Raw genomic sequence first — 117,612 nt, 5'->3', positions numbered from 1 at the left:
AGCAGCAGCATTTTAACCATCAGTCACTTTCACTTCAATTAATTTACTCAACTATTTTTTAAATACAATTTTTGTTTATCTAAAGAATAAAAGTATATTATCTCTAAAAAACATTATTAGCTGGTTAAACTTTTTCAAAACTTAAAACTAAAAAATCTATTGCAGTATGTTGCCTAGAAATTTCGAGTTTTCTCATCTTTTTAATTTTTATAGTGAACCGACGAGGTCATAATGATGAAAGTTTTACAGTTTTTAAGGTCAGATAGTTTCAGGAGGCCTAATTTTCATGTTTCATGAGAAGAATTTGCAGATTTTTAACTCTCTTTTTTGATTGATTGATTTATTAATTTATTTATTTGAAAACTATCAATTTCCCCTATAAATCACACGATATTTTACTTGTTTGTAGCTTGTTTACCAGTTAATACATACCCCTACATTCTCATGTTCTTGTAGTACTGAGGTATGATGCCAAATAAATGTATATACAGAATAGTTTAAATAGCCTTATTTCTTTATTAATATAGCTTCTGAAATCACAATTCATCTCACAACCTGACAATATTCAGTCAGACAGTGGTGCAGTGTTGCATGGAGGTGATTAAGGCAGAGCTTTTCTTCTATTGAGGCCAGATTCCATTATCACAGAGCTTTTTCTTCAGCAAAGTTTAGAGATGGTGAGATCTATATTTTGTGTTATCTAGAGAGAAAAAAAGCTGAATTATGTTACTATCACTTCCAATCATCTCTTTCAGCAGTGGTGAGCAGCTGCTGCATAATGAGAACAGAAGAAAACACAGGCAAGGTGGTTTCTGGCTGTGAGAGCAGTTAAAGTGCAATCAGGTGAATCAGTATGATAGAGGAAGAATCGCAGCCTGAGGCAGACGCAGTCCAAATCCCAGACCTCTACCCTCCGTCCACACTCCGGTTACTCACTGTTAGATACAATCAGACAGCAGCTCTGCAGGAGAAAGTAAATCCACTTCCCCTCTGACTGACAGGCAGAGCAGAGTCATTATTACAGTATGAGAAGGACAGAGAGAGACACATCAGGACAAATGATGCTGTTTGCTGTTAACCCCATGAAGCCTCAAACATGAAATCATTATCAGAAAATTCTACATTTTTATATTGAGAAGTTTATTGAACTTTTTGAAAATGTTTTTAAAAATTATTATGCATGATTTTTTGTTTGTATCATTTTATGCATTCAGCTTTTTATGCCAAGTTAGAAGCAAAATATATATATATGTATATATTTGATCACATATACTGTATTTATATTTTTTAAATGCCTAACATTATTAATGTGTGTATACTGTATTAAAATGCACAATATTTAAGTTCCACTGCTAGGGTTCTCTCTCACATTATATGCAAGAATCACCTTCACAGACAAAGTAATGTATTAAGTTTTATTCACATTATGTTTAGTCATGTTAGTTACTCTCCTGTATTGATTGCGTCCACATGTAGCTGTCTAAGTATGATTTATAGTTCTTATCAGTTGTGTCGTTTCAGTTCTTCCTATATATTATAAAAAAGTGTAAAATCCCTTTTTTTCACCTTCACTTTTTCTTTTCACCTCTTACTTTGCCACTTTCTGACCTCTGGAGAGAATCTGGTATTCAACAGGACAGAACAGGGAAGACTACATAGAAATACAATTTCAAGTTTAAATGTTTCATAAAAATACACTTTTGACCTAGAACTGGATTGATTAAAAAAAAAAAAAAAAAGAGTCTATGATATTCAAAGCCATAAAAATATTATGAAATACAAAACATTAAAGATTTAGAGCAGTGTTTCCCAACATAGATCCTTAGAACCACAGACACGTCCACATGGACATGCATTAACTTTTGGATCCTACATCAACTTAGCCACCATACTGGACAGGTCAAGACAGTCCGACCCATGGAGGTCGGTTGAGGAGAAACGGTTATAGCTCTTTTTATTCTGGAAAAATTGAAGCTCCCCTGTTTACACGGATTTGACAGGACAGTCTTGACCTGTCCAGCCTGGCTGTGACGTGGATGTAACGCAGCAACGAACCGAAGCGGTCAATGCAGCGTCTACATAAGATACTTCTATGCTTGGGACACTCTGCTCTGCATGTATTAAATGTTTCCCTCCTCCAGCACACCTGATTAATTTTAACAGATCGTTATCAGGATTCTGCAGAGGCTTGATGATGAGCTGATCATTTGAATCAAGTGTGTTGAAAAGAGGGAAACATCTAAAACATACAGAGCAGTTTTCTCCCAGAACCAAGGTTGAGGAAACATTGATTTAGGAAATAAAAGCAACTAAAATACCTTATCATATACACATTGTTTGCTAATTACAATGTATGCTGCTTCCATCAAGCAAATAATTAAACTATGAATAAAATACAAATCTTAATCTTTCCATCATTTCTCAAAATCAGCAAAATGAGTAGCTCAGCCAGTCATCCAAGCTGCAAAAAAGGAAACGGCCATCTCGACTCTGGTCAATAAGAGAATTGTTAACATGATTGTACAGTAGGATTTTATGGTAATTCTGAAAAACTAGTTTATCGAATGTGATACAAATGGTGTTAGAGGGTTTTAACAAAGTAAGCAAGAGATCAACATCATTAAAAGGCAAAAGCTGTTTAGTGCAGAAACACAAACTAGTCAACAGCACCACAAATCGATACGGCATTTATTTATTTCAGAAACTTTAATACTGTGATCACTGCAAATGTCTTTTTCATACCTTTACATGTTACAAAGACAATGGATCCGGGATGTAAACAGCATCTTTAATTCTGTAAAACTTATGGTCCTCTTGAAATCGTGTGCTTCATCTCCAGTCAGAGCTGATCACTTCACTGTTTAGTCTGTTCTTCCGACACAGCTGTGTGAGCTTTGTGAACCCTTCCTCCCCCGCTGCAAATCACTAACCTCGCAAGTTGTGTTTGACTGAAAACCAGCGTCCCAACAGTACAAACAACATCCAGCCTGCTTCTTGTCTGATCAGTGATGCTTAAGGAAAAGAAGGGCTTGTATTCTTTGAAGTGAACTAAGTCGAGCACCTTCCTCTGTTAGTCAGGAACCGCACTGGCAGAAAAACTACGGAGCAACACCGAGACAAGATTGCACAGGAATGGATCTAGTCACCCTTCTTATCCAAAACCTGTAAACACAATCCTTTTTTATAAAACACTGTGCAAAGGTTCTTAAAAATAAAAGATATTACAAAATGGAACATTTGAACATCTGAACATCTGAACATTCACATTTCCCACATCCTTCTGAAAAGCACCAAAAACAAAGCTGAGGAAAGGAAGAAACTCTATGCACAGTAAAATAACTCAACATTCACACTGGAGTAACTGGACTGGTGTGTGTGTAATCATGTCTTTGTTTAAGGTTGATAACTGTATCCAACATCCAACTTGATGCACACTTTTAAAGATGCGAGCAAAACATCTGCACTGCACAGTTTGTCATTTGGCCATACTTCATTTGAAATACAAAAAACTAGAGCGCTTTCCATGTACAGTAAAACATCACCTATTAGGCATCATTTAAGCATCGACATACAATTTACAGTCTAAACTTCCTGGATTGGGAACATTTCGGCCAATGTGACTCATATTTTGTGTAAATTCTAAGGATTTCACATTACTGGATGACTACTAGACTGCTTTATACAACTGGCCATCTTGATAAAGGGATCGTTCTGATTTAAAGTGGGGTTGTATGAGGTATTATATCATAGTCAGCACATTACCCACCTACCTAGATAGCAGTTGGCATGCTCCCAGTATGGAAAAGCAACAGCAGAACTGTCGTATGAAGCTAAACAATGCACTGCTACGAACAGAGTCAGCAGCAAAACTTATTTTAGCCATCGGTCTAAATGTACACTATATGTTAGATATGTTTAGTGCCACAGTAATCTCCATTATCAGCCTACCTAAGTATGATTTATGAGTAAGATTTCATTTTAATGCCTTTCTTCATCATCTGTGAGTCCAAAATATCAGATTTCTGCACAGAGAAAGTAAGTGTGCATCTTCCTGCTGACAGTGCAGAACCTGCTACCATTAGGAGGCTACAGTTTCTATCACTCTTCTCCGCTTTTATCACATTAGTTTTGTGGTTTGTGGTGATTTACAGACTCGATTAGTGAATTTTACAGTCTGCCATGCTGTTGCTTTGCTCAGTGTACGACAAAGCTGATAAACAAGAGTCATAACTTGTTTACCAACCACTCGTTTCCCCTCCCTCATCAATTAACCAGCATGTTATCACAATGATTTTTTACAATAAGTACAGCAGTTTATATAAAACTATATTTATGATTCCCCTTATTAGTAACTCATCATTGAAATGTTCTCCCTGTCTATTTTGGTAAGCTTCTATCTCTTTTAGCCGGTTAATGTAATGCACACTGACTGACAAAGGAAAATAAAATGGTTGCTGTACAGAGAGCGATATTTGGCTTTCATAACTATTATTTCCCATCGGAAAAGGCTGTCTGACAGCAGGGTAAAGCAATGAAAGTATCCTAAATATAGTGTATACTTAAACTAATATAGATTTTTTTGAGGTGGACCCATTTTTGCTGCTGACCCTGGCCACTGGTCATTGCTGTCAGTCAGTACCTCATACAACTCCGCTTCAAAACCAGAACTACATCTTTAAACTGTTAAAACAACCAAATTATCTCACCAAGCAAAACATGTGAGCTATATTGACTGTTCCCGTCTATACAGACTGACAAGAGATTCTTAAAACAGAACCAAGAACTTTTACATCTTTTTGTTAAGAGTCCACTCATCTTCCTGCAAAGCTGCAGAGCTGAATGTCAGTTATAGTAAACATCACATTTATTTAGGCTTGTTTATATTCTCTTTACATTCAGACCGGGTGCCGTCTTGTGCTATATGCTGCAGGGTTTTTTAATTGCATCAATTTAAGATGCAAATTTACTTTAAGAAATTCAGAAACTGAGAGTGTTTCTCATCGAAATGGACAGGGAATTAAGGCTTGCACCACATTTGTGAGCCACAGTTTCAACGCTTGAGTTGACAACCTCAAATAACCCTAAACACTGTTGTTGATGTGTCTGAGCAAACGGCTGTGTGGCTCTTGTTTGTGTTGTAATTAGCTTTGTGATTTGGGGAGATATTTCTTCCAAAACGCTCTTATTACGGGGGCTGGCTGCACTGAAAGATATACTGCATGTAACTGAATGCAAAAAGGCACACACACTGACACATTTCCATACACTTCACACACACTCTCATCCCTGCGTCTGGAGCCTGATTGTACTCAGTAAAAATATTCATGTGAAACAAGAGAAAGGCTGATTCCTCTGTACAAACATCTATGAGGCAGACTTCACAACTGAGAGTATGAAGCTGATTAAAACTTGTGTAAGGTGAGTGTGTATGCGTGTGTGTTACCAGGTGTGTTTATTTTTCAGGATGAAGAAGAAGAGCCTTTCCCTTTCATCTGTTCCCCAGGTGCTGTTTCAAAGGCACATCCCTGCTCTGCCTGGGAGTAAAATGACCAAAATAAGTGACTGTAGGCACGACTGGATAGACTGATGTACATTCACACGATGACAACACACACTGCCACTTACACAGCAGCTCCCTCTTATTATGGGTATTTTAATCTAACCATATAAGTAATTTTTGTTAAACTACTTTCTCAAAAAATCCTCAACAAATACTGAACCTGAGGAAAACTATAGATGATCAGATTTAACACACATACACACATACATACAAGTACACCTAAAGTCTGCTCCCTTTTATCAAAAAAAAAAAAAAATTCAACCTTTGATTGTCTCTCAAAGCTGGCGTCCTGTGTTTGTGTGGCCTCCCGGTCGATGTCTGAGTGATTGCTGAAGAGGCGTTGGAAAAATACAGAGTGACTGGCAGCACATTTAATAATCATGACACTTCCACTGGTCACCACTAGAGGGCACTGTTAAGCAACACGACAGCAGGCTCGGGCACCACAAAATACAACATAATACAGAATAAAAAGCATATAGTCAAGGCTTGAGCCAGAATTAAGAAAGAAAGCCATTTAAATAATATAGCTAGTGACCTTTTTCTGTTGAGGAACTAAACACTGATGTCAGTTGTACTGTACGAATAGAACAACTTATTTATTGGAATTATAATACAAGGAAATAAATTAACCTGGGAAAAAAAAACGTCCCTCCTTTTTACTTTTCCCTCCTAAAATGTCTCTCGTTTACTGTCAGCTGGCTCTCTGTATTCCAGACAGTGGGATGACGAGTCGAGTCCTCTCTTTCCCTTTTCCCCCCAAAGCATGACGTTCGCTGCTTTAAATGGAAGCGGATAGAGGCTCTTGTGCAGCCTTGAAAACATCTCTTCCCACACTTCCCAAACTTCTTCCCAGAGACAGGAGTCCTGACTTCTTCCTATTGCTTTTAAGACACATACAATTGGGATGGACCAAAGCACTCTGGATATCAGTCATGTTTTATGGCACCACTTGCCGATGGCTTATAAATATACTCCTCTGTCTGTCAGGTGTTTGTTTGTGCTGTAGATGCTGTAAATCCAGATCTGAGTGACACAGAGGAGAAAAAAACAAACAAACAAAAAAGAAAAAATAAACAAACACACTGTACAAATCCAGGTTTCTCTCCTGTTCAGAGGCAGATCGACCTGCTTCCATGTCGGCGTTTGACCATTCAGTGGTCAGACGCTATACTTCTTTACTCTCCGTTTACATGTGAAGGAAATAAAAACCTCTCCTGTGTCCGGTGGTCTGCTGCCTTCAGATTCATTGTATGATCGTGGACCGGCAGATTTGTTCGCGTACCTGTCTCAGATTTTCGTGGCATTTCAGAGACTTCTTTCTTTACGTTGTGTGAATGTCTCTGCTACCATCTACTGGAGGGTTTGATTTGGCACAAAAGACTTTCAGAGAAGCTGGGCAACATTTGGAAAAATTAGTTGAAAAAAGAGGAAAAGTAAATGGCCAGGTATCTACTGTAGGTTGTCCCTAAAAAGAGAAACACATTCTGAGAAAGCACAGCACGGGGAGATCGGGAAGAGGCAAAACAGGCATGGGAAGAGCTTTCTCTTTGTTGGCAATTTTGTGAAAAATATTTTGGCACAACAAGATGAGAGAGAAGATCAATTTGGAAACGCTCTGATGGTTCCATTGGAGAGTAGAGGTCAGTCCTTCATAATCTGATAAACGACACCCATTTTTCTTGAGTCTCATTCTGAACAGTTCAGCAGAGGGTCTGTGGAGACTGGTCAACAATATTAGCCGCTGATGTTTGAAGTCAATGGAAGATGGTTGGAAGATTCTCCAAGTCTCCACCTTTCTGGTCAGTGTCGATCCCCCTCTGCCTCTCCGCCCAGACTGTGTGTGCTGATGTGTGCGTTTGTGTGCGTGTGTGTGCAAGTTAAAATGTGCAGATCGGGGTCAGTTCATGTCGATGGTGTTGAAGACCCACTCTGTGAACTTCTTGAGCTTGGCGGCGGAGGTCTGGGACTCTTCCTGCAGTCTCTGGTTGTCCTCCCAGAGCCTCTTGATCTGAGCCTGAAGTCTCACCTTCTCTTCACGCTCCTGTAACAGACAATAATAAATTAAACCGGTTATCAAGCAGTTAACTTTGGGAGAAAATAAAATAATGGAACTAGAAGCTTGTACTCAGCAGAGCTGAGCAGAGCTGTTCAAAAGACTGATGTTTTGGTGTAGAGCTGGATTAGATCGTCCCAAGTGATTGAATTTAATTCCAACAAGTAACCACAATCACACTCAAGGTTCAAAAAATGGTCTCATTATAATGGAATGGCTGCTATGAGGGCAAACATTATCATCTTGGAACAGATTTCCAGTCGTACCCAATTTATGTAATACTGTTGAGGGACCCCAGTGTGAAGGAATATTAGAATAAACCATCTTAGAATAGGTGAAAATATCACATTTATACTGCATGCAAAAAACTGCATGGAGGTTTGTCCAAAACTGTATGGGACTGGTTTTAAGTGGGCATGTCTGTACAGATATATTGAAATGGCGAAATTTAACTCTGGCGCGTAATTTAGGCCCCTCTCCAACATGCTGACATGACATTGTTAGTTAGCTATGCGTGCCCTAAGTCATATATTTTCATATGATACCAGTATTTTCACTCAAGCTTTAAAACTGAGCCCACCGCAGCCTCAGACAGTCAGACAGATGTTAACACACACAGGACCAAATACATGAGCAGATAATGAGTGTTAAAATGGAGTCTCAAAGTACAATGTAGATAAAAGAAAAAAAAAAAAATCCACTAAACAACATAAACACATTACTCTCTATATAATTTATCTGTGTGGTGTTTACATAAACATGTCAGGCCTGCAGACAGTGAGTCACAACTCGATAGAGCTGAAGGGCTTTGTGGGTAGATTTGAACAGTTGACATTTTGAATCCGCCAAAAGCACTAGTTGGGCGCAGGAATATAAATATCTAACCAGTAAAGAGAACACAGAGAGTTTGTGCTGTCAATCTGCTGTTTCTGGCTTGAGGGTGGTTGAAGGAGGTGAGAGTGAGGAATATTCCTGGTGTCAAACTGATCAACTGCTACTTCAAAAATAAGAACTGCAGACACCTTAATACTTTCCAGTATTTCACAGACAGCAGAGGATTTACTAGGAATTGCATAAGAAATAATTAACAAATAGACTGCATCCATTTTGTGGGCAAAAACTGTCAAAAGGTCAGACTTGTCTGCAACTAGCACCTCAAAATAACTAAACCTTTAAAAAGGGACAAAGGGCTACAGCATCAGATGACCTTTTAGCTTCCAGTCCTGTCAGGTAACAGTCACAGAGCTTCTGCACACAATCCCCAAAACTGGATGAATTAAAAACATTTACCAATGCTGATGTAAGAAGTAGAATTTGATGTAAATATGGATCCTTCCGGTCTGGGGTTAACAGTAGGGTCGGTCTGGAACTAGCGGTATGATGGTGTGAGGAATGTTTTCTTGGTACACATTATGCAGGGTAGTACCACCTGAGCATCACTAGCTAGCTAAAAAACTTTGTATGTCAAAACTACTTGAGTAAAAAGGAGGCTTTCGGGAGTAGGTGAACATGATATTTGTAGCATAAACATGGTATCAAGCATTGTTTGACACTCAAGAGTTAGCTTGGCTCAAGGGAGGTGTGTGCAAAACACTACATCACACACACACACACACACACACACACACACACACACACACACACACACACACACACACACACACACACACACACACCTAAATCAAGTAACACATCCCTGAAAGTTCAAGATTTTGAACTGGGAACAAAGTGGTAGCAACTGAAATGCAGAGGCAAACTAGATAAGAGTATCAAGGTTCCTACACATTTTTCATTTCAAAATTCCATACTTTTCCAATTTCCAAACTTCTTAGTAGATTTCTTACACCATTATTGGCCTGTAACTACAAATAGTTAGACATTTATTATGTAAATCAATTATTTTAAAATTCAGCTGTTGAATGTTACATTTCGACTATGTATGCAATTATATTTAGGACTGTCAAACCAAACTTTGCTTATGCAGAAAAAAATAGTCTGTTTACTTTTCTGATAACTATATCACATGCATTTGGCTTTTTTTAAATGTTATGTGTATGTACAAATCAAAGATATTGCCACATTTTCTTCTAAACTAATTTGGTTGCGGATATCTTTATTTGGATTGGTTCTAAAGCACTGGGGGTAGAGCTGTGTTGCAGGCTGGGATGTACAGATATAGAGGCAGCTCTGTGTAGGAGGGTGTGTTAAGTTGCACAGCATACTTTCAGCTTTACTTTTGACGACAACAAGCTCCCTCTGGCACACGTTCTCTGTTAAACATTTTAGCTGCACTGGCTGCCTTCTCCAAATGCTATGAAAAATATTTTAGATTTTTATATTCCTGAAACAGAGTAGGGGCAATAATCTAAAACACCATAGTGTCCGTAAGTTTTCTTTTTTCACATTTACAAACACCTGGAAATGACTAAAAATCAAATTACACACTTTTTCATACAACGTGGGAATTCTGTAGCGTATGAGTGGATAAGAAAATGTCTGAGTCAAATGATTCTGATAAATACAACAGCAAAATTAAACCGCCCCACTCCTTCCAGGTGATTTGAAGTAAAAAAAAACAGTTTGAGTGACTGCAGTGAAAACTGAGTCAGCAGTTAAGAACAATGAGCAGCAGAGAGGAACCAAAACAAGTGTGGCAGAGCACCACTGCTGACTGCATTTTCTATTGAAGACAAAATATATAATTACATCTGCTCCCTTTCCCACTGTATGCAAATCAACCAAAGCCTTTAATTTTGTATCTCTACTGCCACTTGAACGGAGATGGGGAGCCAAAAAATCTTTTAGTACAACAAAGAGTAGAGGCTGTAAACCATAAATAATAATAACCAACTGAAACTCTGTGCATACAAATAGTGCATGTACTGGTTATATGTATATATAAGTGGATATGTTTGCATTTTTTCTCTGACCTTCTTCAGGTCCTCCTGGAGCATCTTCACCATGGCCTCCAGCTTAGTCACCTTCCTCTCCAGCCCTATGTGACCCTCACTGTGGAAAAGAAAGATACACATTCACTTAGTCGGCCTTGGTAGTACACTCAGTAGTAGAGACAGACAACTAGATTCTTTTACGTTCAGTCTTGACCTCAAATCTCACTGAAGAACCATAAGAGAACAAAGTTTACACTAAGTGTATACTATGTGCCCTTGAACATGATAACCACTATTTTAGTCTTCATTCTGTACATTCATTCACTGTTCCTGTATAATAGTTTCTGTTCGTCTTGTACACATCAGTCACATTTCTTCTGCTGATGTAGTCTTCTTCCTGTAAATTCTAGACAAACTGCTCACTCTGTACAGTTGCTGTTTGCATTTTCTGTTTTAGAGGCCTCACTGCATTTCGTTGTACTGGTATTTACTGCGTGCAATGACAATACAGTTGAATCTAATATAATATAATATGACCCCAAAGGACATGAATAATTAAAAAACACTGAGCCAAACAGGAGCTACACAACAAGACAACTCATTGGAATAATTGATACAGTCTGTTTTTAGCAGTAGTTAACTATGATTAGCTTTACAAACAAGATAGTGAACTTTATTCTTTCCTCAACAATGGAAGGAAACAGATTTATTTTTACTCAAAGGAACAACTGATTAAGTTAAAGTTCCTTTGAGTCTTTACTCATTACTGTGTCTAGTTTAGTTTAGGTTCTGGATATGGCACTACTATACCTGTAATCACATTCCTTCAGTAACTGATTACATCATACGTCATGATACTGGAATTCCTTTTCTTGTTACAGTGTCTTGAAAAATATCAATATTCAAATTTCAATACCACTGGGAAAAATGGACTATGGACTATGTGAGAAAGTGCAGCTCTTACTGAAATAATAATACTTAGAAAAATTAGCATGAAAAGCATTACAAATGTTCAGTATTGATATTTCTTGATATATAGATATTTTTGATGACACTAACGTATTTAAAATTACATAATCAGACTACAAAAAAAAAACAAAGTAACCGATCAGCCCAGATTACCTTTGAAAAAAATGTAATTCGATTAGAATTACACTGTCAAATTGTCAGTTGGGTTGGGTTGTTTTTATTAATGTTTTTTCAATGATGATTTATGGACAATGACGTTTATATTCCATTTTTATTTACATTGAAAATGAAAGATTGAAGATGGTGGAAGATTTTGAGTAGGTGCTCATCTTACCATCTTTTTAAGGGTATTCTGATTTGCTGCCATGTAATTTGTATTCAGTATCTGACAATATTTCAAGCAATCTAAACCAAACCTGTTATTAGGATATGGTGTGAATATAAATAAACAAAATGTAGAAACAAACTAGTTACAAGTGTATGAGTATGGCGTTACCTGGATGAGGGCCGTGACAGTGGAGCAGGCTGCAGCTCTATGTGGGGCTGTTGGGGACTGGAGGCGCCACTGCTTCGGTGGTTTGCATCTCCAAAGACAAAACTTCTCTGGACTGGAAGAAGAGAGAAACGGATAAGCCGTGTAAGCATTTCAGGGTCATAACATGCAGAATTTCTTCAAGCCATGTGCTTATTTTAGTGAAAATAAACTACAAAAACACTGTACCATAGTGTGTGTTTCTTTCACTCTCGAAAGTGTTGGCCACATCTACCAGGTGTGTCCACTCGAGAGGGCTGTCCCTGTCTGAAGATGGGAGGGGCATCAGCTCCTGAGGGAGGGGTCCACGATGACGCTCCACCAGATCCACCAATGATGTGTCAGATGCTGAAAGGTCACCTATAAAGAGAAAAGAGGTTGTGGAAGGAAGTGAATGTACAATTAATTTTCCACATTGTTTCTGTGATCATTATGTATGTTTAATCAAAAGGGGGCAGGAGATACACATCTGGAACATCAGCTCGGTAACATATCCTCAGTTTAAATCAAAAACAAAGCCACATGACTCAGTGTGGATGAATAAACCTCCATCTCCTGCACTAATTTCACTCCACTGACAAACGGATCATGTAACAATGGTTACAAAACATGGTCTCTTGAATCCTCTTCATCTTCATTTTCATCTTTTGAACGTTTACCTCCATGGGCAAATATACCTCCACCTTTCTCCTTCTTTCTTACCGTGAAGTTTGACTCCCAGCTTATACGAGGGCCGTCGGAGGGGAACACCTCGGGTGGTGGGTGAGCGTGGGAGGGTGGAGCAGCTGAAGAGAACGTCAGCGCCAAGAGCCGGTTCAGGCACCGTGTCGCTCAGAGGAGGAAGGCGCTGGCCACGGTAGATACTCTCATCTGACAGGGTACGATGGAGTGAGCGATGGCGGTTGTGAGACTGGCCTGGTGGCGATTTCTGGCCGTGCTGCATAGGAGATGTGGGTGGAAGTGTTATTGTAAGCATTACTAAAACCCAAGATCTGAAACTATGCATTATGTGGGCGATCACCTGAATAGAGACGACACATCAGTGCTTCTGGGTGTTGGAAAATCTACATTTACAAGGCTAAATCTAGTTAAAGTTGTTACTAGTACTTTAAAAGCATTTTATACCGCTTGCTTAATGTTTTTTAGGCATTTAAGGGACAGTTCACCCCAAAATCAATAATACATATTATTCCTCTTGCCTGTAGTTGCAATATTGCCAAATCCTGACAACTTACACTGAAACAATTTGTATCAGACTGGGCAAAATGCGTCTCTGAGGCTGGATCTGGTCCACTAAAAGGTTCCATGTGGCCTGCAAAGCCCTCATGAGTATTTTGAAATATTGCAATTTAATGTAACAAAAGCAATCAATATCATTTTGCTTATTAAATCATTATCAGGCCTTTATTCTGAAAGGGGTCAGTGCTGTGTTCATTATTAATGATAATGAACTCTATATTTTATATTAAACTGCAGCTTTATTCACTCATTAAGCACATTCATGTTGTTAACATTGTTTCTCCTCTATTGCTGCAACCTGTATCCAGCAGACAGGATATAGACCATAGAGCTTCAGTCTTTGGACTCAACAAATAATGTAATTAGCCCACAATGTGAACAGGTGGCAATTCAGAAAGTATGACCGACAGGCATTACTGCGTTACACATCGTTAACTATTCCATAACTAGAAATTTGGCCATTATCAGAACATTATCACATTTGTGTCTGGCCCAAGGCAGCCTGATCCTCCCCCATGAAAAATAATTGCACATCCCTGATCTAGATGGATGAAAAACACTACAGACAGACAAAAATATATATTGTTTATGCTTAGGTGAATTGTCCCTGTAATTACAAATAGATGTTGTCATTTATTGCCTGAGTTTTGCTTTGATATTTGCTTCTACAATTTACATGAATAACAAAAACATGAATGGAATGCAAGATGGATTGGACAAATGTAGGTAACTTATTGAGGTTTCCAAGTGGTCCCATCCTATCACAAAGATTTCTTTGAGAGAGCCAGTCAGAAGGTTTTGTGTCAAGAGCAGATTCAGAATTACTTGATTTTGCCTAACCAGGTTTTATCTAGCCAGATTTAAATGATGATAACAGTACTGATATGTTGTTAATCAAATTAACACGAAAGAATAAAAAGAACTTGCTTGATACAGTTTGTTCATTCTAGGATTTTTTTCTTTTTAATGCGTCCATTAACAGGTTGTTCCTGCAACCAGATCCACAAACATGCTGCAGATGTACCTTTTCCTTATGTCTGCGTGGAGGTGGAGGGGTGTCTGGTGCACTGTGCCTCTTCACATCTTCCTCCATAGTAGATTTGGCGTGAGGCTGGGGAGAGTGCATATCCCGGAGAGAGGGCCTGGCTGCTGGGGTTGGAACAACCTCCACTCCACCTTCTCCTGGAGACTTCCTATAGACACACACACGCAGACACAGTTTGAGCAACCAGGATCATGAGATAAATTCTGCACACTGAATGGTTAGTGAATTATTACGATATTCTGATAATAACACTGATGAATAATAAAGATATGTGGTCATTCGGCTTCCACAGATCTTTTCATTAGCACACTGCATTCAGTTGCTGCATCACTGTTAAGCCTTTAGTGTAATATCCTCTTCAACCACAAGGGGGTAATCAAGTAATGCGCATATTATTATTACCAAAAGACATTAATAGAAAGGCAGAGTGGGCGGATAAGTAATGGGATCAAATGCAATCACATACAGCAGCTCCACAATAAATACTATTATTGTAAAGCTAGTAATGTTCAATTTTGTCACCCCAGTATATAAACAGGGATGGAGAAAAAAAGGACACTGCAGTCTGATATAACAACATTGTAAACTACAAAGGTCCATCATCACCTCTGGAACAGTCTCAACATCAATGCACTTCCTACTTGACTTGGGAGGTTTACAAAAGCAGACCTCAACCTGGTACAGTTGTTTTTGAAACTACAGCAATGATAAAAACATTAGGTAAGAATTTGTCATAGACATTTCACTAAGTTTACCAAGTTTCTCCTCATTAAGCAGCTCTTAAAATTGCATGTTTTCTTTAATGGGAGTTTGGGAATATTGCAGTTCATCATCTTCAACATCTTCTGTTTATTTTGGCAGGTAATAGAGCTCAAACGCATAACTTGCATTGCAGTGAGCCAAATGATGCACTTACAGTACATCAGTTGAGTAGGCAGTCCTTCAATAGGGCCCAAGGCACACGCAATAGAAATCTAAATGAATTTTTTTGGGGCGGCCAAGTCATATTCCCCATTGACAATTCGTAAAAAAAAAAAAAAGGCCACCCACATTAGCCTTCGACACAAACTAAACAAAGAGCATGATATCTAAAATTATAAGATTTTACCACCACCTCACACAATTTCAAAACTATTTTCAATCTGTTAAATAAAGTAATGTTTTGAATTGAGGATTGAATACTAGTATTTAATTTCAGAATGGGTGAAACTTCCTTATTAAATAAAACCTGTTAAGATAATGTGCTAGTTTGTCTCTAATTAGCTTAGCTAAGTATATTGTCCTTATTTCTTGTAAAGGGATGTATTGTTAAAATACACCACATTGACATTTACCACGCAACCTGTCCCTTCTCTTGCTTTTTTTCCCCCTATGAATCTATGTACACTCATCTCATACATGATGTCTCTGGCAAAATATGGCCCAGACCACCTCCGAATGTGGTCTGAGAAATCTAAATCCATCCTCAATGTGTCTTGGGTGCATTCACCTGTACTTGGAGCTGTCCACCGGTGATCTGATCAACCATGACGCATGTTAATACTAGATGTAAACATCTTCGTTTTTTCGGCCTGCCTATCACACCTTTGAACATTGCAAACTCTCTGGCACCATTAATACCATATACCTTAAAAGATGTGTCTAACTGAGCAGCTTAAATCCACAGCTGGGCTGTTTGCCCCGTCCTTACTTGCGTGTGTCTCCGAAGTCAACAGAATTGATGGTGGAACCAGGCTTCCTCCAGCCAATCAGGTACTTGGACTGTGCTCCCTGGCGGGGGTAGAAGCTCTTAGGCCCAGGGGACGCCGAGGACTGGGATGAAGGGGAGGTGGCTGAAGAGGAGGACTCGTCTCTTGGGGAGCTGTGGCCTGAGTGCCTGGCGCTGATGGAGGGAGGAGAAGGAGAAGGGTTGCTCATCCTGGCAAAGCACTACAAATAATAAAAACTTAAGACACTTATATAAGAAAGTGTGATGGTGACAGAAGTTGCACAGTCTTGGATTTGAAAACCATCTTAAGGCAATGACAGACTTTTTTTTATGGATTACCTAATTTATCTGGGTCTATATACTGTTTTGAAATGAGAATCTAAACTTAAAAAAATACATTTTGGCATTGGGTGAATAACTTATAAATAGTGTAACATTCTAATCATTTAGCGTTTTCCAGGGAGGACATAAATTATTGAGTTATAGATGGAAATTATATCAAAGTATCACCTGCAGTCAGGCCAATCTTGGCAAACTCATTTCAGAGCCCCTTCTTATTCCCCCTCTGCCACTATGACAGAATACAAATGCAGCCTAAATGCTGGACAGATGATACCAAGGTCATGAACTGTAACTCTATCTAAACGGGTGAATTAAGACTTCTTCAAACAGGAAGCGCGAGACACTAGAGTTCTCTCAGCTCCAGACACTGATTCAGCTGTGAAAAGTTGGACACGTGTTACACATTTCCTGAGGCACAATGTGGGAGATAAGAGGGAGTTAAAATTACTCCCGCCCTGTTCTTGTTTTCTAGGAAACCATATATTGAGAGGGTGCTGGTCAAGTGTGTGTGTTCTTCTTGGGCAAGGAAATGTTGGCTTGAGTAATGAAAATTGGAAACATGCAGCACAGGTCAGGTGAATGCTGTGACGACACGTGACAAAGTGGAAGGGGTCAAATGTGAAATTAGACCTGAAATGAGTTTAAGCTGTGAGATGCAACTTTTATTAAGAGAAATTGGATTTCCGCTTCATTCATTTGCAGTCTGCGGCGATGCTCTCACAGCTGCATTACCCTGTTTGCTACTTTGGAATATTTTTGGCTCATTCTAAGGTAACAAAAACACAACAATTCTTATCTTCAGGTAATTATACACTCAGGAAAACATGCTTAATAGTATATCTATTTCTGCCATATTCTGCCAAATTTCCCTCCCAGATCTTACACACTGGACCTTTAAAGCAGCACAGTGATTGTGTTTGTCATCTGCTTCCTATGCTGATTCCTTCAGCCTGAGGCAAGATCATGTTTCTTTCTGGCTAAACAGGTCTTTAAGATGAGTAGAAGGTCTTGTGTTTATGAATGTTCATTCCTCTAAAACAAACATTTAAACATCACCACAAGAACACAGACAGACCTCGAGTGTGATCCAGCTTCACTCAGACTGTAGGTGCTGCTGTCTCTCACAAGGAGATGAGTAGGCGGGGTTCGGCCTGTCCCGTCCAGACTCCTTTCTCCTGGAGGACCCGGTGACTCGGCGGCAGCGGGTGACCTCTCCAGCATCCTGCGGCCTCCCTCTGTGGGGCTGTGCCATGGAGACACTGATCGCTCCCTGCTCTCTCTGCCTCCACTGGGAGCCAGCAGGGAGGTGGTGCTGCCGTGATGAGAATGGGGGTGGGAGTGGTGAGGGGCTCCATAAGAGCTGGTGTCAATACCGCTGTCAGCTGACGCCCCCTGGAGGTAGCCTCCTCCTCCCAGGCCGTTGGGTTCGGTTTCACCCTGGTCACCGCTGGAGCCTCCGCCCGCTCCCATTTCGTACCATTTATCGCTGTCACTGTGGCCGCCGCTGGAAGCTGTACTGGAGAGAGTGTTACTGCTGGAGTGCCCAGAGTATGGCCCGTCGGACTGCAAGGACAAACAGGAAGAGGAGGAGCAAGGGGAAATGACATATGAGACAGGTTTCCATGTTAGTGAACATTTTATAGCAAATAAATTTTTATTTGGTGATGACCACATCATTAAAATTACTTTAAAAATCAGACTACAGTATTATAAACTATGCTAACAGAATGAAATTTATACTGTATGCTAACAGATATTAAAAAGTCTTTCACACAAAACTGAAAGGACATTCAAAAATCTCTTTCTTTCATTTTTTCTATATAAGGATAGTGATCACTGATTGGCAACAACAGCATAATTGTTTGCCTGTCTGGCAATAGAATTTGGGCTCCTTGGCAGAGACCTCTGAATTAGCTTTCTCTGCCAGTCAAATTAGAGGGCTTGCTTTCACCAAAATGGGACAGGGGTATGACGCAAGGGCAAAGTACCCAGATGTGCTGCTCTTATCTATAGTTTCAGACAGGTGTAAAGCCTGACCTGGCTGCCCTTCTTCGGGGAGAGGTGGATGACCTGCTCCTGCCTCTGGATCCGCGGAGCTCCAGAGTAGCCTTGACCAGACTTGGAGACTGGCGCCTCTGCAAGAAACAGACCAATGAACACAGCTAGGGTTAATGGCAAACACACACACAGGCCCTGTGGTACAAACAAATGACTTGCTGATGATTCAACAGAGAAGTTGTTCTCCTCTCTGCTCATTTATGTGTATTTTGTTACTACAGCACTCATGCTTCCAGGAGGCCCATAACGCTGACATTGTTTTCATTCTGCCTCTGCCGTGTCCATGCACAGAAACACAGATCACTTGTCATCAAAAGCAGCGCACATCAAACAGAAATTTTTCCCCAGACGGTCGCTGCTGGCTTTGTTTGTTCTGGGCAAGCTGTGCCGCGTGAGAGAATGTGTGTATGTGTCCTGAAGTGAAACTCAGGGTATAAATGGGACTGTTGTGTAATTGTCTCGATGTTATGCAACAAGACATACAAAGTAGGCAGCTAATGACCACAGCACCATGAGAGAGAGAGCAAAAGGAGGTATCATAACATCTGCTGGGGTGAGTCTAGTAATGTAGCGAACTCCTCCATATCTCACTTAGAATATTCATGACTCTGCACAGTTTTCTCTGCAGAATGGCCCAAAGGCCTCTCTGTACTAATTAGAGATGGTTGCACATGAGCATGCCCTGCGTGTGTGAATGACTGAGCATATATATATACAGTATTATATGTGCTTACATGTTTGTGTGTGATGTATTTTTTTGTTAATTAAGAGTTCTTATCCGGGTTCCTACATGTTTTCTTAAGATGAATTCAAGCACTTTTTAAGCATTTTTCAGGATCCATTTTCAAGCTTTTGCAGCACCTTATCTCCGTGGTAAATTATACCGAAAATGATTATTTTGCTTGTTCATCACATTAATTCAGATGTTACTGTGCTATCAACAACCATAACTATATAAACAGCATTCTGTAGAGGGATGACAAATTAAACGAAAACACAGCAAAGTTAAACAAATAAGTGAGTGGTGACCAGTTTTCAAATGGAAAACATGCCGTTCCACGCAAACTATCACACCACACATACCCATTTCAGGTAGTGTGCATGTGGATATGAACATGGCTCCAAGCTAAGGATCTACAATGAAGATTTGGGCTAAAAACATGGCGTAAATGACGTATTTCAAGTCAATGTGGCATGTCAGGGCTTTAGGAGACATGGATTATACCAGACCAGCAGTATGGAGGCATTTTATGCATTTTGGGGAGTTGTTTCTTAACATTTAAAACCTGGTCACCATTCATTTCAATTGTTTGAGAGATTCTGGAGCACGGTTTTCCTGTGAAACTCCAGCCATGTTTTGTGGACTGAAAAATTAAACCTGCCCTTCAGTCAACCTGTGGGTGAGTAGATAATGACTGAATTTTCACTGTAGGGTGAACTATACCTTTAATGATGGCCTACCACAATGTGGGTAGTAGACTAACCTAAAACACTAAAGGAAAATCTAGTAGGCCACACCCCTGAAACAAAAACACACATAGCCCCAGGCATGGTCAGTGAGTGATCCATAATTATTTCATATGATCCAAAGTAAGAGGTGATGACAGGACAACAAAGTGTGAAATTAAGTGGAGTCTAAGGTTTACATTTCCAAAATATCTCTAAGAGATAGCTGCTAGTTGGCTAGCTATGCACTGATCTAATGCTTGCTTATTAAGATTATTAGCTATATTGTTTGAAGGGTAATGTTACATTGCATTTTCCATAAATGAAGGCACTGTAATTGACATACAATGCCAGGATTACAAAATCGCATCACTCTCAGCCTGTAAACTGTAAATTTGCTAGGTAAACAAACTTATACCTTATTTCAGTGTAACGTCAGCCTATTGAAAAATTACCTTCTACAGCTTTTGTGGCTCAAAAGTGCGTACTTTCCCATGGTGAAAAGCTGCACATTATTTTTGCAGACTTTACAAGAGGCTGCTTGTTTTTTTGTATTTTCAAGCCAACACTCACTGCAACAAAACCCTCCCAGCAGGTTGTCGTCACTCGTTGTTCCATCAGAGGACACACATTTAAGAAAGCAAAAACCAAAAACTGACAGATTATTAGCCACATGCACAGGCTTGGCAAGGCTGTAGCAGAGTCACCTTAATTTCATTTTGTGCAAAAAGCAAAAGGAATTAGGCTCTCTGTAACTTATTTCATTTATTCATCTAAAAAGCTGACTATTCAGTCAGATGGTGATCTATTATGAAAGTAATGTATTTATAATTTCAAGCAGTTTCAAGCACTTTATCCTAAATTCAAGTACTTTTCAAACCTTGGAAACACCACATTAAAATTCAAGTGTTTTCAAGGATTTCCAGCACCTGTACAAAACCTGTTATAGATACGACTGGTCAACCAATACCACTGTTAAGATAAGTTCCTATGAACTGGTAGAAAAGTCATGACAAATAGCAATTTTCTGCACCTCACCATCCAATGTATGAATTTATCATAACCCTGGCATAGGTTATCAACAAAAAATGGAGCAAATGTGGTATTAAATGGTAGACGCAACAGAAAAACTTGATGCAGTAATTACCTGAATGTAAAATCCCATATAAGCTACATTAAGGGCTAATGTAATGTCCTGGTTGTGTGTGACTGGAGCTGAGAGACAAAAAGCAAGAGCGAGAGCGAGAGTGAGTATCCTGCCCTCTGCATGACTTGTATTATTTCTGGAAAGACTGCGGCCACATCATCATCGCTGAAGACTAGCGGGTCAAGGGGGTAAACATGGGAGGAAGAGGAAAAGGACAGAACCCTAAACCACAGGGACAGCAAAGTAGACCGTGAAGGGCCGGACACTTGGCTGACACAGGCCAAGCTGGCCCAGCTTGCATTGTTCCACCCTGACCAATAAAGACATAAGTGCTCTAAACCACCACAAAATGAGAGACCAGGGCCTTTCTCTGTGATTGTGGCAGTTAGGAACAGGTTGAGGGCACGGCTGAAAGTACAGGCTGGTCAACAATCAACCAAAGCAACATCCTGCTGGGAATCAGAGGAGCGGCAGAGGAGCATGTAAGTCTTTGTGGCTTTCAGAGACCAAGCTGGTAAACAAGACGAAAAGTCACAAAAACACAACACATGGGAGAATAGTCATAATTAAATGAAAGCCAATGTAAAAGAGAATAAAAAGATGAATGAGAGGCAAACATAAGCAGCCATGGAGAATGAGGAACTGACTGCAAGGAGAGAGGAAAGAAGGGAAGGAAAGGCACACAAAAGAGAAGGTTGGCTAGCTGTGTTTACAGGAAAGAAAGGAATTTCTCTCCTTTCTCTATCTCCTTTATTAAACCTTACTGAATAGAGTGAAAAGTGACAGAGAAAAAGCCATATACTTTAATTGAGATCACCGTTTGATCTCATCGCCACCATTCAAAAGCTACCTCTTTCCTTTTTCTGTTTGCCTCATTATCTTCCCACCTTTTTGTCTCTTCGCAGAGACATTAAGACATTCTCTGTGATGGCAATATAATACAATTCACAGCTTGCAAATAAGGTGGAGGAAGAGGAGGAGAAAGGGGGAAAGAAGGGGGAGAGAAGTGCTGTTTAGAGGCAGTGTGGATGCTGTCAAGAGTTGGTATCTCAGCTCTGGAAGGAGCTGCTCCAAAAAAACTGTCACTAGCAGATGAGGAGCGCACACACACGCACACACACGCACACACACGCACACACACACACACACACACACACACCTGTCATTTCAAAGCATTTAACTATATTAATAAATATGGATGATTTACTTCGCACACTTTCTCTCCCCCATATTCCTGTTATTTAAGAGTCAAGTGTCCTCACATTCCTCCCATATAAAAACACAAAAAATACATTTACCTTGCTGAAAACATGAGACTCTACAATGACTCTTAAAGGGTATTTTCCAACACTGACCCTATTTTCTCATGCTTTTATGTCTCAGTGACTAAAGGAGACAACAATTTTTGAAATTGGTCCAGTACTGAGTGAGACAGCAGCAGCTGTCAGACACAAAACAGGCTGGAATGTAATCTTTATGAGCAATTGCACCTGTCAAAGTACGTCCACAAAAAGTTCTTGTTTTGCCACTGACAGACTCAGATTGTTATTTTAAGTCAAGAGTCAAGATAGTTTTGTTAAGTTTTATTTTGTTTCTGTTGAATGAAGTGTATTTTCCAATGATAAACGACCTGTTTCTGTAAATGGAGTCTGGTAGCTTTGGTGAGTGCAATAAATCAGCTGTTTCTGGTTAAACAAACATTACTAGACCCATTAAAAAAAGAACTCTCTAGAAGGATCCTCTCCAAAATGTTGACGGACATTTATTTTATGGCTGACGACCGCTGCATTATCACTCAGTGCTGGGCTAATTTTAAAAATTGTTGTCCCCATTAGTCACTTAAAAATAGGGTACAGGTTAAAAAATACATAAGTTACTTTTTAACCCACTGCACCTTCTTCTCCTGTTAAATTTGCCATATGAATTTTGTTATTTTCCCCACAAGATATATTCACCTGTTGACCCACGTTCAGCTCCTCCCCCATCCTCCATCCTCGACCAATTAGGAGTGGACTTTCCACTGGACCCACCCTCTCCTACCAGATCCCGTCTCTCCGCAGACATAGGAGAGTGGCGGTTGCTTACAAACCTGGTGAATGAGCACACAAGAACAAAAGAACAAGAACAATTTGTTTTTTATTCAGCTTTTTTTCAAAATCAGCTAAATGTGTGTTTCCACTGATTAAAAATGCAGAGCTAGAACTGACAGAATGACAGACTTTGAAACACAATACAATTTCCCACAGGCTGCAGTGGGTGGAAGTTAAAAAAATATATAAAAAATTCTGTCAGGAGCATTATCATAGACAAAGACACTCAAATGCTATCACCTCACTCTCCTACACCAATGCCAGACACTGTTACAACTGTCAGATGAATCTAATCTCAAGCCAACTTCTGCTAGATTACAATAAAACCAAATATGAATTTGATAAATGAACTTAAGGTGGGTTGAAATGAATAAATCAGCATTTTTTAATGCAAAATAAGGACTCCAAAACAAATAGTCTTCCAAGAACAGTGAAGTTATTGCTTTTCAGTTGCTTTCTGAAGATGAAAACTGAGACAGCTCACAATCATGCAATCATGACAGTAAATAGTTTATTAGAAATTAAACTTGTGAAAACTAGACAGTATTTTCTTGTTTTTTGTTGTCTTCTTATTATTGGTGTAAAAGCTGGTACTGTACATAATATCCACATTCCACCAGGCCATACATTGTGTTGCCTTGCCATTTGTTGATTGTTGTCATGCTATTGTTGATTATGTGTGTCAAAAGAGCTGTTTTTCTTGTCTCTGTCTCCATGTGCAGGCTCTGTTTGTATCTGCATATTTTTATTGCAGTTATGGTTAACTTTATTTTCAATGTTTTATTCTTAACCCTTGTGTTTTCAAGTACTGCCTGCCCACAGACTACAGATGAAATTTAGCTTTGAATGCTATCTCTGGTGGCGTATTTTGAGTAATGTTATTAAAAATGCCTTTTTATTTATATAGTGAATCATATGCACTATTCCCATCAAATAAAGTAATAAATTGTACAATTAAAAGACAATTAACAAACATGTTTATCATATTAATAATTAGGGTTGGGTATCATTTGGGAAACACTGAAACACTGAGCTAAGCTAACATTAGCTAAATAACCATGACAACAGTGGTCTCCTCTGGTTTCTTGAATATTCTGGGGTTTGCTTGCTTACTGCTACTTTACTGTAACGACAAGTAAGTAAAATAAGCAGAATATAAGTTAAAATGTCATAATGATTACTTTGGAATTGTAATTTCCTCTTGGAATCAGTTCTCGATGCCCAGCCCTTTTAATATTTACAGAAAAAGTAAAAATGTTTTAAGGCAGCAAAACCCTTTTGGGGATACTGAGATTTGTGGCTTCTGATATATGAATAGAATTTGCATAAAAAATTCTTTAAAACAAATGCAGCCACAGACAAACACAGGCCCTCTCCCCCCTCTTCCTTACTGCTCAGGCATTGACTTCTGTCTCCAGTGAGCAGAGCTTCCGGAGGCGTCGCTGGAACACGACAGGTTGCTGGGAGAGCTGCGATTGTGAGGAGAACGACCCAACGCCAGGGAGGAGGCCAGGCTATAGCTCTCACTGCCCGGGGACATCCTGGTATACCAACAAACACATACACACACAGGAACTGTAAGAATTTACAGGCTCATGGAAATGCAGGAACCGAAGGAAGATGATATAAACACAGCAAAGCATTGTAGGAGCAAAATGTTCTAAGTTGTTCCTTCAGAGGAAATTCCATTGATTGCTTCTTTGAGGCCACATTTTCCATACTGGATGAGAAAATTACACGAATACTTAAAAGCCTCTGCTTAAAAATCAGCTTCATACTCAATAGCTGCCTTTGGTGTGCTTTGATACACTAGCTTAAAGAATCTGCAATAATTTTTTTTTTATTTCAACAATGTTAAAAGGTGAAAATATGTAATACTCCTTCTGCACCCCCTATTATATTCAAATAATCTATATTTAAAAAGCCATATGGCTCGAACCTCTTGGTGTCCAAAGGTCGGCCATCACTGCTGACACTGCGTGGGATGACTGCGCCCCTCTCCAGCCTCTCTGCTGACAGGGTCTTCCCCACTGAGCTGCCCAGGCTGATGGCCCGATTGGGTGTGTGGGGCTGTGGCGAGGCGGTCAGCGACTGCTGAGGGCTGCTGGACGTCCTCTGCCACTTATTGTTGTTGCTGCGGAAGGGGAACTTGTACTCGAAGGAGCCGCTATCACTGCTGCTTCCCTTGTATTCTGACACAGGCATCCGATAGAGCTCTGAACAGCCCCTGAAAAAGGAGGGGAGGGACATTTTAATTCAGAATCTGATGTTGTGTGTCTAGTGTCAGTGAGGGTTCACATACTTATTCTTGACAGAGTTTGAAAAGGTCAGCAAAACAAAATTTTGAGTTGGTGACTTTTTAAACATCCAGTGACACAAATAAAACCTGTTATATTAATTGACTAGGTGCACTAGTATTTTATTTGGTCACTTTTTTTATACCTTTAGTGTGGTTCATTTGGTACTTCTGATGTGTATATTTATGTTTCTAGAGCATCCGAAGAAATAATTCTAAACATGATTGACTGCAGATCATGAAATGAAAAATGACACAGAGACAGTATGAAAAGGAGGCTTCTAGTAGAGTAATGATTTGGGGTCACTGTCACACAGTTTTTAATGAACTTAACAAGCTGACAAAGTTCACGGAGTAGGATACAAGTACAGCAGCATTTAACAGCTTTTGACCTATTAATCAGGAAAAATACACACACTGATGTGCATTTGTGTTACCATGGTTACCAAAATATTTGCATAAATATATATACTGCTTACACAGATCAATTACTGGCTTGCTTCCTTAACAGATTTCACAATCAAGAGATAGATTCATTAATAGTTTAGCTTTTGACATCAAGCTAAAACCACATATCTGCAGGTGCTTTTATTACGTCCTGTGGTTAGTTAGTTGGTTTGCTTTCACGCCTTGGTGTGGTTGTTGCTCTGGTCCACACCAGGGTTCGATCATCAACTATCCACCAGCCCCAACAAACCAAACTAACAGGGCAAACACACCAGGGTTGATTTTAATTGAACCACACAGGTTAGGTGTGAAACCACCCTCAAAGTAATGTGACTCTCAGCACCACTGACCAACAATAGTTTGCTGCCTCTCCAGATTACCAAATTAATATGTTAGCAAACAAGTGGTCAGCATAGGAACTTAAAGCAACAAAATGACCTCCCATCCAAACCTACCTCCGCGGAGTGGCATCATCATGTGGCGGGATGATGACAACACGCACTGTCACTGAGGTCCGCAGGAGGTCAATCATCTGTTCGTGGGTCAGCGTTGCTACAGCAACTTTGCAGATTTCTACCAATCGGCTTCCCTGCCGCAGTCCTGCCTGCCAGGCATAACCATATGGCTCCACCTATTAATTTGAGAACAAAGTTTGATTGCATTACAGCTGCAGTGGTGAAATGTTTCATTCTCCAAACAGTGATATCCAAGATAGAGATCCACTTAAGCATTCATATATTATTATGTTCAATGTGGTCTTCTCCATTGAAAATATATTGCTTTCCTCTTGTGTGATTTTGTAAAAAAAAGAAAAAAGAAAAAAGAAAAAAAAGGGCCATTAAAGGACATTAAAGAATGTCTTTTCATATTTGAAAATTGAAGATGATTGATTGATTGAAGATACTACACACCTCTAAACAAAAATGTTTGCATCTCAGTATAAACTAACTCACCTAAAATAAGGGTATTTTCCAACCCTATGTAATTTAATATTAAATGTTTGGAAAATTCTGTTATACTGACAGCCAATTTTGAAAGACAAAAAGAAAACTAAGGTTAACAAAGCATATTCAGCTATGTAAAGATGTTGCTATGTAAACATGTGCTCTACCCCAATGAACTAGACTGTTTCAGAGAACATTTTTGAAAGAACATTTGAGTTATGTACAGACAGATACCTCAGCCACGATGCCTTCATAGTTCACGTGGAAGCCGAGCTGCCCGAGGCCATTTCGACGAAGCGTCATCTCCGATGTCTCACAGCCCTTAGTCAGGAACTGGACATAGGGAGGCCAGAGAGATGCACAAAGAACAGATGAAAGATGCAGTGACAGGAATGAGCAGAGGAGAGATGATGAAAAAGAACCAAACAGGTAAAGAGGTGAGGAGAAAAAAGAGGAAAACAACAGAAACAGACAGAACAGAAAGAAAGGAATGAAGGTGAACTTTAAATTTGTACAACCACCAAACACTATTTATTATATTTACAATTCATTAATGCGTAGAATCATTTTCTGTTTGTAAAAGGACTTTAAAAAGAATACTAGGACAACTAATGGGATTATCCAAGTCTGCAAATGTGTAGGTCTTCATATGTGTGTGAACATGTTCAGTGCATATGTACACATGCTTCCTCTTTTAAATTAAAGAAGTGATTTTTTAAAACAACTTAAGTGATCCCTAAGAGATTTCTAGCCATACATAAAGTGTAAGCATAAGTGGTACACCTCTGACTAGATGAACGCACTCATGCATTCACACACGCACACTCGACAGATGACAGACATGAAAGCAGGTGTCTCTTGCTGTGACACTTTAGGCTGTGTTCACACAGAGATGCATCGCTTAGGAGAAACTCTTTTGAACTTCATGTTTTTCCATGGAAGGATGCAACTCTTAGCATTCAGGCGGGGTGGGGAAGGTTGTAAAGAGGCTGTGCTTCATTTTCACAGGGAGTGATGTGGAAAAGTTGAAAATAGTTAAATGTTTAAGGAGAAACCGCCTGAATCACCTGTCAAACTGTAAAGGGCAACCAACGAGTTGACAAAGGATATGGTGAAAAAACAATCTTCATTGCTGTCTACTTTTTCTTTGTGGTCAGTCACAACCCATCCCTGTCTCTCTCTCTCCTTCTAGTGACGTGCCTGCCTGGCGGTTTCAGGGCACCTTGTATTTCTCCATCTGAACAGGACATTAGCAAAAGCTCTATAGAAGTCAAACTCACAGGAAAGCGTGAATAAATCATGCTGCAGACTGGCACCTGATAGGAATTGTTATGATGCTCTCTGATGTTTCTGAATGTGCGTGGGAGAGGAAGAGAGAAGAAGAAAAAAGGTAAAGATAAGGAGCAAACAAGAGAAAAAAGAGAGCAAAGAGAGGAGCCAGAGAGAGAGAGAGAGAGAGAGAGAGAGAGAGAGAGAGAGAGAGAGAGAGAGAGAGAAAAGAGGGAGAGTGAGGGGGAGAGAGAGAGAGAAAAGAGGGAGAGAGGGAGAGAGGGAGAGAGAGAGAGAGAAAGAGAGAAAGAGAGAAAAGAGGGAGAGAGAGGGAGAGAGAAAGCGAGAAAGAGAGAGAGAGAGAAAGAGGGGGAGAGACGAGTTCCAAAAAGCGGGTGGCCCAAGGCCACTTCCCTTCCTCTCGCTGGCACAGAGGTAGTCCAAATGATTGAAGATTAACGCCAGATGCATGAAATGCAACATGAAAGCAATATATTTCTGAGTCCTAAGCCAAATAACGATGTGTACTTGTGTGTATTCAGATATGTTAGTATGCATGCATGCAAATATAAGATGGTGGACTCGATCCAGGTTACATAAATACATTATAAAAACCATCAAAAACACACACACATGCACACGTGCAAGTGCACAGACACGCATGCACGCTCACACACGCATGCGCACACACACACGCACACAGAGTTTGAAGGTAGCGAGAGGCTGGGGAAATGAATGTATTCTAAAGCACTGATGATTACATAAGAAAACACCTTTTTTCTAAGCAGTTTCCATGGAAACAGCTAAGGAAGAGCTAGCACCACTCCACTGTATGTGTAGGTGTAGGAGCCATTAGGAGTATGTTGTCCAGAGGTGTTTCTGAAACTCCCCCAGTAAGCAGAGACCAGTAATGAGACAGCAGCTTTGGCATGTAGACACAAACATGTTGTCATTCTGTCCGACTGACAACCAACAATAAATAGTAGGAGACACTGTGAGTGGGCCAGGTAAATGATCAATGGCAGACAACAGCATTTAATCCACTGATTTGTTTCTCAGTGCTTCTCTGCTCACATGAATGAATGTTTGTCACCTCAGCCGTCCTTTGGTCTCAACCACATGAAGTCTGGTTTAATGTTGCAACATGAGTTGTGCCGCCCATTTGTTTACAGGGACCAAAACATTATTCTGTTGACACTGACAAACTACATTAGATGAAAATGGCTTATATGGGTACTCAAGAGTCTCCCATTTAGAGGTATGCCCACCTTTTCTTCTCCTTAGCCTATTCCATTTAAATATCTCTGCACACTGGAGTCCTTAAGCAGTTTTGGAATATCATAAATTCGGTATGACTGGAAGGCTGAGACTCTTGTGGATTCAATGAGCCAAACTGTATTTATGTGTGATGATGTTAGTCCCCATAGAGACCATTTTTTTAATGTGACTTCACTGTATAAAATGACCTATTGTGACAGCCATGATAATCAAAGTCTCATGAAAGTTCACAACCACAAAGTGACCTGAGGCATTCAGATGTGGCTTTACTATGTATATTGACAATAAGAGAGTCTTTGAGCAATTTCCAGAACAGAAGTGCTCGCTATCCAATTACTGCTGAATGCTTACAAAAATCTCTAAATGTCAAATATTATTTGAGGCCAAATAATATGTAATATAATAATATGTTTCTACGGTGTTCCTCAATAATAGAGCTTCTTAATGTGGTGTTTTAGAAGGATTTTTGACCATGTTTAGCAATTCTCAAGCTTTCAAAAATGTTTAAACTGTGTACTAAACCTGTGTAATAAATGGTACCAAGCAAAAAAATGATGCAAAGCATACAGTATGAGACATAATTGAGGATGTATTTGTGGTGTGTGTGTTCTAACCTCTAGACGTTTGACCACCTCCTTGAAATCCTCAGTGTTATTACTGATACTCCTCAGAGACACACTTTCTCCACGCTCGTAAAAAATCCGCAAAGACGCAGGGCTGCTCAGTGTCCAGCCAATCACATCCTTGGTGGCACAGTTGAACACCACAGCCTTGGCCTCTTGGTCCAACACAATGAGAAAGTCATTGGAGATGGACAGAAGAGCCTCCAGTTCCCCTCCAGTCCCATGGTCCTCAACATGGACTGGCCAGGTGATCGCCCCCAGGCTTCGCAGCTCTGCCCCTCCATATGGACGGCTCTTCTCTTTTTTCTTGTGGGCCAGTGAGATGAAAGGGAACTTTCCCGAGGGGTCGATGGGTGTGCTGGTGGTGTGGCGCTCAGCCAGGTCACGCAGGTACTCCTGGCGTGTTCGGGTGGCCATGGCACGGAACTTGTGCGACTTGTGGGCGGCATTTTCTGCATTGATGACTTTGGCCAGCAGGAAGTCCCGGAACACAGAAGACTTGGGAAAGGTCACACCATCTGGGATAAGGGGTCCAAAGGAGGGCACATCTTTGGAACGAGTGACTGCCACACTACAGGGAGAAAAGAGAGGATGAGGCAGGAGGAGAAAGGGGGAAAATCTGAGTAGAGGAGAAGAGATGAACTGGCGGTTAACAAATCAGTTAGTTATAGTTGGATTGGATAGTTCCAATATTGACCAACAATTTGATCAATTCCGGGTGGACATCTTGTTCAGATATCATAGATCCTGTGCAAGAATTTTGTTAACCAAATACTTTCTGTCATTGACTGAATTTTTTGTAATAATCACACATTCATTCATTTTAACAGATTAAAGCAGTAAGGGAGATTGAGGTTTATTGAAGATTACATGCTTTTTAATAGGCAATGGCTAAAAAAAAAGAAAGAAAGAATGACGGACGAAGAAGAAGTCTAACGCAACCTCTGATCCTGTGACTCAGATTCATTGTGTCACTTTCAAATTTTACATGACGTTCAAGCTTAAAGTATTTATGTTACTAAGATTTAAAAGTAAAGAACTGTCAGATTCTGAGTTTCTAAGAGTTTCTGTTTGATGTAAAGCCACATGAGGTTTGCTTACACAAGTACGTGGAAAAAACATTATTCTTGACTTCTAATTAGTTGTCTACTGCTTTATCTGTCTAAATGGTAGGCTATGCTTTTTGCCTTTTCACAATACTGTAGCATGTATTTTATTTACATTTCCTCTCCACCTCCCTTCTCCTCATCCCCTTTTTCCTTTCATTAAGTCCCTGGAATGGCCATCTGAGGCTGTTTGCCCTGTCTGGTATGTCAGGAACTCAGCAGAGCAGCCATGGAGAGGAAGGAGAGGAAGGAGAGTCGAGGAGGAGGATGAGGGGAGAGTGCTATTCCAAATCTCCTGCCCAAAGCCCCAGAAAACCCAGAGTGAGGGAAAAGGGAAAATGTGGCTGAGAAAGGAGGACTGTGTGGGAGACAGGGAAATGATTGCTTACTGGAAAAGGCTGCATTTTTTTCTATTATGTGAGACAAACAGACTTACAACCTGATCTGTGGAATGTCTCAGTCTGAAGCAGTTGACCAAAAAAGGCTAACAGTGCCCTGAAATTGCCTTTTATGAAAACAAAAAAGCAGTATTCATAGATCACCTGTCCTAATATCAACCTCTTCTTGACCAAATGAGCTCAATCACAGATCCTCTCTCAGGTGATAATTACCCGCTGACGGGAGTAGCACAGTAAGTCAGAGCCCTCATCCCACACGCCTCCCTGCTGACATGCATTGGCACACATGTTGACACCAGGATTAATCACCTCATTCTAATAAGCAACTAAAGTCAACATGTCACCCACATATTTCTAAACATACCTCAGAGATACCGCATCCACACCAGTGACGTGCAGTGTTCAATTATAATAACTGTCAAATTGTTGACACCTCATTTCTCACCTTTCCTTGTTTTTGTTGCAGAGGTAAGACAATTTTTTTTTGTGGTTGAAATGGCCTTGGAGAATGAAAACACAGGCCATTATAGTACAGTGCTGATAAATGAATGCTGGGAGTAACCTCAGTAGTTGCTAGTATGTCAAAATGTTGCTTGCATTTCCCTCATGGCATATGTACTGATCTCTCATGGACTCAGCAAGAAGCAGGGAAGAAGGTAGTGTGTGCACAGGTGTGTGTAGGTGGTGGGTCATACAAACATAATATCATGAACCTCCCCGCAGCTATTATGCTAGGAGTCTGTGTCAGTTTTCATTGAACTACTTGCGTATTTTCAATATGAACCTTATTTCCCCTCATTTCTATCTTCACAGAGAATGATTCTAACAGCTGAATAAAAATTGCATCACACTGTCAGTTCAAGTTGCTCACTTTTTTTTATGCTCACTTTGCGTGTTTATTTCAGACTGTCAAAATTCTTCAACCTGTATGTCAGTTTAGAAAAAGTCTGAGAGATTGAAAACACTCCTGTAGTTATATGTAACTCTAACTCTATGAATTTAAAATCAAGCACGAAGTCTACCACATATTCCATGGGTTGATTTGAAAAAATTCACTCTGTTTGGATTTTTAGATGCAGTATTTAGTCCTTATGCTGACATGCTTTTTAATTCTGGAAGTCTGGAGCCCTAAAAGCCCAATATAACTGACTTGTAATTAAATCAACAGGTTGATTTAAATGCTCTCCACTAGGTGTTTTAAAGGCAAGTCCCATTTGTTGTACAAACAGAGTGTATTTACTTTAAAATAACTTTTTAGTTCAACGCACAATATGCAAATACTGCCGCTAGATTTCTCGCTCACATTAGAACAATAACAGCAGACGCAGATTGATGACATCTCTGGAATCATGTTCACACATGAGGTAATGTATTAAACTTTTATTCTTAGTAAGTTTTTATTCTTAATACATTACATTATGTTTAGTCATATTTCCTGACTTCCTTCTTCACTTCCTGATGTGTCCGACATATCCTGTGTTTTTCCAGCAGTAATAGCAACCAACAGCCCGTTACCTTGAATAAATTATGGAATTCTATGTACACAACTCAACTAAATATATAACCATAAGTCAACCTTTTTTAGATATTTTAATGCAGGGATGTTACATACTATAGCTTTAAGTGTTCTATGTTCTAGTTAAAGCAGCCACAATCAATATTTTTATATTATCAATGGATAATATGGGGTTGCTCATAGTGTTGAACCCACAATCAATTATCACTGGACTTTGCAGTTGCACTTTTTACTTTCAGCTGTTTACTTTGGAAGAGGTAGCTTGACAGATTTCTTAAGTTTTCATACATAGCTTTATGGGCAAAAATACATTTCTTTGCTTTGCAGCAGTACAGTGGAATAATTCACCCAGAAATCTGAAACTGAGAGCATCAAAGAGCATATTTAAAATAGCCTTAAAGAAATTGTCATACAGGGAAATATAGCATACACAGTTGTAATTTCTAGCTTTTAAATGGAAAACCCGGCACTTTTCATGTTGATGTCCAATCAATGCTAATGGTAAATGTCTTCAATTCAAGCAATAAATTCCTAAGTGTGTTCTATATTGACCAAAAAAAAACGAGTTTCCTTGCTCACAGAGCTGTACAACTGTGCCTAAATGTACCAGGATGAATTGCAGCCCACGTTAATGTTGCCATGTTATCACTGCCAGAGTTAGGTGACAAAAATACTCATAGAGCATTGGAGACTAGAAATCCAAGCTGAACCAGCCAGTAGTTGTTCCTTACATCCAGTGACATTACGAGATGCCGGAAGAACAACAGATTTTGCAACAAGAACACTCAGTTTTCTCAGTAAATATAGCACACACTGAAGAATTTATTGCTTTAGTTGACGACATTTATCATCAACACTGACAGTGGCAAACTTTCCCTTTATTGGCGAAGAAATCAAGAGCTTGTTAAGACAGCTACCCTGCTGCCAGCTATATATTTATATTTTGATTGTACTGTCTTCACTTGCTGTCTTTTTTTGTTTTATCTTGTGATGTGTTATACCAGTGGACCACAACAGACTTTTTTCACATTTGCCATTTTGATATGAAATATTCCATTTTATTCAGGTCAAACGCAGTCGGGTTGCTGCTATGGTGCATGTCAGCTCATTAAAGGCTCTGCTTTACTTTCTGGCTTTGTTGTGTGTTCATTATTGGTGACTTTTGCAGTGCAGATGCAGTGCAGTGTTTCATCATGACATATATCCATTTGTATGGAGCTCATAGCATGTTTCAGCTAATTGATTTGGGGTTTTTTTGGCTTGAAACATTACTGATTTGGTTCACTCTCACCGTTCTCATCAATGTTGTTTCCAGCTGAAGCAGCCAAGTTTTTTGTTGTTGTTTTTTTAGCACACTACCTGCCCAGAACCACATAATAGACAAAATTAGAAACTCTCTATTGAACATAGTGGAGCATAAAGATGGATTTATGCAGGTGAAGAGCCAGCTCTTTTTCTCAGAAGTTGGTGGAAACCAAAAGAGCGCATAAAAGTAGAGTGAATGTTATGTTAATGTTGCTCTGCATCTGTGGGATATGTTAATAAGCAAATGTCTGCTAACAACTTTACTACATCAACTTAGGAAGTGGTCACATGTTTTCTTCATGGTTTGTTTTCACCAACTCAAAATGTAAAAACAAATAAGCAAGTAAACAAAAAAACAGTTAATGTTGGTTTTAAAATGTCACTTAATAGAATGCTGCAGGAATGAGGTCTAAAACCTGGTAATGAGTTAGCATATAAGCGCTGTCATTTCCTTCGTGTCAGAGTTAATGTTTTTTTTTTAATGGGTTTTTCGTTACATGCCTTTTACTTCTATAATAACATTTCATTTACATTTCAAAAATCATAAAACTGGTGTTTGTTTGTGAAGATGACCTTGCTTATCTTCTCCACTAATCCAAAATCCAATGGTTTTTTGTGGACAGAACCAGAGCAATGCTAACTTTCAGGCTGGCTTACAAAAAATAAGTCATCCCTGCAGCACTTTATATTCCAAAATATAACATAGCACACAACAAAGTCTCAGACTATTGATAATTTGAAAAATCAGGTATAAGCAGTTTTCATTCCAAATCACATTATGAGTATTAATGTGATGCAAAAGACATGTTTGATGTCTTTGGGGTTACTTTAACTACACTGGCCTGCTTGAATTGCATTGAAAGGCAGCTCTCCCTGCAAACTGTGAGTACAATACTTAAAAATAGTACATCAAAGTACAGTAAATGAAATGCTAAAAATAATCTCTTTCCATGATGTCAACAAAACAAAGCCCAGGAGGAAAAATAAGACCAGAGGTGTCTTAGCTAGCTCTCACCTTGAAGCATTCTTCATTTTGTACCTTCGCTACCAGCATATAAAATCTAAATTTTTAAACTGACAGCCAATACACAAAGTAAGTGACATAGTCTCGAGGCAATGTTCCCCTGCTTTTCTGTATATGACAAATGATTCATGAAGGGTATTTCAGAGTGGAGCAGCTAAAGTGGTTATAAGCAGGCTGAACAAATGATTAAAATAAAATGTGACCTTTTATTCTTATTCTTCTCCATCACTACAAACATCACTCAATACATTACACCAGAGCTCTAAAAGCACTTGTACTGATCTCAAACACCTGTGAGTCAGTCAACCAAAGACCTGTGACTCATGCAGGACAGAGAGAAATGATGGGAGAGGGAAAGGCAGAGAGGTAGAGGGAGCGGCATAAAAGCTAAAGAACAAGACAGAGAGAGCATTAAAAAAAATGAATGAGGAAAAAAGAGAGATCGGGTGAGAGAAGACGGTGACAAAGCCAGAGACAGAGAAGGAAAGGAGAGTGTAGTGCAATGGGGACTGCTGGGCAGTGTGACTGCTGTGTGATCTGCGTGGCAGGAGGTTTGGCAGTAAAAATGAAAGAGCACATTCCTGTGGTTTCAGTGATTTGTGGTCTTATAAATATCCAGTGTGTGGGCAGCTCCGCTCTTCCAGTATCCACGACCTGCTGCCCACTGAGCCAAGGCAAGAAAAAGAACATGTCAATACCTATTGGAGTGGGTGGCTCAGAGGTGTACTGTATACAGAGGTGTGTATGTATGCGTGTGGGTGTGGGGAAGGTACATATAACATGTTTTTGTCTAGTTGTGACAACTTGTCCTCACAGCAGAAAAACATTTGTTTTACAGTATTTAGGTTTACACAGTGACCAGTGGTGCTTTGATTAGTCAATAATTTTTTTAAATGATTGAAAGAAAATTAAGTGGGATAAATTTTGATGATCAATTAACAGTTTCTGTAATTTTTCAAGGAATAATGTCAAACATCTGCTGCTGTAAGTTTTTTTGGACATTTCAGAGACTAAACTATCTATCATGAAAATAATTAGCAAATGAATCAATAAGGAAAATACAGTAATTGTTAGTTGCAGCTCTAGTGATGGTTTGGGTACTTGATGATGTACTCTAGACAGGGTTGTCACAATATTGGAATTTCTAATTTTGACACAGTACCTTGAAAAATATTGATATTCGATACCATTTTTAATACCACTGGATAAAAAGAACTCAACATTGAGACAAGATAAATATATATTAAAGGATAAATATAACAAGCCTATAACATGACAACAGATTAGAGATGTTAATGGGTAATCAATCGATTTATCTCCATTAAGAATTTAACCAATTAAAATTGTACTAACTGACAAATACTCATCTAAAAAAAAAAACAGTAATTGAGCCTCATTTGACATTGTTTTGTCTGGTAGAGCCATTTGTTAAATAAGGAGACCTTAAACTGGGGTAACAAACCTGCGTTCCGTGTCTTGTAATTGATTGTTGATCATTTTCAATTATCATTTAAGGAAAAGTTCAAAATTTGCAACCCAACAATGAATAGAGCAAATGAGTTGAGTGACAAGAAGAAGACAGCACTGAGAAGACGCTACTAAGACAATGAGTAAAACGCAGCTGGTACCGGAGTATCAATACTGCTGAAAAAAAAAAAAAAAGAGTATGGAAAGCATTTCAAATATTCAGTATTGATATTTATCGATATATCAATAATTTTGATAACACAAATTCTAGACATCTGAGCAGAGATCAGGGAGTGAATATAGTAAAATATATACTGTATATTCTGACACAACAGAAAATGGTCATTTAAGCTTGGGATTGAAATTGAAGTTGGCATTAGAAATGCTGTGAAGCTAAAACCTACAGACCCTGAAACTGATGATTAAATCAGTGGTTTTTATTTTCTGTCACTGTCATAACATGTGTAATGCTCAGAGGAGATTAATGTGTACCTCAATGACGTCAATTGAAACTGTCATAATACAAAATGAACAATCAGACGAAAATCAACCTATGTAAGGAAGTGATTAATTTTTCACATCATACAAAACATGTTCGCTCATGTTCGGCTCAATCATACAGTCACTATTACCTCATATTACATGATGCTTGTTTTTCTGGTCTAGTCGTATCCTCATAACTGCAGTAATGTATCCATGTGTAAAAATAGAACTGAAGCAGCATCTATTTTCTAAGTATAAGCAAAGATTCAGCACTGAAGACCTGGCTCAACTTAATAGCTCTTATATTTTCAATTAAGCTGGTCATTTTATGATAAATTACAGAAAATAGATTCCAGATTTCTCATTTAAGTAAGTCTATCTATCTATAGAAACAACATATATTATTTAACTTGGTTCTAAAAAAGTTTAGGAATCACTGTTGTAGAAGGTACTAAAGAAAACAATGAAGTGTGCTCTATTTCCCTGCCCTGTGTATATGTTAAAGTCCTCTGGAATGGAGAGTAAACACACCAAAGCTTCAGAGCCTTAGTTAATGCATTATATGACTTATAGTTGAATTCCCTGTGGTCTGCATGAATCGTAATTTACTTCTGAAACCTGATGTTTCACCTCTGTAGCGCGTGTGTGAAATTAGTTTTCACTTCAGAAAACTTGATTCACATTTGTGAATCACAGAGGGCACGTGTTAATAGTATTTGCTCTATTTTCACTCTATTGCTGGGCTTTTTGTTCATGTGTGTCTGTGTGTATGTTGTTGCTCAGTAACGAAGTAGCCCCATGGGGCACAATTAAGACCTCACACAATGTGCTCAAACAGCAATTAAAACAGCCATTAGCGGGAGAGGGAAGAAAAGTCATAGAGAGCAAGATAAGAGAGAATGACAGAAAACTAGATAACAAGACAGAAGCAAGAATAAACAGAGAATGAAATGTCCTTCACAGCTGAACAGTTTTAAACAGGAAATAGAGGGAAGGCAGAATATTCATTATTTCTAAAAAATGACTGCAGGCTGGCACTTTGTATTTCATATTATACCATCTCTGACAATGTGGTAATAAGTCGTGAGCTGCAGAGAGGGCTCTCATCAACACTCACAGCCTACTCTATGATGGAGTGATGGAACTGCAAAGGCAATGAGAGCTGGACAACTTTTTGAGGCAACAGATAAGAGTGTTATTGTTTCAGCACTGTTGGAAAGTGATTCAGGAGGAAAAGTCATGGGCTTACTTAAGGTAAAACAGTCAAAATAATATAGCTACATTAAAAAATGTACTGCTGCACTGGTTTTAACATGAGATGACACATTACAAAACCCTCTATTGTACAACAACTGTGTTTGGATAAATTACTAAAAAATAAACATTTGATCAAACTGTATTTTACAGGTTTTAAAGGTAGGATCACAACAATTACGGTACTTTTTTTTTTTCCTGTAACAGTGCTGCTAATTAAAAATACAAGGAAACTGACAATCTGCAGCCTACTTGTCTTTCTAATTTCAATTTATCACCTCACTGAAAATCAGCATGAACCACTATATTCAGCTGTTTAGTGGTTTCAAAAGCTTCAGCTGAATAATTGCTCCAGTGATAGGCCTTCTTTTGTTCTTTTTTTCAGTCATGTGCGCGCACACACACACACACACACACACACACACACACACACTCTCCTGCCAAACTTGTGGACCAAAGTAGTGGCTTTTTGAGGTCATCATCTTCAAACATGACGCTGTGACCCCACATTTCTTCCATGTAAACAAACCAGCAGATATCTTATGTACTGTAGGTTAAACTAGGCTGACTTAGCACTTTTGGAGCTGAGAACTCAGCGAACACACCAACAGATTGTCAATGTTTACCCTTAATGCAACATGATTAAAGAAAATGCGTATACATATCTTACCTGTAGGAGGTGTTGTCGGAGCATGGGTTATGAGCACGTACAATCACAAAGACATGCTGGAAGTGTGAACGAATGTTTTTGGGGGTGAATGGGAGTGCGCCAGGCTCCTGGAACACAACTGTGACGATATCATTCCCAATATGGCGCTTCCGTAGTAACTGAACAAGCACAAAGACAGCAGAGCAATAAGCATTAGATATGGAGTTATATTAAACTAGATATCTAGAAAACACAGAAAAAGGTAATACTTGAAGCAATCAAAAATAAAAATGTGCACTGCACTGTGAAAATTAAGAAATCATATGACATCTGTAGTAACTGAATTATGTACAACTGCAATACTAAAAATGTTGGGATGTTGTGTAAAACATAAATAAAGTGCAATGATTTGCAAAAACATTTTTATCTGATATTAAATTGAATACAGCACAAAGACAAGATATTTAATGTTCAAACTGATAAAAACATTTTTTTGTAAATATAGACTCAATCTGAATTTAATGCCTGCAACACATTCCAAAAAAGTTGGGACCGGGTCATGTTTACCACTGTGATACATCAACACTCAGTAAGCACTTGGGAACTGAGGACGTTTTGAAAAGCGAAATTCTTTCCCATTCTTGCTTCACTTACGGGTTCAGGCGCTCAACAGTCCAGGGTCTCTGTTGTCGTATTTCTTTATAATGTGCCACACATTTTCATTGAGAGACAAGTCTGAGCTGCAGGCAGGCCAGTCTAGTACCTGTACTCTTTTACTTCGACACCCTGCTGTTCTAACACATGCAGAATGTGTCTGGTAATTGTCTTGCTGAAATCAGCAGGGGCATCCCTGAAAAAGATGCTGTCTGGATGGCAGCATATGTTGCTCCAAAAGCTGTATGTACCTTTCAACATTAATGGTGCCTTCACAAATGTGACAGTTACAAAGGTGCTAACACACCCCTGTACGATCCTAGACACTGGCTTTTGAAGTTTTCACTGTTAACAGTGTGGATGGTCCTTTTCTACTTTAGCCTGGAGGATACAACATCCATAATTTCTGAAAACAATCTGACACATGGACTCATCAGACCACAGCACTCTGGTTCACTTTAAAGCAGACCATCTCAGATGAGCTCAGTCCATAAAAGTCCTTGAGTCCATGGTTGAGTCTTAACTTCCATTTGTAGATGCAGAGAAACTGTGTTTACCAACAATGGTTTTCAGAAGTGTTTCCAAGGCCACATAGTAATAACATTTATACAGTCATGCTGGTTTTTAATCCAGTGTTGCCTCAGGGACTGAGGGTCATGGGTATTCAGGGGGTTTTTTTTCGGCCTTGGCCATTCCAGGCAGAGCTCTCTCCTCTTTAGGATCTTATAGATTGTAGATGGTGAAACCCTTAAATTTGTTGAAACTGTTTGTTGAGAAATGTTTGTAAACTGTTGGACTACTTGCCCATGCGTATTTTCACAAAATGGTTAACCCCAGGCCCATCTTTGCTTGTGAACCACTGAGCATTTTGTGAATGCCCCTTTCATACCCAATCATCAGTTTAAGTTGGGCAGTTTGAGCATTAAATATCCTGTCTTTGAACAGTTTTTAGCTGAATTGAGGTTGAAGAGGATTTACAAATCATTGCTATCCATTATTATTTGAATTTAATTCTGCATTCCAACATTTTTTGGAATTGGGGTTGTGAGAGTAATGTGAATGAAATTATTGTAAAATTATGCTCAAGTTCAAGTAAAATCAAGTTTTTTAATTTCAATGGCAGAGTCAAACTGAAAAATACATTTGCATTATTTTATAACAGTCTGACCTAGATGACCATTTTTAATAAATAAAAAGCTGCAACTTGTCTGTGGACATACAGGCCTCAGTGTGTTGGCACTGGGAGCCCTTTGATTACCATACCTGTTGCTTATTGTTGGGTGTATATGGCAGCATAGTAGACACATGGAACATGATCTCATAATCCTTGTAATTGGTGTACAAGGAGTGGGTGCCCGTCGAGTCAGCTGAGGGGAAACAATTACATGTGAATTTCTCATGCTTCGGAGTACTTAAGAAAATATTAGGCCACTGTCCTCGGGTGATTTTGGTTTCTTGGTCCACACTCAGATCTGAAAAAAATATTTATACTCCTTCTTAACAAGTATTCTTACTTGGTAAGAATAATGTCAGTGTAAGAGCACTATATAGCTGTAGCTTAACAATGACCTAAAATGCTGATTTAGAACAAAATCATATCCAAACTGTATAAAAACCAAGACACCTAGACATTTTTTTTTTACCATAAACATCCTTTTTACAAACAGTAATTACTATTAGACTCAGATAAATGTTTATAACAAGTCCAGGAACAATGATAACTTACAAGAATCAACTGAAACATTCCAAATAAACAATATTTATTGATTCTCTCTGAAACATTTACAAAATAAAATACCTTTCTATGAACAATTATAACCAAACAGAGGTTCCCCATCTTCCTCTGCTGCAAATGCTGATCAGATGACACGGTGTTCCCTGAGCTCTTAGCAGGCTCAGGCCCTAAAGAGAGCCACTGCATGTTAATAACCACCTCCACAGTCTATCAATGTGCTCTATTCAGAGAACAAAACAGTCACAAGGTGTTTAAAAGGCCTACTTAACCTAGCTAGATTCCCTCAATTAATTACACTCCTATAGGGAGTGCTTTGCATGGCTGTATTTAATTTACTCAAGGCTAACCGAAGGTTATATTACATGTCCTGCAAAAAGTGACTGGGAGAGACTCAGTCTCAAAGAGCATTATGGGGGATGACTTAATTGATGTAAGAATATTATGTTATGTTATGTTATGTTATGTTATAAATCAAACCCAGGCTTAGAAAGCTAACATGATGTACACATAAAGCTTGTCCATAGTGAGTAAAGAGGTGCTCAGGCAAAGGAGAGAAGAAGAAACACATCGTGAATCAGCTTCCCCAGTAGCATAATCTGACACCAAAGGCCATCTGTCACATGTCTGAAATAAATTAAAGGAACTTTTGTTTTTAAGGCGGTACATAGAAGAAACAGAAGAAAGGCTTCACTGAAAGGAAACCAGGCAGATTAAAGTCTGAGATTGTCGGGCAGAAGAGAGAAGCAGAAGTTTTAAAAGCTAAGGTGTTTCAAATGTCCAAGGCCTTATTCATTAACACTATATATGGGCTTGAGCTTTAAATATACATGTGGCACTTTCATGCACTTTGGTTTTATTTCACTACTTTGCCATCTGTGTCAGCAGTTCTCGCAGCCTTCAAAATGTCAAACACTTTAACTGTCTATTTATCATTAAGTACAGCCCAGTGTTGCACTTCAGTCCTCACATTTCAGATCCTTAACCTAATCAATATGCTGAAGTTAAAAGTGATGTTGGATCATTTGAGAGGTAGGGCTGAACAGTTAATCGAAATATTATAATATGACCAGGTGCAATATCCAAATTGCAGGAGCTGCGATGTTTTTGGTAAAGGTATGCCAGAATATACCATAAATGAAACATTCTGGTGCTATAGAGATCCCCCAGCCTACAAATCATATTTTCCAGATTTTTTTCTTTATTGAGAGGATATGTACTAAATCAATAGTGCTGTAGACTGTGTTCTTTGCACACAAGAAGGAATGGCCTTCAATGACTTCAACTACCGTCAGATCTGTGTCTGTAAACAATATCAATTATGAGGAAGTCTTTGGCTTCAGAGACCATATGCTGACCAAGAGGAGAGTGTTCTGGCATATTCTTACTTCCTGTGGATGACATCTATGTTGGTGCACAGGAGCGCACACACCTTGATACTTACTTTTTCTTAATTTATGAAGAATTTTAGACCCCTGGGCTAATACTGTTTGCTGCATTCCAAAGATTTTCTCACAGTGGTTATGCAGTTGTTTGAATATATCGCCTTCACATATCACAGTAAATGTTTTTCTGATATCAGTCCCAAACCAATTCAACTACAGTGGAAACAGCTCATAATGATCACAGTTATACCGGTCAACCACTTATACGGATCAAAAAGCTTGGGACAGAATCATTCCTATGTTGTTTAAATTATTACCTACAGTAACCACGCATCACTTACAATTTTCATTTGCTTTTTTATACATAACAATATATGAAAAAATGTGCAATGATACCGTACTTTGACTTGCGGTAACTTGTCTGCTTTCAACTGGTTACCTAAAGCCAGTGCTGCTTGTACCTTGAATTCATGACAGGAAAAAGAAATTCATCAAGGCAGAAATAGCTATGAATGTAACATACAAATTCCAGGAGGGTTAATTTAGCTTTTTAGACACCGGCATAGCAACTAACAACATTAGCTTAGCACAGCTAGCTCCAGAGCGTGAAAAGGAGCATTTTGCTAATGTTCATTTACACATTGCCTCCAGTGTTTGGTCATTTCTGGCTGCAGCAGGAAGAAGGGCTTCTTAAATCACACAACTCATGAGGTTTTTGAGAGAGTTTAATTGAGCAGGGGAGCTTTTCATATAGAGTCCATCTATATTGTTTCATGAAGTTTTATCATCATCTAGCGAACTGGGGGAGCAGAAAGATCGTGAATAGAATATAAAGAAAAATTGTCTGAATTTGACCAGACAGATGTAATCACAATAATCAGTTTCCACTGTAAGTTGAATATCATATTGGTTCACACAAGATTCACATCATGTCAGAGGGTTTGGTCAACTCCTGCATCCACCACAATCCAACCACAATCCATTGAATGCTTGCAGGGTGACTTCACTAAAGACTCCTTTAATCAATGTGAAGTTTTACTTGGTGTGTGTTTATCACCCTGCTGCTGTGGATTGGGTATTACATCATATGGAGGTTTTTCCACTGAACAATCAACTCAACAACAATTTCTGTGCATGTACATACTCTTGGTGTCCAGCTGGGCGCGGTACTTGGTGAAGCCCTTCAGTCTAACCCTCTCTCCCAACAGATGAAGGAACTCCTCCAGCGCAGGACCAGCTGATTCGTTGTTGTACATCTCCTCCTCACTGCTCTGGCCTGCCATGCAGTACATCACTCCCACTTTCCGCTGGAAACTCAACTATGGAGAAAAGCCAGATTGTTGCAATGAAAAATGGAGACACGGGTATATTGCTAGGTAGAAATCATGTCAGAATCATCATGTTGACAATTTATGCAGAACTCATCTTGGCATTTTAAGAATAAACACCTTGGTTTGTTCTGCAGTGATCGTGATGCCATTTTCCAGATAAATCATGTTGACATTTTCAGACGTTCAGCTTTTCATGATTGCATCGGGCACAAGTATCAAAGAGATTGTTTTGCATTTCCTCCTTCTTAAGGTCGAGGCGTGTGTTTGTGTGTGTTTATGTGAGGGAGCTATTCCACTTTAATCCAACATAACAGTCTCTGGGAGTGAACGGATAAATAAAGCAAAGATAAAAAATAAAATCAATAATAAATAATTCTGCTCCACGATGAGACATCCCCTTTTATAAAAACAACACCTACACATAAAATGATTCATAAAACACGAAATCAAAATATAGCACAGGATAATAGCTGGGAAACTTGTATCTTCAGTTCAAAGAATGATCAATCATGCTGAATGGATCATATTTTTGATGAGCGATGATGACAATATCAAGTCTGAGTAATACTGTCTTGTAACTAAATGGATTAAAATAAAAAAAAGGAATTCTTCCAATATGAACACTCAAAAGAATTAATCAGTCTTCCTGCCCAAAGCAATGTTTTAACCGTGTCTCCTTACCCCCTGTTCATCTAGCTTCATCAGCTGTTCAGTGACCTTAGGTGTATTGAGTGCCAGGCGGAGGCAGTGCACATTGAGCTCAGGCACCAGGTACTCCAACACTTCTTTAAGGGGCAGGCCGCGAGCTAGACCATGCTTGGATGTGGAAGGTACTGCATCTTCCAGGATGGAGCCCCTCAAGGTGTTGAGCTACAGACAGCACAGTCAGAGGGAGAAGAAAAAGGAAATAGGAAATATAAGGATCAGGACAACAGCTAACTTTTTCAATTTGGATAATAAAACCACGCCAACCAAACACTGTCATTTGCAGTGAAAATGTGGCAATTACTTGCCAACTAAACGTCTTTCTTTACAATGAAGTGTAAATTGAGTGCATTAATTGTGCCTGTTCTTTATGTGCAGTTGGGTCCATCATTAAAGCTGCAGTAGGTGATAATATTTCATTACAACTTTGGTTGAAATAACTAGTTTTGACAAGTGCATGCTACTAGCAATTTTTCATTTTTTACTGGACCCAGTCTGATTTAAACAACCACAACCCGGTTTCTGAAAAAGTTGGGACACTGTCTTTAAAGTAAATAAAAACAAAATGTAATCAAACTTAGAAGAAGCATACATTTGCAAAAAACAATACCGCATTTATCAGTTTGAACACTGAATATTTTGTCTTTCTATTGTATTCTATTGAATAATATTGATTGGGAAATCACTGCAATCTGGTGACAAAAGTCCTCCAGGTTCTAGGTGTCTTTGTGTCTTTCTTATCTCCATGTCAGACATAACTATCCAAGAAGAACATAAGTTAGTTTGCTAGTGTTGTGTTGTGTTGTTCAAATTTCCTCCTGCAGCTTTAATTATAACATTTGATACAGTCAAAAAGCCTCTGTATGAAAACCCTTTATCATACTATAAGGAAATGTGCCGCTGGAGAAACAACTGTGTGAGTAGTCCAAAATGCAACAATGCAATAGTCATTTCCAAACTCGTTCTCCATTGATCAGTGGGGTATAAAACACTTGATGATTTCTCTGGATCAGTTTTATCCCAGTGAAAAACTTCCCAAGATGATTTTATCTTTGGAACATATTATACCGCAGTAGTGCAGAAGCTTGGTCAGAATAACAGAACCAGATTTAGTATGGGTCCCTCCTCTCTGTTTCATGCAGTGTGTTGGTCCTTTCAAAATCCCTCCCTCTACAACTGGCAACAACAAAAGCAAAACTAGCTATCCAGCCATCAGTAGATTAGTAGAGCAAGTCTATGTTTGGAAAACTGCAAAGAAGCCTGTGATGAGGCCTAGCGGCCTGTGCAATTAAATTCAATTTGCAGCATGAGGGCTCTTTTCAAAGGATAATTATGGCCATCGCTGCATCATGTGCTCAGGATCGTTCATGAAATCCTTTTTTTTCCACAAAGTCCTGCCTAAAAAATGGATTCTGCCAGGCCGTGTTGTCTGCTAGTGCAGAGAAAACAAAGTGCAGAGAACTGCCTGGCTGAGTGAGTAAAGATGATGCATGTAGGTTTTGCTGTGGTAGTTTCCACTATGAAGACTCTTAAGGAAAAAACTAGAGAAGGACATCCATGAATAAATCAAGAGGACAGCAGAAGGACCAGCATCTGAATATCTATCATGAACAAATAACAGTGGCAAGATATCTGTAGTGGTCCCATTACTCTTTAGAATCACCTATATATTTTTTGTGTTGGTGTTCAATTGGCCCAGTGTTGGTGCCAACTCCCTCAAGGAAGAGAAACACTCTCACTGAAGAGTGGACAATAGCTGTCCTCAATGGGCACTGGACCTAACCCCTCAACATCAATGCATCCCACTCTCACCCACACAGGCACACACATATATATCTATACCTGCCCAGCATCCTTCTCTGAAAATAGCAATTAGAGAAGAGAGAGGGAGGCAAGAGAAGGGAAGAAAATAGAGGAAAACACAGCACAGTAGGTCGTGCGTCATCCCAAGAGATGGGAAGGACTATTACTCATGGTGCTCTTCAATACAAGAGCAATGCTTTTCCTCCTCTACTCAAATACCTTTGTCGCTATTTTAGTCTCGTTTCGCTGCGAAATGGCACAGCTCAGTCCTTCACAGATGAAGGCTGACAAAGATGGTAGGTGGGCGTTCAGCTCAAGAGAATGAGGACATGGATCTCTGGCTTTAGTGTGTCTATAAGAGGAGATGGCAGCAAAGCCACATGGATTCACAAAATATTTCCAATCAAATTCAAGATTAAGCATTGTGAATAAACAATTGGGAGAATACATTACAATTTAAATCAAACCTGCAATAATTTGAAGCGGAGTCAAGGAATGGAGGCGGTGGCATATAACGTCTAGAGCTGTGTCTGACAACCTTGGGATTAAGCTTTTATAATGTCTCTCCCAAACTGGGTTTTTCAATGAGCAAGGCTGAGCACATGTCCTATATGTTAACTCCTACACAATTTGAACTCATAAGAGCTTCTCCGTAACATCACTCGGTACAGAGTGTACTCAATATTGACACATTAGTGAACATTTACATTCATGGCTTCGGAGAGAACAGCTACAAATACTTCTGGTGAATGGATAGATAAAGTAAAAACAAATCATACAACGCAAATCAAGCTAGTTAAACAAAACATATGTCAGTATAAGATTTTCAATGTACCTCACTCGTTCTGAAGATGACCCTGTAGTTGTACTGCTGGCCGTGCTCCTTGTGTTCATCCAGCTTTTCCCTCCTCAGACTCACAGCCACTGGGCCTAGGTTCTCATCTACCCCCAGATAGTTCCAGTGTTCTAGGGATAAGGAGGAATGGGGATTGAGGCAGGGATGGACAGAAAGGGGGAAGTGAAAGAGAGGACAAAATTATAGAAATGAAGAAATAGGCTTTGCCGCTTCGCCCATTTTTAAGCTCAGTTATACTGATCTTATGTGGAGAGCATTTAAAAACCTGACACAAAAATTACCCCTGCGTGTAAAAGAGTTACTAATGCTTCATCCATCGCATGTCAATTTTTCTCTTACAGTGAAATGTAGAATGATAACATTTGCATGAATACTGAAGGCACAAATGATCTGAAACAGTTGAAGCTTGGCTCCAAGTAGAAATGGAATTTTCTCTGCCAATGACGGGCTTGTTTTCTAAAAATCATTTAATTATAAGGTATACAGTTAAAAAGGAGGACTGGGACGATATGGATTTTTTGTGACTGTGGTGAAAAGCAATGTACTCCCATGGGATGGCAGTTTACTGCAACTGCTCAAATAATTAAGTTTTATTGGGCTTTAATGAAAGATACTGTCATAAGTGGGCCATAGCTCCTTAAAGGAATAGCCCAGCGTGTAATATGTGTGTCCAGCGTGGGAAGGACAGTGAGGAGCAGATGGTGCTGCACATAGCAGAGCAGAAATTTAAACTTAGCATTAAGTTGTCAATCTGGCAGTATATGTACAGTACATGTTATACTGTGTCAGTTAATAAATGCTGCAGCCTCTCAGTCTCGCCCATTGTTTCCAAACTGTTGCAAAAGTGAGGGCGGTTAGCCGTTTCAGTAGCTTTGTAATCAACTCTGGAACTGCAGCGCCTTTTTGGAGATACAGTAAAATAAACCTGTAGTGAGAACTCCAACACTGAATGCCTTCTTTGATTGTTTATCCATTTTTCTGTGTTGAAAATAGTTGTTGTTAGCACCTTGTTAGCTGTACAATAGCAATCCCATGATGCCTTGAGTTTAGTGTCGACCAATCAGAGGCTGTGTTCCTGACTTGTCAACCAATCAGACGATGTGATGTGTCGTGTGTGGCAGCGCTGACCTCAAATGCACTGCACAAATCCATCAAAATCAAATTTTGCAATGGTGATGGAAAATGAGCTCAACACAGGAGTCGGCATCATATTACATTTATAGGCACAGCCCTGGTCAAATGCAATTAAGACACACGACTTCAACAACAGAAATGGAGAAACAGCTATCAAACATCAAGAACTAAGAATTTAAAAGCCCATACTATTTTGCTCACCTCTGAGGTAGAAGTACTTTCGGTAGTAATAAGCGCCAAGGTCAACATGTTCCATAATGTATCGTTTGGACCTGTCGGCATGTTGGCTTGGTCCATCCTTAGACGCCTCCAACACAGCCACACCAGCATTGGTAAAATGCGTAGTGAGGGTGGAATCCAAAGGTCCTTCCTCTGTACTGCCAGAAGAATTACTTGAACTTCCACCACTACCTATGCTGCCCTGCTGGAGGGTGGAAGACAAAGGAAAGTAAGGTGAGTAAGCTAAAAAAGAATGCTATTAGATTTAATATTCAATTCGGCTTCAGTACCTAGCAATTCACTGTCAACTACAATCTTAATGTATTAAAAATGCCCAGAAAGTTCAGGAATTGCAGACTACAGTCTTAAGATTAAAATAGAAACGCCACAGAAAATCTTTTTAGGAATTAAGACAAACAATCACATATAGATATATTTTTATCCTATATTTATTTTTATCCTTATCCTTACACAAAACCTACCTGTTTAGCAGGAGAGATGTTCCTTTCTCCCTCCCCACCAATCTCGTTCCTGAAACAAGGGCAGCTGAGCACCAGGTCATTGCTCTTGTCATCACCAGGGTCCAAGGCAGGGTTGGCACTGTGTCCTGTCCCCTCCTTGCTAAGCTCCTCTTGTGAGCCACAGGGTGACCCATACACTCCACTCTGATTGGAGGAGAGGGAGGATGTGGCTGAAGCAGAGGCAGCGGCAGCAGCCGAGGCGCCGGTAGTGGTGTTCTTGCGTTTGGACCCAGATTGTCTGCTATGGATTGCCTCATTGAGGTCAAAGAGTAAAGACTGGACATCAAAATGGGAAAAGCCTTTTTGGCACATCCAGGGTTTGGGAGGTGGGCCACTCTCATCCCCTTTCCCCCCATCCTCAGCATCAGAGCCAGCTCTTGATGTGTCACCATCCACCTTCACGCTGCGCAGCTTACGGAATATTGACTCTCCGCCTGTCTCTGACTTTGACCTCCTCTTCAAGTGCTTCTCTCGCTCCTTCAGCCGACTGGCAGGACTACCTCTGGCTGGACCTAAAGGTCCATCTGGCAGGTCCAGAGCAGCCTGTTTTATTGGGGCCACGGTAAGTAGCTCTGTTAGCCTCTCTGGAGCAGGGCTTCGCTGATCAGGGGCCTCAGAGGACTGGTAACCCTTTAGCATGTCAAAAAAGCTTTCTCCGGACACACCATGTTTATCTATGGATGAAGTGCTGCCATACTCACGGTGCATGGGCGTCCATCCAGAGAAGGACCAGCCCTCATTGCTATCCCCATCCAGTTCACTGATAGTTATGTCACTGTTACTACGCTGGCGGATGCGCCTCATGCCTTTGCGAGGTGATCCTAGATAGCCATCTGGTGACAGGAAGCGATTGTCCTTTCCCTTACTCTGCATCTTGCTCTTTAGTGTGTTGTGGATGTTACGAAGCATGGATGAATCCTGTGGGCTTATCAGGTGGCCCAGCTTGGCTGACAGATTGCTGTGGGCTGTGACGGCTGACACCCCTCCTCCTCCACTGCCACCACTACCACTACCACCACTTCCTCCCCCACCTCCTCCTCCGCCACCACCACCACCTCCTCCCCCTCCTCCAAGTCTTTCTCTATCTCCACTTCCTGATCCAGAGGAGCTGGTGGTGTTGGTAGAGCTGGGTGAGTCTGTTTCCACAGTGATATGCCAAACACCTCCTCCTCCCCCATCTTTCCGTGGAGGCCAATCGGCCACACGAGCCCGGACCCCCATTTTGGGGACACCGGGGTTGGTGCCGGTGGTGGAGGAAGAGGAGATGTGGGCGCTCTCACTGCGGGGTGGTGGTGCCCCTCCATTGGGCAGTCGCAGGCGGCGGGTATAGAACTCATCAGTAGCCGGCACTGAGCCCCCAACCGAGCGCTCTGTTTGAGAACGCTTCAAACTGGTCATGATGGAGATTGGGAAAGGGTGTGGGGAGGGGAGATGGAAGGGGAAGGTAGGGATGGGTTGCTGATGGGTTTAGATTAGAGTTAACATACTGCCAACTGAGTGAAGTGTTGAGTCTCACGGACACATTTGGTGCTGCAGGAAAAGCAAAAGAAAATAAGACATGAATAGGTCTCAATGTTGAAAAATAAACACTAAACATAAGGTTTTAAATCAATTGTAAATGTGTACAATTTCACCAATATCCTATGGCTTATGAGATGTTGCAAAGGTTGCTGGCTATAAACTTTCACAAAACAAATACTGAAAGATAAAAAAGGTAGAAAATACATATAGAAGGCTAAGTTCAAGATGGTTGTTTTCTTTTTAATCAAAAAGTAGCAGAGATTCCGTACCTTAACAGAACTCCAAGCCTGATGAAAAGAAATGTGTTGATGGTGAACTTTCACAGCAGAAGTCTCTAAAAAGCAGTCCACATCACAATGATGCTAAAAGACAGTTCGATTCAGTCTGGAGAGGACAAACTCAGCAACTGAGAAAACAGTACAGAAAGAGAATGGGGAAAGGTAGAAAGGTGAGCAGAGAGGAAAAACAAGAATAAAGAGAAATTAAGTAAGACAACATCGGATATCACATTCTTTATAGTATCAAATTTTGCCTTGAGTTCAAGACCTACCATTAAAAAGTAAGCAATGGGAAACAGTATTTCTGTGAAATGTGAACGATAAGGCCTTTAATGCCTATAACACAGATAAGCAATCAGAATCAGCAATAAAAATAAGGCTATATTTGAGAGCCAAGGTAGTCCACAGTTTTGAGAAACCATAACATTTTATAGCAGGGGCATATATTAGACCACTAATAGCTAATGATTTGATTCACAGCTACATTTTCCTCAAAGGGAAAGTTTACCCATTTTACACAACAAGATCAGTTTATTAGTCATGGGGAGTATTACACAGCCTGTGAAAACTGAGAATGATGTCTGCTCTGGCTCCATAGAGAACTTTTCCCAAAATAAACCTCCTAATGTCATCAGGGCTGCTCTACTTGGGTTTGGAGACTACGGTTTTTAACAGAATGTTTTTGTTATAAACTGGGAGGCATTTAGATATTACGTGGGCATCTACCAGGCAGCGAAAAGATGCAACTGAGTTGCATAAGGGAATTGCAGAAGTGAGCAATCTTGGCATTTGACCCATACCAGGGAATAAATGTTGAGGTACCTCAGGCTTCTGCAGCATTGATTGTGACCTTTTTTTAACAAGTCTACTACAAGCCTCACAAATTCAGGAAAGAGCAGTGCTAAATTTTTGGAGCACTATTTTAAGGAAACCATGGATGCCTAAATAAGTAAAATTACAGACGCTTCAGGATTTAATTCGTAATGCCACTGCCAAGGGAGTGTCGTTCTTGTTTGGATTTTTCTCCATGACATCAAAAGGGACCATGACACACTTGACCTAGCAAAGACCTTGGACAGCTCTTAGACAGCCCACACAATCTGGAAATTCCCTTGAAAGGCTCGGGAGATTAATGTAACATAGAACAATAAGTACAAAATCAACATTTCCATATGTGAAGCAAGAGCTGTCATGTGTACAGGCAAATTTGGGCCATTTAGTCAGTCAAAAATGATGTTACAGCTATCACCTCACACAACCATTAATGAAAGAGCTGGCAAAAGACTTTCAGTTTCTGTGTGTATGTTGTATTTGTCTATTGGTTTGTCCATAATGGTGCACTACCTCTCTCTTCTAGACCACACTTTATATCACCATGGAGATAAGGACTTGTACAGTGCATGTTTCTGTGAGGGTGTGTGTGTATGTGTGTGAAAGAGAGAGAAAGAGCAGGACGATTGATTCCTTCCCTTCTCTTCCCACAGACCTCGCTGTGAACAGTCTCAAAATTCAATATATTACCGTTGAGTTTTTCAATTGCAATTATGAATGCTGTGAGCAGCACAAACAGCCTGCCAATTACTCCCATACTCTGGGGATTTGTCAGAAATTTCACAGACACCTCATAAAAATGAAACTAACAGCATGAATCAGCGCCACAAGTTGTCTGAGAAAATGTTTTTGTCATATGGGTGAATTGACCCTTTAACAAAGATCTGAGGTGCTTTGCTGTAGCGTTATGCACCTTAATGGGCAGCACTCATGACACTGCAGTCTCTCTACTCTAATGGTGACTGTGTGTTGTTCAGATGGGTCTGTTGGAGCAGCATGACATCCTAGTCTGGGCTTCAGTTCAGCTGTAAATACTCAAGTGTTTGAAGTCTAACAGGCAGAAACTCAGAAGCAAAAATTTTTAAGTCTTTTTCATTTCACAGCCAGGTGTTGGTGAGCATATGCATGTCTGACTGGGAGATTTCCATTTGCAGACACACAGTGCCTAAGCGTGAGGTGTGGGAATATTTTTGATATCCTAGGGAGGCCTTTCAGTTTTCTGTTGGAAATGATATTCCATAAATGACAAAAACATACTGTAAAATGGTCTTAAAGCTCACATTAAGCAGTCAACTGGTGTATTATTAGAAGAGATCTACAATCACCTTGGGTGGCTAATAATTAAACAATTTCAATTCACTCTACAAAAGAGATCATGAATTGTGCAACTAAGAGATCATGAATATAGATGAACATTCTCAGAGGGGTTTTCTTTCCAGCAAAATAGTTTAAGCCTGTTAAAACTTTTTATTTCATTGCACATATCAAAAATCAGTATGGTATGTGGTGATGGAACAATTATTTTTCATCAAGTACTGTGAAAAACAATTAGTTCCCTGATATCCAGACAGATTTCAGTCTCTGTCACTACAAATTCTATTTGTTGTGCATTTGCTTTGAGTACATCAAAGCATTGACAATATCCTGCAGTTTTTCAATTATCATTCATTATTGAAGCTTAAAAGTGGAGAGCCTCAGCCTGTTTACTCAATTTCCCTTATAAAGGCTGTTCCACTGGTAACAGTGCTTGTTGCACTGTACTAAAAACAAGCAAAATTCAATTTTATTCCCCACAAAACGATACAAGCAAGAGAAATATTATCTTCCAACTTTTCTATTATTACATAGACTCAACAAAAAAGTAAAAGTACAACAGCAGAAGTCACAAAGTACCAATACTGCATTGCCCTCCACTATAAGGCAAAGACAATTCTGAACATCACACTCAAAAAGTGTATCCCAAATAACTACCTGCAGAGTGCCTTCCCCTCTGAGGATTGTGTAGTACTCTTTAATGAGAGTTGGGAGAGAAGGAGAAAAACAGTGAAAGAGAGAAAAGAGATAGAGAACAGAGTGAGTGGGGAGAGGATTATACTGGATGTTAGGTTGGGAGGCTGGGAATTGAAACCAATGAATGTGGCATAGCAGGCCTCTGTACAGTCGCAGAGGACCAATTACACTGACAGATACTCAGTAACCTTTAGCAGTGTCTAAATGAGGTCGATTCCTGAGGTAAATATGTAGCATCACTGCTCAATGCAGCAAAGGGCTGCCAAGACTATCTGCTAGCCCAGTCAACTGGAAACTGTTAACAGAGGGACTTATTTGCATCTTGCTGATAATGGTGTCTGGGACCATAACCATGACATTACTGAATCATTAAAGTATTGTTGTAACATCTTGGCAAACATCTGATATTACAGATACAAATCCGGTAATTCATAGACAAGTGAGTTTAATAGCCAATTTTCTACAAAGGGAATTTTGTGCTATATATATGAGGGTGCCATTATTGTTACTATTGTGTGATTTAAATAACCATCGTACTGTTGTTCAAAACGTGTCTGGCTGCTACAGTCTAAGGTTGTTGTCAAGCAGGACAGGTGTGCCAGCATGGACACTGTGTGACTATGAATCTGCTCCAGTGCACAATGAGTCATGCACACCTGAAAATTACAGAGGAGACGGACTCTATAACTAAGTGACTGAGAGACTACTGCTCAACAATGAAAGAAGACACAGTCATAGAAAGACTATTGAAAAGAGAAGGCACAAAAAGTTGAGCTGAGGGTTCTTTGAGTGCATGCGTGCATATGTGTGCTCAGGTGCAAAGACTGAAAGCTTAGATCATTTCTTTCCTTTCTCAGAAATGCTGTAACTTGGAACCAGTTAATATTTTTAGACAATTGCAGAGTGAATCAGTGTTACACACTGCTTAATCAGCCTGCATTGTAGTTGAAGAAATTGGATAGTTTTTCCCAGGCCTGTGTTTAGTGGAGATCACCACCTTGCAAACACAGAACAGTTATTTCATGACAGAAGTAAGGAGGAAGGGTGTTAAAGAAAACACCAACTTTAAAGAAACCAGACAAAGACAAAAAAATATAAGAGCTAGTATTAATTGTTGTATTCTGTTACCAAATCTTTGACAATTATATACTTGTTTCACCAGACAGACATCATTACCACACCGACTGGTGAGTCAAGTCAAGTCATGTCATGTCAACACATACAATGTCTCAATGGGTCTTACAAATCCACAACAGAAACAAACCCAGCCCAAGCTATCTAAGGAGAAGAGGAGGAGGAACTAAAAACCTCTGACAGAGATGGGAACTTAGCAGTTCCAAGTCACAAGCATGTTTCAAGTCTTTACCTTCAGGTCTCCAGCAATCCCATGTTACTATGGTGAGAATCAAGCAAGACGTGTCCAGTCATGTCTTTGTTCAGGTGAAGTAATAAGAAATTCTGATGTATTCCAGCTTCTACATTTAAATCAGTTATAAGACAGCAGTCATGAACAGTTAAGTTTCGTCAATATCAACAAAGACAGTTGCAGCCCGCTTACACCTTGTAAATGTTACTTATGTTTGACATTTTGTAGCAAATTAAAACAGCTTATGCTAACCTTAAAGTTGGTTTTCTATCTAAAGTTTGACAAACCAATAAGTCAGTTAAAAATACAGTTCTGTACCTGTGGGTTTTTAATGACAGAGGAAGTTGGATGTTGTGGTAGATGTGTCACTGATTTCCAAATGTGCAAATTTTATCATTTTTGGATTAGCCCCCTCCATGATAACGGCATCGTGCACTGGCCTGTGGTAGTGTGCCACATCCTAGATTGCCAGGTTTGCCCACATTGCACTAAGAAATCACCCAATCATGTTTCAAAAACAAAGCATAACTTCTCAATATCTAGAATACTGCAAATGTTTAATTGAAAAAGCAAAGTTCTATCAAGTAATCTGTCTCAAGTCTGTGTTAAGTCTCAAGTCACTAATAACAAGTCTGAGACAAGTCAAGTCCCCCACCTCTTTGGCTTTAGACCTAAAGAAAATAATGGAAGGGTCCTCTCAAAAGAAAACTGAAAGAGAGATTCCCAATCTTATACGCCCAGCCACCCAGGTTGGGTGTGTAATGGAAGGTACAGGTGAGAAAATGGGAATTACAAAAATTCAAAAGGAGGAGAAAGACACTAACTCAAATCTTGACAGCATGTCCTCTCAAACACCTGCTGCCAAGATGCTGCTGGGCATAGGTGTGACCGTTAAGACAAGATATTGTTGTGTGTCTGTGTGTGTGTAGATCCATTTGTTCACAAGTGAGTGTAAAGCCACTTCAGGTAACACAAAGAGCCTGAGGACCAAACTAACGTGGAAAAGATCCAGATTATGACTCAGGCAGTCAGTGTGTGCACCCACAAGTGTCTCTCTGTCTCACACACACAAATACACACAAACAAAGGACCCAGATGATGAGGAATGTTGCATCACATTATTTTTTTTCTCACCCAAGTCATCGTTCCCAGGCTCAGCGGTATTAGTGTCTCAGTTTTCAGTTGGTTGAAACTTTGTGTTAGTGTAGATGGGAAAGCATCACACTCTTCAGTCACATTTAAACTTCACTGAATATAAACTCTATGCACAAACTTTCAAAGCAGTAATGACAGTTTCTGGAAACTGTACTTCACACACATCGACAACAATGACTGCTCGGCATCAACGATGCCCCAAAAACAAACATTTTAAATAGAATGCAGGTATTTCACATCTCTCGTGTGTCAAAATGAAACAGTGGTGACCTGGTGTTCTTAAATGCTACACAGCCATTTGAAAGCCAAACAGCTTTTCATCTCAGCTTGTCTTAGCGTAGATGACGAAATGGCAGGCCAAGACACAGAGGGAAGATAAGGGAGAAAAAAAATAAATCAAACATTATTCTCTTTGAAAGCTGCCAGGCAGCAGGCAGTCCAATGTGTCGGAGTTTCAGCTCAGAGCCTTTCAAAGTGAAATTGTAATTGTGTGGAAAGGAATAAATGTGCTTTGCTGTTTCTTCTCCCTCTGCAGAGCTCGGCAGTGGGGTGGGGTCTCCTCTCTGGCTCACTGAAATGTAAAAAGGGGCTTTTTGGGTGCTCTGAAGTCTGCTGTTGTTGTCTTCTTCTCTCGTGTGTGAAATTGCAAAGGCGTTCAACGGCACACACTCCCCTATCCCCGGCTAGCACAGAATGGCAATAGAGGTAGTGGGAGGAGATGAGCACTGAGATTTGACCGACTGATGAGAGAGGAGTCTGTGTGTGTGTGTGTGTCTATGTCTGTCTGTGTAACCAAAGTAAGAGTAAGTGGCTGCAACTTGATAATGGAATATTACCCATTCTTGAGAACTGGGACAAATCCTGTCCTACCAAAAAGGCTGTGCAACGCTAATACTCTAATAACATTTCTTGATGAGAATTTCTTCTTTTTCTAGACTTAATGGATATGAAATATATGCATTTTTTAATACAAAAATATTGGCCCTTGACAGTTGTGTCACAGATTTCCATCAACTCTACCTGATTTTTTACAAAAATATGATTTAATTGGGCATAAAAATGTTTAGCTATACCCTAAGGACCCCTGTCTCACACATAGGCCTCTATTTTTTGACAAATTCATTAAAGAGGACTCTGAAAAATAAAAATCCACCCACTATGATTATATGAAATTAAAAAATGTACCATTTTGTCAACTCCATAAGAGTCAGATGTAAAATCTGAGGACACTGACATCTATATTAAAAAAAAAAAAAAAAAAACTTAATCACTATGATGTTGGCCAGTTAAAAGACTTTGATCTTTTAAAATATTTTCTCAGCATAGGTGAAGAATATTGTCCCAACTGTCCCAATTCTCAAGAATGAATGAGATTAATTTTGCTGATTCTAGGTACCTTAGAGGTTGTTATGAATAAATATGAAAACCCTTACAGTTACATAACAAAATACCTTTGTGAAACCAACTCAAATACATCAGTTAATACTGACTTTTAAAGACGATTGAATGGCCAGACACATGTCCTGCTCTCCTCAAGTGAGTTACACAGAGCTGAAGCCTTAATTGTAAAGTCAAGTGAAGTCATCCATATGACCACTCTGTGTCACACCTCCATTTTAGCAGTAGTTTTTGAGTCTCATTAGTCAAACAGATGTTTTTGAAGCAGTGAGTCACAAATGTGGAACATCTCATTTCCATATTTGTGACTCATTTCTCCATGACTCCATTGACACTTGTATTAGTTTCATTGTGACTGGTGATGTAATGAGATCCTCTTTCTCACTCTTAAACCTCAGCTGGCAGATACACATGCTTTGTAAAAATGTCAAATATTCTTACCTGGCCTTGATTAAAACAAACAGCTCTCCTTTGACTGCGGCTGTCTAGATCTCTTGTACAAACAAGTCACCTGAAAAGAAAGAAAGAAGAAAAAAGTTGGCTGTTAAAAGGATTGCCCTTAAACTGCATCACCTTGGCTATATAAACTTTATTATAAACTAAATCATAAGAGATGTGAGGATGCAGAAACATCTCTCAACTGATGACAGTCAAATCTACCTTAGGTGAATGAAGGACCAGATATGCACTTGATTGGTTGGCTATTTACAATATTAACTGCATGTTTTTGGTGAAGTCACTGCAAATGACATGCTGCAACAATGGCAGTGATGGTAACGTCTTATATTGCCTTTATATTCTTTTTCTATATTTTATGTCCAATTACATTGAAATCGTTTATGCTGTGTCCATAAACACAAAAAGGTATTACTTAAGCATGAGACAGCATGAGACATCATTTTCACACTTGGATCAGCCACCACAGAGTCCAGACCTTAACCCTATTGAGAATCTTCAGGATTTGCTGGAGATGACTTTACGCAGAAATAAATGCTGTGACATTGGATAAGCTTACTGAAACAATGCCATCGAGAATACGTACCGTAATCAAAGCTAAAGGCGGTTCAACGAAATACTAGAGTGCATGACTTTTTTTTGGCCAGGCAGTGTATTTGCCCCTAACTTCAAAGTCATTGATTTTTTTCTTGCTAGCTTGTTGAGAATGTACTGTTTCTGATACTTTTTGGCACCACACATTAGTGAATATGTTAACAAACTGTCCAAACAACCCTTACTCGATCCCTCTAGATTAACAGTTATGATGTTGCCTTTTTCTTTGGGGAAAAAAAGAGATAAGAGGGAGAGGAAATGGAGGGGGGTGGGGGACAAGACAGGGACTTAGGAGTAAGGGATAAGAGCCTCTTAGAGTTTCAGGTCCACAGTGTGCAAAAATGAAAAAAAGATCTGTGGCCTTCCTGCATTGCCTGTGTGCAAGCATGTAAGTATATTTCCACTGTACCCACAGCAACATAACTGAAAAGACTGGTTACCACACCAGTACACTGCAAATATACACAGGAAGTGGGGTTTACCTCAACACTGCATGTATGAATGCCTGTTCTGCTCAGCAATGCAGTTAAATCAAAGCCACAAACCATTTTCAACAAAAACACAATACCTGTTTGACGCTCACACACAAAACACACTTCCTTGCCTACTGTGTTTCAGGAGTCCAACCTTCAGTTTCCCCTCCTCTGTACCTCTATGGTACACTAACATGTTTTTCACATTATTATACATCTACATTCTTTTACATACATCAGTTTGACACAATAACATGATATCTGTCCAGTAATCCAATACAAAAACCATGCATTATATGTATACTACCTTTGTTGAGCTTACAATGCTCAACTTCTGTTGCTATGAAGAGCTTTGCTCCAGTGGTTTGCATAATACTGACACGTGTTCCTGTTTTTTGGTCAGTCCAATCACTACCAAACTTTTAACCACTGTTGATTTGTATCCAAACAAAACTCATATGAACTTCTCAACTACTGTACTCTTCATCATGTTGGCTTTCAACCATTCACACAGAACAGCGGTATCTGGGTCGTGTGAGCTCTGATGAAACAGGTCCATACAGCCAATCGCCCTCGTGACAGGGGTGATTTATTATTTATGGCAAGCAGGGAGGATTTTGGGAGGGTGGGGGCTGGTTGGTTGGTGGATAGATAGAGTGATTTTCCCTGCAGGGCAGGCTGATCTGTTATTTATAGACTGTAGTAGTGATGTAACTACGTTATCTCACAGTTCAAACTATCACTACCCTGCTTATTCCAAGATCTTTGAGTTATGCATGTTTGAGATGTAACTTTTCATATTTGGCAACATATTCACATGAACTGTGAGCATTAAGTTTTCTTTAAAGCTATAATAAGTAACATTACAGCATCAAAATGTCTACAAACGGTAGACATATGTTAGCTATATATTATGTTGAGTTCTGTCCTTAAATTCCAACAATGGTCACACCCAGAGAAATGTGAAATTATTCAAGGTAATGGTGCTACTAGCTGCTAGTAGCTATAATGTATGAGAAACTACAGGATAAATCATACATAAATAGTTAATACAACTTAATAATACTTATTATTACCCAGAATCATGTCAGATTGATTTTCATCTGCAAGGGTGGTTGTTTAACAATTAGGAAAGCAACTTGCTTGGTCCAAAGCTACTTGAGACGTCATCAAACTGTTTCTTTTCTTATTGTTTTAATGTGACAGAAACCTCTAGCTGCAGAACATACTTATTGTACATTTAATATATATTTATTTATGAGTTGCGTCTGAGGTCTAGATTCAGTTAAGATGGTATGATACTGTGACATGTTCCTTTTTAAATTGCCTGTAATTCTGTAAAGGAAATCACATTAAATAACAGGAACACGTAGTTCAAGTTGTCCACCTATACATGAGACAGACAGGTGGCTGCTAAAAGGACTTAGTTTAAACAATTCCTATACCACCAACTTTGTGGGCATAAAACCTTCTTACTTAACAATTCTCTGGTCTAAGAATACTAAGACTGGCCTGACTCGAGTGGTGTTAAGGGCAAATTTTCAAACATTGAAAAGCCATAACTGCTGCTCCACTTGTCTAATTTTAATGAAACTGCAGGTATGACGCATATCATTACTAACAGGCCCAAGGGTGAGTGCTTCTTGTTGCTTGCTGCTTAATTTTCTGAGGGCAACATGTTTTGTTTTGTTTTTAGAAAAATCTGTGGTGCTAAACATAGGCTGCTGTGTTGTTTTGACTTTGCACTTTGCTTTGAATGACTTGTCAAACTGTTTGTCTGGGTTTTCTATTGAAGTTAAGAGTATCTGTCTGTGGTACTCGTTTCCTGTATGTTAAGCCACAATACCCATCACTGCTCTTGCTGCATACACATTTCGTGTCTTTAATCTACCACTGTTGCCTTCATGGGTGGGCTGCAATTCAGATTACTACTGTTAAAAATCAATGATTAAGCGTAATGAATATTTAACCATTCAGTTATTAGTGAGTATTGCACTAGTCTAAACTGAACCTAACCCCAAAAAAGTACACACGATTAGAAGCAAAAGGCCAGTGAGCTAACCTAAAAAATAGTCATTTGAATCTCTGCAGTGCCTGATAAGCATGTGTTTCTTTCTCTGAAACACTTTGGCACTCAGTGACATTTACTGCAGAATGCATGCTGTCACACCTTGTTCACTCTTGGGTGTCTCCATAAGACAATAAATAAGTAAACAGTGAAGAACACATATGATGCACTCTGACACACACAGACTGAACAAGAGTTGTCCTATCTGACAAGTTCCAATCCATTTACTATTCAGTGCCTAAAAATAAGAAACTGAAACTAACCTGTAGCTAACTAAGCTGTAGGCACCATACTTGAAGGATATTGTTCAGGTTCCTCAGACTCAGAGTTATTTGGCAGTAGCTGCATGATATGCATGTGTGCCATACTACTATCATATTCTGTATTGGTATTATAGTGATGCTAGCACAAAAGGTACAGGATACTAGAACTGCTCCCTAATAGTGGAGTTAACGATTAGTTGTTGAGAAGAGTCTGACCGTATGGTCACATTACCAGTGACACAGCTACAAAACAACCAAACGTGGCCAGCTACATTGTCACCAATGAGCACTTGCGTATAGAGTCAGCGAACTTGGATGGTCAAGCAGTATTTCTTTGTTGATGCCACAGTAAGAAAAAAGGGTAGGATTAAATAAAACAGGAAACTGCCTAATGGCACAAATTCCATTGTTTACATGGTACAGGAATCATAGCAGAGGCAGGATACAGTGGTGGTGAAACAAAGACATATGGTTGATGTATCACCACATCATTGGAGTGCTAAAAAAAAAGTTGTGGCCAGTTCAGCTTTGATTTGTAGCGTCTCACTCCTGACACACAGCAACAAGCGTCAGACGTCAGTTTCTGGCTTCATGTTAGGGGTTTACATTGAAAATACCTTGTAGTCTGAGTGGCTTGGGTGGAAAAGGACCTACACCTTCTGCACATGTATAGGGCTCATTGAACTTAACAAAAACACAACAATTCTTATTTTCAAGTGATTATACACAAATGAAAACATACTACATTATATTCAATTTTTGCCATATTCTGCCAACAAATCCCTGTAAATCTTACACACTGGACATTTAAGAAACTATTCCACAGAGAACTGCAATGCATTTAGAAAGTTATTCTTTTTCCCACTCCTACTTGTCCGTAGGGATGTGCACAATTAGTTGACTATTAAATTGATGATTAAATGTTGCCAACCTCACTAGTCAAGACCAGAAATACTCTTCAGTTAAACTGTTTAAGATTTTATTCATCTACAATGCCAGTTAACTGTTGCCTTTAAGCTATTAAGCAGCCATCCACCACTAGCAGACAGCAGCCCCTCTTGCCCAGTGTGAATGCCCAGATGGCCCGGATGTTGTAAGTAAGACAGCAAAGTAAGACAGATGACAAGCCTGATTGATGAGTGTGGCGGACATTAACCTGCAAGCAGAGCAGGCTGCTGCTGCTAGTACTGGTAACGTTAGCCACACTGTGTGGCAGGCTGGTAGCTAACATCAGCTCCAGGTGAACAATGTTGTTTACCCGCAGACACAGTGATCCTTTTCAGTGTGAGAAGTTGAAAGATTTAGTGAGTTGTTTTGCAGCATAATGTGCAATGTGTGTATTGCACAATGCAAAGAGGCATTGTGCAAAGAGGCACACATTTAAGCAGCATTTATAATATGCTTTGGTCATTGTAAAGAGTGATTAATGGCTTCAAATGTCCCTTGATATGCACCTTGTTATTTCGGGCAATGTTTAACTTTATCAATTAATAAATTGGGCTCAATTTTAACTGCTGTAGAGTGTTTTCTTACTGTTAGATAGGTCAACTAGCCTAAATTAAAATTTGTGTTTAATCAACAGGGAAATTAGTTGCCAGGAACATCCCTACTTGTCAGTGCTGTTGTATTGGTTTGTGGTTGGTCTGATCTCAGCAGTGTAGGTGCACTGTTAAAAATAAAACCATTAACGAGATGAAATTTGGCTGCACATGAGCACTCTAACCCATTTTTCTACCTTCATCCATTCAATTACACTTAATGGAGCAAAATGTCATAAAAATAGTAAACTACATTCTAAGCGAATGGCTCAGTCAGCTGTGCTCAGACAGCAGCAATGAAGCCACCTGGTCCTCTGCAAGAGCCACCTCCGCACCACCAACAAGAGCCCTCTAATCTGTGCCAATCAGATGACGCTAAACAGCCATTTGTTGTTGAACTGGGCCCCAGTACACGCCCCCTCCTCATTCCAACAGCCACTGCAGACCCCAGCAAAATGCTGGCAACATAGAAAATGCAGGCACAGCAGTGAGGGTGACAGTGCTAGCAGAGTGGTGAATAATAGAGAAAAAGAACTGTGGTGTAATTAACATGGTGGCTGGGGGCTGATGTTCTGTAGAAAGATAAAGAAAGGGAGTGAACAGAGGGCGGTGAGAAAGAGGATGGAGAAGAGATATGCAGGGTAAGATGAGAAATTAAATGAATTAAAGAGTGGGAAGTTTAAGAAAGGAACATTTTGGAAGACAGGAAATGAGAAACAAACACAACTGAGAAGGACAGAGAAAGTGAAAGAGCAAACCAAACCACAGCCCTATAATCAAAACTAACGAGTAAATAAAATCCTGGTAACGGGCAGCAGGAACTTTGTCATACTCAAATTATATGACCCATTTGATGCATCACAAAGTACTGCTCCACAAATGTTCAGAGATGGAGGGACAAAAGCAGGGACAGAACAGAAATGTAGAAGATAATTACATGTTTCCCAGCAGGAAGTTCATCTCAGCATGGTCTCACTAGCCCTGTTTCAATTCTGTACTGCAAAGTTCACTTTTAACTGGTAACAAAGGGTACATTTTCAGTCATATCAAAGTCAACGGAGTAAATAAGAGTGTCTTGTTATCCAGTGCCTCATTGAATAGGTGACTTGTTTAGCCACAGAGAGAAAAGCCATGGATTACAGCTATCAGAAAAGAGCTGTAGATTTCCAAAATGGCGCAGCTCTGCGTGGGCAACAGTGTGCTGGAACAGCACTGCAGTAAGCAGAGGAGTGAGTAGGACTGAGAACTGAAAGCAGCACACTCTATGCAATAAGACGGAGGAAGATAGACAAACAGATACATGGATAGTGGTGGACTAATGACAGAAATAAAAAATGACAAATAAGGGTGTGAAATATGAATGAAACCACAGGGAAAATCTACAGATTCCCACCTGAGCTCATCAATCTTCAGTGCACATCCACATTAAGCCAGTTAAATTTAGTCTGACAAAGTGCATCTTTTTCTCTCCATTTCAGCCTTCTGTCCACTCTCAAAAGCATTTCTCACCCAAAGGCCAAGCTTTTCAAAAACATTCTCCAAAGTGGACAGATCCTAAAAATGCCAGCTTGGTGCATACAGGGAAAACAGAGCTTTTGCAGAATAATGATGCAAAGGCAGAGGCAAGTCAAAGGCTACATTGCAGTTAAATTTAGAGGAACTTTCTCTCACCTCTAACCTCCTCTGCAACCTCTCATTTTAAATGTCAATAAAAACAAAACAGAGCACAGGCATTGTATTAATAAGCTGCCATTTCATCTATATTTCACACATGCTCCAGAAATAGTAATATATAAATGAGAACAATTATACTCTAAATGTGCTGCATTAAAATACAGAATAGGTGAGCACAGTGAGCAGAAGATGATTAAACAAAGGTTTTATAGACTGAAACTCTGCAGAGTGCTGTATCTGTAGCCCAGCCACAGATTTAGCCATTTTTTCATTGCTCGGGTGCTTTGGTCACCAAATGTCTCTACATAAACATTTTAGAAAAGTAGAATATTCAGTGTTATTTTAAAATGCACATGGGTAGAACAAGCAACCCTGGTAAATTCCACTAAAACCAAATATTGCTTCAAATGGACAACAAAAGCCACATAAAACCAAAACAAATACACATTTCTGACTAAATATCACAAGATATGATAATGACTTTCAATATGAGAGACTGTGGATTGTATACTACTAATTTTAATCATATGATCTTTTTCTGTTTAACTCTCATTGTGATTATTATCTGGCTAACTCAAGACAGGGGTCAAGCCATAAAAACAGGGGGCTTGTTTTTAGAGTCTCTTAGAGAGATGAATTTTGTAAAAAAATGAGTGGGAACAAGACCCAAAAAAATACCAACATTTACAAACATTGTTATTGTGGATTTTAACAATGAAATATCACCCGATAAGACTATGCAACCTTAATACCATTTCTAAAATACCACAAATATATCACTGGCATTTCTGTGCTGCAATTTCTTGTTACTTATTGGTCAACACATACTCCTTACAACATATGTGTCAAGCTAATTTTGGCCACCCTCTTCATCACTCTGGCTCTAAAGGAAATTGCTTTTGGATTAGTGGATAATAGTCAGTCCAATGCTGTATAATAGCACCATCTCTATGACCCAATTTGTAAAATGGAACTAATCAGCCCTGCGTCTTAGGTTAGCCAAAAAATGATCACCAGAGAGGTAAAAGCATTTTTATCCAAAGAAGGAAAAGGAAAAAACTTATGTTCAACTAAAATTTAAGTGTTGTTTCTACTTTGCAATAAGTTATAGATAAATTTCAAGTTTAGTCCAGATGGCTGTGATGTGCAGTGAGTATATATTAAGGAATTCCTGTTCCTTGCTGTTGCTTTTCAACACAGGGCTGAGCCAGCCTTTAGCAAAGGAAGCTGTCTCATATTCCAACAGGAAACACATCTCAGCCACTTCCTGCTTCCCCTGAGGAAGTGACAGGTCAGACAGGGAATAGTTGAGCCAGTCACATTCAAGACTTGATTTTCAAGAAGAATATAAAACCACTTACAAACTGGTTCTGCAATGACTCAATAAACAGCAGATTATTTTATGGTTAGGGTGTGTTAACACTTGTGTTAGGGGTGTGCTTCTATAACACATCTTCTCTTCACATTATTAGCAAACTAAACTACTACAACTACTACAACAACTCACCACATTGGTGAACCCTGCTATACTGTGTAATGTTCTACTTATTGTATTATTTTGTCCATGTAAATCCATATACATAGTGTCCCTATTTTCTAACATTTTCAAAACATTCTGGAGATAACGTTGAACCAGATCATCTGTAGAACTACCCAAAAAAGCAACCCTGTCATATCTTTAACATTAGTCATGATGGAAAAAAGTAGCAATAATGAGCCTGAAAGTCCTCTAGTTTGACCTAGAAAGCCTGAATGGAAACAAAGTACACTTCATTTTTCAAAGCTATGTCTTTCTCTCTGCACCACAGCCATTATCCATAAGGTAGCAAAGGTGGTGGAGGTTTGAACGAGATCTGACTCCCCAGGATACATCCATTTACCGAAGCTGACACTAGGCAGCAATGACCCATAGTTGCTCTGAGACCATTGTCAAAACCTACACACTGCTAATAGACCCTGTGGCAGTAAGGAAAAAATTGCAGCATTTGTATTGGGGCTCCTGCTGACAGGTAGGCAGAGGTTTTTGCCCAATTATAGGGGGAAAGGGATGAAGCAGGATAAGGCGGGCCACTAGAATAGACCTAATGAGGACGTGGTATGATTGCTGTGGGACTGGAGAGACACACGCTCATTTGTGCCTACAGCAAGTGTATTCGATTGGTAGAGAATGGCCAGAATGAAGTGGCAGAGAGAGCGATAGCGATGGATAGGGAGAGATAATGGAAGTGAGAAGGATTGATTCCTCACTCAGTGTGAGAGCATGTGGGAGGAGATGAGTTACTGAGACTGAAAAGTGGGAAAAGAGAGATAGATACAGAAAGTAAGTGAGTAGTCAGTTCATCAAGTCAACTATCCCCTCACTCTTTTCTTTCTAGCCATCCATCCATCCTTCATTACTTCCATCTCACTCATAAAAAACACAGCTGGCAGAGGCGGCGCTGGGGGAACCATCCATAATAATACAAGACCTCAAAGTGTAGTCTCACTGCATGCAAACACATCTAAGCCTGTAATACAACCACTGACACTTTGTCAAGGCTATGCAGCATTTACCAGGAGCAGAATAAAACCTGAAAAGCAGAGCAAACACAGGATGGGAGGCGAGTGTTTTGTTCAAAGACAGCCCATTTCCATTCAGACAACATTTAATGGGCCTGCAGTCCATTGTCCATCCAGTCCACCCAGATTGAGGGCAGAGGTATCTACTGTACATCCACATATCATAAATTTTTATATAGTTGTACTTTGATTAAAGTGTATACATATAGATATATATATATATATATATATATATATATATATATATATATATATATATATATATACATATATATATATATATATATATAATCCCAGAGAGGCAATGCCCAAGTGATGTAATGGATGCCACTATATGCAAAGAATATTATCCTGGAGAAAATGTTAGCAGTCCTTGTACATGGACGTAAAAGTCAACCCTTTTCCCTTCTGTGAGGAAAATGACTATTAATGGTATTTGGACTACGCTGCTGTGACTTCATGCTATCTGAACAGACACTCGCCGCCCAGAGCTGGTTTCTTTTTAACTGAAACTTTGCAAATGTATGTTTTGGAGGGATAAATAAACATTTTTAAATTTCAAGTGAAAGCCATGATTTGTTTAACAAACCATAAGCAGGGATAAATGCCAATATTTTAAGCTTTGGCCACACAAGCCACCAAGCCCCTGAGTTTGGTGGCCCAAATATAAACTTAGGTAAAAATAATATGACAATTTAACACAAGTGAACCCAGCTTTCCCCAGGTTTGAAATGTTCTGTCCACTCTTCCCATGACTTATGACATGGTGTCAAAAATGAATAAAATTGAGCTTGACTCCTGGGCTTGTTGAGGAAACTGATTCTTTTTGTTAAAATGTATTTGGTATCAAAAAAGTATCGTTTAGGAAACGGCATTGAAAATTCAGTACATAATGTCCCTTGGTGTGTTTCATTCTGATATCTTCTGATATTCTGGTATTTTCATTGCCATTTCGTGTTCTCATGCTTCAGCAGCCCAACATCTCAGTAGCTAGCCAGCAACAAGTACTGTTTGCTCTTTTTGTAGAATGCTGAACTAAAAGACGCAAAGAAATCAGGACGTTTATGGTATTGTAACATGTTGGCGATGGTTTGCAGTATGGGGATAAAACTTGGTGCCCACAGGGAGCCATCTACATTGAATATTTTTTGACCAAAAAATAACTTTTTATGGCCACAGTTCATTGAGCCATGGTCAGTGTCGAACCCTGTAAATAAACATATTGCGAAACTTAGATGATATGTTATTTGCATTGTATCAGCGGTAAAGAGCCACATAAACCAGCTCATGTGTACAAGAAGTGCTGGACTATGTTTTCTGGAACGCCTGTTCACATTTTCTCAAACTTTTACTGTAAATTTGAATTGCATCTTCATTTTTGAACAGACTGACTGACTTCCAGAGTCCTAAATTACCAGACATCCGCCGACTTTATTATATTTATATTTAATAAAAAGTCACACACACTTCATTTTTTTCCTGTCTGTTTGATCCACCTCATTACATTCCTTTCTTCCACGTTCTATTATCGTCCCCGTCTCTCTTCCCTGGTGTGTTTTTCTTTCACTCTCCACACTATCTCTCGTTCCTTGTCTTTCTCCCCCTCTCTCCTTCATACTTGTGTGAATATAGTAGTGTCTGTATCTGTGTATATGTGTGTGTGTGTGTGTGTGCGTGCGTGGGAGGGGAGGAGAGCAGCATTGCTGGCTGGAGGAGGAGGTGAGAGAGAGAAAAAGAAGCAAAAAAGGGAAAGAAACAGAGAGAGAGAAGCAAAGCATTTACTGGAACAAAACATGCTGTTTCAATCTCATAGATAAGGGCCGCCTACTCACCACTTTTTATATCAAAGCAGATTACTCCTCATTTTCACAATCTATAATATCCCCAAAGTTTTATATATTACATTAAATAGTATTATATTGTATGTAAAGTTTGTCGTACCTACTACATTTGAGTTACTAGACCCACCATCTGCCCAGTGTCTAATATAGTGCAATTCCAAATTGCACTATATAGATCTCAAGTAGGTGGCATTAACTTTCTAGCACTGAGAACGACCTGTTAACTGGGGACAATGGAAAAAAAAAACCATTTACAATATACACCAGTCGGGCATAACATTATGACCACTGACAGGAGAAGTGAATAACACTGATTATCTCTTCATCATGGCACCTGTTAGTGGGTGGGATATACTAGGCAGCAAGTAAACATTTGTCCTCAAAGTTGATGTGTTAGAAGCAGGAAAAATGGGCAAACGTAAGGATTTGAGCGAGTTTGACAAGGGCCAAATTGTGATGGCTAGACAACTGGGTCAGAGCATCTCCAAAACGACAGCTGTTGTGGGGTGCTCCTGGTCTGAAGTGGTCAGTATCTATCAAAAGTGGTCCAAGGAAGGAACAGTGCTGAATCGGTGACAGGGTCATGGGCGGCCAAGGCTCACTGATGCACATGGGGAATGAAGGCTGGCCCGTGTGGTCCAATCCAGACAAGACAAGCTACTGTTGCTCAAATTTGCTGAAGAAGTTAACGCTGGTTCTGATAGAAAGGTGTCAGGTGTCATGGGGCTGCATTGCCGCAGACCAGTCAGGTCTGCTCATGTGCCCATTGTTGGCACTTTCAGCGCAATGGCAGAACTGGACCACAGAGCAATGGAAGAAGGTGGTCTGGTCTGTGGTCTGTGGATGGCAGGGTGCATCACTTACCTGAGGAACGCATGGCACCAGGATAAACTATGGGAAGAAGGCAAGCCGGCAGTGTGATGCTTTGGGCAATGTTCTGCTAGGAAAACTTGGGTCCTGCCATCCATGCGGATGTTACTTTGACACATACCATCTACCTAAGCATTGTTGCAGACCATGTACACCCTTTCATGGAAATAGTATTCCCTGATGGCTGTGGCCTCATTCAGCAGGACAATGCTCCGTGCCACAAAGCAAAAATGGTTCAGGAATGGTTTGAGGAGCACAACAATGAGTTTGAGGTGTTGACCTTGCCTCCAAATTCTCCAGATCTCAATCCAATTGAGCATCTGTGCGATGTGCTAGACAAACAAGTCTGATCCATGGAGGCCCCACCTCGCAACTTACAGGACTTAAAGGATGCTGCTAACATCTTGGTGCCAGATATCACAGCACACCTTCAGGGGTCTAGTGGAGTCAATGCCTCGACAGGTTAGGGCTGTTTTGGCAGCAAAAGGGGGGACCAACGCAATATTAGGTAGGTGGTCATAATGTTAGGCCTGATCAGTGTATGTTTGCCTTTGTAACAAAATCCCAGTAATGAAGAGCTACATCAAAGCAGAATTGAATTGTTAACAAAAAAAATAATGGAGGTTTGATTATCTTGTGGAGATTACTTTTTAAGTCTGCAATAAAAGTACTGAAGGTGGTTTAACGAAAGAATTCTCACATTAAACATTGGTATGGAAATAGTAAGGCATGACTGGCAATTCTGGATGTGAAAAGGGAAACATGTCACTTTAGTAGTCACCAAAGGTGGTGACAATGACACAGACTAAAATAGGTGTTCTTTCTCCTGTAACAGCTCTGTAATACAGGGTCATTCACTTCAAGAAGTTCAGTGGTCCTTTTTTGAAGGAATAAGTGCAGCAGAAGAACATTTACCTTGACAAATTTGCACTTGAGTGCTGCTTTTTTTACAGACAGCAGACCCACAAACCCAACTGAGAAAGCTGGATACTCACTGATGTTCCCAGTGTGTTGTTGAGGCCAGTGAACTGCAGATGACACAGCCTGAAGGCTCTCAGGTGGCTCTGGAAAAGACAAACCGTAACTTTTAAAATAAAGAATAATGTACCAAGAAGAGATGTCCTGGTTAGGAATGAAACCATTATCAGTTTCACGAAAAACCACAATAAAATTCCTGACAATTAGTGTTATAATTTCTAAGTGTGTTTCATCTCTTGCTCTGAGCACATCCTTAGGATCAGTATCTTAACAGATCCAGGTACATTTTAACAGACATCAACTAATTTAAAGCAAAATTCTCTCTTCATTGAGGCCCACTGTGTTTTGTCACCTCAGAGACAGCCTCTTCTCTCAAGCTAATCACGTCAAATTCACCTTGACACTGAGTTAACCCAGTAACCTGGGAATAAAGTAATGCAGCAACTGTGTGGGAAATGTTCATAATACAAACCAGTTAATTTGACACCTCCAGCCTAATAAAACACTATGCAGGATTGGAGGTTATTACTGAAATGTGCAGCAAGTGGTAAATGAGTAACAGAAAAACATCAGCTGTGATTAAAATATACCTGTTTCCTGCTTTTCAAAATCTTAAAAGGTTCAACTTAATATTTATATAATGACAAATTCTAACTCAAACCAAGAAAAAAATTCTTGATGCAACTAATGATGATTTAAGTATTGATTAATCTGTTATTATTTGTTACAGGTAAAATGAGTATTAAAAACTTAATGAATGGGGTGCTCCCATAGATCAGTTGGTAGAGCGTCCGTCCCATGTACTGAGGCTGTTGGTCCTCTGCAGCGGTCACTGGTTCCATTCCCGCCTGTGACCCATTAGCTGCGTGTCATTCCCCCTCTCTCTGCCCCCTTTCCTGTTGTATCTTCAGCTGTCCCTATCCAAAATAAAGGCAAAAGCATGTATCACAATATCAAAATACAGTGCTTTTGAGAATCGATACATTATCACAAACCATAATGTGGCAATATTCAAGTGTATCGATATTGTCTTACACCCCTAGTACATACCAGAACATCATCCCTCAAGATTGAACCTGTCCAAAAAACACTGGGAGAGTCAGAATCTGGTTTTGGTTTCAATGATATCTCCTCCTCTAGGGACTAGTTTAGGCTGATACGCTTATCTTAAGAGAAAAAATCCCATTGAGAACAATGTCCTCTTTTACAACAGTAAAGAGTAAAAAGCAACAGCAAGAGGCTTTACTTTCCTTTTCACACTGCAAATTCTGAACTGTGACCTAGAAATGTCTGTGCATAACTTCATGATTGCCAGCATTTGTTCTCTTTCAAATATTAGAAATGGCTAGGATATCCTACACTTTGAAATGACTTCAATCCAATCAATTTTACTGATCATTTTACTAATAAGACCCCCATATATTTGAGTGCTGACTCAAGAGTGTTCCAGCTCCAAAAGTCTCAGGAGAAAAATATCAGTAATAAACCAGGTTTCATCAGAGACACTAAGACTCTAAAAATCATCACGAAAGTAATGAAGCACAAGTCTTAATTGCCACATTCTAATGAACATCATCCATTAAGAGGAGTTATAGAGGTGACCTACATTCATAATATTTACCGGGGCATTTGGTGGCAAATGCCCTGGTGCAATGTATTCCCAGCTCAAACAAGTCATCTGGCAGTTGTTTCAAACTCACACACACCAATACACTTCTAGGCTATTTCATTTCCTTTCCATGGATGTTGGCTGGATATCCTGCAGAACTGAGCCAGCAGCCGCCAACTCTGCAGACTGCACAGACACTTGTTATAAATTCCATCTGTGTGGCCCCGTGAATTCATCTGACTTGACTTGATTTGTGATTTGTACTCTTGACTACCAACTTTTAACGTTCTGCTTCCCACCAGATATTACCAATCCAGTAATTATCTTGTTAGTCCAACTCATGGTGCCATGGTCTGACAGATCTGACAAACACAATTTGTACAGCCTGCACTTGATGTGATTGAGAGCTTAATTGAACCTGACAAATTTATATACATGTATAGAAAAATTACCCGGCTATGTAATACTAGCATGAATTGGCATAATGTGAAAAAAAAAATAAATGACAAATGTCTTCTGGTGTAAGCAAGGCATTAACAAAACACTGAAGTCAACTTGAGAGGCCTGAAATTTAGATGCCACACAGTGTTGTCTCATTAATGAAATCAGATCACGTAATTTTCACTTTAAGTTCCAAGAAAACTTTCATTCCACAAACAAACTGCCACAGCTAGTGTCCAGAATTGTTACCACATGTATTTTCAGTCTTATTCATTGCCTGATTAACAATTCAAGAAGTTGTTTACCAGAGTTGGTAAGTGAGATGAGCATAAAATCAATCACTTGCTGTCATCTGCTAAACTTTACTTGTGACACAAGTTTTCTCAACAATTAAATACAAGGCCTTTAATCTGTGGCTAATTAACAATTTGTTAAGTAGGGATGTTACTGGTGACTAATTTCTCTGTCGATTAAATGCATAATTTAATTTTGACTAGTCAACTAATCTAATTTTAACTGCTCTCCGAAAACACTCAGAAAGCAGTTAAAATTGAGCGCAATGTGCTAACTGATAATGTTAAACACTATGAAAAAATACTGTGTATTAAGAGCCATTTGAAGCTGTTAATCACAGTCTACAATCACCAAATCATATTTCAAATGTCAGTGAAATGTGTGTCAATACAAACACTGCATATTAACCTACAAAACATGACAACAACTCACTAAGTGCTTCACCTTTTCAGACTGAAAAGGATCGGTGTCTATGGGAAAATGATATTATTTACCCAGAGCTGACATTAGCTGCCAGCATGACACACAGTGTGGCTAACATTAGCAGTGCTAGCAGCAGCAGCCTGCTCTGCTTGCATGTTAATGTCCATGTCTGTGCTGACTGTGATTACACATTGATCCAGTCAAGTGATTATATACCAGTTTATTCTGTCACATCCTACCTTCAACCTTATTTCCATGTCCGATTTCAAAACACTGCCAAACTGCACTAGTTTTATGGGCTGTCATCTGTCCGGCTTTGCTAATAAAAACATCTGGGATTGGGTGGGACATCGAGGGATATACGCTGGCTGAGAGGGGCTGCCATCTAATGGGGCTGTAGTCCCGACTAGTGGTGGGTTCCTGCATAACACCTTAAAGCCAACAGTTAACCGGCATTGTGCATGACTGAAAATACTGAAAAATAATTTAACCCACCAGTATTTCTGGTGCCAACTAGCAAGGGTGGCAATGTTTAATCATGTCATCAACTAATCGCACACATCTCTATTGCTAAGCCCCACCCTCAGTTACTATTGCTATGTCTGTGAACTGCATGTGTGCAGTGTGAGAGGGGAAAGCTCAACAGTGATAAAGGTGGCAGATTTAACATCAAAATTGGAAGTATTTTTTAAAATACTAACTCTTTGAATCCATAGAGAAGTCAACAAAAACAGTTTTTTTTTTGCAGCTGATTGATCACAGATTTTGTTGGCTAAAATGATGACTCTTGCTAGCACATTTCATAAGTGTAGCTAGCTAATATAAGCTAATGCTAATATCAAAACTACTTCAGCCAGCTGAGAAGTCTGTCTCTAGTTGATATTTTAATGTTTCTATCTGACACATTTTCAAATGAGAACCCTCATCAACCTCCCCATGTAACAAATCCTAATTTAATCCCTGGGAATAAGCCATGAGATTGGCAAATGCAGTGATATCTAACGCAAGTCTGGCTGAAGTTAAAATTACTGCAGGTAGTAAACTAGTTAGCCGGACACGCTAATGTGTGCAGCTTACATTAGAGCAGATAAAAACAAAGTTTAATCCACTCCTCACGTTTGCTCATGCTATGGTTTTTTTGAAAGACTACAAAAAGATGCCACCCCCTAACTCATGAGTCACCGAGTATCGCACTTCTTAGAGCTCCATGCACACCGCTTCAACATGCAGGAAAATGCAAAGCCTGACAGGCCTGCGGTGCACAGTTACATTTGCTAAGCTAAGGTTAGACAGTTGCTGTTTAGCAAATGGTCAATTAAGACCAATATTTTACTCATCTAACATGCTTTCAGTAATAAATATACTGTTTTGAACTACCAGCAAATAGTGCTGAGAATTTAGATAAACTTTTGATCCAATAAACTGGCAGCATTCCGGCTGAGCCCCATTTTAAGTCAGGTATACACTGCCTTACTTCTATTCTTAACTTCCTATCATAATAAACTACAATCTTGTTTTTATGTTCCAATCTTCAACTCCAAACTTAGATTTATTTTCTAAACCCATTTGTATCTTCTGAGTCTTAACTAGTCAGCTTCTCTGTCATCGCTCTATATGCCAGGCTATTAGTACAGACTGCTGAACTGGACCTTGGACCTCTCCGTCGTCTGTTCCTGCATGCTGGCATTCAGACTAATGAGGCTTGCTAATGGTCCACCCATGTTGATCTGGAAGAAAACCTTCTCCTCTATGCAAACTGGAACACATGTACATAGTTTCTCAGTACACACTCACACTTTTTACCACTATCCACAGTTGCTTAGTTGATGAAAGGACAAACATAACCCAAGCATGAGTCAACCTTACACCAAACCTCTGTCTGTTGTCCTAACATACTATATCTCACACGCTCCATTCATCTTTCTCTGTTAGATATGTGGTTGTTAACTTGGGCTGCTACAGCTGCTTTATCCCTGTTACAAAACTTAGCCACAGAATAAAAAACTATTTCTACTACTGGCATACATTTTCACCACTTATCCATCAACAAAACAGACAAAGGCCTCTTTTTGTTGTCATTGTTTTCTGGCTGAGAAATCTGGAGCCTGATTAATGTTCAGAAAACGACCAACAGCTTACACATTCATGACCCACATTTTTAGGAGATAATAGGAAATGGAAATGAGCATACCAACTTGAATGAGTGGACAACCTTTCGTTCCAACCCACCACTTATCCACTGGGACACTGGTGGTGACTGCTGCTGCATGGCCTTCGATTGGCGTACCAAGGCCACACTCTCACAGGAACTTGTCCATTAGTCACGCTCTGTTAATATTACTAGTTAATGATTGTGAACCCTTTTTCAACACATTTATAAAGTGTGGCCTCAGTCTGGGAGTTCACATGTCACGAGGGAGTTAAATGTGAAACCAAAGTCTCTAGTTTTGACAGCTCTGTTTCAGAGTTCATAGGAAAATCCACAATACTGCCTGTGATTCAGACGAGCTTATTGCTTAGCAAGCAGGATGACCTAAGAAAAATTCAACCTTATTTGCATTACATATTGGGGATGCAGCTAATGATTATTTTAATTAGCAATTAAATGGGAAAATGACTGACAAACTAAGTTGCTTTGTCCATAAAATGTCAGAAAATAGTGAAAAACGATGATCACAGTTGTCACTGTTTCCAGTAGCCCAGGGTGACAAACTCAAATGTTTTGTTTTGTCCACAACCCAATGATATTCCATTTACTGTCATAGAGGACTAAAGAAAACAGAAAATATTGATATTTGAGAAGCTGAAATCAGAGAATTTAGATTTTTTTTAAAAATGACTCCTAACAACTAATCGATCATCTGCTCTGTTCCAGAAAATAAATGCCGAGTTCATTTTTGACGGATGCCACATTAAGCTCCAAAGAGCAGGTTAGACACAGAAACAGCAAAGAGAATCCAGAGGATTTTCAAAATAAAACATCATGTGCAGACTCACAATCAAATTAACAGACAAAAAATGAAACCACTATGCAATGTAGCCCCATTATCCGGGGTGGCAATAAAATCAATGAAAAATTATCAAATCTGCCTATTTGGCAAAAATTTACCCAGATACCAGTGAAAGTTGCAACAAGTGCGAACAGCCTGCTAATCATGCTCACATGTTTTGGTCCTATCTAAAATTACCTGATTTCTGGTGTGAAATATTTAACACACTTACTCTATTTGGAGATCAAAACCTAGGCACACAGGCAACATGCCCAAATGAATCAACAGGTAATTGTTGTCACTCTATTATTTATTAAACATAACTAATGGCACGCAATAATTTATTTTTTTGTAATGAATTGGAATAAGAGCTTAAAGAGCAACTTAATCAAATCAAGCTTGTCTGGGGAAGTACAGGGAGCTCCAGCTATGACCAATACTGTGACCGCAGGCTGATCAGAAAGAGAATTAAGATGATCGAGACAAAGCAGTCTAATATCTGCCAAATGTTATGAGAGAGTCTCAGAGAGAGGGCAGACAGATGACAGAGAAATGCAGGTTTTGGAGAGCAGAGAGAAAAGGAGAAAGGAAGAAAATGAGGAGGGCAAAGCAGGTCAGAGCTGGTACAGTGTGGGCTGGCGGGAAAGTTCATGTCTTAAGCCAAAGCCACAAGCTTATCCAGATGTTTTTACACCAGCCCTTGAATCTAGGAACAGGGCACCTTACTGTACTTTCAAATTAAAACGTGAAAAAAGATAGATACACAGTCTATGAATCAGCAAAGAGTGAGAGCTCCTTGAGAAGTCAGAGGTGATTTTCAACATCAGAATTTCTTAGAAACTTTTCTCAAACATATTCTGGCCTTTTTACCTTTACCTTTGAGATTCTGCCCACTGGGCAAAAACAGGTAAAATGTCAAATTTAATCTGCAAAACATTCCATAAATGTGAAGATTACAAGACCAACTGTTGATTTACCTACAATAATGCATTTTTACTGTAGAAGCACGTTCAATCCATTAGGCTTGGCTATAAAACAAAACCCAATGTAACAAAGAAAAAGACTGTGATTAAGAAGAATGTGTACTTTGGCACAGTTTTTTAGGAGACAGCCTGACAATACAAATCATGCTGTGGTATACTGGATTCAGGCAGAGCATTAGCTCAAGTTGCAGGTCGTAAAACAGACAATGTCCAGATGTCTGGCAGGATGCACAAGAAAGCAAGAGAATTTAAGCAGCTAGTTCTCCTTCCAGTCAGCTACTGATGGTCATGGTTTCTGCTAGCTGAGGATGAAATTCTTATTGGGAGCCACACAAGAAACACCAAAGAATTCAAAGGAATTTGTTCACAGTTTATTTTTAAAAGGATACAGTTACAATTGTTGAATATTTTCTTAATGTCAACAAACCCCACAAAGAGACCAAAACCAATAGTTCAGTAGTCTATCTTATTTTACAACCTCTCTGCCCTGTCTGTGGCACTAAGCACTGAGCCCCGGGCAGTCCTACAGAACAAACACAGTTAAAGGAGAAATACGTGATATATTTACTGTAGTAAATCATAAAATGACCATCATATGTCATCAGAGATTAAGCAAACATGCTAAGTTGAAATACAGGCTTCTTTAACAACAATGCTGCAACCAACATCCTGAATGTCTATTTTTGTTTGGCCTTTGTAATCCCACGCATTGCTGGTTTCACAATTACTCACTGTACAGATAACTGAAATTAATACGGAATTATGTAAAATGTTCACTGAATGACTTAGTGTCTGTTAAGTCGTACGAAATCATTAATAGTCTTGTAGTATATATTTAAATTGAGCAATATGATAACATAGCATGCAAAGGAAGGAAAAAAAACATGACCAAAAATGCTGTAAAAATCAGATTTCTCATTTTAGGATGGACATTTTCCAGGTCTTTCTTTTTGTTTGTTTTTTAATATTGTTCTAAATACTGTACTTTTTTAAATCATGAAATTGTCATACCTTCAGTTTTTGGTATGATTGCATTCATGATATCTAGACAACATATGTGGTCTGACTCAAAATTTACTACAGTTCCAATGTTCATTGTAATAAATGAGCATCTCACCCAGTGCAATTATGTGGCTCATTTGTGTGTTTCTGATCATTTTGGCATTAAACAACAATAGAGGTCTTTGGCTGAAAGTGCTGTAACAGGCTTTGGCTACAAAGGCAATTATTAGGATAATCTCATTATTAGTTTTGGTCTTTTCAGGGAATTTGTTGACCTTAACAATTGAAACCAAAACAGTACTGTGATGACACACAATGGCAAACTGGCATATAGGAATGTGAAAATTTAAGATGACTGTTTTATAAAGCAGTCAATATTTATATAGTATTTGGCAACATTTCATGTTCCTTCATCTTGACATCAAGAGATTTTGGTGTAAACTCTGTTCTGTATTTGAACAATGTTTGGCTAATCACTTTTACTTTAGGAACCTTCTAAATGATTGACCTGGGCCGTAGGCCTGCCTAGGGTGTGTCATAATTTCACCATACCAATCTTTTCAAAAGAATGCTGTCAGGGGCTCAGAGGAACAAAAGATAGATGACACGAGTGACTGGAAATAACCTTCCACACAATGACATACTTTTTCCTGTTCTGGCCTAATCATGGAGAGTGATGAAAGCCTGTGCCTCATGCAATACAGACATGGGGGAATTAATGATCCTGACTATTGGCTTTTGTATTCTTTCACAAAGAATTTGATTGATGTGAATTAGGCTCAACCAAAATATGCTTGCAAAAATTGCCATTGTAAACCATTTCATAGACACAAACTCAAGTTTTGCCACGTGTGCCATTTGGTTCTCACTTCCTGTCTAGTTGTGAAGAAGAAGCATTTAACCTGGAAGAATAATTAGCACCTTTTAAGTACTTCTTATGTAACCCACTCTACCTAAGCCTGGGCTCTAATCCTCAGCTGGCAATGCTTTACAAATGCCAAGACTGTGAAAAGAAAAACTGCACTGCACTGATGTAAAATCAACACCTTTTTTTAAATGGCCCATAAAAATACCAAACTCACACCCCTTACGAAGAGAATAACCCACATTACAGGAGTGAGTCAATAAAGTGTGGGGTACAATGTGATACATGGAGGGAGTGAAGAAGCATATTGTATAAAGCCCCATGAAGGTGTATGGGAAAGCTTAGAGAACTTGCAGAAACTCGAAGTGCATCAAATTCTCTGTGGATTCCATTTCAAAGCCATTTCAAAGCCACCGCGAGCCAGCATAAGCAGCTTTGTTCCTTTGCCTCCTATCCACACTTTTTCTGCCCATCCTAAACCTATCTTCGTTGTTTTGGCCACAGCTCTCTATCAAGTCTCAGCTGCCTGCTTTTCACATTCCTCTGTCATGGGGACGTAAGCTTCAGTTTTCCTCTCCCACACTCTTCAACCCGTTGGAAAACAGGGACACAGGCTGGCGGAGCCGCTGTATCAAATCTATTTGTCGGTTAAACCTTCTTCAGAGTGGAGCCTGGATTAGGCCTGCTTTTAGCTGCTTCTGCTGCTGCTGCTATTCAGCGAAACCTGGCCCATGTGTTTGCTTGCACCGATGGCCAGTGAGCTTTGAGGGACCAAAGCTATTCATGAAGCTCCTGACTTGCCAGGAGGAGTTCATCCAACGGCCACAAAAGCCTCTGACTTACTATCATCAGGGTAAGAGTCATCATAGGTGTGTGCTTATGACTGTTTTACATGTCAGAGTCCATGCAACTTTGTGTCTATTGAGAGAATTAATGTTAATCATAGGACATTACAATGGCTGCAACGTGGTTGTTTTTTAGCCAAATATCACTTCCATCAAGCCAAAAAGATGAGAAGACTTGAGAACAGAGGAAGAAGAAAAAATGAGAAAGCTTGTGAGAGTGTGTGTATGTGTGAAGAACCCTGGGAATCATCTGTGCACAGAGGGGAATTGAGAAAATGTGGCAAGGAAGAAAAGCATGACCGAAGTAGCAGATCCTCTGCTGCGACTGTAAATCACACCAGAGCTGAAGTCCACAAGCAAGACACAGAGAGAGAGACAGAGAGAAAGGTGAGGTGGAAAGAGGGAGGATAGAAAGTGTTATCCAGAAGGACAAGCTAAATCTGAGTAAAAAGAGGGATTGGAGGCCAGAGAGTGCTACAGACAGAAATATAAAAAGATAAACTGAAACAGAAAAGAGAATGTTGAGTTGGGACTCAACACTTCTCTCCCTCTTGAGTTCACAAGTTCAACTGGTAAAATCTTTCCGTTCTCTCCACCCCCCCCACCCCAGCCCCTTGCGACTCCATGCTACAATGTGTGTCTGCACCTCACAGTGAGCACAGGAAAATATCAAAGATTCAGGTAGCCAAGGAAGTGTGTTTATCTGTGCGTGTCCATATTTATGTGTGTGCTCCTGTGTCTCAAAAAGCAACCTGCACCTCACCTCCTTATACATACTGGAGCAGCGTTAACATTTCATCGTGGTGGTCAAAGCAATACCTTAGAAAACTTTAACTGTTCAGCACCTCTGTGTCACCACAATCAGGCAAAGTACAGGTCTCTACAGTTGTCTCAAGTGTGTGTGTAGATCCATGTGGTGTCCATTGGGAACCAATAGTGTGGTAAAACATTGGTAATGAAAGCTATAAATCACTGCCACCAAATCCCCTGCCTCAAAGCTCATAAAACTCCAGCCCACAACAGCCTGACAACAAAAACATGCCGTTTTCTTCTCTCGATCTTTTCTTTTCTTTACTGGAGTTCACACCATAAACAACAGCAGTGGCTGCAGGGGTAGTCATGGCACAGCCAAGTCACCCTTAAGACTCCTGCCTCTTGTTTTGCACCACTATATTTCTCTTCACACTTGGAGAAGTATTTTCAAGGGGATTGTGACTTAAAATTTGACTTTATCTTTTTACAAACTACACAGTTTGCAGGCCTACAACCCTGGTGGGATGAAACGGGTGACGGTCACCTTGAGATAATTTAGGTTGCTTCACCAGCACAGCATGGAGGTATTAATGCCATTCATTTTTGTGTTCTTCATTTATGATAAATGAGGAAATTTGGTGCAGTAACGCTAAGTGTAATGTTACCTGTGCATCTCACCTCATTGCATAGCAGGCAATTTTATGGTCTGAGCAAGCTAGCTAGCTCCTAGGTGCTAGTCAGTTACATAATGTTGTTTTGTTCAGAAAACGCATATGAAAAGAGTTAACGGAACCCAACCTACTACTCTTATTATTTAGTTGGCTTCAAATTAGGCTTAATGTTCACATAGTTAATCTCAACTGTCCCTCAACATTACAACAGCAGTCCAACATTGCCCAAGCTTTTGAACATCAACAGGTTAGCCTACAAAATAAACACTCAAATAACATAAAACATGGCAAAATTTACAGCTTACAAGTTTTATGTCAGGTCACAGACAGCCAATATCAATCCGTCCTTGAGCTTAAGTTTGCTTGTCATCTCCTGCAGTCAATAGCATTGCAACAGTCCTTGTCACTGCTGCTGCTGTGCCAAACACAGCTAAAGTATTTAAAGGCAATGACCTACACACTATTTTCTTTCACTGTACACATATATGACACAGATTCTTGCTGGCGTATGATATTAATGCAGGTGATTTGTGAAGCACTTTGGCACACAATCTGTTTACTTTTTGAAGTGCTATATAAATGAAATAAATTTAAACATTGAACTTCATTTTTCCAACAAAATTCATTGTGTGTTAAAACAAACTGCTCAGATACTGTATCTTTCTACTTGCATTTGAAAGTTTGGCTCAGATGAATTCTCTCACCCTTGCCAAACTGCAAAAAAATAGGCAAGAATTTCAAATCTAGTACATCTGACCCCAGCAACTTTTCAACTTAAAGAAATCTAAACGCTCATTACAAATATGGGTTAAAGCAGGGACCTACCCTCAGTGCAAGGTGTCTACCCAGGTGTAGCATAGACACTACACACCATCCTGTGCATTTTGCCAAAAAGCTACATCCTACATATACATTACACCAATCTGTCAGTCAGTCTACAGATTTTGTGATGAATCTTGTACCGTGGAACCACATGCTTTGATTATTTGTGTATATAACAGATTAAGCTGTTTGTGAAGCCAAAGCACTCATATTCACAAGTGGAAATCTGTGTTTCTTAACAATATGATCTGATTTCTATCAACTTTTTAAAATCAAATTAACATAATGAAGAACAGAACATTTAAGTCAACGCTAGTCAGGTATGTGTGCCAATTTGCCAACCACACACATACACCTGACAAGGAAGAATGCCTCCTAAACAAGACTAAAAAAAAGTGCAGCTCTAACATCAAGGTAAACAAAAGATGCAGAGAGGAAGTTGTGCGCCAGTGCTTTTAATCCTGACATCTGAAGACAAAAGCCCAGTACTTACAACAATTAGCAGAGTCTTGTTCTCATTCTTTGTCTGGTGCTTTCAGATTGTTTAGAGTGTCAGCAAAACAAAGTCCCAGGTAGCATCATTTACAGACAAAACCAAAATCAATGTCTGCCAAGGTCTGTGGGTGGACTGTTTAAGTTAACCAGTCAAATTAATAGAAGAGATTGGTCAACCACAAATAAAGGCATACACAGATGTCCATGTTTTAACAAAGCTAGGTCTTTTATTCAGGGTGTACCTGAACACAATGACAGCAGAGGTCCATTAAAATTAATTCAAACCAAGCCCATAATGTACAGTGCAATATCTTGATATGCGCTTAAGGCTGCAGTAGGTACAAAGCCTGAAAACGGTTGATTTTTGAGTCTCATCTGAGTAAGGTTTCTTTTTCTGCATCCTCAGCCCCTTCCACTAGACGGGCAGCACGCCCTACATGAGCACAAGCAACAGTTTACGAAGGCAGCTGTGAGCGAGCACAGACCGACAGAACTCAACTGTGTGTAATAAAATGGACACATGACACTAAAAAACACCAACAGAAGAGAGGAACTACATTTAAAAACATAAAGATTCAGTGTGAAGATAGAAAAGTACTGAAAGCTAAACACAAAGAGACTTCCAAAAACATATCTCTCTGCTCTCCTGCACACACGAGATCAGTATCACAACACTTGCTTGTGAAAGGGGGACAGAAAGGAGGCTAAACACCATTGGGCCGCGGTCAGCACAACATGACTGCAGCCCGCTTGGAGGCGAGTCGGGCTCGTGGTTCATGTCGGGCGCGGCTCACCGCGATATAAGCAGTCATGAGAATGCAACTCAGCGGCAACATGGTTTGACTCCCGTGGCCAAAAATGTCAGAACAAAAGCACGGTGTCATTTACTTACCCTGTAAACAGCGTGGTCAGCTCCTCCATGGTGCAAACATGAAGATTGTTGCTGCAAAAGGTTGAAGCAGGAGTGAAGCTAAATCCTCTTTTTAATCCCAAAAGTTTGAAATATACACTCTGAGCTCCTCTCCTGCCAGTAAAGTAGCCGGCATCACAGCAACTCCGGTGTTTTTCTCCTCCAGAAGCACCAGTCTGCTGCAGACCCTCTCTTGCAGAGCTCCCCGGCCCTGTGCAGCTGTCTGTCGACTCTGTGTCTTAGCTCTGCCCAGTCCTCTCCGCACTGAGCAAAGCTGATGAACACAACATGAATGAACACAACTGAAGGTGAACGCGGTGAACGTGAAAGTAACCGGATGAGCTGACAAACTTCTGGGTTGAGCATGTCACTCATTAGACACTTTTCTCTTTATCATAATGCCATTTTGTAGCGACTTTTCCTGCAGTAGTTTCCATCACTGATTGAAAGTCTCACTGGAGGAACATGCACACACAACTGCATTAATAGGATGAGTCCCCCAGGTCCTAAAAGAATGAGTGATTGGTTTAAGTCTACCGTCACGGGGCAGATTCTCTAAATGCTGAAAACAGAGCCATAGAGGAGGTGCAGAAGTGTAGCTCTCTCTCAGAACACCTGATTTACAGTATGCTGAAAGGATTTTATGAAATAATTTCTCAGTTATACCAAAACAATGTTGCCTACTTAAGCTTTAACTAATGCTAACTAATGGGTACACATTCCATACGATCACAATACGTGGGTGTCAATTCAATATTTATTGCTCTTCTTAAGTATTGTGATTCCATATTACTGCTTATGGTTATTCTAATACATATATACACAGATGTGTCCGTGTGTATGTATGTGTATATGTGTGTGTGTACATATATACATACATATATTATATATTATTATTATTATTATTTCAGAAGCATGAAAAAAGTTCATAATATACTTTTTGAAGTAAACTGCTCAGCAAGCTAGTGCCATCAGAATAATAAATTACATGATAAATAAGATTTTAGGTGAAAATGAACAGAGCCTTTGAAAACCGCACACAGCACAAATCTGAGTTTTGACCTTTCAAAGTTGCTGCAGCTGGTCAGTGTGGAGTGTTGATGTCAGAGTTTCAGATCGCGTTAGCAATGTGAAGTCAGCAGCTATTGGTCAGCTCACATGCTGTCTTACATTAAGCATGTGAAGTAAAATGGATGTTTGTTAAGATAATATTACCGCAATTGTGATGCTCATTTCCACTAGTGTGTTAGTGGGAATTTCCTTTATATGTTAGCCTCAACCTAATAGACTAAGTACTAGTTAATTATATAAAGAAAAAAGATCAACTCAGCAATCAAAAAAAAAAAAAAATCAAGAACTGTAAAAAAAAAAAATAAAACAAAACAAAACAAACAATCACAATATTTAGGAGAATCTTTTTTTTTTCTCCTATGCCTAGTATCTAGGTTTAGTCTGCTAAACCATGAAGGCACCATGAGACTACACAGCACTGATTCCAAAGCATCTTAAGTGTAAACCACATGCAAGTAGTTTTTATTGCAACCAAACTCAATGGCAGCTGTAGTAAAAGGGTAATGGATCACTAATGAGTAACATTTGGTGGTGCAGAAATGTAACTATGCATGGATACGTGTCACAAAGGCACATGGTTGGAGACCGCTGAGGGAGAAAATCTGCACTTGTATTGATTAGGCCTAAACCAGCTGAGAGTCAAATGGCTGTGAGGCCATCGGTCACAAGATGAGGAGGAGGCAGATTGACAAGTGCATGTTTAATGGCCGTGAGAAACAGTGTGCAGGGGTGGCTGGATAATCGCTGTTATAAGGGATGGGAGGGGAGGAGGATAGGGCTGCAGACAGCAAGCCCTGTGACACATTGACAGATGTGAAGCTTTGCACCTCCCAAAGAGGCAAAACAGAGAAAAGGCCTTTGAATAAAGGCCTACTGCTAAGCTTTCTGTGCAGTGCCCTCAGCTCTGCAGCTCACAACCAAAGAAAGGGTCAAGCCGTTGCTTGACTACAGGCATCTGGGGTTTTTCCTGGCAAAACAAAACAATTAAGTGCGGGGGCTGGATCTTCTTGAGGTTCACCTTCCCACTCTCTCTCCACCATATTCATCACTCTAAAACCTCTACTATTCCACTAGTATTTCTCTCTACCCTCTGCCTTTTCCCCTCATGCAGATCAAAAAGCTTTTCATTCACTCCCACTTTTACCTGCCTAAACTAAACTCTCTACACAGTCTTCTTGCTGTCTAGTTCCCACTTTCTATCCATGTATCTTTATGTAACTTTTGTGGCCATTTCACTCTCTCACCCGATCTCCCTGCAGAAACAGAGCTGCAAGGAATGCTTTGGGTGCTGACAGACAGTGCCAGAGGCAAAGCACAAACTTTTGCACAGGAAACCCAGAAGGTGCCTGCCGATCTCCACCATGCTCCCATAGGACCGGGTAAGAGGGGGCCAATGATGGTTTAAATTCCCCTTCACTCTAAAATATTTTGCTCATACAGTTGAACTTTTTAGTTTTACTGTACAGAATGATATATGTGCATGTGAGATTAACACTTGAGTTTGACACTTGTCTGCTCAAACTGGAAAGATTCTCTGTGCTCATAGGAAATGTGATTTTAACGGGTGGGCACAAAAGCATGATTTGTGACATCACAATTGGTTTGGAAGCCAAACCTTGTCCAACATGCAACCTGCAAAAGTGTGATGGGGAAACTTGAAGCCTCTAGTGCATATTGTACACTGACAATGGACTTTTATGGAGAAGAAGGAAACACCAGTTGTCCAGCAGCTCAACTTATATTTATAGATTCAGAATTTTAAATGAGGGAGAATGAGGAGATATTTCAAAGATTTTACCAAGACAACTAAACTGTTTTTGTGAAGAACATATCAGATACAAATAAATATTAAAAGTGGACCAATTTATATACATCTCGGGGGGATCTTTAAAGGAGCTATTTGTACCACCTTTAGTTTAGTTTTAAAACATTTTTCTTATTATTTCATTATTATCAATAGAATTAGAAGAAATCACAGTTTTGATATTATGTCAAAAAAATTTATATAGTGTGCTGCAGAGATGTTAACCATCTACTCTCAGGCTGTCCTGTCTTATAATACTACTTTGTAATGGGCAATAGTGAGTTCCTGTAGTATCCTCTCTACTCTCACTCCAGTATGAGACGATGAAGTAGTAACGCTTCCACAAGGGCAAGAAACCATTTACAGAGCCAAAGAAAGAAGAGATAGAAATAGCAAAACAAGACTTAAGATTGCTCTACACCACTGGAGACAGGTCTTGGGAAATAAAACGATGGAGTTTGATGCTGAATGTTTCTTCTAGACTGGTAAGTAAACAGCTGTGAATGCTAATGTTGACTACTTAGGAATAGCTTTTAAAGGTAACAAATAGCATAACCTTACCGACAGTGTGAAAATGTTTGCCAAATTAGTGGCTTGTTGACAGAAAGACAGACCAAAACGAGGGTCTTTGCAGTTCTTTGTTTTTTACAAAAGGAGTGTCCGCCCCAACACCAACTTTCTGGTAATATGCTTTGACCTTTTGTTTGGAAAATGAATTTGACAGGGGGCCAAGTCTTACACATAGCTCCTTTAAAGTCAGCAGAGGTTGGGCTGAGGAAAGCCAATAGAAGACGAGTTCCTGCTGGGTGTCTTCAGGCAGTGCTTAACAGATTGATGATAGACAGTTTCACCTATTGATCAATCACTGCAGGCCCCAAGTTCAACAATGGTAAACTTTGACCCGTGTCTGCAGACTAAATCAATCGCAAAGAAGTGTGTGTGGTTGACTATGTGCATTTGCCGTGGCAGGTAATGGTCAGTCACCCGCATTTGCACAAGACAACTTGTGACAATTTTCAGTTTTTCCCCCAATTACATTTTCATCAATGTAACAGACACACCAGAAATTGATACATGAACTCAAAAGCTTTTCACTGAGGATTACCATGTTTTTAGTCTGGTCATTTCCTTTGGATATAACAAAAAACAGATTATTACACAACACAAACAGATCACAGCTGGTGGTGCTACTGACATTTCTGTCAATGGTTATAGTCCCTTAATGGCTGATGTCTGTGAAGGAGTTTGAAATTTTTGTGTGGGTTTCAGTCTGTGTTTGTTCAAAACAAACTTCTATTAAATGGTGCATCAGTTTGTCTGTGTGTCTTGCTATAATGCAGTATCAGAGACAAAGACTTGAAGATAAAACACAGACGCCTCTTCCTTTAATTACAGAGGTCTGGGAGGGCAACATGATGAGCTTTTAATGATAGTGACTCTGCTACAGGCTTTTTTAAATAGAGCTTGCGGGGGGATAGGGCCCTTCCTGGAAGACACCTGTAGTGTATTATTCAGTCTTTATTTAAGCTTTATGCTACTTGCAGAGGCTGACAGAAGAAACACACAAGCCGGGTCAGGAAACTAAATAACAGTCGTCACAGAAGTTCCTGTCCACAATCACTGTGTAACACATTGCCAACATGAGTGGGGAAGATATTGTTCATTGGCACTAACTAGTGTAAGCTGCTTGCTTTTTACAGCACATGATGAAAGGATATTTCTCCTTGGTGCATTGCTTCACTGACAAGTGGCTGTAGGGATAAAAGAGCGCTACAGGAGGAAGCTTTCGTTGTAAAAAAAAAAAAAAGAAAGAAAGAAAAATGGCTTCTAATTACCGTTGTTGGAACCCTGCATTATCATTACACTCCAAGGTTTCTGACAACACAACAACTGTGCTGCCATGGCAACACAGAGCCGGAAGAGAGATGCTGGTGCTGCCACCTCATGTTTTGCCCATTTCAATTTGCCTCTAATGCACACTGACTACATGTGATCAGTCTGTTCGGTGTCAATCTGTTTACTGACCTGTACTCTAATTCTGAACCTACTCTGATGAGCGCAGGTGGACACATCAGTCAGCTTGGCTGGCACCACTTCACCCATGGGCTAAACAACACAGCACAGCTGGGTTCGCCTGATATTATGTAACGCAGCAGCATCACCCCCGCAGGCCCTGTTCACACTACCCCTCTCCTCCTACTCCGCCTCCAACGAGCTCACCATTGGCCATTTGCAGGCAGAGGTGCATTGTGAGACAAGAGTGCTCCAGTGCTGACACAACCTGTGGGGATATTTGTGGAGGTTTCAGCTTTGGAAAACTCAAAAATCTGAGATGAAGCCAACGTAGAGAGAGAATACATTTAGACCAGCCAATAATACTTTGCTAGCAGCTTATTGTGTTCATTTCTTCCACAGTCTTTTGCTTTTCTAATTTATTCAACTGAATAAAACACAAGGTAGTCTGTGTGATGCAGATACTCTCTTCAGTTGTGGTTTTAAATTCCTAAAATGGGTGATTAGATTCCAGGGTTGTATCCACCATTGATCCCACCAGTGATTCTGCCTTTACTCCTTGGAAACAATTTTTGTTACTAAGCAATACTTGCCAAAAGTGGAATTGCACCCGTTGCCTGGCAACATTAGATTATTGAATCTCATATCAGGAAGCAATGAGAACCAGTGGTGCTTTGAGCTACAACCCTCTAGATACTTTCCACATCTCGAGTACAGACTGTGTTGTCCAACGAGGAACTACAATCATGCTATTCATGTCATCTGATACACACAGGCACATACTAGATAAATTTAACTTCATTGAACTAAGAAATGATTTTCCCCAGACGATTTAGTTACTCCATTCCAATGGTTATTTTGTCAAGAACTGTTCACTAAGGATGAGTTTCACAAAAGTAGAAACTGTTCAGAAATCGTAAATAAAAGTAATTTGGTCAAATGTCATTTGATTATCACCATCAGCAGGTCAAACAACAAACCCCCTCCAATTTATGCCTGGAGTACCATGATGATCAGGTTCTGTTCATGTTGGTGTTGATCTGGAGAGCATATCAGCGGACTTTAAAGCTGTGGTTTCACCCTCAGAGGCACTTTATTAGGGGGTTAGTGAAAAGTTTTTGGGTTCATTAATTTAAATAATCATGAAACAAAAATCTTTTTTTTTTTTTTTTTTACACAAGGCTTAATAGTTAATAATATTTTAATTTTTAAATCTACAATAGTAGACATACTAGTCAACCATGTGTGACTCACATGCCACCCATTAATGGTAGAAACTGCCTCTCTCTCACAGAGGTATTCTGTGTTGACAAAATGGGACAAAAAAAAGATTCCCCCAAAAAATTAGGATTCGTTTTATTACAGTTCCTGATGTTTATATATACATATATAGAAATCAGAAAGACTGACTGACTGACTATGGCGTGCACTGTTTTTTGGAAATATGACTCATGATATATAGTCTCTAGATGCATTTTATTCAACTTTTTCCCATGGTCTAGTGTTAAAAAAAGCAAACAAAAATCACAGTAAATTGGGACACAGAATCACAATACTTAAGAATCACAATACATATTGAATCAGTACCCAAGTGCTGTGATAGTATCGAATCGGGAGATAAGTGTATTTTCTCAGCACTAGTTGACATGGTGCTAACTTTTTTAATACATGTCTATTATCTTTTTAATACACTTCTATCTTTCTGTCTTTCTAAACATTTTGTTCTTTCACATAACTAAGTAGAAAAGCAAAAGGCTATGCCAAAATATGGTGTAAGGACATGCATGATTGTCCTCTGTATATATTCGATCTCATAAGGGATGCTTGGATGACAGAGTTCAAATCCAACATTCACATCGACCCAAAATGAACCACCACCCCAATGCACCTGCTGCCAAGTATAACCGAGACTTCTTTAAAACCAGTGTGTCAGTGATGGTAAAATACACAAAACAGGGGAGGCAGGCTGAAGTGAGTCCCTTCATTCTAACCTCTCCTCAACCGTGGTTGTTTTCCCCAAGTGCTTTATGAGATGTTAAAGGGCTTCAGGCAGCCACTTCATTAAAAACAACCCCGTGGGTCCTCGTTGAAGATGCTTTACTTCTAAACTGGTCTGCTGTCATTAGAAAGTACCACTAGGGCAGTCAACTCCCTTCCCATGCGCCAGTAGCTTCTTAATGAAAAACAGCAGCTTGCTTAAGCTCACACATCTCACATCCATAAAACCACTGATCGAGCTTTCTTCCTCGCAGCTGGAGAGACCCAGCGGAGGCATTAGCTAGAAGCTGTCAGAACGCCACTGGAATGGATCAAAGTGCTATGTTGTAAATCACATCCGATGACCATTTAAAAGCACTTTAACGCCCATACAGCAGGCCGCTCAATTTGAGTAACTGGGTAACAAGGTAGCAACAGTCTTGCGTTTATGGTGATAGGGAGAGATGCAGAGAAACCAAGTGTGAGAGGAGGAGAGAAGTATGTGAGGGAGGTGTTCTGACCACCAAGGTCACCATCACTTGCTCACAGAGCCCAGAGATTTTTCAGCATCATTGAGGGATGGAAGCAAGTTACTAGTAGGTGACAATTTGAAAGAAACATTGTCATGTAATGTAATACTATGCTATGAGTTTCTACCACATTTTGGTGTCATTTACAGGCAATGTGGTATTGTGTTGGAGTTTGGCACAAACACACAGGACAGGGACTTCATGGTGCATTAAGGCACATATTGTTTGTTTGCCAAGAGTGTCTCAAAGTTTGTCAAGTGTGTTTAAGTTTGTAACAAGACTCTCTTTACTCTTTACTTGTAACTCTGCCAAAGCAATGTAGATTTCAAAGTGTGAGGGCACCAACAGGGATGCATTCAAGTGCACCTCATAAACTCAAAAATCCATACTACAAAGGCCAGAAAGGTTGTTTAAAAAATAATTAGTTATCAAAACAGCTGTTATCTGTCAATTGATGGATTAACCAACTAATTATCTTAGCTCTAACCACATCAAGACAACAAAATTAGACAAAAACCACAACAGACTATAATACAGGACATTACCAAGAGAATCTTTGTGATTGAAAATGAAAGCATTTTCCCTCTGTTTACAATCTCTGAGAAAAACTTCACCCTCTAACCTAGAGAGGGTCAGTGGGGTTAGGGCTGCATTCACCGACTGACACTAGGAACAAAGCCCATTGGAGCTGGTTTCTCTGCAACATCGTGCCCCAGTGTGTGTAGCCCAGCACTTCCAATCCTGCTTGTCCAAATAATCATTAAACAGTTCAGCCCTGAGTAAATATTTTAAGAACCTCTGTAAACTAGAAGGTAAATACCCACCTCAGAGATGGGGACGTAAACATATATGCACAGTGTAAAGTGTGTGTGTGTGTGTGTGTGTGTGTGTGGTGGGGGGAAGGGGGGGGGGGCAGATTTCATTGTTCTTCAGCATGTTGAGCTTAGATGAAGTTGAAAACAATGAGGTCATCCCTATTGTGTACACACAGCATTCTCACACATTCCTCTGCATACCATTGTACACTCATGGCTCAGCTAAAAGCATGATGAGATGAACCCAGTGAAAGAGTGATGCACTTTTAGCAAACATTTGGTCTTTACAAAGCCATGAACCTGAAAGCTATTAAACCCTAGAATGGAAACTCCACTCTGGCTTTCAAGGCCATCACCTTACATGCCAAAACACTCCCCTTCTTGGATGAGCACAGTGAGCAGAGAGGTTGCAGCGAGCACTGCAGATCATGACAGGCCACTTTCCTGTTTTGGTTTCTGCTTCCACCACCTGCAAGCCAGATGTTGTAAGCCTGGGCATTCTGGCCTCATTTTACTGGTTTTAGATGAACATCGTCTACAGGTCCACTTGAGCCAGACTGGCCTTCCAGCCTTGTTTATTTCTGTCTGTGGAAGAGGCACTGTAATCAACAAAATAAACCTGTGAATCAACTAGGTAATCAATTTGTTGACTAAGAGAAAATTCATTCAGTAACTTGAATAGGGTTGCAGTGATATACCTGTTTCATGGTGTACCATGGTATGAAAATTGACAGTTACTATACCATATGCATTTGCTTATCTACAGTATTCTAGCACATTGATGTTTTCTTTCCCATTTATGTTGTTCAAAGGGAAGAATAGTTTGACATTTCATGTCTGTCAGGACATAATATTTTGTGAAATTGTGAAAAAGTGTTTGTTTAACCAAAAAAAAGTTCAAATTCCTTTGGGTCATTTTAATAATAATAATAATAATGATAATAATAACAATAATAATAGTAATAATAACAACTGTATAATACCATATTCCATGAAATTTTCTGAGACAGTTATCATACTATGGAAGATCTCATACTGCTGCAACAATATGCCAAACATTTTTAGGTTTGGAGTGAGTTAAGATTATTTTACGTCAATTTAAATTGAATGCCTTTGAGTTTTGAACAGTTCGTCAGAAAAAACAAGCAGTGTTAAAGCACTGTTGATTCCAGTGCCACCATGGCAAACTGTGATGGGAAATTTCAGTATTGCCAAACATTTTGTACACTAAATGATTAAGCAAAAAACATAAATCAACACATAAATAAAATGGAACGAGATACCAAAACATAGTCCAGCCCTAAACATAGCTGCAACAAAATAATCGCATGAATCGCATCCGGCTTTAAACAAGTGTCAGTGAGGAATTCACTACTATCAGCATTATCTCTGGCTTTGTGTCAGAGCATGGATCTGTGAAGCAGGAAGACTGTTGAGGGTTCAGCCAAAAGCTGCTGCTGCTTTCAGTGCATCAAGACGGATTTATGTGTTTACCTTCCCTGGCACAATCTAGGACCTCCTTGGAACCCACAAACCCAAGCAAGATGTCTCTCATTACGAGGATCGACAAGAGATCTTTTCTCCTTGGCACAATGAGTGAGTGCTGGAGCTTTACCCAACTTTCTTAGTGAATCGACATAAATGAAAATGCACTGCTATCCATATAGCCCCTGTTTTCCTTGGCTGCTTACCAAGTGCAACTTTTCTTACAGCAATATTTAATCCAGATCCACCCTGTTTTGGACAATAAAACAGTGTGTGATCAGTTTCACACCGCTTTATACTGAACTGGATATTGCTACAAGACATAATATACAACATAAACATAAAACAACCACCCATTCTAGCAACTAGCTACGGCTGAACTTAAGCAAGAAACATCTGTCTATGCATTTGCTACTTAGTCCATTCAAGCTCATAGGAGGCTGGAGCCTTCATAAAACATGCATAGATTTATGTTAACAGAGCTGTCAGTCCAATGTAATCAAAATCCTGCAGCTTAGTTTCACCAGTTTAAGTGTTACAAAGTCTTCAAGTCATAAAAAGTAATTGTTAGAAAGAAATATATAAGCTTTGAAACCAAGGTTTCAAGGGGCTTTAACTCTGTATTAGAGCCAGACAGATATCTGTTCTCTGATTTTATTGGCCTGATAATGGCCAATATCTATACTGATGTATATCAGCAGATATCTTTTAACAGAGCATAAAGCATTTTTTTTATTTATAATCATTAAAAATGCCAGTGAAAGTTTACTGTTGTCATTTTGGATTTTCTCTACAGCATAGAAATAAAGAATATCAGGTGATCTACCCATATTGGAAGTTTTTCGCTCTTTTACTCTTTTTACTAATACTGGTATCAGCCCCCAAAAAATAGTATTGGTTGGCCCTATACTATACCCTGGTCACATTAGCAATCTATCACAAGTTGACATGGATTATTGTAAATATAGTTCTTGGTAGGGCTGTAACTAATGATTACTCTCATTGTCAATTATTGTAAAAAATTCACGTGTAAAAAGCTGGAATCAGAGAATTTAGACTTTTTTCTAAAAAAAAAAAAAAAAAAGAATTACTAAAACTGATTGATAGACTATCAAAATAGTTAGTGATTAATTCAATAGTTGACAACTAATTGATTAATCACTACAGCTCTATAGTTGTCAGTGATCATTTTCAGTATCCTTTAGTACTATACACAGGTGGTGTATCATGACTCTAGCAGAAACTTGATAAGGAGCATTGTTTTTTAAGGAAAGCAGAAATAGCACTGAGAGATCTTTCTATAAATGTCTTCTTTAAAAACTGTCCACTTATGAGCTTTTGACTTCTCATAAATGGCATTTTATGGCAGGCTGTCATGAGTACCTAACCACATATCTGCCTGAAATGTGTCTTTCAGTATCGTAATATATAATTAAAAACCTCCAAAGCAGCCGCATTACCAGAAACATCAACATGGCCACAAGATTATCTGTTTGGTTTTTTTAGAGGCTCAGTGAGGGATTACGGCCATGGAAGAGAACTCAAACTGACGGTGAAATCACAGAGACTGTCAATTACAGCGCACTTAATGAATCAATTTCAAGGATGGGAAACAACTCAAAAGCCTGTCGACTTTAAAGCCAGACTTTTCTCTATGAACCATCTCTTCACGCCGTGGTGGATCTGCAATGTGTGGTATGACACAGAAGAACACTACATCTCTTATATCTTCTTCATCACACAAAACAGGCAGCAACTTCAAAGCTTGTTAAGGGTTTCATACACTACATGAAGCACAAATTGCATTTGATCAAAAAAAAGAAAACTTACTGCAAACAGATGACAACTCGCCTGACTTCAAGTAGTAACAGTTTCCTTTAGATCAGAGAGGCGACTCCATCCAGCAGTGATGAACAATGACCAGGATATGACTTCCTTTAATCCGGTACCTCTGTTTCCCTTACTTGTGTGACTGTCGTCAGAGGAGGCTTCCCTACAGCGGCATATGAGAAAAGCAAAAGGTTTTTAAGGAAATTGCATTTTTGGCCCTTAGTCTCTATTACAAACTACAAACACAACCTGACACAAACCTCTACAAATTTGGCAGAATCAAACTAGTCATTGACAGAAAACTAAAATTACTGAATATATTAATCAGTAATTCAGGGGATCTTATTTTTAGTGCATTCTCCTCAGTTTTCATTGATATGAAGACAGCAGTGCAGACTCTCTGGCCAGCTTGGACCCACAAAGGAGTGATATCATATGTTACAAAAGCAAACCTGCAAAACATTGCTGCATATCATATAGATTCTGCAGCATTCATCAGTCATAAATATAATCAGAGACTACAGTTCATGCAGAAGGGAGAAATGTTCTTTTCCCAAACTGAGCTGTACAGTGCATTATGTAATACAATTGACCATGAGTAATTCAGGCATCAAACTGAGTGGACTCTCATGACATCAGAAAGCTTGTGTGCCAGCACAGTCCCACGAGGATGGGTCGAATGTTCCAGGGGGATATGGGTGATAAAAGTTAGCCATGCTTCTTGCTAACTGAATTGTTCTGGACAGAATGTTTGCCGGTACAAAACTATAGCACATGATTTGAAATAAAAGGCACTTTCTTAAGATAACCAGTAGGATTGTAGAATATGGGTAGACTTCATACATATAGTTACACAAACACAGCTTACAGCATAGATATAATGCTAAAAAGCAGCCAAATAAGTCTGTTGGATGACCCTGTAGGACCTGTGTCCACAAACAGTGGGCCTTGTGCATTAATTGTTCATACGCACAGATTTTATCTTAAATTGTGCATGCAAACAACTTAATAACTTTTGTGGCACTCATCGATACTTTCATATTTTCCGTTTGTTCTTAGGTAAGATCAAAATTTAGGAGTGCCCAAGAGTACATATAAGCCAATAAGAACAACCTAGCTGTACCCCAACAGAGAAACCTCTCCAAGGATGTTCCAATGATTCATCCATGTCTGTTAGTTTGTTTTTTTTTCTCTTTTTGTGGTCCTTCGATGGTATTTCCTTTCCTTCTCCTTTTTCCTTCTTTTATTTTGGTTCAACATTACCTGTCAAATTTCAGTGGCTTGTTGGTTTCCACATGGCACTTAAGTCTGCTGTCCTTACAGGGGTTTATTGGGGCCTTTCTATATGCTAAAGAATTCCCCCATTTAAGATCAATGCAATTCATCAACATATTCAGGTGCAGTGCAGGTTTCATTAATCCCATGAAGAATTTTCTAATTTTTCTCTTACTTCTTTGTGCAAGAACAAATATAAGAGAAAAAAAGACATTCATGCATGATGCCCAGTGTTTCTTTTTACATTTTTTGTTTGTTTCATTGCGCTCAGAGAACTCAGTTTGCACGCAGAGTTGGAAGAGTTGGAAGAGAACAGGTTGGTAGGTTGTACAAAAATAGCCTACTTAAAATACGTTACAAAGGACACAATGTATAGTTGGCTTTTATTTCAATAATTTAATTTCAAGGTACACCAATCGTTAAAAAAGGCCAACAAAAATGCTAAAAAAAAAACAGGACATTTAGGGCCTGACTTAACACAGAGATGGGGGGAGAAAAGTCTTGTGTGTTTCAGACAGGAACAAAATCACCATTCATCTCCATGAGAAACAAATCCTGTCTGAATGGAGCTTTAATGGCTACAACTTCCAATTACAGAGCCCGCTCAGGTAAAACCTATCACATAATAAAAGTGCTGTAATCCCTTAATATAATGTCCTTTGCAAAGTGCACTGGACGGCATTACTGTAACCAGAGATAGTATGACTGTTTGATTTTGCTCAGGGCACCAATTTACCAAATGGTTTTGGGGTAGATCTGGATCCTACATATGATATGGTGGACTAATTGACAGTGCTGACATGGTTTCAGTAGTTTCAATTCACACTGAATGTTGCTGTCAATTATTTTCTTTTTCCTTTTAGTAAGTCCAAACATTAGCCATTAACTGATATGCATCCTCAAGATGTGATGTTGTAATTTTACTTCTTCCACAACATATTTGGGTAATATGTTGAAATCATAAAAGTAATACTGAACTCAGTACCCCAAAGATATTGAAGTGAATACTAATGAGATCTTGCAGTGTTTTTCTGTGGTTAGAGCCTAGCTTGTGTCAAACCATGTTGAGCAATCCAAATGACTAAAGGTCGCTTGGTAATTGGGTAGAGGATCACTTGCGTATTCAAATTGATGGTGTATTAGGTTCTGACACAATACATGCATGTCTTTCAGGTTGGCGCTTCACACTTTCAGGGCCTGTACAAAACAGTATGTAATGACTACAGCTACAGGAATAAATTGTTTATTAATCGACTGTAAAATTAATTGACAACTATTGATTAATTGTTTTGAGTCATTTTTTTAACAAAAACTATCCAAATTCTCTGATTTGAGCTTGTCAAATTTGAATATTTTCTGCTTTTTTATCCTTTATCATGGTAAACTGAATATGTTCTGTGGACAAAACAAGATATTTGAAGATCTCATCTTGGCCTTTACAAATGAGAGACCAACATTTTTCACCATTTTCTGAAATTTCATGGACCAAACTACTAAATAATATAAACTAATCATTAATTCCAGGCCTAGTAATGACTCATTCCATGTGGGCAACACGTCCATATTCTGACAAATCTACAAAAAATCTGGGATGAAGTCCTCTTTTAGTTCAGTTAGCATGCAACAATGACACCAGATCAGTTGAGTGCTGGCTAAACTTTTTTGCATCATTCAATGTTTGTTGTGATTAGCAACAAAAAAGTATTAATCACATATTTTTAGGTTTGCAACAAAGAATTTTTTTATATATATAAAATAGCTCTACAAATTTTTACTGAATATCGACCAATCAGTGGCTATTTGAGCTAGGCATCCTTGAATGTAATCCATCTAAAACCAAAGAGAGATCCTAAACAAGTCAAGCCAAAGCTAGCCAGACAGTGAGTAAGCTGCCAAAGATGTATGTCTTACATCAGCTGCTATGATGTTAGCAGTTAGCATGCTAGTTAACACTGATACCTGTTTCTGTAGGTTCATACAGAGCAGGTTTAGCCTATACAGTCACAGACCTTGACTGATTGACAGTCATAAAAACTGAGCTGGGATAATATTAGTCATGACAGATGTCAGTTTGCAAAGCAGCAGCTAAGGTGCCGCCAGTCAACCCATACACTGGGTTATCTGGCTGGTGTATGCAATATATTACAATTAATTCCAGGATGGAGAATAAGCTCAAGTTACCAAATATGAATTCTTAGGCTGATAACCTCAAACTGCGAAATTCAATCTGTTTTCAGGCTGACAACAATCACATCACATCTTGAAAGCTGGAATAGCTATGTAATTTCTTGACAAATAGCTTGCATAAATTTCAGGTTACAGCGCCACACACTCACACTAATTTTCCCAAAATGGCACAGGAGAGACAGCAGCAATTAACAAATCCAACAGGGTCAGAAAAGCACTTCTATCACTAATACCAGCCCAGGCATCCAACAGTAGCAACATCCTTTTAGTCATCCAACAGAAATTTGAGAGCTCTGTCTGCTTGGAAACAGATGGCAAGGCAGTTGGTAGGAATTTCGGCAATGCTCCCATACATGTTTGGGGATAAGATTTACAATTCTCGTGCATAGTCGTGTTCTTGTGATGTCATCATGGGAGTTGAAAAGAAGAGGAGTTGATAACGCATTGATAATGTTCCACCTGCACTTAACTTTTCAAACCACACAGCTGCCACGTTGTGCTTGTTCTCCCTGTTGTGTAAACCGTAACAGATCACAACTAAATCACTGAATTCTCTTAACTTCTGAATATTCATCACAGTGATGGTGCAGGAAAAGTGGTGCAACTTTATGGCATTTTTCTTTTTTCAGTAACAACATACACGTTACAAGCATGCTGAGCATCTCACAGATTAACAAGGGAAAGAAGTTGCTACCAATGAGTAAAACAAGGTTATAATCTACAATTTCATAGCATCCAATATTTATCATACATTAACAATCTGATGTGTTCACTCAAAGCTGAGCAGTGTCAGACCAACATTAAATCCCTGACCAGGAGCAGAATCTCAAATCCAGAAGGAATATGTGTTGAAAAATCAACACATGATCAATACACTGGTCTAAAAGAGGTCTGAGGCCACATGAAGGGAAAAAAAACATGAATAGGGTGAAATCCTCAGCTACATTTTTTCCTGCAGCAGCAGTAGTGCAATCAATTTCATTGTTTACACACACCATAATTTACCTTGATGTAACTTGGGTTCTGTCTATTTCATGTTTTTAATAAAAGTCACTAGAGATGAGCTATATGGCCAAAATCTTCTATCACTGTATCCTTTTATATTACAGTAACAGTACATATCACAGTACAGTAATTGTTCAATAAATTCAATTAAGAAATGGTTTGTAATAAAGTAATGTAAATATAATGATTAAGTGGCTAAAGGCAGATAATAAAACATCTAGAACAGTCTGCTGAGTTCTGAAAAATTATATCACTTAAACTAAGAGTATCAATGATACCTGAAATCTAAGACAATATCTGGTCTTGTATCATAATATCGATATAGTATCAATGTATTGCCCAGCCCTATACTATACTTCTCCACATTTGATTATTTCTTTTTAGTTTGGAACAAGCATACAAACAAAGACACTGCCTAATATGAGACAACACTTGAGTTAAAAATAAATGGCTCAAAAAAGTAAAACGTGTTTTCATTACCTTAAAATTAGTTGTTTATATCTTCAGAGGCCGCAGGCCTCTTCCATGGACCCTGCCGTGTTGCGCCACCATGATTCTACATTAGCCCAGAACAGACAAATCGAACTCTTGCACTAGATAGGGTCTTTTGCATTTTGCATGAGTTTCTTAGCCCCTTCGGGTTCTCCATGAGGTGTCAGTAATAGGTTACCGCTGGTGTTGTCCAAAATAGCCACATACAGTGCATAGTCTCACCATTTTTCAAGTTATTCAAGTTTAGGCTTTAGCATTTAACTATTGTCAGGTGCTAACTGTCCACTCTGGCTTGTACTATTGTAGAATTTGGATTCTTGGAACTTTGGCACTAATGCTGGCAGCATTTAAGCATTGTTCTCACAATATCTAGACTGTTCTGACTCTCTTTCTCGCTCTCAGGGCTCTCCATCTGTACAGTATGTTCCTCCTGTTTACTTCTGCATGGATTAGCCTGCCTAGTCATTGTTTCATCATGTTTGTATAGATTTTTTTTTGCTCATCTGTCACAACTGAAATCTGAGCTTTTTTTTCGTAATCCACACTGCTTTTGTGTGCTATAATCCACTCTTACAGCCCTAATTAAGATTTTTTTTCACCAGACAGAGAGGAGAAAATGTAGAGTGGAGATCCGATGCAGTGGAAATTTAGCTTTAAAGTCCCATCACCTCAGGTGGAATGGCTAAAATTAACTGCTTCTTCTTATGTCCTCTCTTCTCTTCTCTGGCTGCTATGAATGGCCCTGACATTGCCGACTGAAAGCCTCAACAGGGTTTCCGATTTATCCTCTGAAAAAAACCCTGGATCAAAAGAGATATGCAATTTTGAATATCAGAGAAAACACCGCAAGGGCTGTTTGTTAAGTGAAAACAATACGCTGGCTTGCACTTCAAATGTGTCAGAGCACACAGACCTGGGTTTTTTAACAACACTGCACTGAAGTCTTGAGGGACAAAATCAGGGTTGAAATACATTCCAGATTTTGCAAACTAAGAAAGATAGCCACATATACAACTATTGATTGAATGGTTACAAGTTTATCTGGATGTATTACCATTAAAGACAGGCAACTGTATGAAATGTATAGGAACAGTCAAAAATACAAATCCATAGTGGTGTTAATTATGTTTGCATGATAGTGGGCACAGATTCCATATGCAGATTTTGTTTTCACAGTCAGGGTAGCGGTGGCACGAGAACTTCAATACCAAGTCAATGCCAAAATTCTGAAAACATGACACTAATTGTTTTTCTACAGTTCCATACAGTACAGTATCAGGGATGCGATTCTTCCAGACCTGATGGGCATGTGTTCTAGTTTGGCATCAAATGCCAAAGTAAGAGAGAACATCTACCAGCACGGAAGAACTACAAGTTGTTGTTCTTAAGTGCTGTCAGGCATTATTATCAACAATACACTGATAATAGCGACAAGTGCAGCTACAGCGACAGCTCCATTGCAACTTCGCCATGCTATAGCTGCTGCTGACTAAGCAGCTATGGGTAAGTACAAACAAGAAAAGATATTCAATGCAATATACATAGTAGGAGGTCTCTGCACTTTATCAGCTAAGGCAATGATTACCTAACTTTTTTCTGGCATGCCCCCCTTTCAGAAGCTGGCAGAAGTTCTAGCCCACCCACCCCCAAATTTTTAATCAGTCATTAACAATAAACCTAGATAGGATATTACCACTCAGCCTTGCCTAGGGCTGGTTCGGTATCGGTATTCAATATCTTTGAAGTATAGATTAAAATAATCAAGTACCAAGTAGTATCAAAACTTCTCCAAACAAACAATACCTGCATTCAATCATTTTGGTACCCAGATCTAGAAAAAAATTACTATCTATATGGTTTTGCTCACATCCAATCACTGCAAACATTCTTGATAAAGAAGAGCCTTTGAAAAAAGTTAGCAAATTAAGTGATTCATTGCCATCTATATCACTTTAAGGGCACTGGTATTGGTACTGGTATCATACTTTTTTTTTTAAATAATACTCAGCTCTAGCCTTGCCTCCAATTTTCCCCAGTGGCCACTCGGGGTACTGCAGTGAGAAATACCCCTGTGCCCCAAAAACCATTTTCCCCCATAAGCCACCATTATAAAAGAGACATCTGTAAAACTGTTGACACACTACCTCAAACTGCAAAGAAGGTCAGTTATTTTTGACCCATGGAGAGTGTTTTATATTTGTAAAAGCTTTCTGTGAGCAGAGAAAAGCAATTTAAAAATCTGTGTTGTCATCACAATGTAAAGTCTATAGACCATGTGGGAACCCACAGCTGGGGATCAAGGGCAAAAAACACTGTGCATATTCAGTGTGCCGCAAATACAGAAAGTAAACCCAGAAGCTAGCAAACATTTTTGGCATATACGCCAGGCAAGCAATTCTCATCAGACTGAATGGGCACCGTCTTTGCATGCTGTATCTAATTCATTAAAACACATGGGAGTTACAAGCATGTTGCATTTCATTGTCCATTTTTGATGTCTGCCTGTGAGCCAGCACCTCACTACAGAAGGTATGCATTTTCCCTCAAGTTTTTTTATCTTCCTGTTTTCAATATCAGCCGTCACTACAAGAAACCACCAATTTGTTCACAGGAAAGTCACCACTTGAAAGGGACACTAGTTGATCTATAACACCAGTACTCTGACTCTCCCCTCCATCATCAAACATTTCCATCCTGTATTCTGTCTACAATGAGAGCTGAGAAACATACCATATCTTGTTTGTAGTGTGAATTATGCTCATTGGGTAGTGCTAATTAGCCAATGTACTGTATCATCCTAGAGCCATCCTGGAGTGATTCTGCTGTTGCAATTACAGTTGGCAGTGATGCATTTAACACAACACTCTTGAAATAGGTGTTATTATGTTCAGATTACAGCAAAAACTCTGCACAACATTTGAGCAAGAAGGCCACCTCTAAATTCTCCTTACAGGAAAAACCCTGATTTATTGGTGCCTAGTAGATTTATTAAATCATTCTGCCCTGCAGTGTGATCTATTCACTGTTAACGAGTATTTCTTGCTCTGGTATTTCTCAAGAGACAGCCCACCCCTAGACCTTAAACAGAGGGAACTCACATTCCAATCTCCAGCATGCAGGGAGACTGAGAAGACAGGGAGGGAAAGAAAAACGCAGAGAAAAGGAGAAATGAAGACAAGGGACAGGGGAGGGAGGGGAATGGGAGACAGAGAAGAAGGAGAGATAAGGTGAGGGATGTGGACAGAAATGATGAGAATGTCAGAGTCCTGGCATGCTTTCCACAACAGGAAGGAAGCAAGACGAGAGGAAAAGGCACCATCAGTGATGGGAGAAGGGAGGAGGGAATCGTGGGAGGCTGAGAGTAAAGAATTAGTGACAGAAGTGAGACAGAAGGGAAGGACAAGGCAGAGATGCAAGAAAGTAGCCGGTAAGGGAGGGGGACATGGGCTTCATTCAGACAGCAGGCAGAAGTGGCCCACATCTTTTCTTTTTTTTGGCTTGTATCTTGCTTGGATCTTTTCAATTCTGATTTGGGATCCTTTTACATATGGTCCTAAATCAGATACAGATCTGATTTTTTGCAATGTGACCTCAGTGTGAATAATCATGTTGGAATTCATGCAACTTTTATATCCCGGCCACAAACATTGTGTGGAGAGGCACTGACAAACGTAGTTAAAAGTATCTTAGAAAGAAGAGAAGAAAAGAAATCTGTTTCTGTGAAGCCATTCACATCACGATGCACCCCTCCTGGCTCAGACTCCACATCCACACAGACCTCCATACACAAGTAGCAGCTATTGCTCAACAACAATCCATAATTAAAACTATAGCTCTCTTTCTCCTCATCCTCATCATCACAAATTCACAGGCTTCTAATGCACATCAACTTATAAATACAGCTGTTAATGCTTCAGGTGTCATGCTTCACTGGCCTCCATGTTTACTTTCGTACAACAGCATGATACATCTTTGTTATTGTTCTTTCGCACATGCAGGTAGAGTTGTTACGATACCAGAATTTTACAGACAATACAATACTTATATAAAAAAAACAATTATTTTCATACTCAATTACTGTTCTATTTTATCGATTAAATGAAAAATGTTTCCCCAGAGCCATATATGACATCCTCAAATATCTTGTTTTGTCCACAACCCAAAGATATTCAGTTTGCTGTCATAAATTAGTAAAGAAACCTGAATATATTTTCATTTAAGAAGCTGGTATCAGAGAATTGTGTCCTTTTTTCTTAAAAATTTACTCAAACCAATTCACTGATTATCAAAATAGCTGGCACTCAATTTAATAACTAATACAAGAGTTTTGACAGCCTTACATGTGGGTCAGTTCAGGACTATGACCAGTTCACACTGGAATCTGATATAGGCTACTTTTTTTTAAAATGTGAACAGCCAAACAAAATAAATCAGATCTTAGCACTAAGGCTTGCAGTGTGAACATACCCACAGTGAGGCTAGTGTGGGAGGTTGTAAACAGGTAAGACCCCATTTTCAGCTCCTGTCAGCGCTTATGCATTACATGCAGACAGTGAAAGTGCAAGCTGGTCTGCTATGAGATTAAAATGTCCTCTTTTTCCTGACTTTGCATTTGCCAGATTTCTCTCTGTGTGCTGCCAAAAACCTTGCCTGTTCCAGATATGCCTAGGCTGCACATTAGAGGATTTTTGAATGAGTGACCACATCCCAATCACAGTGCATCTGATACAAATTTAAGACCTCAAGATTTTGCTTGCAAGTACTAACAAAGGCCCTGGGAGAATCTTCATTTGAAAATCCCAATAAGAGCCAATACAGTACTTACAATGAAGAGGGTTGAAGCCCTTTTTGAAGACAAATTTTTAGCCAACTCCAGCTGCTTAATCCATGAACACCTAGAGAGATGTCTCAGCTGCTCTACATCCCAAAAGCCCTTTGATAATCTTTTAGCTCTCCATGAGCGACCCTGACATTTTTCTTTTCTCCCACCTCCCCTATAATTCGGCAGCTACATGTGTTGCAGAACATGTGCGCCTCCACCTACACACTCAATTTCAATAGCCTACTTAATATTGTAAATGCAACAGCCTTCAGATCTGCTCAGCCTTGGCATTCACAGGCACTGACAAGGGGGGGTTGATGGCATGAGATGTTCCACTGCTAACACATGAGAATTGGGGGGGGGGGCAGTGACTGAGGTAGCCAGAGCAAAGCGGACAAAGCAGTTGAAATGGTGTCTCAAAGAGAGTATATCGCTAATGCTGCTGTTGTGTTTCAAGTTAAGAATTTGACCCACCCAGCCAGCCGATGAATAGAGATGAGATGTCTTTGACACGTCCATTTAAGACTTGTCAAAGGAAGAAGGCAGTGTGTTTCTGTGTGTGTATGTAAGCCCCCTGGAGGGCTGAAGCTGGTAGCCTGAGGACAGACTCCACAGGTTGAGATGGCAGCAATAACAGAAGACAGAGCAGCTACAGGGGGTCCACTTACAATAGAAATCCCTCTCAGGGTGTCATTAGGGCAGAGGAAGGTTCAGACAGAAGAATGACCTCACAAATTTGCATATAAGCAAACCTTAGTGAGTGCTAGAACTTACTTGTCTTAAAGGGACAGCCAAAACCAACAATGCATTTTTCCTCTTACCTGTAGTACTATTTATCAATCTAGTTCGTTTTCATGTGAGTTATCGAGTTTTGAGATATGTCAGCCTTCTCTCAAATATAATTGAAAATGAAAGGTGACACTTGGCTTGTGGTGCTCAAAGCACAAAAAAATAAATAATAATAATAATTTTACAAAATTAACAGCAATGAAATCATAGCACTGGCTAGCTCAGTGATGCTAACATTACAGTTCAGCTAAGGAGGACGCCATTAATGTTTACATCTCATGCTGTCACAAGCACAAGTCTCTCATCCCTGAGTAGATGCACCTCCCTCTGCACTGTGATACAATTGGCAGGTGTTGTACCATACAAAGAAAATAGTTCCTACAGGACACTGCTCACAAGGGCTGTGGATTAACTTGGTTAACAAAGAGGCGATGCTGTTGAGTTTTTCCAAGGATTTTATTTATTTATTTATTTATTTTTTGATGCTTTGCGCACCACAAGCTGAGTGCCATCTAGATCCATTATATTCAAAAGGCAGGCATCTCTACGGCTGATAACTCCAACTCACAGCACTACAGGTAAGATGAAAAATGTGTATTTTTGATTTTGGGGAAAACTGCTCCTTTAATTAACCTAAAGCACACCCTAAACATAAATAGTTAGACTTAGAGAACAATTTGGTCATTCTGAGGATGAATTCATCACTTCATCACTTAAATGTAGCACTATTACATCACTACTCATATCTGACTAGACTACACAGACGGCCATTTTGATTAATGAGAATGGTTTTGACAAGCAGTAGACAGAAATTGTGCTTGAACTTGGTTTTTGATTTCCTGCAAGTTCCAAGTTGTGCATTGTTTTTTTTCAGTAGTCGATTATGTATAATTAATTAATAGCATTTGAATAACCTAGGAGCCTGGTTTTAAGAATAAACAATTCAAAACTTTCCCTGCAAAAATCAACACACGGTCGCACCTCTCTGTAAATCCACACCTTACAGACAGCTGGGAGCTAATGTCCAAACGACCCATAGAAACGACAGCAAATTGCACTGCAACAGTCAGTGTGTGTACACTACACGTCTGCTTCACTGGAAGTATGACAAGGTAAATCACCTCACTGTGGTTGTGTCATCGTTCACTCACGAGTAAAAAGATGGACAGCAGCGAGGTTGAGGATGACAGGAAAACCCACAAGAGCGACTGGCAGCAGCTAGCTATCCCAATTATACAGCGGTCACGCAGGGACTTAACCAAACAACAATTACCTTTATCTGATGGTCATTTTGCTTGGTTTCCTGTTACTTTAAAAGCAACGGTGAATCGTTGTCTAAATTTTAAACTGGGGGTTGTCTCATGGAGAGGCATAGTTAGAGAACGAAATGTTAACTGAACGGGGGCTATAAAAGCCACACAAATGAAAAGGATTGATAAGCTAGCCACCGACGTGGCTGGTTGGCGTAAAGAGCTCTTTAAATACAGCTAACTAAAACAGATATTAGCAAGAAAATAAGGCGGTGTATGAGCCGCGACACACCACTGACAATAACCGACTGTTACCTAAACTTTTAAGTGTAGTTATCTCGCCAAAGCATTACCTGAAATCCCTCAATGGGTCACATGAACTCAAATGCACAGCGAATAAACCAATAATCATTTTCGACTGTTGTCCACCAACAACTAGCTAACGGTGTTGATATCGCCCGTTTGTCAGTGAGAAGACCAACGGAGGAGAGAGCGCACTCACCTTTAATAACGTCCACCTTGTCAGCGTTTTCCAGAAGAAAAATAACGCTCTCGCTGGTTTGTCACCGGCATACAAAAACCGTCACGGCCGGTAAAGATAATACGAACCGGCTGTAATGAGTTTGTAGCAGAAAACCTGTAGGGTTCTTCACAATTTTGCGCCTGTTGTTGTCCGTGCACTCTCTTTGCCGACCGACCGCCTCTCGGTTTGTTCAAATCAGAAGTTCATCCAAAGTTGCAGCGGTTCGCTCCGCCTCGCGACGAGGATGAGGTCACCGCCTCTCTCAACGGTCGTGTCTGGAAGGGAACCCAAGATTTGTGATGCTCTCGCGAGATTTGTACACCTTATTCTTTCAATTGTACGTATTGTACAAATGTATTATGTTTTTAACGTCACAACACTACAATTAAGATGGATTCAGGGACAGAAAACACACGGTTAGGGTTAGGGAATGGCCATAGTTCCGGAATAAATTATCATTCTCGCGTGATCCTACGCGGGCTCGGGGATCCCATCTAATCACGTCCTCTCTGAACTACTCTTGGCTCTATTCTCGCGATAGGAAGAAGAGCGCTCGTTCTCGCAGATTAGTAGACTGCGTAGTCTCGCGATACAACACAGAGTGGACTGAAAAGAGCGAACTAGCAGATTGCTGGTGAAGGGATGGGAGAGAGAGAGGGAAAGCGTTGCTCTGGCAACAGAATCGGATGGCTTTTCTCCATGCACGCAACTGGTGTTTGTGTTGTAGGTTTGGGTGTTGATGAAGACTGCGAATGGTGAAACTCAGGATGTTGGTATTGCATCATCCATTGCACTTTGCATCAATGTATGGCAAAATTGGACAACCATCACAAGATACATATAGCTTAGCCTAGGTCCTATGACAAGATGACACTGACTGGTTTATGCAATCTTGGCGTGGAGTTAACCACATGTAGAACAATTTTACAACAACTACAATTTAACTACAACTTGCAATAGGTGATTAATGACAATCGCCAGCTATTTGATTAAAATCACAAGTGTTTTGCAACCAATATGTCTGCAATGGGATACTATGAATTTCATTTTAAAAATGGCATGTTTCTGACTTCACTTCAACAATAGCTCCTTATCTTCTCCTTAAAATTCCTCTGGTTGCTTAAAGTAATAGTTCACCCAAAAATTTAAATTTACTCAATATCTACTCACCCCTGTGCTGATGTGAGGATGGATGAAGATGTCCAGTTCACAAAACACTCCCGGAGCTTCAGCGGAAAACAGCGTTGCAGCCAAATCCAGTACAACTGAAGTGAATGGTGACCAGTTGATGAAAAAGGAGCACAAAAAAAACCTACAAAATACTGCTCATGTGGTGTAATCCAAGTATCCGCAAGCTGCGACATTAAAATTTGACCCAAAAAGACACCATTTACACCATATTTTTAGCCCAAACGGCTGAAGCGGGTACACAGGCTCTCGCCCAAGCAGCGCGACACGAGATATTTGAGATCTCGCGATACCTTCACACCTGTGTTTACATGCTACCTGGAAGAGATTCAGACGACAGAGAGAGAACTGCTCAGAAACAGTGACTTGTTACATGAACTGTTGACTTCGCAAACTTTCAACAAAGAAGAAAACATAGAAGAAGAACATCGTGTCTTTGCTGCAGCCGCGGACTACAGAGCGAGAGCAACGGAAGCCTGGTGGTGTAGTGTACAAAGGTCCAACTTGCGTTTCAGGCATGTGCACGTGGGTCCAGTCTGAGAGGCTACAGTTGACATTTAGGCTAAAAACATGGTCATGGTCTTTTTGGTCATATTTTAATGTCGCAGCTTACAGACATTTGGATTGCACCAAATTTTTGTGTTCTTTTTTTACATTTTAAAACTGGTTACTGTTCACTTCAATTGTACTGGATTTGGCTGCAACACTGTTTTCCGCTGAAGCTCCGGCAGTGTTTTGTGAACTGGAGACCTTCACACATCCTCACATCAGCACAGGGGTGAGTAGATATTGAGTGAATTTTCATTTCTGGGTGAACTATTGCTTTAAGTGAGGACTGGCCTTCCCTAGTCCCTAAATCAAACACACCTATAACTCAGTGTCAGTTTAGTTTGGATGTAGTTGAGCTGCTTTTTGAAAGTAGTTTTAGTAGCAGTAGTACTTTTAGTGTGATTTTTTTTTTTTCCCGAGAGTAATAAAGATGTACTTTAACAGAAGTGGCTGGCTAGTCTGGTAAACTACCACTTTGAAGTAGTTTCCCCAGCACTGGTTTCTGACAATATAATAAGCCACATTTCTATCTGTTACCATATGTAGCTGCTAGGGATGATAACAATTAACCAATGATTTATTAATTGGTCGCTAAGAATTTGAATGATTAAGTAAACTTTAATCGATCTACTATTATATATCTGATATCAAAGTATATGTGTTTAAGATGTAAGCCTTTACAGCTTTATATGTTTCACAGGCCATGTAATGCTGTCAGAGAATGAGGCGGAGCAGCCGGAGGATATAAGAGGGGAAACTAGAAAATATGTCTATAAAGTATGATCCATATATCATGTTTTCTTCTTATGTCGAGTTTTATCAAAGAACTGTTTGTGTTGGTATTGGATTTTCATTTGCGGAGGTGCCTCTTGCGCTCGTGCATGTTCTTGCAGAGGACTACAGCAAAGTCCCTCTCATCTCTACAGAGAAGCAAGGAAAATTGCAAATATAAAGTATTCATGAAATTAATACAGGCCACTACAAGCACACATTTACTGTGGTGAAGCATGTGAAAAGATTAAAACTTAAATGCTGTAAGCCCAGCATTGCAAATTTCACCTGCTTGATTTGCTCACATACATTAATTACTTCAGCATAAAATTTTAATTAAATAAGAGAAAAAACACTGCCTTAATTAAAGCAGCTCAGCAGGTACCAACATGAGGAGTGGGTGAATTGTATGGGAGTCACAGGAATTCATCTCCTACATAATCACCTGTGAATACTTACATTCCTGTTCTCTGTACTCTCTGTCTTCTGTCTGTCTCTTCTTCTCCGTAATTATTAATTCTGGTTCGGGTGACAGTAGTTCATATTCTCATCTTCATTTGCTCATTCTCTCCACATTTACCTCCACCTTCCTGTTATTTCCACTTTCCATCTATGCATCCATTATTCTGAAATGTCATCCAGGATTACATAACAATCTAATAAAGACAAAGGAAAAGAGATTACCGTCATTAAAACCTCTCTATTCCTGTAGCTCTATGGGTCCTAACACTACCCACCCCATTCTGTCATGGGGCGGATATTTGTGTGGGCGGTTTGTATTGTTCTCTGGTGAAAAACTGCTCCCCCAGGATTAGCTCAAGTAGTCTAATTGGGTTAGCCACAGAATGAAATTCAGCATGGATTAAAGCAGAGAAAAGACACATCACTAACAGTAAACGACAGTGAAACTTTACTGTTTGTTATGCCAATAAAATAGTGAGGCATCAGTTACTTAGGCAGCAGAAAATAGTGACAATGTGAGAAAACTAATTCCTCTAGTTGTGAAATTATGAGGTTTATGCTGAGAGGTGTCCAGTGTCTTTAATCAGTTTTATTTTTGAGAACAGTGTAAAATGATCTTTGTAAATTCCCTACACCATTGTACACACATTATTAGATTAAAAAAAAAATGAACAACACGGAAGCAAAATATGCAGTGTGTGTGTTTGTTTGTGTCAGTGATGCAACAAACACTTTATTAGCAGCTGGTGTTTCTTCCCAGCTCATTTCCCCTGAGTATGGCCTACAACTGAAACTGCATGACTGTTAAGGAAACAAACCCTTGCTATAATAATACTACAGTTACTAATCCAAGTCACCCTAGTTACTGGCAGGTCATGTCAGCTGCTAGCCAAAAAACCTAAACAAAGAATGGAAGATGAGGCAGAGAGGCATACTTTCTTCAGGTGGAGGTATTGTCGTTATTTTGAGTTTGTTTGGTTACCTTGAGAGAGAATAAGTGGTGATAGAATCTAATTTTAGGGTCACACTCAGAAGAGTTGACTTTGTTTCCACCAAAGCCGACATCTGGACAGCAGCAACAAAAGTTTAGGTGTTCGAACTTCACTTATTCAGCAGTTCAACTTTTGGAGCACAACAAGCCTGCCAGCAAGGTACAAATGTAATATAGTAATATAACAAGTGCTGTAACTAATTACTTTTGATATCAAGTGATAAGTAAAGTAATATTACATTTTAAAGGAGTACTAAGTGATAAGTAACTTATTACACCTCCTGAGTCACTTGCCAGACACTGTTCAGAAATATGATTTCATAAGCACCTGAAAATAAGAATCATGTTTTCATCACTTTAGAATGAGCCATTTATATCTACAAAGGATGCTGGTCCTCTTTCATGGAGTTGCACTGCCATGTTTCTACAGTAGCCCAGACAGACAAACCAAACACTGACTCAGATATGATCTTTCAGGTTTTGCACAAGTGTCACAGCCACCTTGGTTCTCCTGCACACTTGGAAGGGGACAGTGAGACAATATCTTTGCAATATGCAAGCACACCGCTAGATGCCACTAAATCCTACACACTGGTCCCATTGAAGTTGGCATTAAATGTAGGTAAATGCTTTCTAAAGCACACCAATTTAAAATCCCAACAGACGACTAGCTGCAATATAAGTTCTATCACTAACATCAAAGATTAATGTTACACATGAAAAATTAACATGGCTAACATTAGCTAGCCAACTACACTTTCACCTATAGTATGTGCAACGTCAGTGTGTTTGTGGAGGTAAAAAGAGAAGTTTGTAAAAGCAGAGATTTTTGTGTCTTTCAGGAGACACAAAAATCAATTAATCATGCACCTTGTCTTTTTTAGACTTTTTAGATGGTTTGTGGTACGTTGGTGCATTGGTAGAAAAAGTGTGGGCAGATGTGTTTATTGTTTATCTATTTTTAGTTTTCCAAAAGCCACCACGTCTTTTGTGCATTGCATTGTGGGGAAACAGTGTATGCCAACATACATCCACTTTTCTTATATGGAGACAAAATCTTTCAAACCTGCTTTGATTTAGATTCAATACAATATGCAGATCCTACTTGTTAGGAATGGAGGTCTCAGATTATATTATGTCCTTTTAATTCTGTGAGGTATGGTAGCATGTCTTTACACTTGCAGCATCTTGTCCTATATCTCCACTTTTAACTTTCATGTTCTCTCTTGGTGGTGTGATATACTCATCTGTGAGAAGAGAAGGAATCTTAATGAGGAAGACTGTTTTTGAAGCTCCTGCTTTTCAAGAGCATGTCCTTTACATCACAGCATCAAATGTGATGTTATAATATCTGATCGTGACACCGCAGCAGCCGACTATTACGTTCCGTCTGAGCTATATTAAGATGTCAAGTAGTGAAGTCAGACATGGGGGGGACCACCTATAGGATACATGACCGCTGTAACCCAGAGAGGGAGAGCGGTGGAATTCCTGGCTCTGTTGCCCCTGGAAGCACAGGAATGAAAAGAATGGGCCCCATTCACAAAGTTCCACTCAAGCAGCGCTCCTACACTAATAGAGATTGACATGAAGAAAGGCGACAAGTAGTTTTCACATACACTGGCTCTTTTGTCTCCTTTATTAAGGGGCATTATGCAGACAGTGTGCTCTGAAAATAGATAGAATTTGACGCGCTTGTTTTTCATAAGCTGCTTTCTTGCTCCTTCTTTGAGTGCTGTACCTATATCATGTGTCCCTCTTTACCTCCATGCAGTTATGTGTTATGGTATGGTCAATTCAATGGACACCGGGTTGGGAATTACAACAGCTGTATGTGTAAATGAACTACCTAGTTCATTTATTGAGTTATGAACTTTGAACATGACCAAGCTAATTTTATTGTGCACTGAACTTTGAGATGCCCCTTGTGAGGCCTCAGCCTGGGTTTGAACACTGAAGATGTGCACCATTTGTAGATACAAAGGGCTCAAATGGTCACAATTCTTACTTTCAGGTGATTAAACACTAATGAAAATATATTTAGGAATATTATAATCCATTTTTGCGATATTCTGCCAATAGAGAACCCTAAATCCTACACAATGGACCTTTAATACACTCATGTTTAGCAGGTTAGGTTGACCATATTCATGTTAGTATACTAACACTTGCTAAGTAGAACCATAAACACAGTACACCTAAGGCTAAATAGAATGTCATTACTTTTGCAGGTGTCATAAACCAAAGTACAGGACAAATTAATTTTTTTTAAAGATTGTTTTTCTTTTTGCCTTTAATTATAGTGACAGCTGAAGACATGACAGGAAAGGGGGGTGAAGAGACAGGGGATGACACACAGCAAAAAGGCTGCGGGTGGGAGTTGAACCAGTGGCCACTGCAGTGGACTGACGGCCTCAGTACACGGGGTGCATGCCCTACCAATTGAGCTATAGGGGCACCCTGACAAATTAAAATTTTGACCTGATGCTGACACTAGATGAAAAATTATTACATTATACATATTTATAACATAAATTTCTGAGCCAGATTTCATGGTCCACTAGACCTTTTTCACAACAGCCATGTTGATATGAAATAGAAGGGTCAACACAGGTATTACAATATTCCATTTAGTGTAGCAGAGCCTCTCCGATGAGCCAACATGCATCCTGACTCTGTTTGACTGGAATGAAATGAAAAAAGCCAAAATGGCTGACGTGAAAAAAGTCTATAGTTGTAAACACCAACAAACTAAAATGTCAACCTGCTGGTGGCCCTGGAGGAAAAAGTAATTAGAAATCATCCTCTATATACCATGGATGTCTATGGACATCTACTACGTCTACGTCAGCTATGGATGTTCTAGTCTTACCAGTGCATGTGTTGGAGTCTGTAGACTGGGGCATATGGCTGAGACGTACTTGAAGCAGCCAGAGCTACACAAATAAACCACTTCATCACAAGCCCTATGCAATCAGCTTTATTTGAACACGCCTTGAAGTCCCGTCCACCGAGTTGAATGCCAGTTGCTAAAACAAACAAAGCAAAGACAAGACTAAGGAGGGCTTCATCAGTTATTTACCGTGTGTATATTTTATGGGTGTAGCTTCAGCTGTTTGTCAGAAGTATATTGACTCTATTGATTAGAAGTTAGATATGAAAGCAAAATAGAGAGACGGCCTTGCCTCTCTTCTTGTATCTTCATCCCGTTTCAATTTTCTCGATTGTCAGTGTGGCAGCAGGTAAAGAAAAATCAGCAGCACATGCAAAAATGTAAAATGTAAAATGTAATACCATGGAAACCCATTTCCACCGATGTGAGAAAGATCCTGCGAATCATTATATTGAGAAACTTTCTCAGAATAATGGCTTAGTCCCTCAAAATAATAACAGAATTTCTTGAAGTCTCTATTTTGGGAATGGTTCTTATTATTTTGACACACTGACTGATGATATTAAGAATACTAACGAACTACTAACTTAATTTGAGATACTAACTCATTATTATGAGATATTAACTCATTATTTTAGATATTAACCCAGTATTTTGAGGGGTTTTCTAATTATTTTGAGATACTAACTCATTATTTTTCTGTAAAAAGTTATTAAGTTAAGATACTAACTAATTTTGGGTTAAGTCTTTATTTCAAGAAAGTTTCTCATTACAATGACTTACAGGATCTTTTTTTTTCCATCACATCGGTGGATGTGGGCTTCCATACCATGCAGCTAAAGCAACTTTGTAATAAGCTGAGATATATTTCTCCAGTGTTCTCCTGTTCAGTTTCTTCTCAGCTACAGAGGTCTACAGGTCTGTTCCATGGGGCTTTAGGTTATCATTGTGGATGCTCCATGCAAACTCCATCTGAGATATGTATGACTTAATAAGAGACCGCTAGAGATGAATACATATATATTGTTCTCCGTCTCTGCATGTGGTAAAGGGGCAGGTGGCTTCTCGGAGGATTAAGAGCAGAGCTGCCTGTCAAAAGCAGCGCTGCACTATGATCCTCACAATCCCAGCCTCCCTTTGTAGAGTACAGGAATTTACAGAGAACTCTTTTAAGATGTGTTTGAAAAGGCAGAGGCAAAGACAGAATTCAACTTCAAAATACCTCCCATTTGGTACCACATGCACACATACACACCTCCCCACGAAGAGAGCTGGAGCGGTGTGACTCACACTGGTGTGAAAACACAGTGGAGAGGTGGGAGGATGACATCACAGCACCCTGCAGAAGAACAAGTGCCTCGGAGTTGGACCCTGTTCAAGCACGCACATAAGGGCACGCACACTCACACACCTATATATGTATATGTACACACACTCCTCCTCCTCCGCCGCCTCTCAATCGCACCAGCCGCCCACGCCACACGTGCACACAAACACACACTGAACACTTTCTCACCAGAAATAACACTGGTTGTCCTGAGGAGACATTGGAGTTGTTGTGTTTTTGATTTCCAACTTCATATGGGGGGGAGGAGGGTGGAGGCGAGCCAGTGGTTGGCCAGGATACGGACACGCTCTGACAGGATTTGGGGGCCGGGGTTGAAAAAAAAAAAAATAGATATCTGAAAGAAGGTACCATCCACCTCAGATGCTGTGAAACTCCACCAATCCCTTGCATGCCTGTGTATATGTACGTCAGTATATGTTCCCCCCCTGCTGCTCAGGCCCAGCTCCAGCTTGTGATGACAGCACAAGTAGAAAGCAAGTGTGATTAATTGACAAACTGAACCCCCCCCCCCCCGATACGTGCTACATTCAAATGCGAGAACACTCACACGCTCTGTGTTTCTAACACGATTGAAAGAAGGGAGGCAGGATTAAGGCTTGATCTGTGAGACAAGTTGCTGATGCAGTGATTCACCAACAAAAACACATTTCACCATGCTTCCGACAAGCACTGTGTCTTCCTTGGCAGTGATTAAAAATAGGCTGACAAATACACGCTTGAGTCATGCAAACATGGGTGCTCTCGACAAAACAGATCTCAGCGTAGGTCACTTTCGTAGTTGTTCTGGAGCTTTTAATCATAGGACGTGGTTTTACAGTTTTTCTCAATCGTTTTGGCTCATTTTTCAAAACAGTCTTAACATTCTCCGAACTGCAAGCACAACTGTCGCAGCTGTTTCATGGGACACCAAAATTCTTTTGCATGTTTGCAGAAGGTAGTAAATCACCCAAAACATTGAATTCAAGCTTCAAAAGCTAGTTTTTGTGTCAGTAACTTAGCCAGTGTCACTAAAATGAAAAGTTGTTTTGTCATTGTTTGAGCAGTACTAGTCAAAATGTTTAGCTGTTTTTTTCACAATGGCAGT

General features: G+C 39.6%; 1 protein-coding gene across 4 annotated transcripts; it reads right to left on the bottom strand.

The window, feature by feature from the left end:
* Positions 1–2,676: 2,676 nt before the first annotated feature.
* sipa1l1 (signal-induced proliferation-associated 1 like 1) lies at positions 2,677–108,498 on the bottom strand. 4 transcript variants are annotated; one of them, XM_084736920.1, is made up of 28 exons: positions 108,306–108,498; positions 95,984–96,146; positions 71,373–71,441; positions 58,483–58,552; positions 51,273–51,409; positions 49,444–51,012; positions 48,944–49,166; positions 47,588–47,718; positions 44,926–45,114; positions 44,058–44,232; positions 41,060–41,163; positions 39,164–39,321; positions 29,932–30,511; positions 27,005–27,103; positions 26,282–26,457; positions 25,023–25,310; positions 24,475–24,624; positions 22,949–23,082; positions 18,380–18,477; positions 17,418–17,905; positions 15,983–16,174; positions 14,272–14,440; positions 12,711–12,945; positions 12,198–12,368; positions 11,973–12,084; positions 10,547–10,625; positions 7,492–7,604; positions 2,677–6,586 (listed from the first exon to the last, which is right to left on the bottom strand). In XM_084736920.1, the coding sequence occupies exons 6-28, from the start codon at positions 50,878–50,880 to the stop codon at positions 6,547–6,549; spliced, it is 5,541 nt and encodes a 1,846-aa protein (XP_084593046.1). In that variant the 5' UTR covers positions 50,881–51,012; positions 51,273–51,409; positions 58,483–58,552; positions 71,373–71,441; positions 95,984–96,146; positions 108,306–108,498; the 3' UTR covers positions 2,677–6,546. The 4 variants fall into 4 exon arrangements, with proteins under 4 accessions (XP_084593046.1, XP_084593048.1, XP_084593049.1 ...); XM_084736922.1 differs by having other exon boundaries at positions 48,944–49,163; XM_084736923.1 differs by having other exon boundaries at positions 2,677–7,604.
* Between the last annotated feature and the right edge of the window lie 9,114 nt (positions 108,499–117,612).

This window comes from Lutjanus erythropterus, chromosome 15 (genome assembly GCF_056507025.1).
Source record: "Lutjanus erythropterus isolate fLutEry1 chromosome 15, fLutEry1.hap2, whole genome shotgun sequence".
Taxonomy (NCBI): domain Eukaryota; kingdom Metazoa; phylum Chordata; class Actinopteri; order Lutjaniformes; family Lutjanidae; genus Lutjanus; species Lutjanus erythropterus.
This window is presented reverse-complemented; position numbering and strand designations above follow the sequence as displayed.

Excerpts from the sequence above, each read along its gene's own strand:
- sipa1l1 (XM_084736920.1), bottom strand. The coding sequence starts at position 50,880 with ATGACCAGTTTGAAGCGTTCTCAAACAGAGCGCTCGGTTGGGGGCTCA. Across the intron at positions 44,233-44,925 it reads TGAAGCTAGATGAACAGGGG|TTGAGTTTCCAGCGGAAAGT; the intron begins GTAAGGAGACAC and ends TTTTCTCCATAG. Across the intron at positions 30,512-39,163 it reads TCCGACAACACCTCCTACAG|TGTGGCAGTCACTCGTTCCA; the intron begins GTAAGATATGTA and ends TTCTCCCTGTAG.